At 35.7% G+C, this 144179-nt stretch overlaps 3 protein-coding genes across 7 annotated transcripts; 2 read left to right on the top strand and 1 right to left on the bottom strand.

Moving 5' to 3' along the window:
* Positions 1 to 27081: 27081 nt before the first annotated feature.
* On the top strand, positions 27082 to 37325 carry dusp8b (dual specificity phosphatase 8b). Of its 2 annotated transcripts, XM_067388917.1 has the most exons (6): positions 27089 to 27344; positions 29819 to 29932; positions 32932 to 33098; positions 33771 to 33930; positions 34164 to 34287; positions 35272 to 37325. In XM_067388917.1, the coding sequence occupies exons 4-6, from the start codon at positions 33777 to 33779 to the stop codon at positions 36323 to 36325; spliced, it is 1332 nt and encodes a 443-aa protein (XP_067245018.1). In that variant the 5' UTR covers positions 27089 to 27344; positions 29819 to 29932; positions 32932 to 33098; positions 33771 to 33776; the 3' UTR covers positions 36326 to 37325. The 2 variants fall into 2 exon arrangements, with proteins under 2 accessions (XP_067245017.1, XP_067245018.1); XM_067388916.1 differs by lacking the exon at positions 29819 to 29932 and having other exon boundaries at positions 27082 to 27344; positions 35272 to 37324.
* Positions 37326 to 49617: 12292 nt separating this feature from the next.
* Positions 49618 to 101013, top strand: mob2b (MOB kinase activator 2b). Of its 4 annotated transcripts, none has more exons than XM_067389574.1 (5): positions 49618 to 50482; positions 92715 to 92875; positions 94827 to 94920; positions 95364 to 95488; positions 99617 to 101013. In XM_067389574.1, the coding sequence occupies exons 1-5, from the start codon at positions 50466 to 50468 to the stop codon at positions 99886 to 99888; spliced, it is 669 nt and encodes a 222-aa protein (XP_067245675.1). In that variant the 5' UTR covers positions 49618 to 50465; the 3' UTR covers positions 99889 to 101013. The 4 variants fall into 4 exon arrangements, with proteins under 4 accessions (XP_067245675.1, XP_067245673.1, XP_067245672.1 ...); XM_067389572.1 differs by lacking the exon at positions 49618 to 50482 and adding an exon at positions 74499 to 74796; XM_067389571.1 differs by lacking the exon at positions 49618 to 50482 and adding an exon at positions 81922 to 82149.
* Positions 101014 to 102746: 1733 nt separating this feature from the next.
* On the bottom strand, positions 102747 to 140848 carry abcc8b (ATP-binding cassette, sub-family C (CFTR/MRP), member 8b; the record flags this gene model as incomplete). Its single annotated transcript, XM_067390736.1, has 41 exons — positions 102747 to 103015; positions 103102 to 103164; positions 103247 to 103380; positions 103842 to 103945; positions 107714 to 107822; positions 107910 to 107988; positions 108080 to 108210; positions 109278 to 109398; positions 109481 to 109594; positions 109731 to 109833; positions 109936 to 110028; positions 111181 to 111338; positions 111460 to 111529; positions 111615 to 111781; positions 113811 to 114055; positions 115808 to 115837; positions 116132 to 116222; positions 117352 to 117465; positions 117558 to 117695; positions 117793 to 117873; positions 117973 to 118069; positions 120228 to 120326; positions 120412 to 120444; positions 120541 to 120573; positions 120798 to 120903; positions 120999 to 121071; positions 121259 to 121390; positions 124183 to 124285; positions 124426 to 124577; positions 124737 to 124777; positions 125098 to 125260; positions 126222 to 126356; positions 126447 to 126602; positions 127074 to 127238; positions 129386 to 129574; positions 134396 to 134638; positions 137223 to 137389; positions 137518 to 137639; positions 138684 to 138825; positions 138974 to 139133; positions 140819 to 140848. Coding segments are annotated over 41 exons (4824 nt in total), but the record flags the coding sequence as incomplete, so codon positions are not given.
* Positions 140849 to 144179: the final 3331 nt, after the last annotated feature.

Genomic DNA, 144179 nt, shown 5'->3' with positions numbered 1-144179 from the left:
TCTGAGATAAAAAGTCGCAATGATCTTTTTTTTTCTTTTTAATTATTCTGTGGCGGAAATAAGCTTCCATAGGAAATGTCTTGATCAGCAAATCAACATATTAGAATGATTCCTGAAGGATCGTGTGACACAAGTTAGTTATTGCGTTCCACATGTGCATAGTTTTCCCATTCTTTTAAGGTCATGCAAATTCTTGAGAGACCTGTTGTTTTGCAATTCTGTTTATTCTGGTAATGCTAGTGGCACAGAAATGACCCACTTCACCTTTACGTCTTGAGGCCTGTCTAGTTTTAAATGCAAGATTCAGTCCGGGTCCCTGTAAATCACAGTCAGGTGGTAACCTGCACTTTCTAGACACCGCAACTTAGATAAACAACTCAAACACCATGTCAAACGAGGAGCCTTGCAGGACTGTTAGATCTGTCGCTTTGTCAAGGACACACTCCCGTCCTCCCCTGAAGGCTCCCGCTTTTTCAACTTAACCAGCTTTATAGCCACAAACACGGGCACAGGTGTAAAGCCTCAGCAGAACTGAGGTGACTTAGAGCTAGTCGTGTTGACATTCTAGGGCCCTTCACCTGTCCTGAGGGCTCTGTCTGGTCGGGTGTGTGTGAGGTTTGAGAGAAACGATAATCAGAGAGATGGACCACTCAGTATTCAGGAATATGTTACGACTGAAGTTGATGGAAGGAGACTTTACCTTTGAGTGATTTTCCTCAATACCGAGGCCCAAACTTACACCTGGGACATTCTCAAAAAAACAAAAAAAGGTTGGTTTTACAATTCACAAAATGTTTTAAATTCAGTTCAGTTATTTTTTTTCCTCATAATAACTATATATTAACTAATTTACAGATAATAAAATAACATACAGTATGAGCATTACATTTTTTTCAGTCTTTATTCATCTTTGTTACTGTCATGATCACCCTGGTTGTCCACTAGAGGGCACTCCACCCCAGACTATTGCCACTCAATCAAGGACTACATTTCCCATAATCCATTGCCGGACTCATCATGCCTGATTACATTCAGCTGTTGCTCATTAGCTTGTTAGTCTCTGGCTATATAAGCCTGGCACTCCATCTGGTGATCCTAACAGTGACTATTAGTTCATGTTATCTCAGGTCTTTTAAAGGGGTCATGAACTGTGTTGTTTTATTGTTTTATAATGTTTTCTGGGGTGCTCTTATAATGTTAGTATGATTTTTACATCAAAAATGGTCATAATTTAGAAATAAAGGCTTTTTTCCTACTGATTTTATCCTCTGATTTGAACGCTCTGTTTTAAGGGGCGTGTCTGCTGTGAGACTTCAGTGGAAACACTCACTGCTGTGACATTGGATGACATTTTTGCATATGAAATATCTAAGTATTACTCTCTCGAAAACTTTTAGTTCGTTTTTACTATTGCATCTCTCAAGGTAAATTAATCATGAGAAGTGTTTGTTATAGCATTACATTTAGATATATGGCATTATATTTAGATCGTGGCATGAAAGGTTGCCGTGATGAACATTGTAGTCGATCACAGACATGGTGTTGAGATCATGAAAGCAGTGATCTCAACAATGAAACTCAATTTCTGCACACTAACGAATGCTTTCATCATAACTAACAGTGCAAACTCAATCTAAATAAGAGATTCATTGAATATAACGGGAGTTTTGACACGAGTCCAGAACTCAGTCACTGATAAACTCGCTCTGTTTGATTGACAGCTCCAGTGATTGTAAAGGGAGCGTTCTTTGATCACTTTCTATATATAGTTTAATCACTGTTTACAGATTATTTTCGTCCTAATGTAGCGAATTAACTCAAAGGGGAAATATTAATAATTATTAATAACTCAATATGATTTATTAATTATCATTAATTATGAATATGTAAATCTGTTAATCAGATTTACTGGATATAGCTACATTAATCTTAATATTACAATCAATTAACCTGTTGTCAAGGCAACACTTAGTGTTGATTGTTTAACAATTCTAAGGAATGTTCATTTCCAGGTTATGGAAAAATAACATTTCTTATCGCACCGTGCTACTTAGAGCATAGGTTCGGGGTCTATATCACTTAAGAGGCAATCCATTAGCAGATGGAGTCAGAACCAAACATGTATTGTGCACAATCTTTATTAACTAACTCACAAACACATAACTAAACTAACAAACACATAACATAACATACACAGGGTCACACACATATGTAGGTCAGAATGAGTAATGATAGAGTTGAACCGGAAGAGGTACTGTTACTAGAGCTATAGGAAAAAGTCAAAGACAATCTGGAAAGGACTCATCAGTTTCTTTTAGCAATAGCAAAGGTAAGTCTTACAAATCGCTGTTTAGCATTAAAATGTACGATACTTGCAAGATGCCTTTAGGCTGAGGAGCGTCGGATCTGCAGGTTGAGGATAAATCTTGAGGTTATTGTCTGAAGTTGTTGCCAGTCTGTTGGGTGATGAGCACATGGCTGGGTGTTGTAGGCCGGGGGCCTACCAGCCTTGCGGGCCGGGCCTAGAGAGGCCAGCCGCAAGGAGACCCGTTCGGTCGTCCAGAAGCAAGGAAGAAGAGAGGGAGTGGCACTGTTCGCTGGTTTTTAACCTCTGGTCAAAGTCTAACCTCTTAGGAATGATTGGGGCCAATGAAGATGTTGTATTTCCGGGTGACACACACCCCCTTGTCAGGGCTTTTATGACCAAGATCAAACTGGCTGAGCTTTGAAGAAGAACTATTAAAGCTTCTTGTAATAATTATGTCTTGTGCAGGTATGGACATACCACATGCACAAGCATTTAAATCTGCTCGATACAAACGCATAGACACCAAACATGGCATAATTGAAGTTACCTTGCAGGTCATAAGATTTAAAAATCATAAAACATGTAAATACAATGAGTACAATACAACAATAGTAATAATGGGCACCCTTTCCTGGGAATATGTATGTAGAGAATAGTCTGTCTATAAATTAATGCAGTAACATCTGTGTTCTGTGTGGAAAATGCAGGGAAGATGCAGATTTTTGTGTGTCTCTTTTCTGCTCTCCATGCGGCATTTATTGGTGCAATAAAATTTGTAACTGAGAACTTCTCGGGGGATGGACGCCAGGACCCAGAGTGAGCTTAAAACTATTGGTTAACTAACAAATAATTGTGTGTGATTTGTCTCAATTGTTACACTAATAAGATAAACAACATGAAGTTGAGTGTTTAGTCACTGGTTTGATTTACTGACGAACAAAGATCATCTGACTGTACATGAATCATTAATATCAGATCAGGCATTAGAATGAACACAGTTACTCACAAGTTGTTGCATTACTGTCGAGTCCATATTGTAAAAGTCTGTCTGTAAAGCCTGCGCCGAAATGTGATTAATTTACCAAAGAATCCACAGTGAAATGTACCAAATACAAATGAATAAACTCAGCTGAGACATTCACATTGTTGAAAATAAATAACCATATTCCTAGAATTAGGATCCTTTGGAAGGTAATGTTATTTTAGTCCTGTATCGCTCCTCTCTCCTCCTCATCTCACTAACTCACCAGTGGGCGGGGCTAATGTTGTAATGATGAAGTAGGCGTTGATTTCTTCTGTGGAGGCGGAGTTTATCTATGACGGGCACATTCCGGGACGAGTCGTTCGCTGTGACAATAAAAACTTTTATTGGACTAACAAGGACAATTTCAGTTCTGAAACTTACAGGATATTCTTATTGTACAATGACCTCTTATATATCAAAATATTTCTCAATTCATGACCCCTTTAACAGATTTTTTTTTAAATTATTATTATTATTTAATGATGTAATAAATGTTGGAATTAACATTAACTAAGATTAATAAATGCTTTAGAACTACTTTTCTTATTTAGTTCATGGATAACCAATCTAATTAATTAATGTTAACAATATCGACAAAAGTTTTACCATAGAATTATAAATAGCATATATAAAATACTTACTTTTTTATTATTATTATTATTAAATGAAAATCATTCACACCAACATAAAAAATCACTCAATTATTTTTTAACATATTTTCAAAAAGAACCAATGATTAAAAATATATATAAATAAGACTCATTTTGTTTTTGTTGAATTTTGCAGAATTGTTCAACCTTTCAGCAATGCTTAAGACTGGAAATTAAAATGATTCATAACATAAATGAATAACTTGTACAGCAGGTTGAAATGACGAGGGAGAAAGGATCTAATCGCAGCAGTGATAGTTTATTTAACAAGGAACTGAACAACAGAACAACTGCACTAAAATGTGATCAGAACCGAACCAATTAATGAAAGACATTAATCCAACAATGAATAAGCATAGATGAAAACCAAGGAAACTTAACTAAAACAAAAGCACAGATAAACCCTGACATAACAGTTAATGACAGAAAAAACTTTTCATTTTCTAAAAATCTTTTATTAACTCTGCAGTATTTTGAATTCTAGTGGCGTTTTCAAAAGAACGAGGCTCAGTCACCCTGATATTTCTATGCTGCTTAACCGTGAAGGATCCAATCAGACTCCACCACACTTTGTTCCTCTTGGAGAATCCGTTAAATTTTTTAGATGGTCTGGTTTTCTTTATTAGTGCAGATGCTGTGACAGTCTGGATGGATGAGAGCCTTTCAGACGGAGCAAACAGCACCTCTCCGTCACTCACGCGCTCCTCGAGGGGACGGAGATGAGGAAAGGGAGTCATTTTGTAGTTTCGAGACCAGGCTTTGATTTTGAGCTCTTGTGAGCGCTGGACTAGATTTGAAAACACTCCTGATAAACATTTTATGCCATGAAAGTTTCAGCCTTAATTATTTGGTCCGAGTATAATGGAAACAGAAGTGCATGCAAAGCTGGGCAAATATTCCTGACGACGTGTAAATCTGGTGAGCCTTCTGGGTTAAATTAAACACAAACACAGCTTTTATGTCATGTCTTCCCCTCCATACAGAAAAGGAAAAACTCTTGCCCAATTTCCCTCCCTTGAACACCAGCAGCTGCTCATTCTGATATTTACATCTTCCATGCCTCACATGAATAAATAAATAAATAATCCCAGCCGTCTGGCATCAAAATGACTGAAAACTCCTTGTCCTTTCAACACAAGGATGCTACTGGTAATTTTCTACACAATGCTCATGTCGTCATCAGCGTGGATTTAGATCATCGTGAAAGCAATAATCTCTGACATTAAACCTGGCCGAAAACACCATTAAATGTGTTTGGGAGGTTTTGAGAACGAAGGAAAAACACTTGATATTTCCTGCAAAGCTTGACACTGTGATTAAACCCTGTCAAGTCTTAATTGATTTTTTCCTTTAGAAGATGCATTAAACCCAAAGGGCCACTTCATCTGTGTATAATCTACAGTGCTGATGGATCAGTTAATTGCTAAGAGAGACCTTTGCGTATTTATATTTCTGTATTATTTATAGCATATTATCATATGACAACCGCCTGGATGCCAATGCATCTCTTGCAGACTCAAGTTATTATAAATAAAAACAAAATCAGATGTATGTGTTATCATTTATCACAGTGCATCATTTATCTTTTCACTGTTCATTTTGGGATCTCTTGCAATAATGTTTCTCAACACTTCAGTGCTGTGAGATACATAAACATTCAGTTTTCACATTGTGTGTGTGTGTGTGTGTGTGTGTGTGTGTGTGTGTGTGTGTGTGTGTGTGTGTGTGTGTGTGTGTGTGTGTGTGTGTGTTCCTCAGAGCTCACAGTGAAGAGTGTGGCTGCCATCAGCTGGCAGGATCACAGCTGCTGGTCATTTTGTGTTTGTTTGTTTGTTTGTTTGTTTGTTTGTTTGTTTGTTGTTTGTGTGCATTGTGCAGATATGGCTGAATATATAGAGTAACACATCCTCCTTTGCCGAGTTAAGAAGGAAAAAAAAAACATAAATGCTAAAAGTTAATTAGCAGATTTCACAGTCAACATTGCCCACAGCTATCACGTATTATGTCACATTAATAATCATCTCTCTTTTGCAGGAGAGGAAGAGACCTAGAGAACATGACATTTGTTCCTTGTGGTAAACACATATTTTCAGAGTTTTCAAACACATTGTGAAATTAAATAGCCTCAGGTTTGTTTGTTTGTTTATTGACAGCATGTTCTGGTGGTCACAATACTGCTTTCTTAGTTTTAGGGAATCGACTTTCAAATTTAAAGCCTCCATCTTGCATTTATGCATTTGAACTTCCTCAGTAAAACATCACAAGCACATCAGAGTGAGGTTCAATAATTCAGTCTGGAGTGAGAGAACATGCACCTAATGTCTGTCTTCTGCATTTACACCACAGCAGACGCCCGGGACCCGCGCAAACAACACAATTATCACAGGAGAACAGCAGCAAACATTCAGAGTCAGACGAGTCTCATATTGTTTATTTCCATGTGTTGATTTGTGATGGCTGTCTGCACAAAATAGTTTCAGCTTACAGATTTCAGAATGCAAAATAATATCAGAACACATCACAAGAACACTATCATGGATTGTTTCACAGTTTCTGGCTTGCAAACAGACTTTTACGATATGGACTCGACAGTAATGCAACAACATGTCAGTAACTGTGTTCATTCTAATGCCTGATCTGATATTAATGATTCATGTACAGTCAGATGATCTTTGTCTGTGTGTCAGTAAAGTGACTAAACGCTCAACTTCAGGATGAAAATAATCTGTTATTTAAATGGTGATTAAATTATATATAGAAAGTGATCAAAGAACGCTCCCTTTACAATCACTGGAGCTGTCAATCAAACAGAGTTTATCAGTGATTGAGTTCTGGACTATTCAACAAATCTCTTATTTAGATTGAGTTTTCACTGTTAGTTATGATGAAAGCATTCGTTAGTGTGCAGAAATTGAGTTTCAATAACAAGATCACTGCTTTCATGATCTCAACAACATGTCTGTGATCGACTACAATGTTCATCACTGCAACCTTTCATGCCACGATCTAAATATAATGCCATAGATCTAAATGTAATGCAACACTTTTCACGATTAGTTAATCTTTAGAGCTGTAATAGTAAAAATGTGCTAAGTTTTTGAGAGCGTAATACTTTCATATGCAGAGATGTCAGCCAATCACAGCAGTGGGCGTTTCCACTGAAGTCTCACAGCAGACACGCCCCTTAAAACAGAGCGTTCAAATCAGAGGATAAAATCAGGGTAGGATAAATGCCTTTTATTTCTAAATTATGACCATTTTTGATGTAAAAATCATACTAACATTATAAGAACACCCCAGAAAACATTATAAAACAACACAGTTCATGACCCCTTTAAAGTTGCAAGTCAGTTTAATATAATTTAAGTTAAAAATTACTTGATCAACCAAACCGAAACTTAAGTTATGTTGGAATTTTTTACAGTGTACATTTAGATACAGTCTTCCGCATGTGACATTGTGGAAAACAATGCACTACATTTAAGTTAGGACTCTATCTGAATCCAAAGAAGTGCGTCAGTTTCTGTTAAATACGAAAGTGTCACAGACAGAGAGATTCTGACCAGCAGCCGGTACTGGGACGCATGCATCACATGAGACTGCGAACAACTGCAACGACCCAGCATCTATCAGTATAATCTAAAACGTCCAGAGGCGTCTCTTTACCGACAGCTCAGAGATCGGCTGAAAAAAGATACAGGGAAATGTCAGAAAATGTTGGCATATAATAAGGTTTTGTGTGGCTGGCGAGTGCTGGAAGAGAAATAAAGCGTAGCGAGACAGTGTCGTGAGGAATATTCCCCTGTCGACCCGTGAGCAGAAGCTCTTTGACAGCTCAGACCAGCAGGCCTGTTCTTGATGAATGTGTGACTTTTACAACCCGCTCTGACATTACTTGTTGATTAAGACTTTTTTGTGCTTCCGGCACTCACAGGATGTCACGTATATCTATTTCTTTGCATGACTCAAAGATTCTGTCCCTTTGTTTTAACTTTGAGGCTGTTTCTTTGAAATGGTCGTGGCATGGGATACTGCAGATGCAGCCAGTCACGAAATAATGAGGCTTGGACTTCATGTCGGTGTAATTTATGAGACACAACAGCCTTTGGGAGTTATCAGACTGAGGGAAATGATAATGTAGAACCGCTTCGGATCAGAGAAATAACAGTATTGACCGATCAGATGTGTAATTCAGAAATGAGGCAGTAAGCGGTTGCTGGGATATTGTGCCTGCAACCATTATTGCTTTTTAAAAACAGCATAAATATTGAAAAATATTAATAATAAAATGTAATAATTAGGATTTCAAGCATGTAGCTCTGAAACCCTAAACTGTTCAAATTTCCAAGGATCAGCATTCTCCCCTAAAAGTGATCGGGCAGACCTGTTATTTGGGGTTTTTTGAAAAACCTACTTTTGCAATCTAGCCCTAGGTTTTTGACCCCATCAGAATCAAACCAGTGCAGCAAGATTCTCTGGAGTCTGATTGTCAATAATTATCAAAAAAAGGTTGAAATTTCGATTCACGGTCTCTAAGGGCCGCCAAAACGTTCAAAGTGGGTGGAGCCACTTTTACTAAAATGGCTGTAACTTGTGAACGGAATGAGATATTTTCACCAAACTCGGCACACCTTTTTCACGTGACCAGACTTGGCGACTGGCCACTTGGTGGCGCTATAACAGTTAAAAAAAAAAACATGAAAACGGCTATAACTACTTCACCGTTAGTCCGATTGACTTGAAAAACGGCATGCATTGTCTTCGTCTAAGGTGCCAAGATTTTCTCTGAGTCTGCCATCAGCCAATGAATTTTGAGCAGCTATCAGACAAGGTTAACGGAGGCCGGGCCCGTTTGACTTACAGACCTTGAGGCCTTTGAGAAATTTGGAAGAAAATGGACACTAGGAGGTGCCTTCGTGTTTTTTACGTGTGTAAAGTATCGTGTATTGCGTGATTTTTCACACACGCCCACGATATTCATACCACATGGTAGAACTCTGTCATGGTAGAAATTCTGAGCAACTTTGCCTGAGCAACCACCGCTGTCCATCGAATCGTTCGTTAAAGCTGCAGTCTGCGATTTTTGGCCCTCTATGGCGGATGGATGGATGGATGGATGGATAGATGAACACTGTACATTATTATAAAGTAAATGCTCTTTATAAATGCATTAGTTCTGTGTGTGGACTGGAGGAATCACAGGCACAGAAAACACTGTTTCAGGTTCTTCAGATCACGCGGGACGTCTCATGGACCCTTCGCCCTGGTAAAACAGGCACATCAGCACCATTATTTTCACAGAAAGCTGTAAAAACTCCTCCTCAGGGGACTTCTGGAGATTTCTACAGCTGCACAGAAGAACCTGTACTGTTCCTTGTATCATCATGGACCTTTCCTATCCGAGATCCATCCATCCATCCATCCATCCATCCATCCATCCAACCATCATGCATGCATTTAGTTATGCAGTTATCTATGAATTTATTTATCTATAAAATTATTTATGCATGCATGTATGCATTTAGTTATCTATGCATTTGATTGTTAATTTATTTATGCATGTATGCATTTAGTTATCTATGCATTTATTTGATTATTTATGTATGCATGTATGCATTTAGTTTTCAGTGCATTTATTTATTTATGCATGTAAACTAGTTATTTATTCCTTCATTCATTCATTCATGTATGCATTTAGTTATCTATGCATTTAGTCATTTATTGCATTTTTTCTTACAGTAAATGTAATTTTTTTTTTTTTGTTTTGCATTTAATCTGATTTAATTAATACATTATAAGAGTGAATTTTTTGACCCTCTAACTTTTTCATACATGTACACTTTCTTTGTATCTATATATTTTAAAAATCATCACAAAATCTGATGGCTTCCAGTTCAATTAGTTTTTTTGTTTTTGTCTTTTCCTCCACAGCTTGAGTCTGTAAAGCACGTAGGGTGCCTTCAACAAGCTGTATGAGTGTGTGTCATCTGCTGAGCTTCCTGGAAAACTCTCCCTGTGTACAGAGGGACTGACAGAAGGGGGGAAAATTGAGAGAAATTGTAAGACACAATCAGTAAGAGCAGCAGAAGAAGTGATGAAGATAGAGACAGATAAAAATGAAAGAGAGGGACGTGACAGGGAGAGTGGGAAGAATGGGGGGTGGTTGACATGGAGAGAGAAATGCACAACACATGAGAAAGAATTACAGTATAAGAGCAGCTCCTCTCTGTGTGGGATTGTGGGAAGGCCACAGGGATCCTGTTCATTAGCATGGGAACTGATGAGTTGATTACAGATGATCAGATGAGTTTGTTTGCAGCTGCTTTCAGCTCATCTCTCGTCTGCCTGGAGGAGGTTCAGTTAAACCACCGTTCTTCACGGACCGTGGGAGCCCCTTTCATTTCGCGCCGTATCTCTCTTGACACATGCTAATAGGGCCTGACCTTAATTGGCCAGAAAATTATTTCTGCTACAGCTTATTTACCCATGCAGTGTGATGCAGTGACAGTACACAGCCACCAGATGGCAGGAGTCCACTGCACTGTTACACTGAGCTGGCTTTCGACTGCCATTATCAAGTGCAAACAGAAAATCAATAATGAACTCTAGACCAGCAGCATTTAGAAAACGGCAGATTCTTCTGCAGTAATTCAATGTTAGTATTTCCTCTTATATTTATTATGTCAAGCTGAAATGCCAAGCATTGCTCTCCACTGATTTCATCACTTCATCTTAGAGTAGTTTAAACAACATTTTATTTATTTATTTTTTATTATTATTTTATTTTATTTTTTATCATGTATAAATACAGTGCATTTCATTTCATGTGACCTAATATTGATGGGGTAAAAAATCATTTTGAAGCACAAAGGAACATCAAAATAAATCAATAATAAACACTTTATCTTATACACGTACAGTTTGACCAAAAGTCTGGGATGACATTTATGTATGATTTTATGTATGTTTTTTCTTTTATTTGTTTGTTTGTTTGCTTAGTTTGTTTATTTATTTGTTTGCTTATTGATGTAATTATCTGTTTGGTTTGTGTATTTATCAATGTATTTATTTATTTATCTATCTGTGTGAATTGTTTATTAATGTATGCATTAATTTATTCATGCATTTTTTTATTTACTTATTTATCTATTTGTTTTTTTTTTTTTCATTTTTATTAATTCATTTATTTATTAATTTATTTGTTTATTTATTTGTTCGTTTATTGATGTAATTATCTGTTTAGTTTGTGTATTTACTAATGCATTTATTAAATTTATCTATCTGTGTGGTTTGTTTATTAATTGATGCATTCATTTATTTATTTATCTGTTTAGTTTGTTTATTTATTAATGCATTTTTTATTTACTTATTTATCTGTTTAGTTAGTTTTTTTATTAATGCATTTATTTATTCATTTATTTGTTTGTTTATTTAGTTTATTCATTAAGTATTTATTTATTAATTAATTTGTTTATTTATTTATGGGTTTGTTTATTCTGTAGATAAAAAAGAAGCTTTAGAATTTTAAAAAAAATAAATAAACAGCAAAGTTAAATCAATGAACAATTAATCAGATTTTGCATTATTTGAGTTCATGTAGCTTAAATACATGTATAAAAAGTAAAAAAAAAAAAACACAATCTTAAACCCGTTTAAACATAATTTTCTTGTATTTTTTATTACTATTATACATTACAGATCATGTGACCTCATATTAATTCGAAAAAAAAAATTCATTTTAAGTCAAACAAAAAGCTAAAAAGTGAATAAAAGAAGTGATGAACAGTAATATTACACTTTAGTACAGTATGGTCCAAAACTCTAGGGTCATTTATTTATTTATTTGTTATTATATTCAGAAGCTTTTGGATTTGGGGAAAAAATAAAAATAAAAAATACAAACAGGGAAGTTAAAAGAATGCAAAATGAATCATGGGATTTTGCACTGATGGAGTTCATGCAGCTTAAGTACATGTATAAAATGTTCACCTAAAACTGAACAACACTTGGTATGGACATGTTTGTCACTAGAAATGAATGGCAATGATGTCTTCAGTAACAGTTCGGCTCATAATTCAAGCCTCTGAGCGTCATTGATTTCTGTTGTGGTCATGTTGTTCACAGTTTCCTGGAGCCTTGCAGAAGCTCTCAGCCACAAAAAGAAACTGGGCCACCATGTCACTTCCTCAAGACCACAGTTCCTCTTTCCTCCCTGCACCACTAAACTGTGGCTCAGTTCTTCCACTTACCCAGCAGAAGAATGCCCATGTTCTCTTCTGTCATCTTTGGCCTATTTATCCATCGTTTTGCTTCATTATAACCTCCTTACAGCCATGGCTGGCACACACTTCAGAGGAGCACGTAACTAGGATGCGTCGTGCCAACTGGAGCAAACACATATTAACGCTGAACGCTCAGCTGCTAATGAGATGGCTAAAGGATTAACGCTTTGTCTACACTAAAAGAATCTTGATTTATTAGTCTTACCTTATAGCTTTGGATTGAGGGTCTTTTTTAGGGTTTTCTTTATAGAACGGTTTTTGTTGCTTTGTGCAATGCTATTAAAAGCTTTTTGTTTGCACTTTTGTGGGACTTTGTGTGATTTGAGTGACTTTCTTATCTGCATAGAATAGAAAGTAAGAGGCCATATTAAGACATTGATGTTGGTTTTCCTGCTTGAATGTTGATTATTTTCCTCATATTCTCCATTGTTGCAGCTCCTCTCTTCCCAGGCTGTCAGTAACGCTCTGTTTAGTTCCTGTCTCTATGAAGCCCCGCCTTCTGAAAAGCACATGTGTTGTGATTGGTGTTTGGGAAATGTCCCGCCCCTTACCATAACCCCCAGTTTCAACACTCTACTAACTAACTCAACCAGGTTCTTTGCAAAGATTTTTCATTCTCAAACAGCAACATTACACACTAAAGTTGAAAATGTAAAAAAAAAAAAAAAAAAAAAAGCATTTTAAAAGGTCTTCTTTAACATTGACAATATAACTTCACCTTCAAGAAAGTGAAAAGCTACTCCTTCAACTTCAAGTCATATTTTCTCACATTATTTCCCATGTGAAAAGATCTTTTCAAGAACAATAATTCTGCTGCCTTATAAAATCAAATCCTTCTGGCACGATCTCTGTGGATTCCTGGCCAAAGTGAGAGGAGGCACAAGCCGTACGATCAATCCGCTACATTCATGTCTGCCAGTGCTTGATATGAAAGTCAAATATACCTACAGTCATTTGTATGTATGTGAGAGAGAGAATGGAGGAATCCTGACTTAATCAGCCTCGAGTACCAGTTGATCATTAGAGATTTTATGTCTTTGGGGATCGACTGACAGCACCAAAAAAGAACTGACTTCCCAACGGAACATTCCCCTAATGTTGGCATTGTTTTCATTTGGTTGTTATTTAGGATCCAAAAAATAACAGTTTAGGAACATTCTCATTAGGTTCTTTTTGTCATTGTTTTGCATTACTCGAAGGGAGAACAACTCACTTATAGGCCAACGTTTCGGCTAGTAGCCTTTGTCAAGGTGTGCATCTCTACTGTACAGGTGTGCGTTTGCTTTCCCTCACTTTCTAACCCGGCAAATTCGTAAAGCAAAGAAAAATCATTTCTAGCTGATCAACATTATGAAAAGTGGTAAAACCTTTAGGAACTTCAAAAGATAAAACAGCGAAATTCCTAATATTACTTCCAATATTTCCAAATTATGTTCATTTTCATAGCGGGCCAATATCGTGACGATTGTTTAAAATCAATCGAGAGAAGCAGATATCGTTATCGTGATAAAATACAATTAATCGTGCAGCCCTAATTTAATTTAATTTGACTTGACATTTGATATTCAACAGTATCCTTGACATTTATTCAACAGTGCTTTTGATCTGCCTGCATTGACACAATTCTTTAAAAGGAAAAATTATATACCAATTATCACTGTAAAGCTGCTTTGACACAATCTGCATTGTAAAAAGCACTATATAAATGAAGGTGACTTGACTTGACTTGCTCTATTAAAATTGTATTGCATTACAGCGTATTATTGCAATGGAGCCTCACAAATGCAAGAAAAAAAAGCAAATTGTGCACATGATTTACTATTTTGTTCCCTCGATTTACTATTTCGTGATTTACTTTTTCGTTCTTCGACTTGCTAAATCGTGCTTACGATTTCCTATTTTGTTCCCTCAATTTGCTAAATTGCGCACACGATTTTTGGTTTTGTTCCTTGATTTGCTAAATCATGTTAATGATTTACTATTTCATTCCCTCGATTTATAAATGGTGTACACGATTTACTATTTTGTTCCCTTGATTTGCTAAATCTTGCGCAAGATTTACTATTTCGTTTCCTCGGTTTATAAATGGTGCGCACAATTTAGCAAATCAAGGAACTAAAAATTAAATCACAAAATAGTAAATCGAGGGAACAAAATAGTAAATTGTATGCACGATTTAGCAAATCAAGGAACGAAACTGTAAATCTTTCGCACGATTTATAAATCGAGGAAACGAAATAGTAAATCGTGCACACCATTTATAAACTGAGGAAACAAAATAGAAAATCTATTTTTGGTTTCGTTCCTTGATTTGCTAAATCGTGCTCACGATTTACTTTTTCATTCCCTCGATTTATAAATTGTGCGCACATTTTAGCATATCGTGAAATGAAACCGAAAATCATGCGCACGATTTACTCTTTTGTTCCCTCGATTTGCTAAATCATGTGCAAGATTTACTATTTCATTCCCTCGATTTATAAATCGTGCGCACATTTTAGCATATCGAGAAATGAAACCGAAAATCGTGCACACGATTTACTATTTTATTCCCTCGATTTGCTAAATCATGTGCAAGATTTACTATTTAATTTCCTCGATTTATAAAAGGTGTGCACGATTTAGCAAATTAAGCGAACAAATTAGTAAATCATGCACACAATTTAGCCTATTATTTTTTTCCTGCATGTCATTTGCGGGGCTCCGTATGCTGAAATATAAATTGACAAAAAAAAGTAATGGAATATTGCATAATTTATTCTAAATGATTTATCAGTGCACATCATTATTGTGTTAAATTCATGTTCCTGGTAATCTTGAATCAGAATATCTTCCTCTTGCAGCATCTCTTCTCTTCTCTGAAGAAGAGGGCGGGGCAACCTGTCACTCACATGAGATCCACCAATAGCAAACCACAACCGTCCAATCAATCCCCACAGACAAAATCAAGCCCCGCCCTACATTTGTTCTTGTTCCAGTAGCCGTTTCACTTAGATATACGGCACAATAGAGAAGAAAAGACAACACAACTTCTGTTTCTTGCTGACTTACAAATTCCTTTAAAGAAGAAATAAAGTTAACATAATTGGAGATTGACATCATGAGATTTATAACTTATCTCAGCAAATCTGAGCACACTTTGAGACATTGTTGAGATCTCTACTGAAACTCTAGAGGACACATGGGACAAAAAAAAAAAAAAAATCATATTGTTTTGGATTTTTTACAAGCTCTTATTGCTGTCTAGGGGAATCAACTGAGACTTTGAAGAGACGGAGGTGATTTTTCTTTCCTACGAGGTCCGAGTCCACATGGTTTCAGTGTTTAATTTATCAAATGAACATCAATAAAGCATGTAGCAGTAACTGCTGGCAATGAAATGTGTTTTGCTGGTAATGAACTCTTGTGGGACTCCGAGTCTGAGATTGATTGCATCTTTAAAACAGACACATGCTGACCAAGCTTTGTCACATTTGCTGATTGACAGCCTAGCATGTGGTGTGGTGTAATAAGTTAATTTTTTCTAACGAACAGCTTGCGATATACAGCACATTGGTAGCAAGCCAGAACCAGGGGCAAACGCTGCCAGATCGGGCTTCCTTTAGAGGCAAACATCCTGTGTAGTTTCCAGAAAACTAGCCAGTACTAAGACTGTGTAATTTTAGCACTATTTATAGGCCTATACTCTTAAAATTAAACGTTATTTATTGGCATTGATGGTTCCATGAAGAACCTCTAACATCAATGGAACCTTTCTAGGTACGTATAGTCTTTAGGTTTTTAAAATGTCTTTTGGGACCCAAAAATGGTTCTTTAATAGCATCAAAACCCCCTTATCGAATCTTTATTTTTAAGATTTTTAATTACGTTTTATTTTTATATTTTTAGTTTTACATTAAGTTTAGTTAAAGTTTTAGTATTTTTGTTGTTTTTGTCATTTTTATTTTTTGTTTTTGTCTATGTAGTTTTTATTAATTTGTATTTATTAGTCTTAGTTTATTTTGTTTAAACTAAAAAAATGCGAAATGCAACTAGTTTAAACTAAATTATATTATTAATATTATTTTTATTATTATAATTATTATTATTTTTCATTTTAGTTTACGTTTATTTTGCTTCAAGTAATGAAAATGTTGTTTTTGTTGTTGTTTTTTATGGTTTTATTGTTAGTCAATATTCTACAGGGTTGTTGAATGCTTGATTCTGATTGGTTGATGAACATTCTAATCTTTCAGGGAAATGCAAGGATAAAGTAGTTCCAGGCAGGTTGTCCATATCACTTCGCCAAATGATTTCAGTATTCCAAAGATCCTTACAGCAACAGCAAAAGAACCAAAAACCCAAAACAACACTGACAAAGCAAACAAATATAGTAAATTACAGGATAACACAACCAATTATTTCAATGTTTTTGCCACAAAACTACATTTTATTATATAGTCTGCTATTAATGGCTCAAGCCTAGCTCTGAAATGACGTTTTGGAATTAGCTACGGAGGCGTGGGATGAGATGTGCTGTGTTTTAAGCAAAAATTTCCTGACAGATGTCTTGAAATACAACATCTGAACATTGTCTTGATGTGTGGTAGCATAATAGTTGACTCCGGACCGCTGAATATTAGAAATTAACGCACACCTGAGGTGTAACGGCCGCCGCTGCATCACCACCTCGGGTGTGCATTAATTTCTAATAATCCAACGGACCGTCGTCAATTATTCCTTACATAATAATCCTGCATAGACACCAACTAAATATGGTGTCTGTATCCCAAAGGTAGCATACGTGCACCAGGTTTGCTCATTTGATTGGTTCATTCAGATTTGAGAGGACAGCCCTGTAAAGGTGTTGAACTGTCGAGACATCAGACACGTGTAAGTGAATCTCGATTTATCTATCTCTCTCCTCGTCCTGAAATAGAAGCGCATCTGTTGACATTCACGACACATGCATGGCATCCTGTTCGCCCCCGTGTTTTAATCACGGCCGTCGCCCGGCAACATAAACACTGTTATCATCCCGTCTGAAAAAGGAATCGAGAATCGCTCGACAGCTGCCGGTAGCGGTGAAGTAACACGACACGCATCTATCCCGGGCACACTCTTCTCCTGACAAGATAACCGGAGTTTACAGAATAGCTGCCATAACCAGTAAGAACAACGACACACAGTGAAGCGGAAGTCAACAATGAGCGGGAAATGTTTTGGAAAACTGAGCTGGCCTCACTTTTTAAACCATTTTAATACACTGGAATAGTCTTTTATACAGTTAACAATTTTATATGACATTTAAATTCAGTTTAATCCGATAATAGGCCTGCCTCGTTTCTCGAATTATTTATTTAGTATGTGGAGAGATAAACATACAAGAATGGCAAAATGTTGTCTATTTTTAAGTGTTTATTTATTAATGTGTGCCTTCTTTTATTTATGTATTTTGCTCTTACCTCATGCAGAGTTTCTGAGAAAACTAAATGTGATCCAGACATGTTGTCATGTCCATGTTAGAGTTAGTTTCATAAATTAGAGACCTCTGGGACAAACATTAGTTTCCAGCAGGATTTTTCTGCAGATCTATCCTGTCCTGTACATATATTAAACATGTTGGGTGGTAATGCATTTAGAAACCAAAAAGAGTGCATGTTTAAATAGTTAGCAATGCAATTTGCAAAGCAAACAAAAGTTAAACGCAAGTTAAATGCATTAGCCGCAACACAACAGAAATCCTCCAGACCACAAAGGGATCACACAAACCTGGAAAAACAAACAATAGATTATGCATTTGAGTGAAGTGAATATGTCTTAGATTTAAAGTCAACATGAAACTGAAGTTGCACTAGTCTCTTATTCCATATTGTGCCAAATATCCAAGCAGGGTTGCCAGGTTTTCAAAACAAAACCTGCCCAATCGCTACTCAAAACTAGCCCAATCACGTTTCATAGGGAGTCCCCTGCATAATAATCGTGTTCCGAGGGTAAAATCCGCATTTTTGACAGGGTTCACCTAGTAAAAGTAGCATTCAAAGTTGCTTCAACTCGTGGACATGAAAATCAACCACAGCAACAGTATTAAAGTAGCCCGATTTTGCGGGAAAACCACAAACTTGGCAACACTGTATCCAAACAAAGTGCTTCTGGAACAAGAACAAATGTAGGGCGGGGCTTGATTTTGTCTGTGGGGAATTGATTGGATGGTTGTGGTTTGCTATTGGTGGATCTCATGTGAGTGACAGGTTGCCCCGCCCTCTTCTTCAGAGAAGAGAAGAGATGCTGCAAGAGGAAGATATTCTGATTCAAGATTACCAGGAACAATAATAATGCGCACCGATAAATAATCTATAATAAATACTGCAATATTCCATTTGAAAAAATGTCCTGTTTTGATTTCATGGTGAATTTAAGTTCTAGTACTAAATACATTATGCAATTTCAATTTAGTGTCCCATTGAAAACACAATCTGTTGTCCAGTTCCATGAAGATCTATCCCTATATTTCTTTTGTTAGCTTAATTTTATTTTCCAACAAAATTACTGCAGAAAATATGAAAAAGTTCTCTCTCTCTCTCTCTCTCTCTGAGCTGAAGTTTCCATATCCACAACACACATTTTCTCTGACTGAGACATATTGTGATTTTTTTCCATTGCGTCAGAAATCTGGAGTGCATAGTTCCTGTTGGAGGAATGCAGTCTTTATCACGGCTATTAAACACTGTGTTTATTTCTCCAAGTAACAGGGCCGTACACACACATGCGAGCTCTCTGTGACTGGACCAGCACATATTCATCTTCTCTGAACAAATGTGGAGAGTCATGAGCGCTTTCTAAACATTCAAAAAACAGCTATAAAGTTGTCATTTGTTTGAAGCATATTTACATTTGGGAATGCTTCTCAAAATGACCAAATAAATAAATGAGATTTTCCCTGTGACAGGAAGCAGAGGCATATTTGTGTCCCAGCATGAATGATTGTGTACAGAGCCCCGTTCAGCATGTTAATGTAGGGCAGTGGGTGTGAAACACATGCCTCTATGTGTTTACAAGTCCTAAAATATACTCAACACAACTATGTGAACGCTAACTATATAGTTGTGTGAGATTTTATGTTTGAGCATGCGACATTGCACTGTAAAGGTCGTGATATGACGTCACGGTGGCGTCTTTAAAAAAACAAACATTCAATGTATAACAAATATTGATTAAAAAAAAAATGCATACTCTCCAATATCCTGCAACACTGCAAACCTGCAGCCTAAAGTCACGAATCTTAGAGTTCACCAAACTTGAACTTTGAAATGCAGCAAAATGTGCATGAGCTTGCATTGCTGGTCTCCTGCTTTCACATGCAGTGTGCCACAAGGGGTGCTGTAGTGCACATTACTCACAAACTCTCTTCTCCTACAGTCTTTCAGGTCAACTATACTGTCATGGTGGAGCAACAGTTTGGAGAGAATATTAATGAGCAAGTTAGTCAAAATTAGTTGGCATGTTTATATGTAATATAAGTCCCTGGCGTTTCCAGAATGTGTCTGTGAAGTTTCAGCTCAAAGATAATTTATTATAGCTTGTCAAATTTGCCCCTATTTGGGTGTGAGCAAAAACACGCCGTTTTTGTGTGTGTCCCTTTAAATGCGTGTGTTCCGTTTCCAGAAGAGGGCGGAGCTTTAACAGCTCAACAACAACAAAGCTGGAGAATATCACGCAGCCAAAATGAGGAAAGTGTTCAGCCTTACATTGTTCAAACCGGAGTCGACACTGATGGAGAGACTCAGGAAGAAGTTACAACTTTTAGACGTTTCTGAATGGTTAGTGGATAAATTGATGTAGTTGCTGTGGAGTTGATTCAACTCATCCACTAGCATTTGCCGTCATGTTCATCTTTTGTGCAAATCCAGCATTGAATTGACCCTCGTTTGTGAAGCAGTCTGGTATAAAATGACGGCATTTACAAAAACAACTCTTCCTCTTCTCTAAAGCAGCCCAACATGGCCCCGCCCCCTTTGTTGTGTGTTCTCAGGGGCAGGGTTTATGCAAATTTTAGGGTTACTAAAACCAGGAAGAAGCTTGTTGTAGTCCCTACCAGCCGTTTGTTGTAGTCCTTAATTTCTGTAAAAGAAAATATCTCCCTTTGCATTGAACTTTGAGCGTCGTAACTTTGCAGATGTTGTTTATGCTCAAACAGCAACATTACACACTAACTAAAGTTAAAAAAGTGAAATCATAATCAAGGACCCCTTTAAAAGCAAGCAGCTTTGCACTATTAAACATGGAAAACACCATCAGTGTCTCTTTTAATTGAATTACAGCTTCAGTTTCACAGCTCTTCATGTTTTTACTCATGTCTGACCTCGACGGACTGAACAGAAGAAATGAACCAGAGAAGATTTACACCTCAAAGAAGGCGGAGCCTCAGAGACACACCCACCTACTTTATCATCACCACAGACCAATAGTAGTTTGAAGCTGTTAACCAGCTAGAACGAACTCTTCCGCAAAGTTAGCTTTGGCAAGCTGTTTCGAACTCCCAAAACAAACTCGTTTCGGCCTGAGTTTGTTCTAAATGACGTCACACCAGTTCATTCTTCAAAATATATCTGAGCCTTAAGTGTCTGTCTTTAATTGCCACTGCTATCCAACAACACAACATGAGCACATCCTTCAGCAAGCACTGACAGAGCCCAACATAAAAATTCCCCGTGCTTCCAGTGACCTAACAGGTCAGACTCTCTAAATGTCTTCCAAGTCAGTGACCCTGCAGATTTGGGCAGCTCCTCACCGCTGCAGCTGTTGGGGGGTTTATTAGTGGGTCAAGAGGGTGTACATTTCCAACGACGACCCTCTTCTCTGGGATACTACATCACAGCTGAGGCATGCCAGGACAGAGGCGAGAGCCACGTCACGGCTGGAATTACATATTGATTGCATGTTTGCCAGAGTCTTAACAACCAGCTCTGTCAACACCGGCACTGGATGCTTGCGCGATTTACCTGCTCTGGTAATTTAGACGCAGAAGACGTGTAGAAACCGATGCGGCATTGCCGTGTGCTGATATCATGCAAAGATCGGGAGACGCTACTGAGTGTCATGGCCTTATGGGGAAAGAGAGAGATGAGGGCCTACTTGCATGAATGTGTTAAACACACTTGCATGGACACACGATTTTCTGACTTATGAAAATTGCATGCACTGTATTGGGAATTATGACGCTCGGCAGATGTTCTGTTCTAAATCCGTGTAATATTTTAGAAGACTAAAATAAAGCCCCTCATCAGACCTGGTGGGTGGCATAAAGTCTGTGTCTTTGGCAAACGCATGCAAAGATGTACCGAGGTTAGCTCACTGTGCAAGAATGTGTGATTTATTTCCCTTCCACCCTTTTCTTCCCACATCTCCAGCCTACATCAGAGGAATCATCCTACCTGAAGGCTAAACGGGTATATTTGCTGTGCAATGAACTAATAGATCTGCATGTGTTTGATCACAGCTCTCTTTTGGAAAAGCATACTTCTCTGACTATTGTGCATACTGGACAGTAATATGTGAACTATGCACTGTATCTAAATTTTATGTGACATATTTACTGTATTTGCCATGAGTAGTATATGACAGAGCACACCATGTGTAATGCATTGCATTCAATAATGATTCTGGTATATGACAAATATTAAACTTAAGTGTTATTAATAATTATATAATACAATTCTGACCAATACTGTTACGGTCGATAAATAAATATATACCCTAATACTTCAAATTAACTTCATTGTATTAAATGGCGCTTTTCCACTGCACGGTGCGGCTCGATTCCAAGCGAGTCGTACCGACACTAAAATGTGACGTGCAAACACTGCAGATCACTGGCCCTGTTTCCACATGGTATTAAGATACGTTAATGGATCATATGAACACGCCCGGAGATGACGGAAAACATACGGAGAGCATCGGCCTTCGTTTCAGCTCTGACAGCGGCAAGCCCAGCCGAACACTGTGAAAAAATCAGGAATGGTGAGAGAACATTGTGTTTGGTACATTTTTTTGTCTTCAAACCAAACTTGGGTCTTCAGCTGACAAAGTTTAAATCCCATCTAGCTAGTGTGCTTCCCATAATGCTTACACGTTAGGTCAGTAGGCAGACAGTAGACGGTCTTTATTGAAACACATTGAAGCACATGAGCTTTTTGCGCTATGAAAGCAATCCGGTTGAATGCGTTTTTTAACTACCTCTGGAAGTTTTTGAAAGCTCAAAATGTTTTACACCTGCATTTGGGATCATTTACTTTGAACAAAATGCAGAATCGTCACTACAGCATCATTGGATTTGCGACACGAGACACCAAACCAAACGGCAGTAGAGGCGGTGTGGTGAGAAATCGACTTTTAGTATTTTTAGCACCTTATTCCTAGAAAATCATGTTATGATTTATATAGTTTAAAATGTGTTATAATGACCATTAATGTCTTTTAAATTACATGTTTGATATACTATATATATATCTTTTTCCAGTTTGTTTTATTATGCAATACATAGGAATCAATTTTATATTTCAAGCATGTTGTTTGTGCACTTAATGTAATAAAAATCATGTATTCCAATGTATTGCACTTGATTTCTCATGACAGCGGTGCAACTATAACTGTAAGTCTATAATCCCACACACATGCAGTGGAAAATCAAACTGAGTTTTGCCACGCAGTGGAAAAGCGCCAAAAGTGAATTTAGGCATCACAACATTATAATGTATTGTATTGAAATGGATATTCATTTTGAGATTTGATAAAGGTTACATTGCTCATAAAGTAAAGATGGCAGCATAAAGGTCACTTGCTTCATAAATGCATCTGCATAACTCTCTCCTGGTATATTAGATTTCTTTGTTTGAAGCATTTATTTCTGCTTATGCGTTCTGTTTCACATTCTACTAAAAAAAAAAGAAGGTACAGTGAGGTATTGAGTAAGCTAGTTTTCCATTCCGAACACAGCCAGATACTCCAAAAGAACATGTCAGGTTCTCTAGTACTTCAGCAGTTGCTAGGGAGATTGTGTGATGTTAGTCTACTGCCATCTAGTGCTTGTTATTGGTTCTACATTCAGTTTTGCAAAGAAAAAACAATTCACGTGACAATTTTTTATTATTGTCCTCTGTTGCTGGGCAGCATGTATTGAGTGTGTGTGCGCGTGTGTGAATTAGCACCTGTGTTCCCTCAAGTCTACACAGCACACATTCAGGCAATTATCATATTTCTCATTTTTAGAAGTGTGGATCAGTTTATAATTGCATGTGTGTGTCTGTAGGGGCTATGTTAAGATCCCTGGCAGTCTTCCAGCATTCAGTGTCATTGTTCCTGCATTAAAGATGTAGTATTCTCCCTCAACACCGAAACACTGTACAGAAATAGCTACCTTACTCACACACCTATTTACAGCACTGCAGTCATACACACACAGCTTTGGACAAACAGAAACGTGCAGGCTGGTCAGCGAAAAGCCCCTCAATTAAAATTGGTACATGAACCCGTTGGGTCCTAATTCGCTTTCTCGAGTTTCTCTGATCTGGCAACCTGCGCAACCTTGAAAAATGTCACTGCACCATTGAAGCCAGCCAATAGGGAGATGGTGGACGGAGAAAGGCAAAGTTGAAACTGCATCTTGGTATATAACAAACAAACAACACTTAAAGGGACAGTTCAACCAATTAAAATTCTGTCATCATTTACTTGCTCCTGCATGTGAAACTCAAAAGAACGTTGGACTCCATTGACATTAATTGTATAAAAAAAAAATAAAAAAAATTCTGCAAATTAAATATCTTGAGGGTGAGTAAATTTTCATTCTTCGATGAACTGTCCATTTAATTTGTTTGCAAATGCCTTAAGCTGCGGTCCAATTTACTGTTGTTTGGCGAATTTTTAAGGGGCGAAATCCGGTCCACACAGTCGGGAATTTTACATGCGGGCCAAATATTTCACAACGGGTTCATTCGCTGCACCTTTATTCTGCAGATTAATCGAAGGTTTTAGCACTTTATGTACGTTTACATATGCATCTGAACACATAATGGATTCTATCTATCCCATCATGATGTCAGTATGGATGATTAACGGCAAAGTTCCTTTTTTTGTCTGCATAATTTTGCCGAAATGTCGCTAATGTGACTTAATTTTTATGCTCCAGTTCAATTAAAGTTTTAGGACTTTATATATGTTTACATCTTTTATAGAGAAACGTACGGTGGCCCAGTAGTGCACAACACAACGAAATTAAAAAAGCAAACAAGTTCACAACGCAACGAAATCAAGCCACAACACAACGGAAATGCTCCCGACCACTAGGGGGCTCTCAGAGCTCGGTAATATTACTATTCCTTGCCACTGTTCTATAAAGTCGACAGTTTTACAAAGATATCAATACCATGATTAGTTTGAAGTATGTAAGCATTGTATATCGACATGAAATATTAATTAAAAATCAACTACATTCACAATAGCTTCATATTCATACTTGTGAATGATTTGACGTGATACTACGGCGCATGATAAAGGGAACATCCACCGATTCCACCAAGTGGTTAAAACGTATAATTTGTATTCATTAAAATTACTTTTACCATTTAAAAACAGACATGTTCAAATTCCAAAAGTTCTTAGTTCCTGTTGGTAAGACTGACAAGCTTTGGAATTTGAATATGTATGTTTTTAAATGTTAAAAGTAATTTTAATGAATACAAATTATATGTTTTAACCACTTGGTGGGATTGGCAGACGTTCCCTTCATCATGCGCCGTGGTAGCACGTCAAATCATTCACAAGTAAATATGAAGCTTTTTTGCACGTAGGTGATATTGAATTAATATTTCATGTCGATATACGGTGGTTACATACTGTTTAAACTAATCGTGGTATTGATATTACTGCCGACTCTATAGAACAGTGGCAAGGAAAACTAACTTTACCGAGCTCTGAGAGCCCCCTAGTGGTCGGGAGCATTTCTGTTGTGTTGTGGCTTGATTTCGTTGCGTTGTGAACTTGTTTGCTTTTTTAATTTCGTTGAGTTGTGCACTACTTGGCCACCGTAGTAACGGCCACATAATATATTAAATCTATGCTATCATGTTTTCAGTAGCCTAATGATTGACGATGGAACTTTTTTGCATGCTTAACTTCGCCGAAATTGCGCTAATATTACTGCATTTTTATGCTACAGTTTAATTAATGTTTTAGCACTTTATATATGTTGACGTATGCATCTCTCATAGAGAAATGGACACATATTCATTCTATAATAGTATTGATGATTAATGGCTAATGATTGAAAATTTAGTTTTTTTCGTCAGTGAAACTTCGCTGAAATTTCGCTAATGTGGTCCCACCTTTATTCTGTAGTTTAATCAAAGATTTTAGCACTTAATGTATGTTTACATTTGCATCTGTCATAGATAAATGGACACATATTCATTCTATCCCAGTATTGATGATTAATGGCCAATGATTGGAAATGGACTATTTGGTTGCGAAACTTTGCTAAAATTTTGTTAATGTGACCGCACCTTTATTCTGCAGTTTAACAAAGGTTTTAGCACTGTAGGCCTACGTATGTTTACATATGCATCTGAACACAAAATGGATTCTATCCCATCATGATGTCAGTATGGATGATTAACGGCAACGAACCTTTTTTTTGTCTGCAAAATTTTGCCGAAATGTTGCTAATGTGGCATTTTTATGCTGCAATTAAACTAAGGTTTTAGCACTTTACATATCTTTACATCTGTCATAGAGAAATGGTCACATATTAAATATATTCCGTCATGATTTCATTAGCCTAAATGGATGATTAACAGCCAATGATTGACAATGGAACCATTTTTGCATGCTAAAATATCGCTAATGTGACTGCAGTTTTTATGCTGGAGTTTAACAAATGTTTTAGCACTTTACATATGAGAAATGGACACATATTCATTCTATCCCAGTATTGATGATTAATGGCTAATGATTCTAATTATGCTAATTTTTCGTCAATGAAACTCATGCGAAATTTCGCTAATGTGACCGCACAGTTTAACCAAGGTTTCAGCACTTTACATATCTTTATGTATGCGTCTGAAAACATAATGGATTTGATCTATCAAGTAATATGTCAGTGTGAATAATTAGCGGCTATAATATCCTAATTGACCTTTTTTTGTCCAATTTCATTATTGTGATGCACCTTCGTGCAGCAGATTAACTGTTTTAGCATTATGCGTCTTAGAGAAACGGGTGGATTTAATCAATCTGCTTTCAGTAGGTTATGGATTATTAATGGCTAATGATTGATGCATGATGTCAGTCGCGATTAACGCCGATTGATGATTCAAGGACAAACTGTTCTTTTGTTAAACCGAGTGTGATGTGCTAGCAGTGAGTCAACATGGACTTCCCATGGACTTCCCAGTGACAGGACACAGATCATGTGCGTGATAATGTGCCATTACATAAGCAATGATGATGCCTATAGTAAGCAGAGAAGTCGGTCGAAAGAAACTACAGCTCCTTTGTTGATTCCAAAACACACACACACACACACACACACACAAACCGCGCGCGCTGTTGTCCGGCAGGCGTAGGAGCTCTTCCCTCTGCGCGCGGCGCTGGCCCCATCGGTGGCCGCATAGTTGTCTGATGAGTCAGGAATGTGGTTGCATGCCTTACACATGAGCTATTACTGAACACAGGCCTCAGTAGAGCACAGCCAGTGCGCTCATTCAGAGACAGGGAGGGAGGGAGGGAGCGAGAGAGAGAGAGGGAGGAGGCGCAACATTAGAGAGGCAGGAGCGCTCGGAGCCAAAGTCAGAAGTGAAAAGGCGCACGAGAGGAAAGAGTGCGGCTGCGGTAGCAGCTGAAACACAAAGGCCTTTTCATCCCCTTCTCTGCATCTGATATTAGCGCTCATCTGAGCTGCGGGTGGATTGTGTAGATTTTCTGCAGGCTTGCCTGGATGCCCGTTGACTTGGTGATCCCTCCTCCGCTGTGGACAGACATGCACGAGAGCGAGATGAGGCTGAAGATGCGCGTCAGGCGCATCAAGGAAGGGCGAGATCTGAGAGGTGAGTTGGAAAGAGAGTCACTTGGAGAGTGTGTACTTGTGGGATTTAAATACAGTAAGCTTTTGCATGCACCTTTTGGTTATTTGTGATTCACCTGCCCTTAATTTGTACTTTGCCCCTCTGTTAGTGTAGTTATGAGAGTGCATCATGTGGTTTTTAGTAAGTGTGCATATGTGTATGTGCAAGTGTGTCTCCCAGTCGCTTCGTGTTATTGCATCTCAGTGACCTCCTTCTGATGTTTGGACATCAATGACAAATGGCTTCAGGGGGTGTGTGGGAGATCAGTCGATTTTTAGTTACCTGCCTTCAAGAGTTTCTATATTTGACTTGATTTAAATACAATGGCCATTCATTGTGAGCAAACCGAAAGTGAATGCAAACAGGAATTAATATCCTCAGAATATCTATCTATCTATCTATCTATCTATCTATCTATCTATCTATCTATCTATCTATCTATCTATCTATCTATCTATATATATATATATATATATATATATATTGAAATATATATAATAACAATAATTATATTAATACATAATTATATTGATATTCATTATTAATTATAAATACATTATATATGGCAAAATAAAAATATTATTACATATTTATTAATTCTGTAATAATTATAACAATTAAAATCAAATAATTATTCACTATAAATTATTAGAATATTAAATTAAATATTTAAATATAAAGAAAACCATAAAACATGATTTGAGTATTTTTAGTACTTTACATAACTATTTTGTTTGTATATATATATATATATATATATATATATATATATATATATATATCTATATATATATACAAGAGGAGACAGAAACTTTGTCCTTTTTTAAGGTCTCTTCCTCTGATATTTCATGCATCTTAATGGTGGCTAGTATTTGAACATTTTTAATAAAAAAAAAAAAAGAAAAAAAGAAAATTGTGGGTGTTACATATGTGTTATTTGATGAACTCTCATCTATTTTAATGCAACACCTCTCATGTTTCATAATTAGAGTTTGCCAATACAAAAGTTCAGGTGAAGATTTGCAAAACTATTTCAGCAGATTGTAATTGCCTTTAATCTATCATGCGCTGACATCAACAGCAGAAGTATGGAAACCTGACGACTGTGAGATTTGAAATATGACATTGTGCCATACCATCAATCTGAATGTGTCTGAACTTGCTGGAGTATCATGTCCCCCTGAACAAATTTAGCATGCTTTTTCTAAGCTCCTGCTAAGCAAGGCCCTAAATACTACATATCTGTATTTAGCCCTCACACATTCACACTCACACACATTCTGGCAGATAATGCACGTGTGATTTCATTTCAAACTGCTTTGGTTTGAATATACCTTTTGTTTTGTTTTTTTATAAAAAAATAATAAAATCTGCACAAAAAGGAAGAAATCAATCATCCCAGTATATACTCTGCAAGTGAAGGGTTTGTACTGGCGTGTTTTACTCAACCATTGAGTTTTCCAGCCTGTTAGTGTAACTCCTGCTTACCATGTGAGGATATTTTGGGAGGCTGATATCATTGAGATCTCCAGAGGGGGGGGTCTGTGCTGCTTTTTCCTAAATCCAAATTCAGAAGCTGTAATATTTGTGGACACAGAGCTGACTTGAGCTGAATAATGACAGTATTGTTCCTGTAGAGCAGCTTCACTCCTGAATTTATTTCAGAATTGATGATTTCTGCAATGCTTGACACTGTTATTTCCCAGCTTTGACAGAATCTGCATTATACACTAAAAACAACCCAAATAGGGTTGAAAATGGACAAACCCAGCAATTGGGTTGTTTTAACCCAGCGGTTGGGTTAAATGTTTGCCCAACATGCTGGGTAGTTTTATTTAACCAAACTATTGTTTAAAAGTATGTTGGAAATTAACATTTATTAATATGTTTAATGAATAAGAATTAAGCAATAACATTTATTGAATTGCTTATTAATAAATGTTCACTTTTTGATTATAATTGTTGCCTCTAGTAATTATGTGTCAGATTTGTAATTTCCAACCTATTTAGGGTTAATTTTAAGTCAGCCATATAGTCATTTGTATTGTAATATTTGAATTAAAAAAATTGGCCAGCACATTGGTCAAACATTTAACCCAACTGCTGGGTTAAAATGACCCAATCGATGGTTTTGTCCATTTTCAACCCAACTTGGGTTGTTTTTAACCCAGCATTTTTTAGAGTGTATAAATGTGACTTGACTTGACTATTTCAAACCAGATGTTCAGGAAAACCAAAACAAGTTTTTGTGGATGTCGCCGAAAGATTGAAATTGTATTTTCATGTAACACGTAGTCCAGTAATCTTCAATTACAACTTTTACATTTTTTTTTACAGTGTAATGTAATTACAGCCAAATGTTTCCTATGCAAACACTTTTTGCACTTTACGCAAAACAAAATGTATAATTTGTTAATCCTACACTAAAATCAATAATGAAGTCATTTTTATCTCAGCGAGCCGCATGTCATGCAACCCTTGAGCGGATTTGCTCCGCCCGTCTGTCCGACAGCCTCAGGACACACTGACATCATGCATATGGAATGTTAGCCGTCAGGACAGCCAACCAGGTCTGCACTAATTCAATTTATGTCTATTTTTCATGGGGTTTTTTCTGCATGGGCTGTGAGACTGGAAACTGGCTTTCCTTTTGGGCTGTGATGTCAGAAAGCAGGCCAATCAGTCCTTGGATGTTAAAACCTCATGTCAGAGCATGTTTGCCTCGTCTGGTGCCGGTGCACCGGGTGCTAGTCAAAACTTCTGGGGTGCATGTGTGTGCGAGAAGAGACGGCCACCCGCGTGTTGAGCAATGATGTCATCCTGCTTGGCGGTTGCTTTTAATAGCTGGAAACAGGCAGGCCTTGAGCTCGGCCTTAAAGGAACAGGCGCCCTGCTTTTAAACAAAGCACTTACTTTGCTGATTTCAAGAATATTCAGCTTGCTTTTTTATGTAATCAAAAGTAACTTTCGCCCTGAGTGGGTATTTTAAAACAACTTCCTGGTAGCTTGTTAAACTCTTAGCATGAAGTCAATGGCCTGAGTTTACACTGGTGTAATATGAGTAACACTGGCACTTTTTTTCCGTGACAAGAGCGGGTCATGATGTCATTTGTGACTCATGTGAAAAGGTCTTTTAAACAGGTCTGTTTGGTTTGACTCACACAGCATATCTAATGGCCTTGCTGAATGATGTCATGTGAACATTACGTTGAAAAGTCCAGAACTCTTTATCTGCTGTGAATGAGAGAGTGAACTGGGTTAGTGAATGTATGTGTTGGATGGATGAATGGATATATGGAAGGATGGATGGATGGATGGATAAACAAATGAGAGATTTGCCTTTGTGTCAACCTTCACATGCACCAGACTCTTACTTCATGCCTATGAGCTCATCTGCTTTTTATCCTTCATATTTAAACATGTCACTGCTTTTCTCTCTTTCTCTTCCTGTTTCATAATACAGTCATTCTCCCATCTTGATTTGCATGAGCCTGTATGTCTCAGACAAATGATCCAGGCAAACTCAAACACTAATTCAAAGTGATGTCATTGCCCTGTCTGCTGGCTTTTCTCAGAGCCTGGGGTAAAATGTCCAAGATTAGACAAGTGAGTATTTACGAGAATAGGCATTTACAGCTAAACAGGCTGCAGTTTCTTTTTCTGTCTTTGTTCATTTGAATAACTACACAATCACATTGTGTATTTGAGGTCATCGGTGGCTAAAGCAAATAAAAAAAGGCTTCATTAGAAACCCCAAATAAATACTGAGGTCATTGCATTGGTGTGAATGTGTGTTATGTACATATGAGTTGTGTGCAACTGTTTTTTATTGAGTGGACCTGTTTGTCAAGCTGCTTTGGAATGATATTTATTATGTGGAATATACTAAAATGTTTATCCTATATTATAATACTGGTTAGAAAAAAAGTTGCTGGTAACTAAATACAAATTGATTATTTTCTAGATGACATTTGTTTATTAATTGTAGCACAATGACATATAACATCCGAAAGTGTATAATATTGGGGGTCCTTGGCATTAAAGCGTGCTCTAAGGTTTAGAAACTGGAATTATTTCACAATTAAAGCGTGTGTGTGTGTGTGTTTGTGTGTGTATGTGCTTCCTCTTAGTACTGGTTGGGTGTCAGTGATCCTGTGGCCTGCCTCATTCCCACTATGTGCTGCTGGGAGAGGAGATGAGGTCATACAGGAAGCAGGAGACCGGAGAACCAGACACTGACACCCTATCTGCCTTGTAAAGTGGCATGGCTCGGCTTTCACCACTCCATTGGTTTTCTCATTTCCTTTTCAAAGAGGGGGTTCGCTGCTCTTGCAGTCCAGCAGTAGCGTAGACCGATATTTGTTGGTTACAAAATGGTTTGCTTAAGTGAAAAAGTAAACATTGGTTCAGAGAGTGTAAAAATCTACCGTGGTATTCCTCTTCCTGGTGGAGGGTCATCTACTGTACACTGAGTGTGCTGGATATGCTTGTGCGGCTTAAGCAGAATTTAAATGGCAGGATGTTTCTGCTTTGGCGGAAAGGCTTTTTGGCCCCTGTGGAGTTTATGTTTGGGGTTCATGTGTAATTCGGTCAGTTAGGATGTTTGGAAACCCCCTTCATTGTACTATTATTCCATTCTTACTGTAAGTGATTGAGTTTGCTGCAAACTGTGTGTGTGTGTGTGTGTGTGTGTGTGTGAGAACAATGGGTCTCATTGACTAACCATTCAAATTCACAAACAAATCATGATTCATCAATAGCTTTTGTTCTAAATTTTATTCTAAATTTATGAAAAAATGTAGGAAGAACTGAAACCACACGCACACAAAAATCGCATAGCCTCTGCATAAAGATGCATATGTCCAGCAAGCTAATCAGAGGTTTGTAATCTAGGTCTGTATTAAATTTGTTTATCGTGTTTGAACTTGTTTTGAGTTTTGTTTTGAGAATGGCAAACTTGGTATTGCACAAGGATCTTGCTGTGCGTCCTAGAGAGCGTCACGTTTGCTGAGAGCAACGGAAGGACAGGGTTTGCGGAAAGCCCTTATATAGACATGGTTTGGGCGTGTTTTCTGCAAATTTCTAACCTTGCTCATTTAGAATACTCCAAATTCATTCAATCCACACAATTATTAGTGAATGATGGGTTTAAAACAGCCCAAATTGGGTTGAAATGGTTATTTCACCTTTTGATTATTATTGTTGCCTCCAAAAAATTATGTGTCTGATTTTTAATTTCCAAACTATTTTAGGTTCATTTTAAGCCAGACATATAGTAATTAACAATTTAAACAATAGTTGGGTTAAATAAAACTGCCCAGCACATTGGCCAAACATTTAACCCAGCCGCTGGGTTAAAACAACCCATTTGCTGCGTTTGTCCATTTTCAACCCAACTTGGGTTGCTTTTAACCCAGTATTATTTAGACTGTACATGCAAGGGGAATAATACTTTTTTTTTTTTTTTTTTTTTGGTTTCTGCAATGTTGGTTTGCCCTAAATTTGTTTGCATACATGCGGTGCTGAATCAAATGCGATTATATTTCTCTTTTTCTCTGTACCCTTTCAGGTGGCTTTGCAGCTTTCTCTTCCTGTTTTCCTGACCTGTGTGAGAGTAAACCAGCCACTATTCTACCACTCAGCCTGTCCCAACCCTGCTTACCTGTGGCCAACATCGGTCCGACCCGCATCCTGCCCCACCTGTACTTGGGCTCTCAAAGAGACGTCCTCAATAAGGTTGGTAGAACTAAAAAAAATGATTATTTCTGGGGTTTTCAGAAGGGGAAGTCTGCATAGTTGGGTAAACTACTAGAGTGGTGAACAGAAAAAGCAACAAATAAAATTTTTGCTTTCCCATTTGCCCCAATAGCGAAAGGGAAAACCCATGATGTGTTTTTATGACTTTACAAAAGAGGGGGAAAAGTTACAAGAGATTGATTAAGTAGATCAGAAGAGAGGAAAATTTACAGTCAGGAAATGTTTTCATTGTGTGACACAAACTAATTCCTGTTGTGAAGACATAACAAATTCATGAGGCTTCATCAGATAGCCAGGAATAGTTTTCTTTTACCTGGAGGGTGTTTGCACATACCTTGAAATGAGGGAATTGTAGCGTTTCTCATCACTTACTTAGATAACAGGCAACTGAATGCATTCCGGAAAAAAAACTTTCATTGATGTTGGGTTGACTTAAATGTTAGCCCTGTCAAGTTGAAATGAAACTCACCACCAAAACATTTTCTCTTGGCATTTTATCTTTCTACATATTTCTCATTTACAAAAGCTTTAGCATGCATGACAAACAGACTCAGATACAGCTGGAATCTGCTCGAGGAAGATGTCGGAAACTGAATTCTTCGGAATTAGTTTGTCGGCACAAATTTATGCAAAACGTCCATCTCTTAACAGGAACTGATGACTCAGAATGGAATCACATATGTCTTGAACGCCAGCAACACTTGTCCCAAACCTGACTTCATCAGCGACAACCACTTCATGCGCATTCCCGTCAATGACAGCTACTGTGAGAAGCTGCTTCCTTGGTTGGACAAAACCAATGAGTTCATTGGTAAGAATATCAGACTCTGTGGTTTGCTGAATGGGTATTCTAGAAGGCAAGTTAGGAGTTAGCACCTCAAAGGTTTGAGGTTTGGTTAACACAAGCCATCTGTGCATCAGCATTTGAGGGAGGTATGAGTGATGTCAGCATTTGAGGTGGGCGAATGAGATTACCTCATGCTTTGTTTGCAGTTTAACAGTGGAACTGCTTTTGACCAGTTTGCTGTTTCTGTCTATCCACAGACAAAGCCAAGGTGTCAAACTGCAGAGTCATCGTCCATTGCTTGGCTGGCATATCCCGCTCTGCAACCATTGCCATTGCCTACATCATGAAAACAATGGGCCTGTCTTCAGATGATGCCTACAGGTAACTGCAGCTCTTTGGATGTTCAGATACTCTATGGACTGCCAAAAAGACCAGCATAGTTCAAGACCCAAGGTTGTTCCTGGTCTAGCTGGTGGAACTGGTATTGTTTACTAACCAAAAAAGCAGGTTGAGTAGCCTGTGAAGAACACCAGCATCCCATGATGGGAACCAACATCCAAACCCTTAGATTTTCAATTGGAATATGGCATGTTGTGTTTGGATCATGGTCCCCATTAGGAGATGCTGGAATTCTTATCTGGCTTAATCAGCAAGCCTTCATTGGTCAGCCATGCTGGTCCACCAGCTACACCAAGACCAGACCAGCAATCGAATTAATGTTTCTAGTAGGGCTGTTAAAATTCTTAATCTAATCGCAAATTAATCACACATCAAATTTGGCTGAGAAAAAGTCATTATTGTGTTAAATGAGAAAAGCATCAAATAGACGTCACAAAAAGTAGATTTAGAAAGAAATATTAGGCTTCAACATGAGCTATGAGGGTAAATAAATGATGACAAAATTTTGGGATGAACTATACCTTTAATGTTTGTTTTTTTTATTAATATGGAATATGATTTATATATATATATATATATATATATATATATATATATATATATATATATATATATATATATATATGAAATTATACTCTAAATAAGAAACTAAAACTGCCAGTAGGTGGTGGTAAATGTCTAAATGAGTAAGTCATTGAGTCATTTATTTATTCGATTCGTTCAAATGTCTGATTTACTCAGGAATGAAGTAAATGGCTCTCTTTATGAATGGGCCATTGAATCATTGATTCACCTCATTGATTCGTTCAAAACACAAATTTATTGACAAAATTGACAATATTACATCTACATCATTAAACATCATTAAATCAACAGCCCTAGTTTGCAGACTTGAGTCTTATAAGAATGGGAAACCAGTTGTGTTCGGGCATTAAATAAATTTTTTCATATATGACATTCCTGTAGGTTTGTGAAGGACCGTCGCCCATCAATATCTCCAAATTTCAACTTCTTGGGTCAGCTGCTGGAGTTCGAGAGAGGCTTGCAGACGAAGAAGAGTCTACCTTGCAACCCCATAAGGTTAGCAGGGAAAGCAACAGAAGAGGTGGCAGAGGTCCGAAAGATGGAGAGCGATCACTGTGACCAGAGGACTCCACACACTACAGAGATCACCGTAAAGCCTCCATCGCCTACCTCATTGCAGAAAGACCTAAGCTCCCTTCACCTGTCCACCGAACGAATCCTTCAAAACAAACGGCTCAAGTGCTCCTTCTCCCTTGACATCAAGTCTGTCTACTCCTCGAGGCAAAACCAGCAATCTTCTCCAAACTTCTCAACGTCAGACTCTGAAAACATACCCAAACTCTGCAGACTTGACAGCCTAAAAACCACTCAGTACCCTTCGACGGAGTCACAGTGTACTGCTGTGACTAACAAGTCCAGAACGAGGTGGGAAAACGGTGGCTTGGAGAGGTTATCCGCCACCACTCTTTCCCTCAATCTGAAGCAGGGTAACTGCGGGCCAAGACCCCAGGATCCCATTTGCGAGACCAACTTGAAGGCGCCTTCTTTCCTCAGCTTGCCGCTGGGTACATCTGCTACTTGGACCACGCATAGAGGCTCGAATCAAGCCACCACCCCTATCACACCCACGGGTGACTGCCCTTGGTTCTTAGGCGCTAATTTGGCACCATCTGGAACTGCTACTGGGAGCTCCGTGCACTTTGGCAGCGGTCCTGCCTACACGGCTTACAGTTGCAGTGGCCAAGCTGGCACCTCCAAGCCCAGCGTACACCGAAGGGACGAGACACAGGAGCCGCGGGACTTTCAGAACAGCTGGCTCGAGGAGGGGAAAACGGTAGTTTGCAGCGTATCACAAGTGGACACTAAGTACAAGCGCCGCAGCTGCCAGATGGAGTTTGAAGAGGGTATTAACACAACACAAAGCAGCGAGGAATTTGGGAAGCTGGGCAAGCAATCCAGTTTCTCTGGTAGCATGGAGGTCATCGAGGTATCATGACAAAGATGACAATCTAACACGAAGGCGATAACTCTGTTGTTAAAGAGCTTTGCATATAAGAGGGACTCATATCTGCCCCCTTTTTCAAGCTAAGATTGGAAGGGGGGAGTTGAGGAAATGTATTGGGTATGAAAGGATACGCATTGGTTTTGCAACAAGCCAAGTTTCTGGTATGATACCAGTGTTTTTAGAGGAGCTTATAGACTGCATTATATGCACTCACACCAAAGAACTCACGGAGTGACCCTTTTCTGGCATGTCACCCTAAGGTACACTCAAAATGAAGGAGAACGGATGGAGGATATCCTTCTAGCATGACCATACAAAGATACTAAACATGAAAGAATGAAAAGAGTGTGTGTGTGTGTGTGTGTTTATGCTGGTTTTGATGCAAATTAGGGCAGCCGCACTTAACGGTGACTGTGGGAACTGAATGTATGCCCAACTTTGAGAAGATGCTGTGCGACATTTATTTTTTGTCATTGCCCAATTTTCTATTTAGCTATAAATTGAGTAAAGAAGGGCAGATGCATTCAATAATGTCACTATTCAGTATTATACATTTTATCCACAATGTAATAAAAGAGTGAAAATATGAAGTGTATGTTTAAACTGAGATACTCTCAGACCTACTACTGTGCACTGAGCATGCTCAGAATGGCTGGCTACCTACAAACAGACAAGCTGCTTCCGGCAGCACTATGTACTAAGCTGTAAATCTAGACAATTTGCATATATGTGTAAAGGATTATTTCGATTTTAATGGTCTATTTAAAGTTTCATGCATTTGTTGCTTTAATTTATTGTATTGGTTTCATTCTGGCAATGAGCAATAATATATTATTTGAAAGCTTTTCTTTCTTTGTCTGAGTCTCTGATGCAAATACATCACAAACACAAACATTTATAATGGCCTTAATTTGAAGAACTACAATATACATATTATATTATAATATATTTTTCTCTGATTTAAATTTGTCCCAAAAGTAAGCAAGTTTGCTCACATGTACACCTAATATAATATATATATATATATATATATATATATATATATATATATATATATATATATATATATATATATATATATATATATATATATATATATATATATATAATATATATTTATATACACTGCCATCCAAAAGTTTGGAAGTACCCCTGGCAAAGTGTGGTTTTGGACGATATCAGCATAAATCCTTATCATTTTTTGGTGCAAATACATTAACGTAACTTGACATTATCATTGAAGACAGCAATAATAATTTTCATTTTGATTACATAATAATGGCAATATAAACATGTCAAAGTCAGAAATGCCCCTTTGCCAGCTGTGATGCTGGTTACTGGATTAAAATTGGCTCAGGTTTATAAAAGATTTTTGGGTCAGCACACCTTAATAGCTTCAACAATTGATTGCCAATCCAGTTTAGAATACAATGAACCAATCAGAACCCAGTTTAGGTCAGATAGCTGCTAATGCTGGATATTTTGATGAATCAAAAATAAGTTTTTTCTATGTATAAACTGTTAATGTAATAAAATATGTTTTAGTAGTTTGTGTTGTCCCTTATCAGAGCAATATTATCACAAATTAAAAAGGATTCATGCCAATATTGTCCAAAAACTCACTTTTCTAGGGCGTTTCCAAACTTTTGGAGGGCAGTGTGTGTGTGTGTGTGTGTGTGTGTGTGTGTGTGTGTGTGTGTGTGTGTGTGTGTGTGTGTGTGTGTGTGTGTGTGTGTGTGTGTGTGTGTGTGTGTGTGTGTGTGTAAAATATATATATATATATATATATATATATATATATATATATTTATATTAAGACTTCAGATGCAAAAAGCCTCTAAGTCCATTTGAGGGTTTTCTTTAAAATTAGCATTTTAAAGAACACACACACACATGATAGATAGATAGATAGATAGATAGATAGATAGATAGATAGATAGATAGATAGATAGATAGATAGATAGATAGATAGATAGATAGATAGATAGATAGATAGATAGATAGATAGATAGATAGATAGATAGATAGATAGATAGATAGATAGATAGATAGATAGATAGATTGATTGATTGATTGATTGATTGATTGATTGATTGATTGATTTAAAAGCATTTAAGGCCAAAAAAGCATAACACAATTGACTCTTGCCAAATGTAAATATGATGCATACAAATTATTTGCAATGACTCATTACCACTTCATTACACTAATGCTGAATATGACTGACAAAAGGCTGAGAAGAGCCTCTTTGCAGACTGAAACAACAATAACCTACAACGGATTACAGCGCTGAGGTTAATTTCCAAATATTAAAGTTGCAATCAACATCTAAATCTAATTGTGTGTAAGTGACGTTCATTACTAAGTGTTAGAGTCTGTTGTGGAAGGTGTTGTTTGGAGGAGACAGATTTGTGATGCTTTGTTATAGACTTTCCATTAAGGCGCTTGACACTGTAAGATTTGTGGTCTGTTTTCTATATGGTCAGGATCTATTTTTGGCCGTGTTTCTGTAGGAAACCATGTAAGTGTGTGTGTGTGTGTGAATGTGCAATCGATGAAAAAGACTTTCACATCAGTTACAGCAAATGCATTTCAGACAACTCAGCACTAATGAAGGTAACCATTCACTTGATAATGATCTGCACCTTACTGAAGCCACACACACACACACACACACACACACACACACACACACACACATACACCAAAGGCGCTTAAATTTACAACTGTAGACTTGACTGACTGAGTGGTTTAAAATCTATGAGCCCTAATTGTCTTTTGCATGCCAGATTCCTTGTTCAAGTGTAATTAGGAGAAGGACATAATGATGAGTGTATGAGAAATATAACTCACCCGAGTACAGCATCTTCCTCTGGCTCCCTTATGAAAAAAAAAATATACTTCAACTTCATTTTATGAAGTATACTTAATGTTCAAGTATAATTTTTTTTTAAGTATAATCTATGTAGTAAGTATACTAATATCAATGTACTAAAAGTAAACTTGTAAGTGTACTATTTCAATAAATTGGCCCACTTTTTAGTATATAAAAGTTTAAGTGTACTATAAGTGTAAACTTTAAGTGCACAACTTCTTCACAACTATGTTTCTCACTTATACTGCATCTGTACTACAAGTGAACTTATATGTATACTAGTAGTTTACAATTTTAATACTTGTAGTACATTTTTTAGTTTATGAAAGTACACTTTGAACAAGCCTACTAGTTTAGTAGTTTTATACAGCAAGTATACTTGTATTTTTTCTTTAAATTAACATAATGCCATACTTATAGTTTACTATATATATATATATATATATATATATATATATATATATATATATATATATATATATATATATATATTTGCCCTTGAAGTATACTACTATACTCCTATTTAGGTATTAATTTTTTATACTTGAAATATACCCAACTCTTTCCATTTTATTCTAGCTTCATGTATCTTTTTTTTTTTTTATAAACACTTGAATGTGGGTAAGTTTTATATATAAAAAGCAACATCATTTTTGACAAAGACCAGGTCTGAATCAGATTCAGAACGAGGATAAAAACACAGATGGAGCCGATCGAATCCATCAACACCGTCAAAGATTCACAGTCCTATAGCTCGTCCTGGGTCGACATTTCATTTAGTAATGCGTTTTGATTTATATGCATTTTAAAGTTGATGATCGCATTATTTTACATTTGCGTGAGCAATCATCTATCACTTGTTTCAGATTCTTCTTCTCCTGTGTTTTGATCGGAGATTCTGTACTCTTACAGCACCTCCTACCGTATAACAGTGAAAACATTGAAAACTTTCTTATAACTCAATATTTTCAAACAATGTAAGTTTATAAGACAGTATGTAAAACTATATGAAAAAAAAAAAAAAATGAATAGGCTACTCAATCAAAAAATAGAACTAAACACAACTACATACTTAGAATATACTTTACTTAAATATACTTAGTTTTGCCTCTTTGTCGCCATCTCTGTTTGAAACCTGCAATTGCAGTTATTTGCGGAATTATCATCTTTACGTGTGTTGTGCATCTGTACGGCTCGTCAGCGCGGATGAATCTGTTTGCTGTCAGTCATCACACCGGTGTGGATTCTGAACTTCAGAATCCCAGATTCTACATCTTGGAAGTATGACCAAAATAAGAATTTTCACCAGAAAATATCATCTGAATAAGTAACATTTCTGCGACTTTTGTTCTGAACAACTGAGAAAAAAAGCATTACAATAAATCACGCTGCCAATGGTGATTAAAACTAAGCTGTGCAAATTATCATTATTGTTTCACTTTGTTCTCAAATTGTTAATGTTAACAACATCAGCATTGCATGACTGTGTATGTCAGTGTGTGTTAGCGTTACCTCTAGATTTCAATTTCTGTAGCCACTCCGCAGTCTGAAGTCTTTTGCTTTTGACCACAGCTGAATCTCCAGTTGTCACTGATGATCATTTGGACCTTTCTGGATTACAATCCGCCATCAAAATGATAAGTTTAGTTATTGCAGCTGCTGTGAGAAAAGACTATAAATGATCCTCACATGATGTAGCTACTAGCTGGAACTCCTTTTATATGTTTACAGACGTGACATAATGCTCAAATTTCCCATGGAAACCCACCAGTACCACTCAAATTATAAAACACTATTACAAACTTACCATTGTGAAGCGGGCTAAGGTGAGGAGAGAGTTTTGAACACTGGCTGGTTATGTACTTGCTCCAAAATTGATTTTGGATAATTTTTAACCAGAGTAAGTTATGAACTGCAGCTTCAAGTGCAATTTTAAAGGTTTAGTTCACCTAAAAATTAAAATAATGTCATTTATTACTCATGTCGTTCCACACCCGGAAGACCTTTGGAAAACAAATTAAGATATTTTTGTTGAAATCCGATGGCTCCGTGAGGCCTCCATAGCCAGCAATGACATTTCCTCTCTCAAGATCCATTAATGTACTAAAAACATATTTAAATCAGTTCATGTGAGTACAGTGGTTCAATATTAATATTATAAAGCCACAAGCTTATTTTTGGTGCGCCAAAAAACAAAATAACGACTTATATAGTGATGGCCGATTTCAAAACACTGCTTCAGGAAGCTTCGGAGCGTTATGGATCAAACCGCCAAACTGCTGAAATCACGTGACTTTAGCGCTCTGAACCGCTGATTCGACACACTGATTCATAACGCTCCGAAGCTTCCTGTATTAATATCGAACCACTGTACTCACATGAATTGATTTAAATATGTTTTTAGTACATTAATGGATCTTGAGAGAGGAAATGTCATTGCTGGCTATGGAGGCCTCACAGAGCCATCGGATTTCAACAAAAATATCTTAATTTGTGTTCTGAAGATGAACGAAGGTCTTACGGGTGTGGAACGGCATGAGGGTGAGTAATACATGACATTATTTTCATTTTTGGGTGAACTAACCCTTTAAAGGTACAATATGTAAAATTTTTGCAGTAAAATATCCAAAAACCACTAGGCTAGTGTTATATATTTTGTCCAGCTGATTACTAACAATATCTCTAATGTTTTCAACTACTTGTAAATCATGAGAAAATTCCCATTCTAAACAGTGACACGGGGCAGTGCAGTCGCCTGTCAGTGACATCAGTTACCTTTGTTACCGCCTTTACTGACCGAAGCTTCATGAATCGTTTTGTTTCGAATCAGTGATTCGGAGCGTGTATCAAACTTCCAAAGTCACGTGATTTTAGTAAACGAGGCTTCATCATGTCATCACTGTTTCGAAACAGTTCGAAATTTCAATGGTTCACCTACAGAGGGCGATGATAAAGTGAGCCCATGAATCATGCAGATTCACTGAGAACCGTTGAACAAGTGTCTAGGGCTTTACCCTATGGTTTTACCTGATCTCCGATCAGTTTTATACAGTTGTACATGTTTTAATTATACATTAGAATAATTAAAATGAATAATGGTAGTTATTAATCTCTTATTGGCCTGTTTAGCTTGAGCCATGGAACAGAGAAACAAGCCTTTAAAATTGATAAAAGAACACAAATTATACAGACACTCTATATTTAATCTTATTAGATGATAAGTCAATTTCATTTAATTGATTTTACTTTAAATAAAACTTTTGCAATACATTTGTTAAAGTGTATATTTAATGCATGTTTGGCCTGAGTTTTGTTGCATTTGCACTGCTCTGACCACTAGGGGTCACCGTAGAGACGGGTGTCAGATTGTTTCGAAGCCTCGAATCATTAAGGCACATTTGATTCAGCTGCTTCAGTGTTTCATGAAGCCTCGATCTGCCCATCACTAATAATTACTGTTTACCATCTGCCGCTGGTTCTGTCGACAAGGACAGCTCCCATAAACTCATGACCGGAAAAGCGGAAGCGGCGCCGGCGACTGTGTCATAATAAAAGTCCCGCTGCTCGTGAGGCGTGTGTTGATCAATCGCTCCAGCTCCTCGTTCAGCTCCACAACACTCGCTCCTGCTCTGCTTCACACTACAGTAACGTTAATAATCGCATCCACGAACATGAGTTCTTCCAGACTCCAATCCCTATTCTTTTGCACCGTCCATTGAGATGGAGACCACATGTCCCAAGATTCCGCTCTAAAACTTGGCGTCATCAAACTACGCCTTTGTTTTGAATAGGCTTCTAGCGACCTCTAGCGGAAAAAAATATCACAAATTGTACCTTTAAGTATATTTCTGAGAAGTAGCTACATAAAAAGTTAACTAAATGTATACTTTCTTATTTTTGGTTTAAAAGAAGTATTACAACACTTGAATAAACATCTTTTCTGTAAGGGCTGGCAAAGATATATTGAGTAACACAGGGAACGTTCTCAGAACTTTGGCTAATTATGAACATCCAGCATGGGAATCTGTGAATTGTTTTTTGAACATTTTTTACAAAGCTGAATCAGTCTTTCAGGTGCTTTGAAATGTTTTTGAACCAAATAAAGTGATCTGTAGGAGACTTCATATGATCATCACAAAAAAAACAGTGAAAAAAAACTCAATGTCACACCCATCACACTACTGAAAAACACAGTTAAAGCATTAGACTTTTATGGAAGGGACATAAATATCTTCATTTGTGTTTCTAAGATGTGTTTGGAACCACACGAGGGTGAGTCGATGACAGAATTTTCATTTTTGGGTGAACTTTATTTTGGTAGCGTCACTTCTCCTCAACACCAGTCTGGCTGCACAGAATTACAGCAAACCAAGGAAGGAGTTTGCTGTCAACTTGCACTTTAATACTGACACCTAGTGGTGTGGATTCAGTGTGGATTACCACTGCAATTGATGTAGACACACTCTATAAGCCATGATTCATTTATTCCATGAGGAAAAGCATGTCCCATGTGAACTCAACATGGTGTCCTCCATTAGGCAATAATAAAAAAAAAAAACTTTTTTGTATGTATAAAAGTTTTTCACCGTTAATCTGAGAAAAAAGAGCATAAGATGACGTGTGTTTGGAGGCCTGGGCGTGAGATAGCGTGTGAAGAACCGATAAAGAGCATGTTTGATTATATCCAGACGTGACACTGTGATGTGGAGCGCTGGCGCCCAGATCCAGACCCTCTATATGGAAACTGTTAAAGGATGATTATGTCATCAGGACATTTTTCCCTTTCCATGATCTAGAGCAAGTGACTAATGCTGCTTTAAAAATACACAACACTTCCCATCCCGCTTCTCTCCACTGCCCCTCCTCTAGACTTACATAAGCATCATGCACTGAACTACTTTTGTTTCAATGAACAGAGGCCAAGATGATTATTGCAAATCAATAAAATCATTTTAAATGTCAGAATACAGTGGTTTAGGAGAGGTTTACTATTGCATTGGCTCATGATGATCTGCAGGATATGTTAAGCCTTAACTAAAACAGAAAATGCAAAAGTAAAATCTAATACAAAACTAGAATAGCATTTCAACGATACTAAAAGAACACTGGCTCATTTTCTAAATATAATCTAAATCTTTTTTCCTTTGTTTTTAGAATAATGAACAGCAACAAACTGCACAAAATAACACCAGAAACATGCATTAGGAAAGTAAATAAGATCTTAGGATAGCCTGTCAATCACTTTCAGATGCTGACTGCGTCCCGAATCGCTCACCGCAGCACTTTAACGCTTCTAAAGTGCATCTATTTTTGCAGTTCCAGCAGAGAGTGATCGTCCTTTGTTCCATTCATAATATATGAGCAGGTAATGCAATGCTATCTCAAGTCTCGTGTCCTTTAATGGCCCCCTGCACAACAACCACTGCTCATGAATAAGTGATAGTGTTGAAGCTTCAGCTGGACGACGCACAGCTTCCAGTGGAGCCCAGTGGACAGATATCAGCGCAGGTCACTGAGATAACAGAGTCCTCTTTAACTGGACTGAACCCAGTTAACTGAAAACACCACCGCATGAAGTTTTGATAAATGGAAAATTATTAACTGATCTAAGCAGTTTTGAAATGTCAGATGGGATCTTGTTTCGCTTATTTTGCTTATATTGACAGTGAGCGCATACTGAATTGTGAGAATATGTATTTGGCTTTTCATTCAAGCAAGCACCAGTATACATATATGTATTGTTATGAATTTAATCACTGGGGACTTTTTATTTAATAGTGTCCAACACTGTATACATGCATCCAGGTTTATTGTAATTAACTAAAAATAAAACCATAAAAATAATATTTTTTTTTTGTTGCTTGAAATAAAACAAACATTAACTTAAATAAAATAAAATATGAAAAACTAGTTGCCAAGGAAATGTGTATCATTTTCATTTAGTTTAATTTGATGTACTGAAATAAAAAAATTATGAAACTATATCGACATATTTAAAAATTATAAATAAATACAAATGAATAAATAAATGAATAAATGAATAAATCCTTGGGTGTAATTGATTACTGTAATTTAATTACTTTAAATATTTAGTATATTTACTAAGTAAACTGAGGGATTACTCTTAATTTTTCTGTAATTAATTAGTTACTTCTGATGTAATTGCATTAAATACTGTATAGACTAGAGAGCAGTTCTATACAAAACAATAGTGGATTTAACATCAACAATTTTAAAGTCTATGTTTTTTAATGAACTTTCTCCCTTTACACACTTTGGTCAGTGCAAGAATAATTGATGCAGTTTTATATTGTTTATTTGAAAGAATTAAAAGAGCAGTTTCATGTCTATCTTTGTATTGTTCAACTGGCCAAGGTTGAAATGGGATTTAGAAAGTAATTAGTAATAAGCAATTTTATAAATAAACTAAATACACTATAAATTGTATAACTTTTTTTTTTTTTTAGAGATTTCACTTTTTTTTAGTTTTAGAATATTACTTTTTTACCCAACACACACACACACACACATATATATATATATATATATATATATATATATATATATATATATATATATATATATATATATATATATATATATATATATATATATATATATATATATATATATATATATATATATATATATATTTATTTATTTATTCATTTGTATTTATTTATAATTTTTAAATATGTCTATATAGTTTCATAATTTTTTTATTTAAAAATTATAAATATAATTTATAATATAATTTTATATATATATTTAACTGACAAAAAATAAATAAATAAATAACTTGAACTAAAAACAAAAACTAATTCAAAATATTAATACAAATTATAATAGCATCTAAACAATCCTGCATCAGTGGAATTTAATCATTTTTGTTGTTATGTCTTTTTGATCCAACAATTTCATTTCCAGCACAGATTATGTATTGTGTTTAATATCATTCTGTAGTGGAGATGATGGTGGTGGAAATGATATTTTTTGGCAGACTATTTTGTCTTGCTTGGATAATTTAAGTTAGAATTTTATACATATAATACATAAATATAAAGAACTATAAACATATTATTTTTACATTGTCTTTGCTTATTTAGAGAATATTACAGCTCGGAAGTGACAGTAAAATATTTTTATGTTGCAAATACTAATATATATATATATATATATATATATATATATATATATATATATATATATAGGGTTAGGGTTATATATATATATATATATATATATATATATATATATATATATATTATAGGGTTAGGGTTAGGATATATATATATATATATATATATATATATATATATATGCAGTATATAATTTACATTTTATCATGGATTTTCATGTTTTAAGATTGCATCTGTGACAATGGTAAAAGAGTAAAATCAACACTCTAAAAAATGCTGGGTTAAAAACAACCCAAGTTGGGTTAAAGGGCACCTATCATGCCCTCTTTCACATGATGTAATATAAGTCTCTGGTCTGGTTTCAGCTTAAAATACCCCACAAATTTGCCCCTATTTGGGGGTGAGAAAAAACATGCCTTTTACTATATTACTATATTGCTGGCTAAAAAATAAATCCAAAATTGGTTGAAAAAAATGGCAGGGTGAAAACAACCCAATCCCTGGGTTTGTCCATATTTAACCCAGCATTTTTTATAGTGAATATGTATCTGTAATGCATTAAAAAATAACAATAAACTATGAAGTTGAGTGGAGTGTACAGAAGATTGTCAGAGCATTCGCACATACAGTTATGTACAAATACACTGTATATACAGTATGTATGTGTATTCAGTACATATGTTCACTATAAACTGAAATGCAAGAGGGGTAAATATTTTATTCTCAAAACATGTATTTTAACAGACAAAACAAACACATTTGAAGATGCTGTAAATAGGCCTGTTACTGTAATGTAAAGAAAAAAAATAGTTTGCATCCTGTCTCCTGTCTGGCCACAAAACCTCATCAACATCACAAGCATTGTTCTCTCTGGCTAAACAGCGAGGGAAGTAACGCCTAGAGTTGCATATCCATCCCTGGCATGTCCTCTCATTGGTCTTGAAGATTTGGTACATGAGTGAATGATTTCTCTGATTGAGCTTCAATTACCACCTTGTGTGTGTCAGCAATCTGAAAGAAAAAACTGTAATGTGACCTTCATTTAACAAAAAGAATAGCTTTTGGCACAAAACTCCCACAGTTGAAGGAATGTGTGTGTGTGTGTGTGTGTGTGTGTTTGTGAATGGCAGAAAGGGACAGATCGGATGCAGAGCTGAGGTGAGGTCATCATCTGAATGAGCTCTGCTGAACTCTCATCCTCTGCTGGCTCAGATGTTTTTCTATCGATCTGAACTGAGATGGCTCCCTGGAACGACCTTGTCTGCCCTGTAGGTGTTATATTCAGCCCTGCAGCTCCAAACACGGCCTGTGTGCACCGATCTGGCACCAGGAGCGCGGTGTCATCATACCTCAGGAGGAAATCTTCACAGTCTCCACTCAGTGTTATGAAACCCGAAAGAACGAGAGAGGTCAAACTGAGGTGTGTAACCGAGAGATTTAATGCCTCAGTTCTGTTAAGACTGACATCAAAATGGGCATTTTGTAGCTTTTAGTCCATGTCTGAGGTGATATATATGCTCAATGTTGACCAAAAAAACAAAAATATTACTGAATCAAGCTTTTAAGAGTGTCGCCAAAAGCTAAAACACACATTTTAGTTTAGTTTTTTTTTTTTTTTTTCTCCCGTGTTCTGTAGTCTATTATGTTGGAGTGCTTTCATAACCAACAGGGAGAGGAATGGAACAAACCTGTACTGAGAAAGAGCAAGAAAGAAGACTGGAAAAGCAGAACACAAGTTTCTTTTGATGATAAACGACGCCCTCTGGTGGCTCTGATCAAATGTTGAACAAGAAACAGCATTACCATTAACTTCTTTAACTAAGGCTATTTTACAATGTATAACAATTTGTAATATATATATATATATTACAAATTGTTATACATTGTAAAATAGCCTTAGTTAAAGAATACTCAGGAAAGCACAGAAAAAGGCTATGAATTCTGTAACTTTTAAAATGAATTATTTCTATAAAAGGCAATCTCACATTTAAAAAAAATGCTCTTGTCAATCTCAATCACTTAAATGTTTATGGTGAGAAATGAACAGGATGAAGGCTTTAACAGAGCTAAAGTCAAGCTTTGGTCAGAAAGGAAGTATAACAATTGTAATATATTTATCTTCGAAATCAAAAAAAATATAAGAAAATAGCATAATGTAGCCTATCCGAGGACCAAACTCAACCAAAGTAATGAAATTATATATAAAATCCCTCATATATTCACTAAAGTGTCATATTGTGATAAAGAAATTGAACTTGAATACGTTTCTTCATTGAAATTGTGATATTTTTGCAATATATTAAGGCATGTACAATTTACAAATGTACATATCACTCTGACTTTAAACCATAAATAAAAAAAAAATAAATAAATAAAAAATACAAAATGAATACATACACTAAAAAGTCCAAATTTGAGAAAACTCAAAAGTTTAAGACAACAAACTTCAGTTTATACAACAAAAAGTTGAGAAAACTCAAAAATCTGCTAAAGTTTGTTGCCTTAAAGTTTTAAGTGTTTTCAACTTTTGATTTTTTACAGTTTAAATCTCTATAAAACACACACACACACACACACACACACACACACACACACACACACACACACACACACACACACACACACACACACACACACACACACACACACACACACACACACACACACCCTTGGGTGTAATTGATTACTGTAATTTAATTACTTTAAATATTTAGTATATTTACTAAGTAAACTGAGGGATTACTCTTAATTTTTCTGTAATTAATTAGTTACTTCTGATGTAATTGCATTAAATACTGTATAGACTAGAGAGCAGTTCTATACAAAACAATAGTGGATTTAACATCAAAAATTTTAAAGTCTATGTTTTTTAATGAACTTTCTCCCTTTACACACTTTGGTCAGTGCAAGAATAATTGATGCAGTTTTATATTGTTTATTTGAAAGAATTAAAAGAGCAGTTTCATGTCTATCTTTGTATTGTTCAACTGGCCAAGGTTGAAATGGGATTTAGAAAGTAATTAGTAATAAGCAATTTTATAAATAAACTAAATACACTATAAATTGTATAACTTTTTTTTTTTTTTAGAGATTTCACTTTTTTTTTTTGGTTTTAGAATATTACTTTTTTACCCAACACACACACACACACACATATATATATATATATATATATATATATATATATATATATATATATATATATATATATATATATATATATATATATATATATATATATATATATATATATATATATATATATATATATATATACAGTTAAATGAAATAAAAAGGGCCATTTTTGTGATGCAATTTAAAGCAGATCCATATAGTTTAATTCTGTTTATAATCTGATTGATAGACAGTTCAGCTTTCCTTCGACTAATAATTGAAACAAATAATTGTTTAACCAGATAAATGATATGTGATATTTCTGAATTTACAGAGCAGGCCTAAAGAATAGTGTTTGTTTGGTATTATCCAGAACACTTTACAGTTAATTATTTCCAAAATAATACAATAAATAAAAGATGACACAAACACTAAGATCAGTCAGTGCGTCTTGCGCGGAACGCATTACGTCACGTCTGCGTGTAGTCCTCAGCTCTCAGGGAAAAACTACATATCCCAGCATGCCTCGGTGACCCGACCACATCCCGGGATAGAGGGGGTCGGCAATCGAACCTGTGTTTACTTCCGGATTTCCTGTATATGGCAGAGCTTGAAAACAGCCACTCCAGTTGCCCTACAAGCTCAGCGCGAGCCCCGTGCCCCGATCCGAGACCGTCTCCGGTGAAGCACGATGCTTTGGTGAGCGGAGAGCCGCCCTACACCGGCACAGCAGCAGAGAGATTAGCGCAGCTTTACACGAGCATTCAAGGCAGAAAGTATCCTTCTGCCACCCTTCGCCAAACGTCAAAGTCAATGCGGTCCTTGATCAGAGCGCTGGAGCTCGTCCACCTCTCATGCGCGTGTCATTAACGCACTTTCGGTCGGAAAACAGCAGCGCCGGAGATTAAACCCGCCGAGACGAGAGCAGATCGCTGTTCGCTCGGGCTACCCGGAGGAAAGAGGGGGACGGCAGCTCTCGCTGGATTTATCCCTTTCAGTCATCATGGAGTGGTTAATGGGGTGAGTGTGTTTTGAGATCTTTGACCTGATGTTCTGCTGAATGGATCTTCTGAGAATGCTCTGCTAACGTTCCATTAACGTCATTTCTGAACGTTCTATTGAAACATCCATTCAATCATTCTTCAGACGAATGTTACTTTTGAACGTTCTAAAACGCTTTCGAATGATTAATGAACGTTCTGAGAACACAGTCACTTTGAACGAATGTACTGTTAGCGTTACAGGAAGAAGGTTTGTCCTTATCTTATGGCTGGGATGGTGAATAACTTTAAAGTCGAATGTTTTGTGCAGATTGTCGTCAAAAATGTCCTGCTCCAGCCGAGCTCTCCAGAGAGAGGTTTGTCAGGGTGCAGACGCTGTCCAGTGCTTTTACATTCAATCCATGAAGCTTTTACAGTAACTGTGACGCAATCCTGTCCCTAGTAACGTTACAAGCTCATTTGAACTGATCGCGTGCCTGAATCTGTCATGTGACGCACCTGCTATCATCATCATCATCACCAAATCTGAACATCGTCGTGTGAGGGACCACCATACTAAAAATTTTAAAATGCATGTTATTTTATAAACACCCAATTTAAACACTTTTTATGTATTTATAATTATCAATCTTTATCTATCTTTAATCTAAATTCATTTAATTGATTAATAACTAATATTTTTTATCACATTCATTTATTTTAATGTATTTGTATTTATTTTAATCTTAATACTAGTGTATGTTATATATGCACACTGGCATTATAAAGTATCTTTACTAGCAATTACAAATAAGTACTATGTAAACAGTTCAATAGTGACTAGTATCCTTTTCGATTTCACCTGTCATTAAATATAGAGGTTGACCGATAGTGGTTTTTTACCGATACCGATAACTAGGTTGCACCCAAGTTGCCGATAACCGATTAATCAACCAATAGTTTTTAAAATGGATATGGAATAATAAAAAAAACAAAACAAAAGTAACACTCCAAAAATGTAATAGAAAATGAACAAGCTAAAAATGAACAATACTTCTACATCATTTATTAACCTTAATGTTACAAATGGAACCTTTATTGTAAAGTGTTGCCATTCCATATGAATCCAAACAGTCATGCTTAAAGATGGTCATCTTTACATATCCACGTAAAGGCCAGAGCACTGAAATTACATGTACAGTCTCTCATTTTAGAACACTTGATGATTATCTACTCAAAATAACTAAATATGTATCGCAGTGTTGATTTGAAAAAAGAACCTAAATCGGATGTGTTTCTGATTTCTTTGTTTCTTTAGGCTGCGTAAACATTTTTGTCGGCTGCGTGATCAATTTTCTTTCTCACGTGACTAGCTTTAAAGGGGACCTATAATGCTCCTTTCACAAGATGTAATATAAGTCTCTGGTGTCTCCAGAATGTGTCTGTGAAGTTTCAGCTCAAAGATCATTTATTATAGCTTGTCAAATTTGCCCCTATTTGGGTGTGAGCAAAAACACGCCGTTTTTGTGTGTGTCCCTTTAAATGCAAATGAGCTGCTCTTCCCAGAAGAGGGCGGAGCTTTAACAGCTCAACAACAACAAAGCTGGAGAATCTCACGCAGCCAAAATGAGGAAAGTGTTCAGCCTTACATTGTTCAAACCGGAGTCGACACTGATGGAGAGACTCAGGAAGAAGTTACAACTTTTAGACGTTTCTGAATGGTTAGTGGATAAATTGATGTAGTTGCTGTGGAGTTGATTCAACTCATCCACTAGCATGTGTCGTCATGTTCATCTTTTGTGCAAATTTTATAAATAAAACAATACTTTATAATGAAAATGACAACATCTACTGTAGTGTATTCGTACTGTTTTGGTGTTTTACATGCACATCTAGAGTGTCAGCGCTCTCCGCACAGGGCTCAGCCTCACTTGTCAAAATAAACGGCACGAGGCATCAGTGATCTGCCTCTAGAGGCCGCTCTCGTACTGTATGATGACAGCAGACGCTTCTCAGCTGCTCTACAGATAGGACGCAACCCGGAACAACTATCGGCATGAATTTTTGCAGATAAGCGATTGTTCCGCCAATTAGCAATCAGTGCCGATTAATCTACAAAACCGATGAATCGTTCGACCTCTAATTACATGTAAAATAGGACTATTGCTTTTTAGCATATCTAGTGATTGGGTAGAGTGGCTACGTTGTATTGAATAATAAATAGCTGCTACCATCTAAGCAATAGCTACTTTGAAAACTGGAATAGATACTAGTAACTGTTTGAGTATTTATTTGGAACTGTAGAATAAGTACTAGCACTTGGTCATTAGCAAGTGTAATTGTTGATATCTTGCAGTTCTCTAGATTTATCCCTAAAGCATTTAATGGGGTGAGTATGCATCATGATGATCTTTTCAGAGTTGTTTGCTCCAATTAGCTTGACAAGTTTGTGTTTTGTGGCCAATCTAAACTTTCACTTTTCCTGATATTAAACCTGATTGTCAACTAACCTGATGCAAGTCACATTTGCGTACCGGTATGTGTCATACAAATTGTTGCCAAAAAGTTGCATGGTCTGACTGTGCTATTAATAAAAGTGGTTGAGTTCTGATGTCTGCTTCCTGGATAGAGGTGACTTTACATGCCTTTAACACGTTCAGACTGTATAGAATTCACAGTAAATATGACACGCATGAACTGATCGCATGTCTGATTCTGCTACATGACACGTGTGCTGTCTTCATCCTCATCATCATTAAGCATCCAAGGCAATCAATGAAGTATGGATGTTCACTACTGATGATACGAGAATGTTGCATTAATGCTTGCGCTTGTTTTTGACCTTTAATCTCTTCCTGTGAGGATCCTAACCTTCACCTGCAGAGAGACATCTGTGGAGGTGTCAAATGGCTTGTTTTCATTTCTGTGCCGACCCTTAAACACCAAAAATGAGCTTGCAGTTGATTTGAGCAATTTTGTAGTACATTAGTTTCCGATGGACTGAGTCTTTGATCATCATTGAAATGATGCTATGGTCCAAAGGAAAACCACCAGCAATGGGTTTTCACAATAGTTCTTGATTTGGCTTTGTGGTTCCAACTTCTAGCGCTTGAATGGTTTTAGATTGCTTAAATGTTTAAAAGGACAAGATTGCAATACAAAGCCATAGTTTGATTTGTCACAGCTCTTCAGCAACAGAAGATATGGGAAGAATATAGTTCCTATTGAGTCAGAAAGTTATGGTGGCACATATCAAAGGGTTTGTTTGTTTTGACTTGGATTATTTAGCATTTAGCATTTCTTTATTATCCTTTAATTTTATTTTTTTGAGACAAGGAAGCACCAGTAGGCGTTCGTGCATATCAAAGCCATGATTGGGGGTTGCATGAATAGCAGGAAGGATATTCTCATTGTAGAGCAGGGGTTTCCAGTCCTGTTCCTGAAGATTAGGGCTGCCTGATTAATCGAAATTAAACCAAACGCGATTTGGCAAAGGCTGCAATTTTGTTTATTTGTTTTTTTATGTGCATCTTGTCAGTGAAGCTCGGCTCTGTGGTCAGTAGTAAATGCTCCACCTGAAAGCCAGGGGGCGCTCTTGTGCAGAAACTCTGAATATGCCCTGCAGAATTAAGTTAACGCACACGTCGTTCCAGAAAATCCCTATGGGCATCAAACTATCGCTGTAGCTGAATAAACAGAAGATTCAAACGCTTTGATTAAACGTGAATTATAAACGCGTGACTACGACAGTACATGATTTATCTGAGTTCTTCAAGCCTTCTTGGGTATTTTCATGATAATTAAGTATTTATAATGCAATTCTAATCGATACAGCCTTTATCACTGTCTAGAATACTATGCAGTAATATGTTGAGTGCCTTATTGTGTGTAAGAAGCCACATCCTCTCACAGAAGGATGCTCAACTGTCATTATGAAGTGAGTTTGGAGTAAAAAAAATGTCTTTTGTTGGATAAAAGGTTCATAAAAGGTTCTCATGTTTGGAAAGTTGCTTTTTCAAATGCATGTTATAAGTGACTGAAACTCGCAGTGCTTTCAGATGGAGCAGCATTTACTACTGATCACAGAGCCATGCTTCACTGACAAGCTGCGCATAATATAAATCGGCCAAATTGATTAAAGCGTGACATCAGGTTAATTTCGATTAACCGTGCAACCCTACTGGAGATCAGTTTCTGCCAAGTTCAGCTCCAACACTGATCAAACGCAACTGAACCAGCTAATTAAGATCTTCAGGAGCACTTGATGATTACAGACAGGTGTGTTAACTGCAGGTAGGTAGATCTCCAGGAACATGATTGGACAGCCCTGATCTAGAGAGATTTTGATAGGACAAAAATCTTTACAGTCATCAGTTTTTTCTGTTTGTTTTTCTATAAGTAAGAGGCTTTAAATAAATCTGCTAAAGTTAACTTTTAGGAGTATACTAACCTCAAAGCTAAGAGGAATGGACTAAAACAAGCGTTTAGGTTTTTGTGCATTTCACTGATGTGTTCACTGGGCTTTGGCCGGAAGTACCTATAGGCTGAGGTGATATTATATTTCAAAGTCTTCTCAAGCGCTTCCTGTCTCGTAGTGCTGAGCACATTGTGTTAGAAAGCGCAGTACTTTCGAGCATATCTGGTATGCAACCCGGTGGCAGGTTTACATTCCTTAGTCAGCCCGCATCGTCATTTAAAAGGTGACTGATAATGTCTGTTACGTGGCTTGTGGCTTTTCATTCACTGTGTCTCCAGATGGTGATGAGAGATGCATGCAACTGTGAATACCTTCAAAAGGGTGTTTTCTCTGTGTTTATAGTGGTCAGCAATCAAATGGTGACAGTGAAGCATTACTAATCCTCTTTTTATGGAGCAAATTAGCTCAAATTAAAACTATTTATTTCCACTTACAGCATTCAGCACGCAGATCTATAAACTGTCCCTTCTCAACACTGTTTTTTTTCTTTTTTTCTAAAACCTTGCAAATAGCATTACGGCAACAGCTTTCCCAGCTGTAATACAGAAATAACTCCAAAGTTCATGTTTCCTGGCTTGGCATGGAGGCATGTTCAGGATCATAATGTGAGCTTGCTGTGCCCCAATATGTCTCCTCCTCACTGCTGCTGGAGGTTGAGGTGCAGAACAATTGCCTGTTTCAGAGCTCCTGGCATAGGTTATTGACAGTCCATCAGTAGTTGGCTCTAATGTAAGGGTGTGACTCCTCGAACACAGGTTTGGGCAGTTCAGCACTCCTCAGGAAGAAATGCGTGTAGGATATGTAAAGTAATCCTGGTGTTTGACACAGACCTGTGGCATTGACACCACATTTTTAATGATGGTGGCATTTATAAAGATAAACAAACTGAGCCAGCTCTTTACGAGTCTCATCAGTTGTGTCTGTGATTTGGTTTCAGGATTGAGCAGTAGTGAACCAACACGATACTAAAATTGTTCAGCAAATAAAAATGTCCTTTAAATCAAAAATTGAAATATATTCAGGGCTCAACATTAAGGGTTTTTACTTGCCCTGCTACAAAAAAGTTGTTTTCATCGTTTTTTTTTTTTAACCTCGTATTCCAAAAAATAAGGCTGTTACGACACCAACATTTTAGATAGCCATTTGATAGCACAGAGTCCCAACAATAGGCAAAAATGCATTAACTAAATAGGAAAATTGACAAATTTGTAAAGGCATGACTGACAGCAGAAGGGTGATTTTACCAGTTCAGCACATGGGACAAACACTGGGCCTAAGATTTGTCATTTTAACCAAGCAACAGATAGTTTTGTGAAAATAATTTGATTCCAAAGAATTTGATTGAAAGTGCAGCCTTTGACGTCAGCAACAAAAGGTATGGGAAGAATTTTTTCCGTCTGTTAAAGCTGATTAGCCCATTTATATTTTTCGAAATAAACAGATTTGTGATTAAGTGTTATGGCTAGTTTTCCCCTATCAGACATACAACCTATTTTTGAGTCACGACTCACCAGTTTAGAACCTGATTATTTGTTACCGGAGACGCAAATTGGGGGCTCGTCCGGGATATGAAACTAAAGACTACCTCTAAACCAAAGCACTTTCAAGTTTATCACTTGCTTTTTAAGGTTCAAACCTGAATTGGATGATCTTAAATGTCATTGCTAGAAATAAGGCCGTTCGTTTGGTGTTCCTCCCAGTTAAGGTCAGAAGTGCCTTCCGTTGCAAGACCAGCTATGTATGAAGCCATGCTTCCAGTTGACCCTGATAGAAACTAGGCTTAATATTCTGCAGTTTGGGAACGTTCAGTTCCCAGTGCAGCACTCAGCTGAACGCCAGCGGTAGAGCTTGTCTCCTGTCCCACACCTCTTAGAGCTTGAATAATTGGTCTTGTGGAGGTAGTATTAGTTAAGAGCGAGAGAGACTGAAGGAATACCCTTGCCACATATGTGTGTGTTCATGTGGATCAGATCTGTTGCCTGTTCTGCTCTAATGCTAGTCTGTGTAAGTGTGATGGGTATTAGTTGACAGTTTCTTCCACTAGCTGGAAAAACAAAGAGCTGTGTAGCACCCTTGTGCTTTGCCAAAGAAGGGAAAAGAGGCTCTGGAGCAGTGAGCCGGACATGACGGCCCTCATGAGTCTGTGCGGCTTTAAACATACCTGGCGTAAATGTATACTTTGTTGTCTGAGTTTGCTTTATCTTTACCTTTTGCAGTAGTAGATGTATTACCAAAAACACAGAAACTGAAATTCAAGTTGTCATTTAGCCAAAGACCGAGACTGATGCTGTTCAGGGTGTTGTGTTCTTAGGTATTAAATTAAACCAGTTAGGTCTGTCATGATAACTACTTTTTGTTGGGTGATATATTTTCCCAGAAATAATTATATATTACTGTTATTTTAAGACCATTTTTTGCCACAGAATAGCTTTAAAACTGAATGCGCGGATCCAGAATACTGTTACACATCTGGTTTTCTTTCTCAATTGTTTAGCTCACCTAAGCCATAAGCAACTGTGTTTACGAGCATACTTGCAGAGACATGCATTTTGACAGCAGTTTGCATGTATGCGTCCTTTCAGGCACAAATAGACGCGACATTCGGTCTTCGCATGCATCTGCGTGTCTCGTGCAGAAAACAGCTGCACGTTCAGAATTGAGTTCTCTTTCGCATGTTTGTGCAAATGGTTTAAAAACACTTTAATGTTTGAACTGACAGGACATAAAACAAGTTCAAGTGATAACTTTCATTGTATGATGGTCTTTTTTTTTTTTCGTGCCGCCTCGGCCAAATATTTTTGGATTCTGAACACCCTAGTTGAGACTGACATATTATTGAAGCCCTTATGTATTTTTAAATAAAGTAAACATTACTTTACTTTTCATGTAGTTATTTAAGTGAACAGGAAGTACACTGCAATTGCATAAAATGCATGTGACCAAGTTGGAGTTTTGAAGCACGTTTCTCTGAACTGAGCCAAGTTGTTTATGTGTGCAAAGGTCTCTGCTAATAGAGACCTGTTATGTGAATGAACTGCTTTAAGAGACAGAATGGCTAAGATCAGTCTGTTTAAAACTGATAAACCTGGTAGTAAGTTACATCAGCACTCACTTAAGTAATGGCTTTATGAAGTGTTTATAGTTCTGTTTCGGATGAATTGAAAGTGAAAGTAAACATGTAAAACTGCTTTGTTTCCTTGTATATCCTCCTGAACGTGTTTGCCGTACATGTATATGAAGAAAAATAACGTGCTGTATACCACTTCACTTCCTATTTCTGCTGTAGAAAATGTATGTGACTTTGTGCTTCCTTGTCTCAAAAATAGAAGAAAAAAAAAAGCAACCTCTGGTTATCTGAGGTTGTGGTGAAGGCAAACAGCCTCTGTCAGGTGTGGGTAGAGTCTATTTTTCCTCTCTGGCTTTCAGTATGTTTATTTTCAGAGGTAGTTTTGATGCAGTTGGTCTCTTTAATTTTTGGGTGAACTATCACTTCAAGAACCAAATGCGTCACGGTACATTCACGTCCAGAGCCTGGTGTTATAAATCCAACGCAGTGTGTTATAGTAGTTTATTATGGAGCCATGCTGGATGAAGAAACGTGCCTCTCATGTCTCTCATGTGAGCTGGTGGCGTCCAGGCCTGTGAGTCACACATCCCTCCTCTCTCTGTTCTTGCATCTCTTGCTTGCCAGGTCCAAGTGACGTCACGGTCGTAGCCTGCGGCCGTTGGTTGGGAACATGTGTCCCCGCTGCCGGGGCACGGAGGATGAGGAGATGAGCATGGCTCGGGCCTCCCTGCAGGCCCCGGCGCTTTTTATAGATCCCAGCCAGTTAAGCAGAGACTGAGAGAGTTTAAAGAAGGATGTTGGAGACGTTCTCATTATTCTTCTCAAAATCACATAGTGCACGCTAAGAGCTTGTTGTTGTCCTTTAGACAGGAAGCATCTATCTTTAGATCAGGCCTCATGCGATTCAATTAGGCTGTTGTCACACTTGGTTTGATTGCCTGGTCTGAAGCTGAGTTAGACCTGCGTGATTAATTGACATCAAACTGAAATCACAATATGGCTTAGTGCCGTTATCAAAATGCTGAGGATTTCTTTTCCCCCCTCCAAATCATCTCTTCTATATTTGCATCTATACCCCTTTGTTGTTTTGGGTCCAAACTGTGGTATATTTGTGTCAACAATGTGAGTATATCAGCAGCCCTTGAACTCTGTAACTAGGTAGCAACTCTGGATTAGAAGATGCCAGCTTCATTGTGTGTTTTTGTTTTTCCATATTTTTGTCCCGTTGGATTTACCCACCTATTCCCGTCTATCTTTAAAGGCAAACTTTGTTCAGAAAACCACTTTCAAAACCAAAAAAATGAAATGAAATGTTGTAGTGACAAACAGGTCCATACCAAAAGCGCTGGCGTAGATGTGTTGATATCTCTGTATTTGTCTTCTTGCTGTTCTTCCTCTCACGTGTTTTTCAGTTCCTACTCTTTCTGATGACCTACATTGCATCCTCAAACACAGCATGTGCAAGGGTGTTGCTTTCTTGCTTTTATCTTTTCCTCTTGCTCCATTTGTTACTTTTGCTTTTCTCATCCTCACATTGAAGTTTGCAAAACGTCTGGAATGGCTTGCATCACATTTTTAGGGTTTGCATACTTAAATGCAGTGAAGAAAAATGCAAATGGGGCATGTGAGAGAGAGGGATTCCTATTGAAGCTTGTCTTTTCCTTGTATGGAGCAGGAATGGGTTTTAGTTGGATTATGTTACGTCCTGCAGGCTTCCCCTACACCTCACAGATCAACGGTGAACATGTGATCTGAATCTACATCACTGAAGTATTTGAAGTGCTGCAGCTCCTGCTCTGCCACATTGTTCATGTTTCTGTGAACCGGCAGGTAGTAAACCTACAAAGTAGAGCTGCACCATTCTGGATAAATGGAGAATCACGCATTTGTTTTAGCTTTAAAACAGAGATCACGATTCTCCCACGATTCCGAAAAGACAACTAAACACAATAACCTAATTTACTAGTGATTTTGACAAAATGCTAATTGTTGCAGTCTATTTTTAAAAAAAAAAAGTAATTCATTAATTTGAATTAGATTAAAAAATCAGTTTGAATGAATGATTCAATGACTCACTCATAAAGACTTTTTCATTACTAGATGAATCTGCGTTTGAGAAAGAATCTCTTGAATGAATGATTCAGTGACTTTAGTTCATTCAACAGTATTAGTATCATTAGTATCATTCAACAGTAGTTGTCAACACCTAATGGTGAAACAGTGTTATACAATCACAATACAATCGTAATACGAAGCTTCAAGTTAAGCCCAAAGTATACTTTCCTTTTTTCGCATACGCAAGTGTCAGCGTAAAGTGCACGTGACGTGAATGTACTGTTCATGCACCGCCAGATTTTCGTAACCACACATACTTTGTACGCTCAGGTTGCACATTTCATTTTATTTACATGGGTTGCAACTCATGGCGAAACTCTAATACAAAGTCGGATTTGTTCCTGTAGTTGGTGACTAAGTCTCATTTAGGCTTGCTGCGATAGTCTGTGTTCAGCCGCAACACCAGTTACATCACATGCCCACCGCGGTACCGCCCCCCACCATCGTTTTGATTTCTTTTTTTTCTTTTTTTTTTTTAATTATAATAAAAATAATTTAGTTCACTGCAATTAAAAACTGAACATGTCTGCTCAATTCAGCATGAGCAGAACAAGAGTAGCAGCACAGATCAGCAGCAGGAGTCCGATTTCATTAAGACAGTGAGGAGCTGACTGACAAGACGATGGCGGAAGATTTGGTTTCAAAGCGGAATGTAAAAGCGCCTATTTGGTAATATTTTGGATTTAAACCCAATGCTAATAGGGAACCTGCAAAGGATTAGTTGTGTTTTTCTAATTGTTGTTAAGAATGATAATAACGAACCCACCATTTAAGCAATTGCCGCCCCTGAATTGGCGCTAATTCGAAATTACTGGCGCTCAGCGTTTCAGTTCATTCCTATGAAAGCTCAACTTCCATAGGAATGAATGAATTGAAAACGCTTGTTCTGCTCCGCGCCTTTATGCATTTTACTTTCGCTTTCAATTTAGTGCACCCCCTCCTGGTGATACCGGTATTACCGGTGTTGTCACAAGTTGATCAACCAGTGGGAAAATTCTCATCGTCACATCCCTAGTCCCTTTGGATAAGCGTCAACTTCATGACGGAGTACCTGTACAGATCAATCCAGGTGTACTGTATGTAATTCTTACCAAATGACCTTGCAGGTCAAGATTTACCTTTGTTGGAATGGACTGATATCATCTGTGTACACCAACACATTGTCTTCTGTGAGTAAGCCATACTTGCACGCTCATGTCCAGGACTGTCTGCAATAAGATTACCGTTGCTGTGTGTAAAGGGCAGGGAAGGTTGTGCAAGTTGTTGACCTGTAGTAGCCTTCTCACAGTCAGAACGGATAAGATCGAACAAAATAATCTCCTGTAAAATCACCTCTGAGCTGTTTAGGGATCAGCCGTTTCTCAGGGCAAGAGGATGCGTTTTTCCTAGCACTTCTTTCACAAGTTGAGATCTATTTTGTGTGAGTTTTTGTTCTTGATTTAAATATTTACCCCCGGTTTCACAGACGAGGCTTAAAACTCACCCTAGACTCAAATGCATGTTTGAACTGAAAACAACTTGCACTGATATATCTTAAAATATATCGGTGCCATTGTTTTGTCTCAAGATGCACATCAGTAATGTTTTTCTCTAAGGCATGTTTGCAAAAGCTGCTTAAATGCCCTAATTGAACTAAGGCCTAATCCTGGCTTAATCTAAACCCTGTCTGTGAAACTGGGCCTTAAATGCATATACAAAGTTTTTGTTAGGACACAAAGCTGGTCAGTTATTGGTTAAGGTGTTTATCATGACTCATTCATTTTATTTTAAGCTTGTATTGCTGATTTTGCTAAATCTGATATTGTGATTTGTTTACTTACTAAAGATAGCAGCCTGAAATCAGTGGAAATCTATTATTTAAGTCTCAAAAGGGTTGGCTTAACTTTTTCATGCAAAGCAGTGATGCTGGAAAGAAAAAAGAGGTGTTTATGTCTAAAGTATGAACAATGTGGAACTATAGTTTATTCGGCAGCTATTTTCAGAAGAGATTCTGTAAGATTTGAACATTTTGAGCTGTATGATGAGCTTTAGCCTTAAATTTTTTTTAATTACATTAATTACTCTCCCTCAAATTGTTCCACATCCATTAGACTTTTGTTGTAGAGCTCATCAAAAGCTCAAACGTGCTTGAACCAACAAGCTTTGTTCTTGCGCATCAACCAATCACGTTTGAGCTTCCGTTGATTTGATGTGCTCCATGTACGTGCGTTGATCTTGTTTATACGTGAACGAAGGCCTAAATAAATCTGTTGGTCATATAAAGCGATCGTATCTCTTCAGAAGACTCTGATTTAACCATTTGATTCACATGGATTATTTTTTGGTGAACATTTTGAAGCAACAAAGTTTTGGTGTAATGGACTTTCAATGGAGAGACTGAAGTAACTCAGGTGGGAATAGACAATAAAACGCTTTTGAATATGAATTTGAATTTATTTGAATTTAAAGCTCACTTGGCTTTGTTCTAGATCATTGAACATCACCTTGTGGTGTCTTGATCTGTTTCATTAGGTTGTACCTTTGTGCAAAAATGCATTCGATCATCACCTGACTGCCTTTTTCTTACAGACGCAGCTGTAGTTGCTGGAGGCCGGGGCGGTTTTTGATTTCTCAGCAGGTGCTAGTTGCAGCGTTGCATAATGGCTGTCTTTTGCCATTCATGTAGATTTTAAATACCTTGTCCTTAGTCACCGTCTGCATGTCTGTAGTGTTGGCACTCAATAATAGAGTTACATGTGCCGTACTTGACCTGGCTTGGATTTGCAGCTCTCCTGAACTTGACTCCCTTGCATTTCCCATATATGCTCTTCATATCTCTGTGCATGTTGACCGAGTGCCCCTGGAGTGAGCGCAGCATCATCATCTGAGCGTTATGTAAGTGTTAGCCAGCTGTGGATGGAATGCACTTCAGTTAATGCCTGCGTAATCCAGCACTGCCTCTGCCGATGGTCATGTAGAGACGGAGCTCCTCTCTCTTCAGTCTCCAGCTCCCATCATAACCCTCTTCCTGAAGGATTAGGGGATAGATCCGTCCTCAGCACTGCTATACAGCAGCGACCCCCTCAATAATTTCTCAGTCCGTTCTGCTTGCATTGCATTGCTTTTAGTGATTTCACATATCATGGAATTTGTCCATGCTTTCTTTGATTTTTAGAGTTTAATGCGGTGATATTGGAACATTCATAACACAAATCTTCCTACCCAGTCTGCCCAGACCATACTGAAACTAATCTGTTAAAATGGGTCACCCAGAAACTGTTGTTCTGACACATCACAACCATGAGGACATTAACATATGACCACCTGCATTTATATATATATCAGTGATTTGGCCTGAACAGTGAAGTGCAGCAGTAGATGGAGGTGAGCTAATTAAAACAGAGCTCATTTGCCTAAAATCTTAAAGGCACTGTAGCAAAAAAAAAAAAAAAAAAAACTGATTACTTTGAATAATTGTGTGGAAATGGTCATGTCAACCGAAATGTTATTCATGCATTTATATATGCATGCATTTATTTACATAATACATATGTGTTTATGCATTTATTTACGTATGCATTTATGCAGTTTTTTTGATGCATTTATTAATGCATGCATTTATTTACATATTTATGCATTTATTTATTGATGCTTTGATGCATTTATTGATGCATGCATTTATTTATGTAATATATATGCATTTATGCATTTATTTACGTATGCATTTATGCAGTTTTTTGATGCATTTATTGATGCATGCATTTACGTATTTATGCATTTATTTGATGCTTTGATGAATTTATTGATGCATGCATTTATGCATTTACGTGTTTATGAATTTATTTAGTGATGCATGCATTTATTTACGTAATATGTATGCATTTATACATTATATATTAGGAATGCAGTTATATATGCATGTATTTATTGTTTTTGATGCATTTATGCATTCACTGATGTGTTTAATGCATGCATTTACTAACATATGCATTCATGCATTTATTTACACATGCATTTACATGCATTTATCTATTATCTATTTATCTATTTATTTTTGCATGCATGGATGTTACTGAGTTGGTGTCCTGGGTGGTTTCTAGGTGGTGGTTTAGTAGCCCACATCAAAAGTTCCTTCTAAGCTTCTAAGCCCAGCCTTACATGTTACCAACCAATCCTTCCTTAGTAACAGGGGTACTAACTTTGCTGTATTCTCAGATAAGCTTTTGCATTTCTCTAAAGTAAGATCTGTAGTGTTAACTTTCATAAAATCTAATTTATCCAAAATGCTTGTGAACTGTTATTGCCGGTTCTCTTATATCAGTGAGGTAAAGTTTGCAGAGGATACAAGCTGTATTTTCCTTGTCCAAATCTTTAAAATAGAAGTTGGTTCCGTAAATGTGTTGCCCTCGTTCTCAAATGAACATGTAGTACATCATTAAGAACATCTATTTGCTCCTAGGGCAGTTTAATGTTATTAACTTTTTATTTACATATTGATTCAGGTCATAGTAGTGCGTTGTAGAAATTTCTGGAACCGTTTCGTTCACGTACACCTGAGGCTGTCACTTTCAAATTAGTCTCTTCTAGTTTTGTTTTTAACCATGTTGCTACTTAATTTGATAATTTCTTTCAATAAAAACAGATTCAAATGCTTTGAAATGTCATCCCAGCCCATGTGAGAATCATATATAAGAAGAACGAAAGAACACAAGATGTGGAAAACATGCATTGCTACAGAAGTGTAGAGCGTGGCTCCTTAATTGCTTTTGGTTTGTTCTGTGATCTGGCTTCACAAACACACACCCTGATCCTGCCCGGGCTTGCTAAAACACACAGGGTTTCCTCGCCCTGTTCAGGCTCAGCTTGTTTTGCTATTTAGGGGTATATTCACACAGTCTCTTGTGCTTTTGTCTCAGCAACGTTCCCTCAGCCACCTGCCAGAAAGGAGCATGGAGGCGCTGGTTGATTGGCTGTTAATGGGGCATGGGAGGTCATTAGCTTCCGCTCTTTCACAACACGCTTTTCACAACTGGCTCAGTTTGTACAGCTTCAAAGGCCTTTCAAACTGGTGCGCATTGCCGGCTCGCTGCTTCGCTTTCGACAAATTACCATCAGCTGTACAGTGCAGAAGAGAGGACAGCATCACATCAATGCCACTGATTACTGCAGTGATATAACTCACACATACACATGCCGGCTCTCTCAGACATGCTGTCGTGGATCACCCAGGACTGGCATTGCGCTTAAATTTTCTTGTATTAAAATGACAGTCAAAGTGAAATCTGACCCAAGTGCCAGGCTCGAGCCAACAGGTGTGCGAGCAGACTTTGAGACACTTGGCCATGTTTGGACAGAAATGCATACACTGCAGTAAATACTGTGTACTGGCTTCCATTAAAATTAATACAAATAAAAAAATGCACAAATTGATAAACATTTTATTATATTATATTATATATTAATTGTATTTTATCAAACCTGTATGACTTTATTCCATACGACAAAAAAGTACAAATGTGGAATAATGTATTTTTTCATTGCTGTTTCCCATGCATATAATATAATATAAAACAATTACAATATAATTACAATAATGCTGTATTCTGGCTTGTGCATATTTCATTATATATACATATAATTATAAAATATATGCATTTTATAATTGTATATGCATTATATTTTATATTATAAAAATGCACATATTTACATATTTAAATGGAATTAATTACTAGCCTATATGTTATGTTTAGAATTGTTTTATATTATATTGTATTATTACTTATAAATGAGTAACAATTAAAAAATAATAATGATGTTTGTTTAATTATAAATAGTAAGTGTTGAAGTATTTTGGCTTTCATTAAAAATAATAAAATTAATAAATGTATTATATTAATTACAAATGAGTAACAATTAAATAATGCTGTTTAATTCAGTAAGTGCTGTATTTTGACATTCATTAAATAATAAAAATATTATAGATTTATAAACATGTCTTGAATATAATCAAATGTAATGAGTTACTATGTTAATATTATTAATAAATTATATTATATATTAAATAGCATAAATAAAAACAAAGTTGCTTATTTAAATGAGTACTGTGCAGTTATCGTTTTTTAAAAGAAAAAAAAAATAATGTAATTTTGTGTAAAAAAAAAAAAAAAAAAAAAAAAGTATATTTAATGAGTCAAGAAAGATCATATCTGTTCATTTGTCAGTGGAAAGGGAAGGTTGAGTTGTGCATTGCATTATGGGATTGCTGGCTGTATAATACAGAAATGGCAAATGTGTTGAATCTGTAAAGCTGCGTTTCTGTGCTGCTCCAGCAGATGGAGCCAAAAAACTGAAGTTTGCTCTCTCTGGGTGGAGTACGAGTTCACCCACGTTCCTCCAGATATTGGTTTGTGATGGTGTGTGGCATTAACCCTCTGTATAAAAGAACTGTGCACTAATTTGACTTAATTACTTCTATCTAAAATGAATGCATATTTTAAAGTTGATTAATGCAACGTGTTGATTTGGAAATACCTTTACATTCAGCTGAATTCTACTATAAAGAACGCTGCCTTCACCTCTTCCTCTGTGTTCGTCGTGGGTGTGTCTGTGATCTTGAGTTGGAGACAGGAAGTGGGATTTACACCTTCCTCCCTGTGAGGTGCAATGAGAGCGTTTCAAAGACTTGTTTTAGTAGTGTGCATTACTCTTGTGTTAAGAGGGAATAAAATGCTTCATTAATATTTCATGGCTAATGAAGCTCAGTCTGAGTCTCGTTCTCAGAGCTTCATACTCTGATGAAAAGCCGTCGAGATCCAGATCTGAGACTCATAACACATGATGGTCTCCGCTCACCCTTATGGAGATGTTTGTCATAGTTGTGCTCTGTCAGCGTAGTTCAGAAAGGCCTCTCTAGCTTTAGAAAGACTCTTTGGCTCACGGTGGAGCCGCTGACCTCTCGCGTGAGGTCATCAAAGCGGGACACAGAGTTATATTTGTAGCTGATAGATTTTCAGATTTGTTCCAACATGATCATGGATTCTCTGTTACAAAATCCATTCATCTGAAGCCATACAATAACACTGTGTGAGGAACAGACGAACATTTAATAATCAAATAAGCTGGATGACAGTAAATGTCAGATGTGATCAGGATCATATTTGATTTGAGAGTCGCATGACTTGGAATATCGGTCAGCAGTCATATGAATCTTGATCCTATTTATTTATTTATTTATTTGCTGAACTAGTTTTCTAGATTATGCTCATGAAAAGTGGCTGTAAATACAAATATTAATATACATTTTTCATGGTGTTTTGGTTGTAATTTATCATAATATTTTGTAAACATTGCTTACATAAGCTTTCTAAATGCTTGATTATGAGATTATGCTTATAAAATTACCAAGTACTAAATATTATTGTTGTTGTTGTTTTAAAACTTGTTTCTGCCCGTGTGTGTGTGTGTGTGTGTGTGTGTGTGTGTGTTTTTCTATCCCAGTGGGGACTTCATCCTGAATGCACACAGACTCATGGGGACTCGTATAACCGCAGAGACCTAAATTGAGGTCCCCAAACAAGCTTATAAATCACACAGAATGAGTGCGGGTTTGGGTATGGTTTAGGGGAGAGAATATACAGTTTGTACAGTATAAAAATCATCATGCCTATGTAGAACTGGATGATTAATCAAGAAGTAATCAAAACCAAAATTCAGAACCTTTTAACCGACATAATTTTCCCATGTCAGTGTTTATATGTTTAGTGATTTAGTGTTGTTGTTGTTTTGATGAATGTTGTATTCATATTTTAATGCACTTATCACATTTACCTAATTTGCCAATAAACCAGTTTTATTGATTGCAATAAAGATAAAGCTATTGGGACGCCGTGTCTGTAATTAGACACACACACACACGCATTATTATTTATTTTTTATTTTTTTAATGTCATGACCACAAACAATACTTGATCATCCTTCTGAGATTGTCCCCATTGTAAAACCGAACGTTTAAAAATGTAGGAAATTCAACATTTGATAGAAAATGCTTATTTAAAAATAAAAAAAGACAATAATTACCACTTTAACCAGCAGGTGGCGGCAAAGTAGCGTTTAATTGCGCATTTATCAACCTAATCATTTTTCACTGTTTTTGACTAAATATTAAACATAAAATAACTAGATTTAAAAATACATTCTGTCAATGTGAAGTATGAAATGCTCACAAAATCTCATGAAAAAAACAATAACTTATCTTGTGAATGAACGACAGAAAGCAAGCGCTGCTCTCTTTATAATCACAGCAGCTGTCAGTCAGTTATCAAATTTTCATGTTGCGATTAATTGATGAAGCTTGTATCGCGGTATACGGTATTATCATGATATTAAAATAAGTTGCGAAACCATTTTTGTCATAGTTTAACAGGTTTAAGAACTCTTTTTGTAATAAAACAAAAAAAACTCTGACTGAAATTTTCAAACAGATTAAAATGCAAAGGAATTAGGCTATAAAGAACAACAGATAACACTTTACTCTATTTAATGCATTAACTAAGAGCAATAGCTACATTTGTTACAGAAAGTGTTATTTTTTGCTAATGTTAGTTTAGAAACACAACTGATCATTGTTAGTTTTATCTCAGGTCCATTAAATAAGTTATTTTGATTTTAGTAATGTTATTAAATAGTAACTAAGTATTTTTATTGTCGGTTTAGTGATAATGAATTAACATGTAACCTTTTTAAGTATTCAGTATTTGGTGCTGTGATGAACAACACTGAGATTACAAAAAAATGAATGGCTGTTTGAAGCATTTTAAAAACTTCACTAGCGCAGTTACTTTGTTTGCACGGTTTCCGTGGTAACCGCTGCATTTCTGCTGTTCCATCAGCGCCCTCTGCTGTCAGAGAGTGAACGCGCACTTTCATTCAGCTCGTCTCCTTCACTGGTTCGGTCATGTGCTTCTCGTCCACGTTGGGATTGTTTACATCTGAGCGTGTGTCCTTTTGACGCAGAATACAGCGGTGTTGTGCATTTTATACGATTGATGGGTAAAGTATTCTTAATTGCCTCATAAAAAAATAATAATTGGTAATAAATTATTTACGGTATTCTGAAGTGCCGACGATTACAATATCGTGCATATTCATTATCGCGATTTATCGCATTACCGAATATCGGCACAAGTCTACAGTCAGTGCAGCGCAAGATCAATGATTTCAGCACACTTGTGAAAACACACATTTATATAATCTAACTAAAGTGCACAATAAATATTTAATTTTTGATGCTTTTTTTTCACATAAAAGTGTGGAATCTGATGGTTGAATTGAATTTAGCCGAGGAGGAACACATCTTTTATTTATTTTTTTATGCCGTCTTATGTTTGAATAACTAAGTTAATGCTCTGCCTGACTATTAAAGTGACTATAATCTGATTATAAACTAAGTATTACACTACTGATGCTCAACACACCAGCAAATGACTCTCATCGGTAGTTTTCCAGCTGGCTTATAATATTGCGGAAGTTCTAAAGAATGCGCCGTGCATATATGAGATTTTGATATTAGGTTGTGTCATCCAGACATATGCCTACAGAAAGTCCTCATAAAACATAAAAAAACAACGTGTGTGTGTGTGTGTGTGTGTGTGTGTGTGTGTGTGCGCTCTACCCAAATCCTCTTGTTGTTTTCCAGGGTGGGGAATTCATTAGCATGGATCTATTTTTGTAATCTGTGTCATGGTAAACTGAGAACGAGATGGATGTGTTGGCTGTAGAGATGAGTTCTGTGTTGATCACTCATGCTGCTGTTTTGAATTATAGTCATGATGTGCCTGAGATTTTCTGCATCAAAGTTGAGCTAAACTAGCAATTCCTATAGCTTTAATGTTCATGTTCCGATAACCAAGACTCGGGAGTCTCTTACCCACCGTCCTGAAGTCTAGCACGCTCTCGCATTCCCGCTTCAGTGGGTGTTTGGGATGAACTGATGCTAAAATTTGCAGTGTTTAGTTTTATAGCACACGCTGGTCTGGGTGGAGCCGCTTCGGAGCCCACACCTCTAAACCAAACCTCATCCTGTCCCTTCCCGAACAAAGTCAGCAGTGTGTCCCAAATCTAGCTCTGCTTAAGAACCAGCAATACCCTTTATACTTTCATTTAGAGCTGTAAAGGAAGATTTAGAATAAAATGGTTGTTTTTGTGTGCAATCGAGGGCAGTGAAGGGTTAAGAGACGGCCAAGTCTGTCTCTGTCTCAGTCGGATCAGTCAGCCTGCTCACAATTAGTGGCTAATGAAATGCTAATGAAAGTGAAATGGAAATCTCAAAAAAACAGAAGCACCAAACCATGATTTTTAAGAGGGGTTTTTGGTACACCGCTTTCCATAAAGATCTGCATGTGAACTACAGCTAGTAACCACATCGCCACTGTGTGCCCTTGTGACAAAGAAGTGCACTTCAGTATGGACTTATTATGAGAATATTAAGTGTGACACTTAATTGCATGTTATTTACAATTAAATGAACATTTATTATAGTTTAAATTTATTAAATGCAGTTAGTTGACCTTAAGAGTGTTTTTGACTCACTTAAGTAGGTATAATTACTTCTGTGAAATATGGTTAAAGTGTTAAAATGTACTGACAAGCATTTATGGTAAACTAAGATATACTTCAATGCCATTTCAATTGAAATGTGCACGTCATGTATTTCAGTATTTGTAATTACACATTTCTAACAATGAAGTTGCAATTGGGGACATTTAAGATATATTAAAAAAATAATAAAGTACTTTAAATGTGCTCTAGTATGTTAGTAAACACATCAAAATAAGTGTACTTCTTTTAAGTACGACAAAACATCATTAAACATAATGATTTAAAATTTAAAACTTTTTTTTTTATACTTGACATTTGTTACAAAGTGCACTTTGTGACAATGTGACAAAATGTTACATAGCCCATTTTTAAGTGCACTTAAGCTGCCTTTTTTATAATATAATATAATACTATTATAATATAATATAATATAATATAATATAATATAATATAATATAATATAATAAATGATTAACAATTAAAAATAATGCTGTTTATTTAAGTGTGTCCTATATTCTGGCTTTCATTAAAAAAAAATATATATATATATATAAATATATATATATATATATATAAATATAAAAATATATAAAAAAAAAAAAAAATATATATATATATATATATATATAATTGCATGTATAAACATTTTTTATTTAATGTGTGTAAATGTAATGAATGTTGTTATGTTTTATTTTATGTTTTATGTTATGTTTTATGTTATGTTTTATGTTATGTTTTATGTTATGTTTTATGTTATGTTTTATGTTATGTTTTATGTTATGTTATGTTACTATAAAGGAGTAACAATTAAAAATAATAATGCTGTTTATTTAATTAAGTGTGCGCTATATTCTGGCTTTCATTAAAAAATATATAATTAAATTTATAAACATTTTTTTATTTAATGTGTGTAAATGTAATGAAAATATTATATTATATTAATTATATTATATTATATTATATTATATTATATATTAAATTATAAATGAGTAACAATTAAAAATAATAATGCTGTTAAGTGCGTGCTATATTCTGGCTTTCATTTAAAAAATATATATAATTAAATTTATAAACATTTTTTTATTTAATGTGTGTAAATGTAATGAAAATATTATATTATATTAATTATATTATATTATATATTAAATTATAAATGAGTAACAATTAAAAATAATAATGCTGTTAAGTGCGTGCTATATTCTGGCTTTCATTTAAAAAAATATATATAATTAAATTTATAAACATTTTTTATTTAATGTGTGTAAATGTAATGAAAATATTATATATTATATTATATTATATTATATTATATTATATTATATTATATTATATTATATTATATTATATTATATTATATTATATTATATTAATTATATTATATTATATATTAAATTATAAATGAGTAACAATTAAAAATAATAATGCTGTTAAGTGCGTGCTATATTCTGGCTTTCATTTAAAAAAATATATATAATTAAATTTATAAACATTTTTTATTTAATGTGTGTAAATGTAATGAAAATATTATATTATATTATATTATATTATATTATATTATATTATATTATATTATATTATATTATATTATATTATATTATATTATATTATATTATATTATATTATATTATATTATATTATACAGTTTTTTATAAGTATACTTTTAAGATTTAAAGTACACTACAAGAGCACATTCAGTACAATTAAGCACGCTTCTTTCTCTCAAGGGTAAACCGCGAGATTAATGATCTTAATTGGATTGTTTTTGTCAGCCGTGTTGGAGTGAGTTTATCTCCACATTAAACTGGAGGATGTAAAGGAAACCACTGCTTTGTTTACTTTCTATGCATTTATTCAATGATATTCTGAACTACACAATCTTTTTGTCTTTTTGTTTGTGTTATAACTTGAATATCTGTGCTACACCTTCAAGAGTGGAAATAACCTTTAATTTTATTGAAACATTGTTATTTGATGGATTGTGTTACCAGAAGCGTTTCTGGTGAAATGAAGTTTAGAAGTTCGAGATCTTACTCTCTGATCAGGTAAGGTCTGACTCAAAAACACTCCAATACAGTGAACTCTCAATTGTTTTACATTAGGCTTCTGTGAAGTATGTTAGGATTGCACAGCAAGAGGCCTTCCACATGCACCTCCTGCTTTGCATTGTTTGCCGTTGTGCTGATGGACATTACAAGTACCAGACGGTTGCATAACTTCCTGTTGAGATCCCTCTGATGGATTGCCAATTGACAGTGAAAGCTCTCTGCTGGAAACTTTCTCTTCATACACTGACACTTTCTCAGACAAGGTTTTAACCTGTAACTCTGCTCAAGAGGCACATGCCATATTCTTCCTTCCTTTATTATAGACTTCATTGTGGTGTTTGAGAGAGCTTTGGTGTCGGTTACCCACACAGAAGGAGAGATGTGAGACTGATCTTGTGGCTTGGGAAACGTGATGTGCTTGTAGGCGGTTCTGCTCAGGGTGATAAACTGATAAGAGTCACTTTCTGTAAGAATGAGCACTGCTCCATTCTCTCATTCATTCATTCAGGTCTCGACTCTCCAGTGACTTAAGCATGTTCTTGTGTTTCTTAAACTGTCAGTCAAATAATGTACACTGCCATTCAAAAATTGTAAGGCTGAACACCGTTACTGACAATCCTCATTTTGGCTGCGTGAGATTCTCCAGCTTTGTTGTTGTTGAGCTGTTAAAGCTCCGCCCTCTTCTGGAAAGGGGGCGGGAGCAGCAGCTCATTTGCATTTAAAGGGACACACACAAAAACTGTGTGTTTTTGCTCACACCCAAATAGGGGCAAATTTGACAAGCTATAATAAATTATCTTTGAGCTGAAACTTCACACACACATTCTGGAGACTCTTCACATTGAGACTGATATTACATCTTGTAAAAGGGGCATTATATGAGTCCAAATTTGATAAAATTGTTCAAAAAAGCTTATGCAATTATTGAAACTTAAATTACACAACATTAGGGGATGGTAAAGCATTCATTTCACATTTGTAAGGTCTACAGAAGTATGAATCTTAATTTGTATGCTATCCATCCCATATCTAATACCATTCAGTAGTCCAGGAAACACTGACATGAATAAGTATGTCAATGGTTTATTGGTCAAGCAGGTTTAGTTCTTAACTACAGGTGAAATAGACTCACAGGTGCACCAGCTTCATCTCCTTCAGCGATCCATTCTTTTCCCAGGCAGCACAGTTTCATTTGCAGTAATATTTGAGGAAAAGAAACAGAAAGGCTTGGCTGCTTCTTTCTGAGGAAGCACATAAACACAGGAAAGCCGTTTGTGTATATGCGAGCGTCTCGGAAATGGCTCCAAACAATGTATCGGCACATTCCTGCCTTTCTTTTTCATAAGGAGCCGGAAGTAGTGAAAGTACAAACCCCTAAAAGACAAACTTTAACCTCGAATATTCCCACAGCACTCTGGGCTAGTTATATAACGCACAAAGCTTACTCTGTTTGTGCTTTCAGAACAATGTTACACAAACATCATCGCAAGTCAAACATCAGGTTAAAGCACACAAAAAAAGCCTGTTCTGCAGATTCTTAAAATAACTTGGAGCTTCCCACAGTATTAATAATAACAGATTTTTATTGGCATCAATGGTTCCATGAAGAACCTTTAACATCCATGGAATCATTTCAATGCACAGAAGGTTCTTCAGATTATTAAAATGGTTCTTTTAACTGAAAGGTTCTTTGGGGAACCAATGATGGATGTTCTGTGGCATTGCTGCAAAAAAACCCTTTGTGCAGGGTTCATATTGCTGTCCATCAATGGTTGCATGTTAATCTACGTGGTTTAGTCCTCTAGACACCCTTATCAGAGACAACAGACAAGAGAGGAACTTATCCAGAGACCACAGCTGCAAACTTCAGCTCTGTAACCCTACGGCTGTGTATGTCTCGCACGTATGGCTGGGTAGGCAGACTGCGTTGATGTTCTTTATGTCTGCCAGAGTTTTAGGAAAAGTAGAGACCCGTTGTTCATTTTGTGAGGTGGTTTCCAAATGGCGAAATCCGAGGAAGATCCGGCGGTTGATTTCGAAAACCCTCATGGTCTTCTCTGGACCCTCTTCCACAGGTACGCAGTTCTTCTCAGGCAGTCAAACAGTGATCGTATTCAGTGAGCCTTCTAATAAATAGCAGTGAGGTTTTGCAAAACGTGATATAGAGTTCTACATTGGCATGTTTGCAAAGGAGAACTTGAGCCATTTGAAAAATGTTGTCTTTTTGGGATCGGCTCAAATATACTAAACTATTTGAAGTATTTCTAGCTTCATTTCATAGGTTGTGTTTTCACAGTCCCCCTTGCATCTTTAGGGAGTTGTTTACCCAAAAAATGAGTCATTTATGTTGTTCAAGACGAGTTACATAATGTATTTTCTCCTTTGAATCACAAAATAAGAGGTTTGACAGAATATCATAGCAGCTCTTTTTCCATGCAACAAAAACGGATGCAGATTATTAAGCTCCATAAAAGCGGCATAAGAGTAGTCAGTACGTGATAGCTTTGTGTGAGGAACAGAAAGCTAAAGAAATCTAATTTATTCAGTGTTTAAACTTGCTGTTTGAAGATGTCAGTGATGGCGACACCATTGGTTCTTGAATTTTCTTGAGGTTTGTACTTTATCCCTGGAAAACTCTTGAAAACAGTGATATTTTTGAAGAGGTACTTGAAAAGTGCTTGAATTATTGAAATAAAATATATAAAAATTAGTGATATAGAGCCATTTCCCATGGCTATTAGCGTGATAAGTATATGATACAGCTTTCATTCTTCAGGTTCATTGTAAAAAATCAATATTTTTGTCATAATATTGAATGGTTAAGGGGATTTCACATGACTGACAGCGCTAGTCAATGGATTGATCTCTTTGAATTGCTTTGCTTGTCGGTTGTGCCTTTTTAAGGTGTTCAAAGTTAACATAACTTCCTTGTTTACAACCTTGCTTCATCAAAAACACAATGTTGTGCTTTTTGTAAAAAACTAACATGATGCGTGATCTCTCCTCTCCCTCTGAACGAAGTCCAATCTGATAGTTCTCAGAAAATTAACTGTAACTTATGAATACTAATGACAAAAAAAATGACTCTTATGTCTAAAGAAACGTTGAAATGTCAGGTTTTAAATCGTGCAAGTCAAATCGAAAACAAACATTCTGTGTTTATGTAATCTGTATGAAAAGAGAGCCATGTCAGAAGTCTGGGATTCAGCTCATTACCCGCTAATGCGGCCACGCCCACGGAGCCAGCGCTATTCAGACACAAATTCAGAGGCAATACATGCATTCATCGTCTCAATCGTGTATTTATTGTCTCAAAGTGTTTATTTGGATGGTGAAGCCATGGTTAGCGATCTCTAGAAGACATGCCGTTAGTTCCTAGTTCCTTTTTTTCTTTATATGAATTTGTGGCCTAGTGTTGTCAAAAGTACCGACTTCGGTACCTATTCGGTACTGAAATTTTAAAAACGTGACACTTTGAGCGCTGTTGAGTGGATTCGTAAACATCTCTGATTGGCCGTTGTTTTCATGGCTCATCGGATATGTCTGTGATAGGCTTCAATGATCAACGCTGTAAAAACGTTGTAAATAGTCATCAATTAATCTCTTCACCAAGCGCTTACACAGATACACACGGGAGCGTTTGAAAGCAGGCGTCTATCGCGGATCGGTCCACTGTTGGATGCCTGCTTTCAATCGCTCGCGCTCCCACTTTCAAAACGCTTTCAAATTCAAACACTTCCGTGTAATTTCAAATGCTCCTACGCGCTGATCAGTGTAGCCAATCACAGGCATATCCGATGAGCGCGTCAACACCATGGCCAATCAGAGATGTTTATGAATCCGCTCAACAGCGCTCAAAGCGTCACGTTTTTAAAATTTCAGTACCGATAGGTACTGAAGTCGGTACTTTTGACAACACTATTGTGGCCTAAAGGTGTACAGAGCGCCCTCCGGCTGCAAGTATGAATTAAAAACACCATTCCTGAAATGTCCTCTTCTTCTTTAGAATAATTTGTTGACTAAATGTGCACAGAGAGCGCCCTCCGGCTGTAAGTATGAATTAAAAACACAGTATCCAGCACTCATAGTGATGACAATAAATATTACTTCTAAGTATAGAAAATTGACATAAATATATAAGAATCCATCAATATTTCTCCAAATTCGCTAAAAGCCTATATGAAATGCCATAGAGGTAACCTAATTGTTCAGACACTTTGCATCACAGAAATACATTATATTTTAAAGAATATAATAGAAAACCATTATTTTAAATTGTAATAATATTTCACAGTATTGCTGTTTATGATGAGCTGAGACATTATTACAGAGTGTTTGTTTCAGAGCCTACCTGACTGAAAGGCCTCATTAATATGCTAGTCATTTCAGGTCATTATTATGTGATTCTTTTGTCTTCTCGGGTGTAAATGGCCCATTATTTATGCAGATTCACGCCGCCTCGCATACTGTGTTTCTTGACAAAAAGTGTCTTACAAAATTTAAATCTCTCTATTGTTTTATATGAAAGAGTAGTCAGCATAATTTTTACATAATTCTTAAGCAAAAACTCTAGTCTACAACCTTCAATACCCAAAATTCTTGTGAATACAGATTTAATATACTGTTTTTGAGCTTTTGCCTTATTTCAGTGACTTAAGTTTTTTGTTTTTTCAATAACCATGCATAAACATTATTCCTTCAAAAACACAAACATGTACATACAAGTTCCTCACATATTATACAGTGAATACAGTGTAATGACACTTTTTTCCATTTAATGAAAAAAGCACAAATGTCAGAGCATGTCAAAACTTCTCCAAGCCCCAAATCAGCCTCAGACTCCAAAGGGTTAATGGTGTACTCACACTAGGCACTCTGAAGCATGCCCGAGTGGATTTGACCCCCCCCCCCCCCCAAAGCTTGGTTCGTTTGACTAGCGTGATTGCTCCGTAACGTCCCCTGGCGCAGTTTGTTCAACCGTCCCTGGCCTGCTTGGAAAAGGTGGGCCAGAGCGCGGTTCAGTTGGGCTCAAGCATGTTACGCATGCAGTGTGAGCTGATCCGTGCCGGAACTACTTTAGTGTGTGTTACTGTCATCATTATGACAGCAAACATCTTTATTACTACTTGGATAGCACACTTACCAATTCATGTAATTAATTTGAGTGTATTTATTTGGGTTTACAGCGGGTCTAGTTCTCAACTCCCCAATGAACAGGAACAGTTTGTAAGTAAAGCTGCAAATTCAACTGCACTCTGGCTCGGTACTCTTGCCTAGTGTAACATACCACTTTATCTACACCAAGTATTCCAACATTATAATATAAAATATGGTGCAATATGTAATAATTTTGTCTGCTAGAGGTCGCTAGAGGTCTATTCAAAACAAAGGCATAGCTTGATGACGCCAAGCTTGAGTGCGGAATCTTGGGACAAGTAGTCTTCTCCACAACGGCTAGTGGAAAATAATCGGGATTGGACTCGGGAAGAAATCATGTTGATGGATGCGATTATTAACGTTACTGTAGTGTGAAGCAGAGCAGGAACGAGTGTTGTGGAGCTGAACGAGGAGCTGGAGCGATTGATCAACACACGCCTCACGAGCAGCGGGACTTTTATTATGACAGTCACCAGCGCTGCTTCCGCTAATCCGGTCATGAGTATGAGGTAACGCAGCTCTGTTTATCATATTAGATACATTTGAGAGTGTTGAAAATGATGTTATAACGTTACTCTGTGCGTTCACTCGGCGGCTGCTGTGAGACACTGTTACACACTGCAGTAAGATAGATCCATTTTACAATATCATATTAAATGCTGGATGATTGTGTTGATAAATGGCATGCAATTAATTTTAAAACGTATTGTATGATGGAGAAAATGCCGTATTACCGTTACTAAAAATAAAGCTGCATCTGATTATGCTATGTTAGCTACTTCACAAAATAGTGTTTTTCTCTGAGGCGTGGTAAAGCATGGTACTCCTTACATATAAAGAATAAGACTAAACGTGTTGAGCTATACAACAATAATTAGTTTTCTGTCTATAAACATAACTAAACAGTTGTTCTCTTGTCTATTAAAACATGTAAATATTAAAGCGTCTTTGGTGTTTCCATGGTTTCTACAAAATAAAACCAGAAACCGAGGGTATGACGCCTTGGTTAAAATTGGAATTTTCTCACGATTTACAAATTGTTGGAAACATTTGGGATATTGTAAGTACTCAAGTGAACAAAATATGTAACACTGACCTTTTGGCTAATTTTACTGCAAAATTCTTACATATTGCACCTTTAATTGAACAATAATAGACATTATAAACTTTGCATTTAATATACATTGTTAAATAAGTTGTATTTCGGATATCCTATGTCTGTAATTAGAGTAAAATAATATAATAAAAATAATAAAGAAATTGTTTAAGTGCTGAATTTAGTCCTTGAAAACCAAAAAAGCAGTGCTTGAAGTCCTGAAATTTCATTTTACAGAATCTGTACGAACGCTGTGAATAAAAAGGGAAATTTGAGTGTTTCGGCAGAGATAATCCATGATTAATGAAATAAGTGTTTTATTTACAAAATATTGGTTCAGAAGAGTACTTTTTTGTTCTTGTGGTTGTCAGTAAAATGGAAAATTTTAACATCTTAAAATGGGGTTGCAATGATGTGCTGCTGAATAATATTTGCATATTTTTGTCTTTTATCTATTGCAGTGTTGTTTCATGCCCTGGATAGATTTCATTGGTCAACCGCATTAAGGTGCGGTCCCATTTACCATAGCTCGGCAAGATTTCGTGGCTCAATTCCAGTCTTTTTATTTTGCACGGGGGTTGAAAAATTGCAAATTTCGTTCATGTTCAAGTTGATCACTCGAATTTGCCAACAGAAAGATGCTTGGATTGAAAGGGACTCAAAATTTCACCCCACCTTTAAGAAGTAAAGATCCTTGGTAACTAAATATATATCCAATATATTTTGGTCCTCTGAGGTAAAAAGCAGGTGCCTATCTTACATTCCTAAAGCACTAAAGTTGCTAAGAAAACATTCAAGGCACTCGGCGTCTACACGTTTGCGTCACTGCTTTCGTAAGCTAGCCTTTCATTTTCTCTCACCTGTAGAGGCAATGAAAGAATCTTCTGTTCTGCCTCCGTCTGCTTCCCTGCCCCTGGATTTTTTTTGCCCCCCTGGACAAACGCAGCCTGTGAAGGCTCTCGGTCCACGTCAGGCCCCTCTCCTGTCCGCTCACACAGGCCCTCATTATTTTCACCGCTCCCACGTACAACCTGACGTCCGTGCCTCATTTTAGTAAGCACTTTTTCCAGTCTTTTTTCCAGCGTTTATTTCAGGCTGACCTTTTAAGGCTAACGCAGTAATAATTGAAGTGTTTAGATTAATGTGTTTCAGCTAAAAATAAGCAGTGGTGTATGGGGACTTCTGTGTATATTCTGTATATGAATAGCGCATGTATGCTTATTTTTATTTTATATATTACCAGAAAGATGCATGGAGCCTGCGAGTCTCTATCTAACATGTGTTTGTCTGTCTTGGCATGCTGTTAGATGACTAAAATACTAGTCCTGGGGCCAGACCGGCCCTTCTAGCTTTCCAGTGTCGAGTCTGAACATGCCTTCAAGCTCTGCAGAAAAATTCCAGTCTGATGTTCCACTGTAAATTACATTGTCAAAACACGAATTGCTGCACATTAGCAGCTTCCAGTACGTCACGACTTCGTCAAAACATGCCGCGAAGGAACCCGTTAAGGAAATCTTTCATGGGTCGTTGACACATCGAGCGGTTCTAGCAATATTAAAAGTATTTTAAACAACATTTTATTCGTTCTCTTTTTTCTATGACTTCATATTAGTGTTATTGATATAGTATTAAAGTTTTTGTTAATATTTCGACTTAATATTAAAACAGAAAATATAAAAACTAAATTTAAGTTTTAATAATTATATATATATATATATATATATATATATATATATATATATATATATATATATATATATATATATATATATATATATATATATATATATATATATATATATATATATATATATATATTTTTTTTTTTAGTACTTCAACTTATGAAAAATGTCAGTAACTAGCTGAAATAAAATAGATTTACATTTTATGTACACTGCCCTCAAAAAGTTTGGAAGCACCCCTGGCAAAGTGTGGTTTCAGACGATATTAGCATAAATCCTTTTTTTTTTTTTTTTTTTTTTTTTTTTTTTTTTTTGGTGCAAATACATTAACGTAACTTGACTATCATTGAAGACCATCAATAATAATTTTCATTTTGATTACATAATAATGGCAATATAAACATGTCAAAGTCAGACATGCCCCTTTGCCAGCTGTGATGCTGGTTACTGGAACTTGGTTCAGGTTTGTAAAAGATTTTTAGGTCAGCACACCTTAATAGCTTCAACAATTAATTGCCAATCCAGTTTAGAATACATTGAACCAATCAGAACCCAGTTTAGGTCAGATAATGCTGGGTATTTTGATGCATCGACAATTTAAGTTTTTTTTCTATGTATAAACTGTTTATATAATATAATATGTTTTCATAGTTTGTTTTGTCCCTTATCAGAGCAAAATTATCACAAATTAAAAAGGATTCATGCCAATATTGTCCAAAACTCCACTTTTCTATTTTTTCCAAACTTTTTGAGGGCAGTGTATATTTTATATTTTATTCATTTTATTATTTAAACAAACTGATTTATGATTTATAAATGTGACCAGTTAATGCACCTTAATTATAAAAAAAATTGTACATCCATAATTTGAACTTTAACAACATTTTTGTAAGTATCATGTTACTAAGTATTAAGTGTATTATATATATATAATATATATATATAGCCTTTGAAGCCTTTGAATGGTTGATAAATGAAAGTTTGTATGTCTGTATATAAGAAGAAAACAAAATATTTCTGCATTATATTATTGCAATATAACTATTGGAATCATAAATGTTTGTTCCCCAGTTGTGAGTTAATGCTGCGGCAGTTATTTGGGGGAAATCTAGTTTTACTGTACCCAAGAGCCAAGCACATTGTTTTCTACATCCAGCGTGTGTTGAGAGTCACATGGATGATTTTTTTTTTTTAAACATTCCAACTATTGCACATTGGCTCCTCCCATCTGTTCTGTGATTGGCTGGAAGTTCAGCTGAAGGAGAAGCGCAGCAGAGCGACTGTTTTGCTTGCAACGCTCCTGCAAACTCTGGACTGACTTTAGCAGAATCTATGGTCGCGTTGAGAAGCGCGTCCGTCATCACCGTTACCCGGGCGTTTGGCAACATGGTCGGAGATCACACCATAACCGGAGACAGCGCGCTCGCTCAGAGGTCTCCTAAAAACGGATTAAGCTGTAAAATGGTCCTTCAGGCGGTTGGCAAAGTGCTGAGGTAACTCTCTCCGTGCTCTTTCACTGATTTGAATGATTTTTCACTCAACTTCTTCACAGTGCGCTCATATGCGCGCGTGCGCCAGAGGAATGTGCGCGCGTCTGTTGACGGAATGGAACTTTCCACTAACATAAAGTTGTTACCAATGCATCTTTAATGTGCGTGTAATTTGCACGTTTGCCAGGTTTCTTTAAGCAGTAATGATATATTATCTTTCCACGTGATGCTCGTATAGATCAGTTATTATTAGATTGAATTACAGCTTGGCCAGTGCAGTATTTTTAGGTATGCATATGTTTGCACCTGTATTTTTAGGCACCATATATGCGCTTTATATATTTATATATATAATATATATATATATATATATATATATATATATATTTATATATATAATATATATATATATATATTAACCCCAAAAGTGCTTGAGTGTTTATATAGTTTATAGTTATATAAACATATAGTTTATAGAGTGTAGATGTCAGATACCTGTACTTACTGTGTTGTTGAATGTGTAGCTAATATGAATATAGACATTTTTATGTATTTTGCATGGTGTTTTATTCCAAAACAACTTACAGTATAAATTGTATCAGCAAAATGATGCTTACAAAAACAGCACAATAAAAAAAAAAAAAAAAAAAAAAAAAAAAAAAAAGTCTAACATGCTGTACAGTTTGGTTTGTTAAAAATTAATGTCACAAAATAATGTAAAATATGCCACTGAAAATCTGTCCTTTTTTTAAAATGAATTTGAAAAAGGAAGGTGCTATAAGGTGCATAGAGCAATGACAATATGACAAAGTCCATTGTCCCAATTTCAATCAATGTATATTGATTATTGTTGATATTAGTGTTTTATTTCTGTTATGGCTGTATTATGATTCTGTTATGAATAATATGTGTGTGAATGTACCATCTGTGGGGGGTTAAAGACAAATTTCCATGAGAATGGATAATAGGGCTGGGTGAAACAGCAAAAAAAAAAAAAAAAAAAAAAAAAAAATATATATATATATATATATATATATATATATATATATATATATATATATATATATATATATATATATATATATTACAATATAATGAATATAATGTTTTATTGGTATCGATAATTATTGAGTTTTAGTAGAAAAAAATTTTTGAATTTAACCAATGCATTTTTAATTAAGGCAAACAACAAATACTTTTTAAAACAAAGCAAAATAAAATGTAAACAAATCCTCCTTGTATTTTATATTAAGATTAAATAAATAAGTGAGAAACTTAAAGCTGCACAATTCTGGATAAAATGAGAAACTTTTTTTGCTTGTTTCAGATCACCATTCTGAATGACAACTAGACAAAATAACGTTTAGAGGTTCTGACAAAATATTAAGTGCTGTGGTCTATTTTAAAATTTTAAATATATTTGAGTTATTAAAAAAAAAAAAAAATCTGTTTGGATGCATGATTAAATGACACGCTCATAAATAGTCTTGTTTTGTTACTGGATAAATCTGTTTACTGAAGGTTCAACATCAAATAAATTTAACACTCACTTGTCGCCACCTGGTGGTGAAACAATGTAATTGATAAATGTGTAATTTCCAGTGCGTTCAAGTTTCTTTCAAAAGCTTTTATCTGAACTATAAACTTTTATCTCAGTTCTTCTGTGATAAGCTGAATATCTGTAGCACAGAAATAAAGATAGTGTGTGATTGAAAGCACTGTTTGTGCAGCTGTTAATACCGACATGACAACTGCTCTCTCAAGACGAACTTTGAAGTAGATTAACTGTAAGACGTTAGGAAACCATGAAACTACCACACTGACGAGCTGACATGTCCCTTTGTACTAACGAGCTCCTCGTCGCCAGCATTGTTGGGTAAGTTGCTCAAAAAAAGTAGTCCACTACAAATTACTACATTTAAAATTGTAATTTGATTACATTACTGATTACTGCATCTAAAAAGTAATCAGATTACTAATTGGATTCAAGTTACTTTGTGGTGTATTTTTGTAGGTTTTCAAACTGAAACTCAAAGTTCTTTCCGTAATTTAATATCGACTGAAAAATATTACAGTAGTATGAAAACAGCAACTTGACTTAAATATCCATTAATCATCTGTAGGTATGCATGTGTGTGGTAGCTTTACTGTGTTAATGTTTGTATGTAACTGCATTAAAGAAAAATGCTGAAAACATTTATAATAACGTTTGAAAACAGTAGGCCTTTGTTCAGAAGTTACCTTCCCTCCCGATCCTGAACAGAAATCCAATCTAGCTTGTTTAGGCGAGGTTGGACCGCTCTCGTCTTGGGCACAAGTATCCTCCTCCTCCTAGCGTTCTCCTGTGATTCACAATGACGCATCCGCGCCAAACGTGATTTCTTTTAGAAATGCGCTTTACCTAATTTCTTTTTTTTCTTGTAACGCAAGTAACATGATTTTATTGACTTCAGTAACTGTAATCAAATTACGTAAATTTAAAATGTAATGCATTGCGTTATCAGGAAAAGTAATTAGAATACAGTAATGCGTTATACCCAGCTCTGGTCGCCAGCAGGTACAGCACTCATTTTCATGTGTTTGTGTCTTCTGATCTCACGCTCTGATTGCGCAACTTGTTTGCGTGTCACTCGTAGCGCGTCTGTTTGGGACGGAGCGAGCTTGAGAGTTGTTCATGCAACCGAACGGCATGTCTGTTTACATTTTAATGCATTTATGTGAAACCATATCTAGAGCTATATCGAACATTTTTTTCTATCGTTATCGATTAAGACGTACCGTCGATAAATATCGATACCGTTTTATCACCCAGGCTTTCCGGAAAATAAATGAAATAAAATAATAAAAAAATAAATATAATAATAAAAAAAATAAAATAAAAATATATAAAGTATTTGATTTATTTTTATTTTATTTTTTAAAATATTTATAAAAAATAAAATAAAAAATAAAATAAAATAAAAATATATAAAATATTTGATAATTTTTTTTATATAAAATATATATATATATATATATATATATATATATATATATATATATATATATATATATATATATATATATATATATATATATATATATATATATATATATATATATATATATATAATATATATATAAATAAATAAAAATAGTAGCATTACAATTAGTTGCATGAACTCAACAAAAACTAAATAAATAATAATAAAAAAAAACATTTTATGTATACATTTATTCTCAAAACTTTGAACCTCACTATATATATATATATATATATATAGGTGGGTAGCACAGTAGATTTCAACACATCCGTTATCTTGATTTAGTTGGCACTCTTTTTATCCAGAGCATGGCTTTGGCTATCAGTCTTTACTGCCTTCCAGATTACAATGAAGGCTAATTACTTGTTTACGAATATTCAGGTACAGTGTTTTGGTGAATAAGTAATTGAGTGCAGTCTGGCTGGGCCGATGGCGTTTGGGATTGTTCTGTGGCCTCAGGTGAGCTGGAAAGTGACCTGCTGAAAGAAGAGCGGTCTTCCTGTCTGTCAGTTAATCATTTAACAAACCGCAGTGACCAGTGAACTTCTACAGTGGCGATTATCATCTATAATGCTTCTGAGGAGCATGATATAAAGATCATCTTCATGTTAGTTGCTTGATAATTCCAGGGATTAACACATACTTGATGAATACTAATAACACCTCTCCAGCTCTTGAGGTTTGTGCGGTTATAGCTGAATGAGTGTGATGTTTGCATTGGAATTGTGACTCACAGAATTGGTTGCTGAAACTGCTATTCCAAACTGTGTTTATAAAGTTATAGATAATATGAATTTTATTGACTTGTGTGTCATAATCGTAAATGCATCATAAATGCCACACCTTTGCATGAACTTTAAACATCTGCAATTGAATCCTTTTTGCATCATTGATCTGTTTTACAGTTAAAACTGAAATCCGTATTGTGTAAAGCGCTATTGAAATAAAGGTGGCTTGACTTGGATTTGTGGAAGATGGTGATTTTAATGCAGTAAGTTACTGCTTACTATAAGTCTCAAGCTGACATCCATCTAATTTTAGTCTTTAGTAAAAACAGTCTTGGCATTGATTCCTACTGACTGTGCGTTCCCACAGACTGTGGCTTTTCAGAGAAAGGACTAATTTGATGTTTCTATAATAGTCTTTTAAGTGGCACTTTTAAGGCCCTGGAGCATTGGTGGCTGGTCAAGTCAGCCAGTCTGGAGTCTGGAGTCAAAATGGTGTTTCGTCAGCTTGGTACATATTGAACTTAATCTTGCAGATTTGCTAATGTGTTTTAGATGGGATCAGCGTCTGAAGAAATATGTGGAGACTCCCTAATTTGAAGTGACTTTGCCTTTTAAGTTGTCCAATAGAGCAAAAGGATTAACCCAAATATCAGGTTTTCTCACCAAACCCTCAGAGCAAAAACCCTAATGGCAGTAAGCAAACTAACCTAGTTCTTAAACCACATTGCTTTCTTCTTCTCTGCCCATTAATTTGCCTAAAATACAAATAATATATTTAAAACATTTTTCCACCCCTTCAGTCAGGTTATTACTGACGTGCTTGGCATTTTTCTGAACCCGAAGGTCAGTTTGTGCGTAGGATTGTCATTTCTGAATAGTTTAAATAGTTTACATTCTGCTTGAGATGATGGTTCAGATTATTGCAACTTGGTGTATTTAATAACTCTTTCAATGGATCAAGATTTGCAATGGCCATTCTATACATTCAATACTTTTGAGTATTAGCAAAGGATTAGTTCACTTCAGAATTAAAAGGTCCTGATAATTTACTCACCCACATGTCATCCACGATGTTCATGTCTTTCTTTCTTCAGTTTTTGAGGAAAACATTCCAGGATTTTTCTCCATATAGTGGACTTCACTGGGGTTCAACGGGTTGAAGGTCCAAATGTCAGTTTCAGTGCAGCTTCAAAGAGCTCTACATGATCCCAGACGAGGAACTACGTCACGCGGGACCTTTCCAACGTGATTACATCATGCGTGGAGCATCTCAGAGCAGTGCAAGATGAGCATTTGTGGTTAAAAACTATATAATTTTCTTTGAAAATGAGCGAAGGTTTCTCTAGATGAGACTCTTATTCCTCGTCTGGGATCATGTAGAGCTCTTTGAAGCTGCACTGAAACTGACATTTGGACCTTCAAGTCCACTATATGGAGAACAATCCTGGAATATTTTCCTCAAAAACCTTTTTTTTGACTGAAAAAAGAAAGACATGAACGTCTTTGGCATGGGAGTGAATAAATTCAGGACATTTTAATTCTAAAGTCAAATAATCTTTTAAATAGCGTCTTTTGCATAATGCATCAATAAAGTAAGGAAAGTATTTTATCTCCATCTTGACTTTTAAACTACAAAAATGCGTCAGTAAGTCAGTGGAATGTTTTTCAGCGTGTCTCGCCCATAATGGACTAGGCATGTAGCTTCTGAGTATTTGCCAAAGAACATGCCCTGAGAATAAAAATAGGCTCGATTCAGCACAGACGAATGTTCCTAATCCCATTTTCAGCGCAAACTTTTCACATTTCACAGTCTGAGAATGACCCCAATCTCTTACATGACCATTCAGAACAACTGAGCATGTCTCATTCCCACAAAACCATCAAAAAAATGAAGCTGGTGTCTTCTCAGACGTAATGTCTGCAAAGGAGCAAGCTGCAATCTACTTCTCCCTCCTTTTGGCAGTCTGTAGTTTGTTAGCTGAACCCAACTTCCTTCCTGGGATCATAATCTATTAGGCATGTCCATTGCATCATTTGACTTTCCTGAAAACCACAGGCACGGCAAAGTTTTCTGAGGACGATAAGTCCGAGTCTGACGTCCTCCTCCCTCTTTTATTAACCATAAACTGAATCAAACGCAGCCAGGTTGGTAATCAAACCTGATCCTAATCTGTTTGGGGTCAGTGGACTGATGGGTAATCAGCAATAACTGCTTCTTGAATCATGACTAAAGTCTTTTCATATCTGCTTAGCACTTTCAATGGCTGTGAGATGATCAGCCCTTGGATGGATGATCACATTAGTTTTTTGAGCTTGTAGCAAGTCCAAAAGTGACGAGCAGCAGATATATCATGGTTTTCAGTGCTGTTTTATTGTACTTTTGGTCATTGCAGGTTAAAAGCCACCTGATGTTCAGTGCTTCTTCTTCCATGAGGAATAGGAACAGTTAAGATGGTTATCTTTGTAAGAGCGGAGCTGAAAAAGCCCCCTTATAATCTTGAAAGAATGAAGGCAACCTTTGATCTGTAGAGTAGAATAGTAAAACCTGTATATTACTGTAAGTTTAAGGTGTTTTTGGAGTGAATAAAAATTGTTTAAAGAGGACCTATTATGCTATTTTACAAAGTATTTGGTTTTAAAGCAGGTTTTCCTGCTTGAATGTTGATTATTCTCCTCATATTCTCCATTGTTGCAGCTCCTCTCTTCCCAGTCTGTCAGTAATCCTCTGTTTAGTTCCTGTCTCTATGAAGCCCCTCCTTCTGAAAAGCACAATGTGCTCTGATTGGTCGACTGGAGCAGTGTGTTGTGATTGGTGTTTGGGAAATGTCCCGCCCCTTACCATAACCGCCAGGAACCGCAACTCAACCAGGCCCCGCTCCTTTACTCTGCGTATGAATTATTTAAATGAGGAATATTGTGAAGAAAACTCAAGATGGAGGCGTTTCAGAAACGCTGACACCGATATAGAGACTAACTCACGCTGGAGGGACTTTGGAGAGACCTTTTCATGCTCAAACAGTAAACATTTGATGTCTGTGCATGAGTGTGAAGTGAATCTGTGGTTCACATTGGAAAGCAGCTGCTCTATGAAAGCGAGTCATTGGCTCAAGGCGCTGTGAGGCTGCAGGAGTGTCCTGTTGCTGCGTCTCTTGTGGGCCTTTGGACTTGCAGTTGTTTAACAGTTTGAATGGTCCTTTGTTTCTGTATCTCTTCATGTAGTCTGAAGTGGTGCTGTAGACTCAGGCCATCTCTGCACTTGTCACTCTGTCATGTGTTTAGAAATTACTGCATTGAGCAAAATATGTGCTGTAACCAATTAAGCACCATTGTGCGGTGTACAAGCACATCTGTCTGCCGCTGATGCAGTGAATGAGAGCCGATCTCTGAAGGCAATTTGTCATTCACAGAGCAGCTGTTCTAACTGGATGTGATGCAAGAAGATTCCAGCGACAAGCAGTTCGTCTGTCCACTCCAGCACAACCACGAGACGTGACGAAATCAAAACTCGCAACCAAATCAGTGCAAAATCACAGCCAATCAGAAGAACTTGTGGGCGGAGTCTCTCTGCAAATGCATTGCACTCGTGACCAAATTAATGCAAAATCACAGCCAATCAGAAGAGCGTGTGGGCGGAGTCTCTCTGCAAGCGCATTGCACTCGCAACCAAATTAATGCAAAATCACAGCCAATCAGAAGAACTTGTGGGCGGAGTCTCTCTGCAAGCGCACTGCATTCGCGACCAAATTAATGCAAAATCACAGCCAATCAGAAGAGCGTGTGGGCGGAGTCTCTGCAAACGCCTTGCACTCGCGAACAAATTAATGCAAAATCACAGCCAATCAGAAGAGCATGTGGGCGGAGTCTCGAGTCTCTTTGCTCTCTTCATTTATTTTAAAGTACTTCTGTAATTAATAAAAGTAAAATATTTGTCTTTACTTTAAGGATTAGAAGTTGTGAAGCAAGCCCTATATATTTTGAAATAGAAACAATCAAGATTGAACATTTACTGAAAAATATTTAATTTTATCTGTTAACCTGCATGTCATTTGACCGACATCAGAGAACCGTGAATATGCAAATGTGTGTTGTTAGATTGTAATATATTTTATGTCTAATGGGCTTGGATTGGGAACCCTTAAATAAGGGATTTGCAGGAGTCCAAGACTCTGAGCGGGAGATTCATCCCGGTGTTTGTCCACAAACTCTTGTGCTTGTTTGTACTGATTTAAGATGGACCGGACCATTAAACACCCTCACGCTGAAAGCAGTTTCCAGAGGGCACTTCCTGGCTTTAGTGCTGTGGTTTTCCAGGAATCATGAACTGTTGGTCTAAATGGACTGAAAAAGGAAGTAAAGACACAGTGATGGGGTGAATTCATGGATTGATCAACACAATCGATCTATAAATGAAACCCAACTTTCATTAGCGTATCTGGTCAGAGCGATCAGTGTATGTAGTGTGTGAATATTAAACTGCTCCAGGTCATGAAAGTCATCACAGACTTGCACTACTACAGCAAAAGACAGCTTGGCAAGAGGCAGAGGCGAGTTTTGTGAGGTTTGTGGTGGTGGTCAGCGGTCGGCGTGTGGATGAGTCCGGTGTGTGTTTGCAGCGCTGGCCTCTGGCAGAGGTTTCAGGACGGCATTAAAGCAACAAGGCCGGTCTCTGTGTGGAGAGCGTGAACTGGCCCGCGGCCCCGCAGTCGAACAACATGGCAGCAGCTGCCTGAAGACCAGGCCAGTGTGTCTTTTCAGATGGACACAGACACGGCTTTATATCGTGCTGCTGTTATTGGATGGCTGTGCACTAGGAAAAAGCCAACAAACTAAGATACGAGACCTCTTTCCTCTTTCTGACTGTTTTGAAATCACATGATGGTTGATGTCAGAAATCTCTCCACTAGAGGTCAGACAATACTGGGCAGCGTTTCCCAAAAGCATTGTAAGCCTAAGTTGATCGTTGCTCCATTGGTTTCAATGGAGCTACGATCAACTTAAGCTTACGATGCTTTTGGGAAACGCTGCCCTGGTTTCTACAGATACTGGTTAAAGCCCATTTCCAGTCAATAGGGAAATAGTTTTCATGTACTCCTGTGTACAGATACACTTTAATGTACAAATATGATCTGCAATTCATCAAAAAAAAAAAAAAAAAAAAAAAAAAAAATAAAACTAGTATTAATAAATAAATAAATGATGAATAATTTAAAATATGAAACAATTCATTATTCATAAATAATAATTGAAATTAAATAGCATCACATTAATATTATAAAAAAAGCATAATTATTTTAATTTATATTTTTATAAATAATTGAAAATAATAAATATCACAATATTATTTTTCAGTACATTATTAAAATAAGTATATATTAATAGTATTAATATTAATGAAATTAATAAATATTTTAATATTAAAATATTTATAAATATTTATAAATTATTGATAATAATAATTTAAAATAAATAATTATAAATAATAAATACTATTATAAATAAACTTATAATCATTGGTATTTTTGAAAATTAAATTATTACTATTTTTGAGTATTAGTAGTAATAATAATAATAATAATGGAAAATAATAATGGAAAATAATAATTGAAAATAATAAATAAAATCACAATATTGTTTGTCAGTACATTAAAATAAGTATCATTTATTATTATTATTATTATTATTATTATTATTATTAATAATAATAATTCAAAATAATAAATATTATTTATACATTTAAATTAAAAAATAATTTAAATATTTATAAACTTTAATAACATTGTTATTTTTGAAAATTAAATTATTCTTTTATTATTAATAAGAATAAATTATAATTATCTTAATAATTATCATTGCCACTACTATAATTTAAATTAAACATCACAATATTGTTTATGAGTACATTATTAAAATAATAATTGTTATTATGAACATTAATGAACTTAATTAAATTATTTAAAACAACATTTATAAATTATTAATTATATTAATTGAAAACAATATTATAAAATAATATCTTTTATAAGTAAAGTTTAATAATCATTGTTTTTGAAAATGAAATTATTATTATTATTATTATTATTATTAGAGTTTTATCTACAGAAATTATAAATCAATCTACTCCCCACAGATAAAAAGTAACTGGCTTGAACAAAAACTGAAGTCTGGCACATTTTTCCTGACCCACTCACTCATCTGGACAGTAAAAGTTTGTTGAGGTTGTTCATGGTTTGGTCTGAATGCCTGATTTACGAATCGTCGTCTGTCCACAATGTCTCTCGGTGCTGTGAGGTCATTGTTGGCTCTTAACGCTCCTCTTTTCCATTAAAGCAGCTCTTGTAGTTTCTGGTTTTACTGTATTAGTGTGTGTTTGATGTCTGAGACGGGTGTGGTGGAGGACTGGGAAGGGGCGGTGGGACTGATGGTAACACAACCCGCCCGGGCTAAAAATAGATGTGGAAGGAAAAGCCTGGATGTCTGTGGTCTGCTCCGTTAATTACAGGGAAAGGTTAACCGTGCAAACCTGCAGTGGAAAAGTGGATGTGCAAAGCATTCTTTACATGAGGTGTCCGTATGCGTTACATAACACACGAGTAAAATAACTCTCAAGTAATTAACTATATCTCTGTGTAAACGTCCGAGATATCCCATCGGGCTAAGTCATATTTGAATATTTGTAATATATATGCAATGCTTTTACTGTGGCTTATAATTGAGCATCAAGATTTTTTTAGATATTTAGAAATAAAATGTTATACATTATAATTTCAGCTCTAGCAGTATGAGTGACCGCTATTTTCCCTCGTTTCATCCCACACAGGAAGGGCAAAGGGAAGCCCAACGGAAAGAAGCCGACCCCCGAGGAGAAGAAGCTTTACCTGGAACCAGAATACACCAAAGTAAGAGTCGTGGATTTTGAACTCAAGGAGCTGGTGGTGTTGCCGAGGGAGATCGACCTGAACGAATGGCTCGCCAGCAACAGTAGGTGTCCCCTGTGACCTCGTCTGGCTCCCGCAAAAATAAATGACATTTCCAGAGCTCTGGAATAGATTCAGTAGTGTGTATTACTCCTTTTTTGGCAAAAGCCACTTTGTAGAAATGCAGAGGAGATGTTATGTTGTTTTTAATGTGATGAAGTCCCGACCCTTGACCCTAACCCTGGCCGACTCGACTGTCTGTCGTTGTGTTGTGTCGAGTTTCTAGGTGTGTTTGAAAACATCTCTTGGTCAGCGGGAATGTATGATTTCATAACTGTATGATAAAGCGGCTCAGAATAACATTCCTCAGCCCACCAATCACACCATTGTTTGCGTTTCCCTCCATTTTATCTTGAAAGAAAACACATGTGAAGAAACCATAAAGTGCGGCTTAATTTAGGAAACATTAATGCACTTTCAAATTCCACAAGCACTTATTAAACCAAATCACTGCCTTTTATGGTGAATTCAGGCCTTTGCTTTACAGCTGGATCTGTACAGTCTCGTTTGCTACCTTTGAGGGCATCGCTTCATGCATTTCCCGATAATTGAATTGTTAAATTACAGATGTTACACAGTCCTTGAGATGACAGTGTTATTTTAAATGGGAACACAGTTGATCATTTCACTCTTATTTCGCTCATATTTTTAGATATTTCTATAACTTAGTTTATTTTATAAAAGCATGGGTCAGCGTTGACCATTTAAGATTGTGCCAAACGTCACACAATTGTTTGATTTTGTGGGATTTTAGAGTAGAAATGCATAATCTGGATACTTCTACATAAGTTATAAATGTTTATTATATATAAATATTTACAAATTCACTTTTTGTGAACATATAAATAGTAATTGTAATAATTATATATGTAAATTTAATAACGTGCATATTTGCATCCATTTATAAAAAAAATAAAGAAAAATTGAGAAAAATGGTTATTTACACAATAAAATTTAATAAAAAAACTAAAAACAAAAGTTATTGTTTATGCATAATTTAATGAGGAACACAAATGTATTTATGTTCTTTGCCAATTGATTAATTACTAAAGTAGAGCTGTAGGCCTGTCACTATTATTTATTAATTGTATGATTGAGGATATTCAATCTAATTGCAATTATTTGAGATAATTTAGTAATTTACATTTCAGTAGCTTAATTCAGACTTATTATTATATTATATTATATTATATTATATTATATTATATTATATTATATTATATTATATTATATTATATTATATTATATTATATTATATTATATTAATTATATTATATTATATTATATTATATTATATTATATTATATTATATTATAATAATATTGTTATTTATTAATAATATTAATGTGGTGATATTTATTTAGTATTATTATTATTATTATTATTATTATTATTATTATTATTATTATTGATAATGACAATACTATCAACAACATTTCATTATAATTATTTAGTTTAATATTATTTTAAACTATATCTTTTTTTATTAATTATTAATTTAATAAATACTGTATAAATAGTTTTACTGTCAAAAAGGTCATATTTGTACATTAAAGTATATCTGTACACAGGAGTACATTAAAACTATTTCCCTATTAATTGGAAATTGGCTTTACAACAAACTTTTATTATTATATTATATTATATTATATTATATTATATTATATTATATTATATTATATTATATTATATTATATTATATTATATTATATTATATTATATTATATTATATTATATTATATTAATTCATTTTCACAGCATTAAAGTAAATAATATGGGCCTATTTATTATCATTTTATTACTTTATTATATCCGATTCCAAGTAAATAAATAACGTATTGGGTTTCGTGAAGAAAACAGAATTAATTCTTTAATCACAGTTATTTAAAAAAAGAAGGCCTAGATTTGTGTTATTATCATTGCTTAATCTCTGAACCGTCTCTGTGATTCTCTAGCCACGACGTTCTTCAATCTCATCAACCTCCAGTACAGCACGATCTCCGAGTTCTGCACGGGAGACACGTGTCCGGCCATGACCGCCTGCAATACGTAAGTATCTATTATTCATCCTGGCTCTGTTATCCATTATTAAGCCTGCGGAGCGGCAACGCGACACTCTTCTGTGACAGGAGACCCTCAGGGGTCGTGACCCGCGGCGGAGGTCGAGACCTGCAGTCGTGTTTGACCCCGGGGAGAGAAGTGATAGTAAAAGAATAGGAAGTGGAATGGTTTTTAATTCAGTGCGTTCTTCCTGTTGTGTTTATGATCGGACTATAACTGGGTCACCTGTGTGCTGATGGGAAAAGGAAGGCGCTCCAGTGTTTACTGAAGCACTTAGCCAGGATATGAAACTGCTTTATGGGAAGACAGTTTGGTTAATGAACAACCACGGTGAAGAAAGTGTGTGGGGATGATGGGAGGAGAGCGTGCTGTATGTATTGGGTGTATATTTGTATTGGGATCTTCCTGAACCAAATCTCTCTCTCTCTCAGGACATACTACTGGTATGATGAAAAAGGGAAGAAGACGAAATGCACAGCACCGCAGTATGTGGACTTCGTCATGAGTTCTGTTCAGAAGCTGGTGACGGATGAGGACATCTTTCCCACTAAATATGGTGAGCGAGTCTCCACCGACACCTGGTGGATGAATGTGGAACTGCATGACTGAAGCAAATAGGCTGTTTCTTTTTTCTTTTTTTTTAGCAATACATAGTAAAATATATCTATATAATATGTAACTGTATCCCAAATGTGAATATGATCTTAAAGATCAATATAATTATCTTGTGTTTTGTTTATTTTAAAAGCATCAATTTTTGTAAATAGCTAATAAACACACACATCTGGATGGTTGCATGCAGGTGCATGGATAAATGTTTAGGAAATGGGATTCATAAAATATAAAAAATTTCACAAACTACAGCAGTTTATTACTTGTTTAACCCTCTGGTCACTAGGGGTCACACTTGGCTCCTTTGCAGTCAAAAGTGATCTAAGCCCTTACATGTAAAAACCAATATAATATATTTTTGTTCAATACTATTATTTAGAATTTTGAGGGTATTTTATGACACTGTGCAATATTTATACAATTTCTATTAGGTATTTTTCCCCATTTAAATTGATACACACTTCTTTTTGTAACATATTTTTAAATTATTTTTCAATCAAAGCAGTATTTCATGTTAAAATAGAGGCATTTAAAATCCAATTTTTCAAAGGTAGATTAGCGCCATCCGGTGAAACATCTGTAATGAATCAGTCTTGAACACAGAGGAGGACATTTTGTTACATTTTAGAGTTCACCCCTTCATTGCTGTGCACTTTTTCTTTTTGCACAGTGGTTCAGGGCCGTGCAGAGACCTTTGGAGGGGCAGGTGCTCAAAGTATAAAAGGGGCACATGGAACAAGGCTTTAGCGCTGCTCAAAATATCAATACAGCAATATATTGTGATGCATTCCTTGCTGATTCGCGTATCGATATGGATGATTATGTATTGATACAGCAGCAAATGCTGTGATGCAGTTTTGAAAAAGAAACAGAATGGGAAAGTTTAAAAGTTAAAAAAAATATTTTCTTTCCACCTAATAATAACTCTGGGATTAGAAAGTTGTCTTAAGTTGTCCCAACCTGATGGCTTTTTCTTCTCTGTTTTACAGAATAATTAAGAACAGCTGTTATAGTAAAAACTATAGAAAACTTTATAGTAAAATCGACATGGCCCATGTTTCCTACAGTACAATATAGTTTTATTATCTGAAAAAAAAAAAAAAAAAAAAAAAAAACATTAATTGGGGGATAGGATGATGGTGGCCATGGCAGGGGTAAGAGTGAGAAATCATCAAAAATATAAATAAAGAAACTAAAATATGTGTGTGTGTGTGTGTGTGTTCATTCTGATGGCACCCACTAAAAATCACAGTGTAGCATTAATCTTATAAGTGGAGGATGAGTGGTTGTAGGCACTTATAACAGAAGTTTCCTGTTGGACATGTCCCTAAAAATGTTAATGACATCATTGTCACTAGGGTCACCTATCCTTCACACTGCACTTTGATGTCAGGTCAGGTATATTATTCCATTTTATATTGACATTGATATTTTTACATTTATTTCCAGAGAGATATTATTGAGTTTACAGGCTAAAGTGGTCTTGCTGTTGTAAACAATGTTGCTATTGTAGGAAAAAAAAATGTGTGTCACATTTAAAATATAATTATATTATATTATTTTTATTTTTATAATGATAATTCAGAGAATGAGAAAATTTGAATAAGTCTTACCAGTGTTGTGATAATTATTTTTAAGGCACTCTACGTTTAAAAATAAATAAATAAATAAATAAATATTGTAATATAATAATAGTTTAGTCAAATAACATAAAAAAGAACAGACCCCTCGATGCCTGCCTGTGAAACTTTTCTCCCTCAAACAGCACGCTAACGTTACTTCTACACTACAGACTACACACAGCAATATAAACAACACTTCTGAATGTTCTCACATCACATCGTTCTTGTAAAATAATAATAAGTAAATAAACTTCAAAATCACTTCGCTGAGAATGAAACACCACTTACCAGCTGCCGCGGTGTTGAAAATATCCCCTGGCAATTAAAAATGCGCGTGCGGCATGGGGAATCGTGCCGGTCGGATGAGGTCCTCGTCGTCAGGTAAAAGGTCATCATGTGGGTCATTTTATTTACGGCTAAATTATTATTAATAAATTTTACTAATATTTAGACATTCACAAAAGGTCATGTTATTACAAAAAAAAAAAAAAAAAATAGAGGAAATTTTGCTTTGACAAAAGGGCACTTTGAGCACTAAGGGGCAAAGGGGCAGGTGCTCAAGCACCCAGGCCCCCCCCCCCCCTGCACGTGCCTGCAGTGGTTGATTTGTAGTGTGTATCCCCAAAAGATTCTGAGTTTTCGTATTTTTCCGTATTTCCCATTCATTTCCTATGGTGGTCATTTTTGACCCCGAAGGAGCCAAGTGTGACTATTTCTTTTACAACCCTTTAACATATCTGAATTATGCCAATGATTTTTTTTTTCACATAGCTAATGCAACAAAAGTCACCAAGTGTCATCCCATTCCGATGAAGCAAAAATAAATAAATAAATAAATAAAAACATATAATTTTTCGCTTGTTTTTGACTGAAGAGGACAGGCTTTTGACCTTTATAATTGTACATATAATTTTAAAATTGTGATTTTCCAGGTTTTGATGAAAATATATATGTATAAATATATAATCTGATATAAAACATAACTTGATTTATAGTTAATATACACTATCAGTCAAAAAGTTTGGAAACATTACTATTTTTAATGTTTTTGAACAAAGTCTCTTATGCTTATCAAGGCTGCATTTATTTCATAATAAATACAGAAAAAACAATAATATTGTGAAATATTATTACAATTTAAAATGATGGTTTTCTATTTTAATATACTTTAAAATATAATTTATTCCTGTGATCAAAGCTGAACTTTCAGCATCATTACTCCAGTCTTCAGTGTCACATGATCCTTCAGAAATCATTCTGATATGATGATTTATTATCAATGTAGGAAACAGTTGTGCTGCTTAATATTATTTTATAACCTGTCATACTTTTTTCAGGATTCTTTGATGATTAAAAAGTTTAAAAATAACAGCATTTATTTAAAATAGAAATCTTTTGTAACAATATACACTACCGTTCAAAAGTTTGGGGTCAGTAATTTCTTTTTTTTTTTTTTTTTTTTGAAAGAAATTAATACTTTTATTCAGCACGGATGTGTTTTAAAATGATAAAAAGTGATAGTAAAGATTTATATTGTTAGAAAATATTTTCATCAATGAATCCTGAAAAAAGTATTACAGTTTCCAAAGAAATCTGAAGCAGCACATCTGTTTCCAACATTGATAATAACTGATCATCAAATCATCATATCAGAATGATTTCTGAAGGATCATGTGACACTGAAGACTGGAGTAATGATGCTGAAAATTCAGCTTTGATCACTGGATATAAATTACACTTTACTATATATTCACAGCTGATTTACACTGGAATAATATTTCACAATATTACTGTTTTATTTATTATTTGTTTTTCTGTATTTATTATGAAATAAATGCAGCCTTAATGAGCATAAGAGACTTTGTTCAAAAACATTAAAAATAGTAATGTTTCCAAACTTTTTGACTGATAGTTTATACACTAGTGCTCATAAGATTGGGTCGTTTTTTTGTTTGTTTGTTTGTTTGTTTGTTTTTTTAAGAAATTAATGCTATTATTCATCTGGGTTGCAGTAGATTGATCAAAAGTGACAGTAAAGACATTTATAATGTTACAAAAGACTATTCTTTTCCACTTTTTATTCATCAAAGAATCCTGAAAACAAAATGCTTCTGGAGCAGCATGAATGTTTTCAACATTGATAATAATCATAAATGTTTCTTGAGTATCAAATCATCATATCAGAATGATTTCTGAAGGATCATGTGACACTGAAGACTGGAGTAATGATGCTGAAAATTCAGCTTTGATCACAGGAATAAATTACACTTTACTATATATTCACATTACAATAATATTTCACATTTTTTTACATTATTTTTGATCAAATAAACACATGAGCATTAGAGACTTCTTTAAAAAAACGTACCCACCATACTTACAGCCCTGATATGAATATGAGAAATATTGCTGTTCTCGTACAAACCGCTGTTTTCTCGTGTCCTCTGCAGGTAAAGAGTTCCCCAACACCTTCGACACACTGGTGAAGAAAATCTGCAGGTATCTCTTCCACGTTCTGGCGCACATCTACTGGTCCCACTACAAGGAGACGGTGGCCATGGACCTGCACGGACACCTAAACACACTGTACACGCATTTCATAGTCTTTATAAGGGAATTCAATCTGATGGACCCCAAGGAGACGTCCATAATGGACGACCTGACGGAGGCCCTCTGCACGCCTCTGCCGCCTCAGCCACAGAACCACGTGACCGAGAGATGAGGCCGGCGCCCGGGCTCTCGCCGCACCTGCCAAGCCGGGGTTCAGAAGGTCTACGGCGCTCACAGAGCCGCTGGGACTCACAGACCTTCACCCTTCCAGAACATTGTTCTCTTTAGGACCCAGTAAGGAGCGCTCAGCCGGGCCGAATGACCTCAGAGGCGGCCCGTCTAACCCTTTAACCAAGAACAACCTGATGCTTCTTTCGTTTCCTTCCCGTTTTTCGCTTCCTTTCGCATCTTCCCTCGCCCCTTCGATGCATATGAGCAGCACTTTTCCCCTCTCTTGGTGTAATAAGGGTGTTGGCCTGGTCCTCGTGTATGGTATAAAGGTTTCTTTCTCGTTTTTTTATAGGGTAAAAGGGGAGTGTGTGCGTGTGTGTGTATGTGTGTGTGTTCAAGGCTTTTGCACTCAGGAACTGAGAGAGCTGTCAATGCTACCTGCTCAACCATAAGCCTCTCGGTGTCACTTTACTCATCCTATAGCAGTCCCATCATCCCGAACGGTCCTCTACTTAAACGGGATAGACTTCTGTTGCATATTAGCATGTTAACCACTGTAGAGGAGACCCTCTGAATGATTCGACGGGCACGTTTGGCTCCAGGGCCTGGGTTCATGCGTTCTCTCTCGAGTGACAAAGACATTCGCGTTGTCTGCTGTTGAATCCAAACGCCTGCTCTTCAGGCTCTGGAAACGTCCCGACGTTTGGAGCGTCTCGGGTGCAGTGGGACGCAGGGAGGCTTGTAATCATGTCTAGCCTCATTCTGAAAAGACGATTTGTGAATGGAAAAGAATGTACACTTAGTGTCTACGTATCGATCGCAAAGATTAATATTATCTTAGAGTGACTGAGCGAGCGAGAAAAAGAGCGGCAGATGTTTTAGTTCTCCCTTCGTCGCTGTTAAGAGAGTTGTGTTTCGATGACCTCTTTGTGAGAAGATCGGACCCTTTTCTTTTTTCTTTTATTTAATTTATTTCTTTGTTTTCTGTTTCTTTTCGTTTTGGTTTTAGTTGACAGTTTCAGGGCTCCTCAGTTCTGGCTTTTGTTTTATGTATTTTAATAATACTTTAAGTTAAAAGCGATTTAATATTTTAAGCTCTGCAAATTATAACCTAATAAAATATTTAAAAGTCACAAACTTGGGTATTTCTTTTTTTTTCTGTGAACTCAAGATGATGTGATTTCATGTGTCTTGGTGATTGTAGCTGTCATAAGCCATCAGCATTATTTTTGCATGTTTAACAGTGGAATTCCTGGTGAAAAACTACATTACCCATGATTCTGCACAGAAAACTCCACTTAACCAATCAGAGAATCGATGCCAGAAGAGATCCGCCCACTTACACAAAGCATGTTCAATCCTGCACATCTTTTGATTTTAGCATAGTGTATTTTGGTGACGCAAAGAGCAAATATATTAGACAGTTAAACACACTTATCATGCTTTAGCTGCAAAGACAACAGGAAAATCAGTCCCTATATGGGGGAAGAGGCAGGGAAAAAAAAGACGGAAGAAATCGAGTCGATTATTTTCAATTAGTTTTATTATGCACTGTGATTTCATACGCATTATATAGTAAGCTATGCATATTTTAAATAATATTATTAGTATATACAGTACTTATGATAATCATTAACTGATAGTTTAGGGAGACCCGATTTCAAGGGAGGATCTGACATGTCATGACACCGGAGCTACTTCTCTCTGTTTATGTATATGAAGAGTCAGGTACTGGGCTGCTCCACAGGTTGTCGTCCCGGCCGGTCTAAAATAGTCGGAATATGAACACTTATTATAGGCAGTTTGGAAGATGGATTCATGATGTACTTGCTTATTATATACATTCTGTACATTTAAAAAACCTTTAATTCACCCTTCTCTGGGAGTTTGATTGACAGGCGGTCTGACCAATCATAATGCTGAATCTGTCGTTTGTCCAATAAACAAACCAGACAGGAGAGTTGGATCATTAACATTTGTGGACTTTACCTTGAAAATGGTGTGTATTGACGTCTTTCCTCGGTTGAAACAACATACCTTCTGATGTTCATTCATGTTTATTTCATGCTATAACTAGTAAAAGAGGAATCGGTTCACGTGACGCTTGAACTGAGGCGCTACAGCGATCTGTCACCACACATTAAAGAGCCACAAAATGGCATTTATTATATATATTATATATATAATGGCATTTATTATATATATAATATATTTTCTGAAAAAAATGCCAATTTAAGACCAAAGGTAACTTTCTCTGTCGGCGCGTTGTCCGTGTCCTCTTTGCTCCACAATGTATTTCTCACTGCGTGAAAATGAAGTGTGGTGTGAGAACGATGTCTTTTGCAAAGGGTCATTTCACCTATAAAACTCATAAAACGATCATGCTGAAGCATGCAGATAGATGGCAGTGCAGTCAAACATCATTGTTGTATGTTTTCAAAATGGGGAAGTGCTCTGTGGGAATAGAAGTATAAAAAAATTGTAAAAATGCTTTTTAAAATAAAGTATTGATTAAAGTTAAATATATAAATAGATTAAAATAAATAGAAATGTAAATTAATAAAACAAAATATTAGATTAAAAATGTGCTATTATTAAAATAAATACACAGTAAAGTACTAGGGAGTAGAAGAAAAAAAACTTTATTTTTTTCTAAACAAGAGATTTACACATTTATAATACTTATTTTTCACAGTATAAATTGGATCCTTATACATAAAAATGTTTTGCTGCATTTTAAATTTGAGGATGGGGGTGTGTATCATCTGAAAGATTGAAAACCCCTGTCCTAAAGTACATACTGAATACATGTTTTAAAAAGGGACAATTTATTATTCATTTTAATTTCTGATAGTTTAGTTCTTATAATAGACCCTCGCTACAGATCTCCAATATACAGATTACTATGTAATTCAGCATTTTATTATTTTACAAGCAATGAACTATACAACCATAAAGATCCCACATATTCCTCCTCCATCCAACCATCTTTATTTATCCGCTCGCACAAACGCGGAGAAAACGCTGTCCTTCTGCTCCAGCAGCACATCGGGTTCATCGTATTCGACGATCGCACCGTGTTTCATCACGATCACCGCGTCCGAGCCCAGGATGGTGTGAACGCGATGCTGTCCGACACAAAACACATCAGCCATCAGATCGCAACCAAGCCATGCTGAAGACGGTTCATAGTGCGAGAGGTGCAGGTACTCACTGCTATCGTCACCACTGTCCGGTCTGCAAACGCCGTCATGACTACTTTCTGCAGAATGCTCTCCTGCAGGAGCAAAGGAAGATGGAGATTAGGTCAACTTTACATGCAGCAAATAAGCCAGTGAATGATGTTCTGTGGTTCTCACTGTGGCCATGTCGATCGATGCTGTGGCTTCATCCATGATGAGGATGCTGCTCTTCCTCACGAAGGCTCGGGCGAGACAGAAGAGCTGCCTCTGGCCCTGACTGAAGTTCTCTCCTCCCTCCGTCACTGTGGCGTCTGTGGAGGTTCAACCAAACCTATATAAATGTCTGAATGAAAGTAATTCATTTCTTTTTCTTTTTTCACAAAAAATCTGAAGCAGCACAACTGTTTTCAACATTGATAATAATCATACATTTTTCTTGAGCAGCAAATCATCATATCAGAATGATTTCTGAAGGATCATGTGACACTGAAAACTGGAGTAATGATGCTGAAAATTCAGCTTTGATCAAAGGAATAAATTACACTTTAACATATACTTACATAGAAAACAGCTATTTTAAATTGTAATAATATTTAACATTTTTTACAGTAGTTTTGATCAAATAAACAGCTTTGGTGAGCAGAAGAGACTTCTGAATTATTCCAAGCATTTGAATGATAGTGTACTTCTTATTTTTGTTCTGCTCATCCAGTCAGTTGGCGTCACTAATGTGTAGACTTTACTTTTAAAAAATGACAACGTATTCATTCACCTAGTCCACCAGGTAAAGCTTTAACAACTGGCATTAGCTGGGCGATTTCAAGAGCCTCCCAAAGCATTTTGTCTGTGGCCTTTCTCTCTGGATCCAGATTAAACCTGAGAAAGAGAGAAAACAAGTGCATGCTTCAAGACTACACCTGAGAAGACTAGAAAAAAGTCTGATATTTGTGTGAGTGAGTTGGTGAGTGAGTGATTCGGTGATTGAGTGAGTGAATGAATGAGTCGGTGAGTGATTCGGTCAGTGATTGAGTGAGTGAGTCAATGAATCAGTGAGTGAATGAATGAGTCAGTGAGTGATATGGTGATTGAGTGAGTCAGTGAGACAAGAAAAGTGGCTGATATTTGGGTGAGTGAGAGTGAGAGTGAGTCAAAGAATCCGTGAGTGAATAAAATAGTAATTGAGTGAGTGAGTCAATGAATGAGTGAGTGAATGGATGAGTCAGTGAGTGAGTTGGTGAGTGAGTGATTCTGTGATTGAGTGAGTCAGTGAGACTAGAAAAGTGGCTGATATTTGGGGGAGTGATTGAGTCAATGAATCAGTGAGTGAATGAATGAGTCAGTGAGTGAGTTGGTGAGTGAGTGATTCTGTGATTGAGTAAAGTCAGTGAGACTAGAAAAGTGGCTGATATTTGTGTGTGTGTGAGTGAGTGAGTGAGTCAATGAATCAGTGAGTGAATGAATGAATGAGTCAGTGAGTGATTCAGTGATTGAGTGAGTCAGTGAGACTAGAAAAGTGGCTGATATTTTTGTGAGTGAGTCAATGAATCAATGAGTGAATGAATGAGTCATTGAGTGAGTGATTCGGTGATTGAGTGAGTCAGTAAGACAAGAAAAGTGGCTGATATTTGTGTGTGTGTGTGTGTGTGTGTGTGTGTGTGTGAGTGAGTCAATGAATCAGTGAGTGACTGAATAAGTCAGTGAGTGAGTGAGTGAGTGAGTGAGTAAATGAGTCAATGAGACTAGAAAAGTGGCTGATATTTGTGTGTGTGAGTGAGTCAATGAATCATTGAGTGACTGAATAAGTCAGTTAGTGAGTGATTCGGTGATTGAGTGAGTCAGTGAGACTAGAACAGTGGCTGATATTTGGGTGAGTGAGTCAGTGAGTGAGTCAATGAATCAGTGAGTGAATGAATGAGTCAGTGAATGAGTTGGTTGGTGAGTGAGTGAGTGATTCAGTGATTGAGTAAAGTCAGTGAGACCAGAAAAGTGGCTGTTATTTGGGTGTGTGAGCAAGTCAATGAATCAGTGAGTGAATGAATGAGTCATTGAGTGATTTGGTGATTGAGTGAGTCAGTGAGTGAGTGAGTCAATTAATCAGTGAGTGAATGATTCAGTGATTGAGTGAGTGAGACAAGAAAAGTGGCTGATATTTGGGTGAGTGAGAGTGAGTCAAAGAATCAGTGTGTGAATGAATGAGTCAGTGAGTGAGTTGGTGAGTGAGTGATTCAGTGATTGAGTAAAGTCAGTGAGACCAGAAAAGTGGCTGATATGTGTGTGTGTGAGTGAGTCAATGAATCAGTGAGTGAATGAATAAGTCAGTGAGTGAGTGAGTCAATGAATCAGTGAGTGAATGATTCAGTGATTGAGTGAGTCAGTGAGACAAGAAAAGTGGCTGATATTTGGGTGAGTGAGAGTGAGTCAAAGAATCAGTGTGTGAATGAATGAGTCAGTGAGTGAGTTGGTGAGTGAGTGATTCAGTGATTGAGTAAAGTCAGTGAGACCAGAAAAGTGGCTGATATTTGTGTGTGTGAGTGAGTCAATGAATCAGTGAGTGAATGAATAAGTCAGTGAGTGAGTGAGTCAATGAATCAGTGAGTGAATGATTCAGTGATTGAGTGAGTCAGTGAGACAAGAAAAGTGGCTGATATTTGGGTGAGTGAGAGTGAGTCAAAGAATCAGTGTGTGAATGAATGAGTCAGTGAGTGAGTTGGTGAGTGAGTGATTCAGTGATTGAGTAAAGTCAGTGAGACCAGAAAAGTGGCTGATATTTGTGTGTGTGAGTGAGTCAATGAATCAGTGAGTGAATGAATAAGTCAGTGAGTGAGTGAGTCAATGAATCAGTGAGTGAATGAATGAGTCAGTGAGTGAGTGATTCGGTGATTGAGTCAGTCAGTGAGACAAGAAAAGTGGCTGATATTTGAGTGAGTGAGTCAATGAATCAGTGAGTGAATAAATGAGTCATTGAGTAATTTGGTGATTGAGTGAGGGAGTCAATGAATCAGTGAGTGAATGAATGAGTCAGTGGGTGAGTGATTCGGTGATTGAGTGAGTCAGTGAGACTAGAAAAGTGGCTGATATTTGTGTGTGTGAGTGAGTCAATGAATCAGTAAGTGAATGAATGAGTCAGTGAGTGAGTGAATCGGTGATTGAGTGAGTCAGTGAGACTAGAAAAGTGGCTGATATTTGTGTGTGTGTGTGAGTGAGTCAATGAATCAGTGAGTGAATGAATGAGTCAGTGAGTGAGTGATTCGGTGATTGAGTGAGTCAGTGAGACTAGAAAAGCGGCTGATATTTGTGTGTGTGAGTGAGTCAATGAATCAGTGAGTGAATGAATGAGTCAGTGAGTGAGTGATTCGGTGATTGAGTGAGTCAGTGAGACTAGAAAAGTGGCTGATATTTGGGTGAGTGAGTGAGAGTGAGTCAAAGAATCAGTGTGTGAATGAATGAGTCAGTGAGTGAGTTGGTGAGTGAGTGATTCAGTGATTGAGTAAAGTCAGTGAGACCAGAAAAGTGGCTGATATTTGTGTGTGTGAGTAAGTCAATAAATCAGTGAGTGAATGAATGAGTCATTGAGTGATTTGGTGATTGAGTGAGTCAGTGAGTGAGTGAGTGAGTCAATGAATCAGTGAGTGAATGATGCGTCAGTGAGTGATTTGGTGATTGAGTGAGTCAGTGAGACCAGAAAAGTGGCTGATATTTGGGTGAGTGAGTCAAAGAATCAGTGAGTGAATAAATGAGTCATTGAGTGATTTGGTGATTGAGTGAGTGAGTCAATGAATCAGTGAGTGAATGAATGAGTCAGTGAGTGAGTGATTCGGTGATTGAGTGAGTCAGTGAGACAAGAAAAGTGGCTGATATTTGGGTGAGTGAGTGAGTCAATGAATCAGTGAGTGAATGAATGAGTCAGTGAGTGAGTTGGTGAGTGAGTGATTTGGTGATTGAGTAAAGTCAGTGAGACTAGAAAAGTGGCTGATATTTGTGTGTGTGAGTGAGTGAGTCAATGAATCAGTGAGTGAATGAATGAGTCAGTGAGTGATTCACTGATTGAGTGAGACTAGAAAAGTGGCTGATATTTTTGTGAGTGAGTGAATCAATGAATCAGTGAGATTAGAAAAGTGGCTTGTGTGTGTGTGTGTGTGTGTGTGTGTGTGTGTGTGTGTGTGTGTGTGTGTGTGTGAGTGAGTCAATGAATCAGTGAGTGAATGAATGAGCCAGTGAGTGATTCAGTGATTGGGTGAGTCAATGAATCAGTGAGTGACTGAATAAGTCAGTGAGTGAGTGAGTGAGTGAGTGATTGATTGAGTAAATGAGTCAGTGAGACTAGAAAAGTGGCTGATATTTGTGTGTGAGAGTCAGTCAGTGAGTGAGTCAATGAATCAGTGAGTGACTGAATAAGTCAGTGACTGAGTGATTCGGTGATTGAGTGAGTCATTGAGACTAGAAAAGTGGCTGATATTTGGGTGAGTGAGTCGGTGAGTGAGTTAGAGAGTCAGTCAGTGAGTGAGCGAGTCAGCAAATGAGTCAGCAATGGAGTTGGTGTGTGAGTGAGCGTGCATGCGAGTGCGCGTATAGGCAACCTGTTGGAAAATGCTGTTTAAAAGGAATAAATTATGTGTATGGCTTGAGAAATGTGAAAAGCCTCACCGAATCGTTCCACTGAATAAAATAGGATCCTGCAGGATAATGGAAAACTTTGATCGTAGCGTCTGCAGAGGAAGCTTGGCAATATCAATCCCATCAATGAGAATTTGTCCTGTGTGAGAACAAAGCACGTGTGTGATCGCAAAGACCTGCAGATCAGAACATGAAGAGTTTGATCATTTTAGGAAGTTCCCGTTACCCTCGAACGTGTCCACCATTCTGAAGAGAGCCAAAGAAAAGGACGATTTTCCACTTCCCGTCCGTCCACATATTCCCACCTAGCAATAAAACATTCAGTCATCATGTGCAAATTGTTCTTTGTACATTTCTCCCAGTGAAGCGTCTGAGAGTGTAAAGCGGCAGAATGACCTTCTGTCCCGGTTTGATGTGGGCATTGACGTGTCTCAGAACCGCTTTCAAGCTGGTGTCGTAGCGCACACTCAGATTGTTGATCTGGATCTCTCCGTATTTCGGCCATCCGGCAGGAACCTGAGCTGGAGCTGGAATCACACACATAACGTCACACCAGCTGAAATTTCATTAATAATATTACCAGATATTACATTAATGTTCTGTGGAGAATAATATTGTATATTCGAATAGTCAGGAACGCTATTAATTATATAAAATATGATTAGATAGATAGGATATATTTTTATCATATGGATTTAGATCAAATATCAATACTTGCTCACTATAATTTGACCTATTATTATTACTCAATGTTCCCAAAAAATGCCCCTGACAAAAAAAAAAAAAAATTATATATATTATATTATATTTATTATATTATATTTATTATATTATATTATATTATATTATATTATATTATATTATATTATATTATATTATATTATATTATATTATATTATATTATATTATATTATATCATATTATATTATATTATATTATATTTATTATATACCTGAATGAACATGAACTACTCGTGTATATACAAAAAAAAAATAGAACAATATATTTAATATATAGAAATCATTGGTTTTAAGTTTGTTTATTTAATAACATCTGATTTTTTTTTATGTTCTCAAAAATATTATATATATTTGAAAAAAAATGTGTATCTGTGGTGTCCACATGAAAACATTATATTCACCAAAATAATTAATATAATAATATATATCAGTATAAACTATAAACCTATATCAACATTTATTTTCATTCACATATATTTAAAAATATATTTAATTTATAATTCAAATTAAATTATATTTTTTTTATTTAATGTTCCCAAAAAAAAAAAAAAAAAAAAAAAATAATAATAAATTTATATATATATATATATATATATATATATATATATACCAGGAAAATAGATTACAAAACATAAATAATAATAATAAAATAATAATAATTCATCAGAAGTTCATATTAATTCATATATACTTAAAAAAACAAACTGTTATACTTAATCTACTTGTGATTAGAAATTAATATTTGAAATCATATATTCATATTTTTTATTATTATTATTTAAAAAACCAACAATGTTTCCAACTGTTATTGTTACTCAGTGTTCTGTATTGTGATTATCTGATGTTGTCCTCACTCATGAGCCCGTCGTAGCTCTCCGGTTGAGTGTGTATCAGAGCGCTGACCCTCTTCACGCAGCCCAGCTGCACCTCCATGTCTGCCAGGTTACGCACGATCCAGTTCAGGTAGTTTGACACCTTCAGGACAGCAAGGAAAAGGCTGTTAGGCTCCTGAACTCACACAAGTAACGGCTGTTGACGGTTTATTTCTCTAGATTACCATCAGTGCATATGTGAGTCCCAGACCCACGAGTCCTGCCGAAACCTGGCTGTATAAAGCATTGGTTATCGACGCGACCGCTGCTATCAGCACCACAAACGCCCCGACGTATTCCTGCAGAGAATCAACAATTGTTGCTTTTGAACGATATGCATTATGAAAAGTGATTAATATGCCAAATGAATTTATAACATACTGAAAGTAATAATAAGCAAGTAAATATATATGAATTATGTAGATTTTTCATTACCATGCGAACCTCCAGCCAGCGATTGGCTGCCGTCAGGAAGAGGGAGGAGATATTATTAGCATCTGTGTGTTCCAGCAGTTTCTTCTTAAACTTCTGCTCATGCCTGAGACAAAAGACAGTCCAGTCAATGTCCGGTCATCGTCACAGTGCTGCTGAAGCATCAAACATCTGTGTGTGTGTGTGTGTGTGTGTTTGTGTGCGTCACCTGAAAGCTCTGATGGTGGTGAGACCCTCGATGGTCTGTGAGTAATGGGACAGAAGAGGCATCTCAGTGCTGTCCTCCAACTGCTGCAGGTCTCTAACAGAAGAAGACATGAATAATGAGAAGAAAGGAAGGAATGCACCAATACAAGAATCAATTACTAAAATTTACAATTTTGTATATTATTTTACCATTATGTATCATTGAAACATTTTTAACATTTAAAAAATTAAATGTAAACATTTTTATATAATTAAAAATTAAGTTTTGCAAAAGAAAAAAATAAAATAAATAAAAATAGGAAATATAATGCAAAAACAACATTAAAAACAAAAAAATAAAAAATAAATTTTAAATAGAAAAAAGGAATTCAAATTTAAAATATAAAAATAAAATATGAAAATTATGTAACATTAAAACATTTTTCAATTTGGGAAAATAATAGGAAAAAACATCATTAAAAATAAAATATAAATAATTATACTTAATAATTTATAAAACAAAAATATGAAAACTTATTCACATTTTTAACACTTGTGGAATAATAGAAAATATAATACAAAACTTAAATATCAAAATGTAAAAAATAAATAATTAAAATTAAATAAAAAATAATTCTAACATTAATTTATAAGAAAAAACATAGAAAATAAAATACAAAAACAACATGAAATATGATATATAAAAATAAAAATATGGTCAATTATAAAAATAAAGTATAAAACGTTTAATTTATGTATTTTTTTTACATTTTGGGAAATAAAAATATTAACATTAAAAATTAAAAATAACATTAAAAATGCAAATTCAATAAATTATTAAAAAAGAAACATTTTGTATTATTAAAACATCTTTAAATTTTGGGAAATAGTAAATATAATACAAAAAACAAAACAACAACATTAAAAATAAAATATAAATAAAAATATATTAAAAATAATGAAAATGAAATATGAAAAATTGTTTACAAAACATTTTAACATTTTTAAATTGTGGAATAATAGAAAATACAATACAACACAATTTAATATAAAATTGTAAAAAAAAAAAAAAAAAAAAAAGTTTTTTGACTTTTTAAATATTGGGAAATATAATTACAAAAAATATATATAGCTAAAAACAACTTTAAAGAAAACACTCTTATGACACTATATTGTGCTAGTTAACCTGACAGCTCCACCATACGTTTTACTATGACCTCGATGGTGAAACTTTATAAATAACAGGCACTGTGATTTATACTCGAACCTGGATGCCACTCTGAAATACTTCTGAATGAAGTAACATGCAATGGCCAGCGGCAGCAGAGCGATGAGAAAGACGGGCGTGACGTAAGAGATGACGCCCACCGCAGACACACACAGCAGAGTCGAGCGACTCAAACACTCCATTGTGGCCGGAATATGCTGGAATTACACCAAAACATCAGATTTATCCATCCATCCCCAAACCTTGCTCAGCTTTCCAGATCAGACATACAGTACATAATCAATGTAATATTTAATATGCCTCTTTAACATGCCGTACCTGATCGATAGTGTTGGTATCAGTCGAGAATCGGTTTAGGATGTTCCCCAGTGGAGTTGTCTCGAACAACCTGTGGGGAAACACAGAATGCATTTGGGTTTTGAAATCTGTTGGGTCAGCATGTGCCGTCATTGATGCACTGAACCGACACAGACCTCATGGGTGCGAGGACTATGATGCGCAGGAGGCTGCAGTGAAGCTCTTTGGCCACCCGTAGACCCGTCCACTCCACCGCCAGAGACGTGACGAGACACAGCACGATCCCCAGACCGCACAACACACAGAACACCTGCAGGTACGACGAGTGGCTGAACTCACAGTCCTGACGCCACAGACAGAGAACGACAGGATTAACCTCCACCCAAACACTTTCTTGAGGCGAGACAGGGTAAAAAAAAACTAATAGATATCACCATACTTCCCCAGCTGCTTGATTACATAAAAAAAAATTGCAAATATATTTTGTTTTATGTTTACATATGCAAATTAGGCATTATATAATTAAATAAATTTCTAGAATAAAAATCTGATATTGGATCATTTTTGTTTTAATAATTTATTGGTTTAGCATTTTTTATGTAATTAAAATGTCTTTACATTTTGGGAAATAATAGTAAATATAATACAAAAAAACATTAAAAAAATATATATTAAAAATAATTAATAAAAAATAAATATGAAAATTTGTTAACACTGTTATCACTTTCTTAAGACGAGACACCCCAGGTGAATAGGGTGAAAAAAATTAACTAATAAATATCAGCATATTTCCCCAGCTGATTGATTACATAAATGTATTTTTTTTTATTATGTTTACATATGCAAATGAGGCATTATTTAATTAAATATGCGCTTATTGCATGAATATTGAATGACGCCAGGTTCAAAATTCTCGTTTAATTTTTTGGACATATTAAATTCATTGGTTTTACAGAGGGAATTTTGGATATCTCTTTTTATCACTCCATAAATCAGAAAATTATGGAAGAGGATTAGGGCCAAGCCATAATATAAAAATAAAACCATCTCGAGATTAAAGTTGTTAAATTTCGAGAAAAAAAGTTGCGATAAAATGTTTAGAATAAAGTCATTAAATTATGAGAAAAAAATCAAGATAAAATGTTGAGAATAATGTCATTAAATTACGAGAAAAAAGTTGTTAAATTATGAGAAAAATGTTGTTAAATTTCGAAAAAAAAGTCGAGATAAAATGTTGAGAATAAACTCATTAAATTATGAAAATAAAGTCCTTAAATTACGAGAAAAAATTCGTTAAATTATGAGAACAAATTCGTAATTAACGACTTTCTCGTAAATTAACAACTTTTTTCTCATAATTTAATGACTTTATTCTCAACATTTTATCTCGACTTTTTTCTCGAAATTTAACGAGTTTATTCTCAACATTTTATCTCAATTTTTTTCTTGAAATTTAACAACTTTAATCCCGAGATGGTTTTATTTTTTTTTTAATTAGTTTTATTTTTTTATTATTATTATTGCTTGGCCTCTTCCGTAGAAAATACTATCAACAGCCAGATAAAAAAAAATTTTTTAATTTTTTTTTTTTTTAGGAATAAAATGTTGTATAAAATCAGGCAAATTATATATCAACAAATCCCTCTGTAAAAACCTTCAGAAAATAGACAGGATTAAAACTGTAAAGTTTGGTGTGTGTGAGTTAAGCTGAAGTGGAGATTTCTGATTTAGAGCAGGAGAAAAACTCATTTTGAGAAAACAGATAAAAGATATTTACTGTAATTGAAATCTATAGATGCAAAGTGCTATAAAATATACACTTAAAATTGTATTTTGGATGTTTTCTTTCCATCAGTCTGAAAAAAATACTTTATGAAAAGCCAAAAAACACAAAATCTCAAAATTGACAGGTATCAATCGCACCAGAGTTCATTTTAATCCAACCAAACCTGCCAAGTGTGAACACAGCCTTTATTTAAAAAAATAAAACCTAACATACCCAAACTTTTGAACAGTAGTGTATGTTTTCGACATTTAAATCTCACTGGCATTGTATCCTGAGAATTACCCTATTATGAAACTGTTTCTATGAAAATATAAATACACTTTTATTAAAGGAAAACAATAGTCATTCACCTGGGACGTAAGAATTGTGTTTGTAGAGGACACACAGCCTGCTGGGACTCTGAGCGAGACTCAAACAGCTGTGTTCAGACCCTTGAGGCTAAAGAGTGTGTGTGTGTGTGTGTCTGACACCGTCTCTGCAGATTCACACAACAGCTTTTCACTTAAAAAGTATCAAAGAATTCATCGACTTTTGTTCAAGTTGCTGTTGACGTCACCAGCAGCATCCAGCGTAACTTGTCTCTCACCCTTGTGATGGTGCAGTTCCTCTCAGCACTTTCCACCTGCGCTGCGATGACGTGTGATGTCCAGTGAGCGAGCCAGAAGTCTATGGCGACCATCAGGGAGTGTTTGGTGAGCTGAGAGAGGATGAGCAGAGGAAGCAGTAACATGCCTGCAGCTCTCAAGTATGTTGCGAACGAGCTCCAGGGAATGGTGGTCCTGTGACGCAGCTCCGCCCTGAGGCTGTCCTCATCTGTGCTGGTTGAGCTGTCTGCAAACACAATACAAAGCCATTCAATCTAATTCTGGAAGAGGTTAAGCAGAGTTCAGCCTGTTCATTCCACAGATCATGCTCAGATCAGCCAGAATTAATTATATGAAGGTAAAGTGTGCAATTTTGGAATTATATTCTGTCCATATAATATTTTTTATATTATATATATATATATATATATATATATATATACACACACTATATTACCAAATGTTTTGGGACGCCTGCCTTTACGTGCACATGAGCTTTAATGACATCCCATTCTTAATCCGTAGAGTTTAATATGGAGTAGGTCCACCTTTTGCAACTATAACAGCTTCAACTCTTCTGGGAAGGCTTTCCACAAGGTTTAGGAGTGTGTTTATGGGAATTTTTGACCATTCTTCTAGAAGCGCATTTGTGAGGTCAGGCACTGATGTCGGCGTGAAGGTCTGGCTCACAGTCTCCGCTCTAATTCATCCCAAAGGTGTTCAATCGGGTTGAGGTTAGGACCACTGTAAAAAAAGATGGATGACGCGGCGTCGCTTCCTTCCATTGTATTGAACTGAACCAAAAATGGGCTGATGAATGGGCGTTGACACGTTACGCAATACGTCAAAAAAAAAAATTTTGTTTGGAGCCTGGGCATGCGCAGAAGGAATCGTCAGTGGAGCCGGAGGCGGAGTCGCGGTATCAAACTTCCACCCAGACGACTGCGTCATCATTCATGTATTTTAAATAGACTATAAAAATTATACACAATTTTGAAATTCTACAATATTAGGCTATTCTGTTTCTAGAGCAATAATATTTTTGAAACCGCAAATTCAGTAGATAAAATCAATATAACAACTCTAAATCGTCAGAAACGGTCCTGCCATTTTAAATCAAGTTCAGCTAACGTTACAGGAGATCGATTGCTGTAATTACAGTAAGCTATCATTAGTTTTGTCCAGCTAATTATTATTTTATACCCATAAAAATAATAAGTAACTGCCAGATAACGATATTCTCTTCACCTGTCGGTGCTCATAATGTTATGCTGATCGGTGTATATTCATTTGTGTATATTTATGAAAACTTGCTTGAAAACAGTCATTATTTTTGCAATTCTGATTGTTACTAGTGCCACAGAAATAACTCTCTTCACCTTTAAGTATCACAACTTCCGTGACGAGCAATGATCAGAAATGAACACTGTCACAGGCTGAACTGGAAGCAATGATTTAATTAAAATGGAGTCATTTCCTCAGAAGGTTGTTTGAATCACCAGTAAACATGCTGAATAACTGCAATAGTGAACTCCTCTCAATAGTGAAGTGCTCATGCATGGCAGAGGAAGGAGGGAGAAGGAACTGCTATTTCTCCGAACGCCTCATGCATTTCATGCCTTGAAGACTCAAACAGGATTGTGCAGAACAATGAAGCACATCATGACCATGAAAATAATGCAGGATGGGTCTACATTCGGGATGTTAATTAGTTATCACTAATGCGATAACAGTGGCGTATCCTTGGATTTCTTGTGGATATAAAGCACTTTGAATTACCACCTACATACTGAATACCTGATTTTATAATGAAAGCTCACAGCAGCGTAATAAAGGTTTTGTGTATTGCATTGTTGTCGATGCATTACGTAACTCTGCGAATGGCACTCAGATTGAGAGGAGCGCTCTGTAAACACCAGTGTTTTAACATCCCCAGGCTGCATGCTCTATTCATCTGATTGAGAGGAAGCTCAAAGGATTCATGCCATTGAGTGCAGACCTTTCACTTCACTGACAGTGATATCAGCAGCTGGTCAATCCCATGAGTCCACCATAGATATGAAGACAAGAACATGAAGAGTCACACGAAGACAAACGCACAGATGATACAATAACAGATGCTGCATTTGAGGTGAAATATCACCACTATTGCTGATGTAACAGGATGATGACCTGTCAGATGGTGAGCGAGTGTTATTGAGAGCATTTCAAATGCACACACCTAAAATGACATTAATAATACAGTTTGAATATAAGTTTTTCTCTGTCTAATGGTAATAACAGGAGCACAGCATGATCTTGTTGGCTGAAGGAGATGTTTTACCTTCATCCTCGTCCTCTGTGGCCAGACTCAGAGTATCTCTAGAGTACATGGCCCGTCTGAAGCTCTTCCTCTTCAGTTCTGTGCTGTTCTCCTGTGGGAAAGACAAAGGAATACTGCATCGGTCCAACACATGACGTAAATAAATAAAATAAATGCACTTATTTTGTTAGTTTAGAAGAACATAGAAGCATGTTTTATAAATGCATTAATTCATTAATTAAAAAATAAAGAACAACAACAACAAAAAACATGTCAAATAAATATTTTTATAAATAAATTATATATTATATTTTATTTTAAAATAACTTTTTATAATTGAATTATAAATTAATTAATTAAAAAGTTAAATATGTATATATATATATATATATATATATATATATATATATATATATATATATATATATATATATATATATTTGTTTTATTTTGTAGAAAAAATCTCATATCAATAAAGCATTTCAAAAAATAAATAAATATATGAATTTACTGTATTTAATAAATAAATTAAAAGTACTGATGTATTTATTTTTAGAAGAATATCATATGAAAGAATTATATTTATAAATACATTAATAAAAATATTTTATTTTAGAAGAACATCAAATAAAAGTTTTTATAAATAAATTAAATAATAAAAAATATAAAAAAAAATATTTTAGAAAAAAAACAGAAGCATTTTAATAAATAAATACATTCATTTACTCGATTTAATAAAAAATAAATTATTAATGTATTTATTCATTTTAAATTTTATTTAGATCATATGAAATAATTATTTTTATAAATACATAAATTTAAAAAAATATATATATATATTTTTTTTATTAATTTAGAATAACATATCAAAGAAGCATTTTTATAAATTATTAAATTAAATAATTAAAAATAAAAATAAATTTATTTTATTTTAGAAGAACATCAAAGAAGCACTTCAGTAAATAAATACATTAATTTACTGTGTTTAATAAAAAAAAAACTATGTATTTATTTTTTTAGAAGAACATCATATTAAAAATCATTTTTATAAATAATTCATTATATATATATATATATATATATATATATATATATATATATATATATATATATATATATATATATATATATATAAATAAACTAAGTATATAAATTATATACATACATGCATAAATATTATTATTATTATTATTACTATTATTTAATTTTATTTTAGATTTTTTTTATTTTATTTTATTTACTTTGTTCTGTCTGTTCATTAGGGTTCTCCACTGTTCGAAGAGTTCAGGTTCGGCATACTGGATGTCCTTTAAGGTCCCTTGTGTCTGCACCGTCCCGTCCCGCATGGCAATAATCTATGGGACAAATATAATGGAAGCACATTTTACAAAGTTGGCCAACAAATCAAGTCAACAGCACAGTGCTAAAAAAAAAACCACATTCTTACCCAGTCTGCATGAGGTAAATACTGCAGTTTGTGAGTAACCAAGACAACGGTCCTCTTTTCCTGTCGGAGGAACTTGAGAATCCCTTCATGCATGAGATGATCACTGAGATGAATGTCGAGAGCTGAAAACGGGTCGTCCTGAAAGTGGAAATGATGCTGCTTATTTTTACTCTGCTGGAAGGACAAACACTGAGCCATTGAAAGAGTGAAGAATGAGACATTTAGCTGAACTGACCAGGAAAACCACATTGGTCTGCTGATAAAGGGCTCGAGCCACGCTGATCCGCTGACGCTGGCCTCCAGAGAGAATGATGCCCTGGACCAGTGACATACAGTTCAGACAGATACAACAGAGGAGTGGAATTTGTATTGATAATATATTTATATATTATACACAGACATGTGAGACACTCACAAGATGACGTACCCTCTCTCCAATCACTGTCTGGTCTCCTTGTGGAAGTGTGTCGATATCTGGCTGAAGCTGACAGACCTCAATCACCTCCTTATATCTGAGGAACAACAGCAAGATCACGCTTTACTCAACCCTGAGAAGCCTGATGAGCGAAATATATTTTAATAATAATAAATATATCTAAAACAGTTTTGAAATAGAACTGTCAACTGAACCTTTAGTACTAATATCATGTTTGATACCAGATTTATTGATCATAACATACACGTTTTTCATAGCACTTACATTCTTTTAAGCATTTATGTCATTTTTATTATTTGGTTCATAAAGGAACCTTTTAAGTTAGCTTTAAGGTAGTTAAAAGGATAAAACTTAAAAGGTTACTGAGGTATGTTTTACAAGAAAATACCATTTTAGTCTTTCTATACTTAAAGGTGCCCTAGAATGGAAAATTTAATTTACCTCGGCATAGTTGAACAGCCAGAGTTCAGTACATGGAAATGACATACAGTGAGTCTCAAACATTGTTTCCTCCTTCTTATATAAATCTCATTTGTTTAAAAGACCTCCTAAGAACAGGCGAATCTCAACATAACACCGACTGTTACGTAACAGTCGGGATCATTAATATGTACGCCCCCAATATTTGCATATGCCAGCTCATGTTCAAGGCATTAGACAAGAGCAGCCAGTATTAACGTCTGGATCTGTGCACAGCTGAATCATCAGACTAGGTAAGCAAGCAAGAACAATAGTGAAAAATGGCAGATGGAGCAATAATAACTGACATGATCCATGATATCATGATATTTTTAGTGATATTTGTAAACTGTCTTTCTAAATGTTTCGTTAGCATGTTGCTAATGTACTGTTAAATGTGGATAAAGTTACCATTGTTTCTTACTGTATTCACAGAGACAAGAGCTGTCGCTATTTTCATTTTTTAAACACTTGCAGTCTGTATAATTCATAAACACAACTTCATTCTTTATAAATTTCTCCAGCAGTGTAGCATTAGCCATTAGCCATGGAGCATAGCCTCAAACTCATTCAGAATCAAATGTAAACATCCAAATAAACACTGTACTTATGCAATTAGACATGCTGCATGACAAACACTTTGTAAAGATCCATTTTGAGGGTTATATTAGCTGTGTGAACTTTGTTTATGCTGTTTAAAGCAGTCGCAAGCTCGGGGGCGGGGAGCATGAGGAATTTAAAGGGGCCACGCGCTGAATCTGTGCATATTTAATGATGGCCCAAAATAGGCAGTTAAAAAAAATCTATGGGGTATTTTGAGCTTCACAGACACATTCAGGGGACACCTTAGACTTATATTACATCTTTTGAAAACACGTCCTACGGCACCTTTAAAAATTTCAAGTTTCATTTTGTCACAGTCGTGTGTTTAGTTTCATTTTCATGGACTTTTAGTAGGTTTGCCCTCAGTCACATGTTTCCTTTGTTCCAGTTTCCTGCCTTTAATCTGTTACCATGGACACTCATTTAACGATCACATCTGCTTGACATTTAGTTTGTTATCTTGGGTATAAATGCTCTGTTTTCAGTTCCTTATTGTCCGCTATTGTTTGTGTCTTGCTACGTGTTACCTGCTTTTCGTATTGGATTATTTGAGTTTGTTTTGGAACCTTTTTCATCATCTGAACCTACAAGTGAAATAAAATAAAATCAATTTTTTCATCTAGTTGCCAAAGGCAACATTTCTCATTTTCATTTAGTTACTAACACTAAAAACTAAACAAGTATATAGATATATTAACAAAAATAAAAATGACAAACACAAAACAAAATTACTAAAACTATCATATTACTAGAAAATCTTTTTGTGCGCATTGCACGAAACCAGAACACTCTTGCACAAACCAGTTTGGACCAGTGTGTAACTTTAGGTTTGTAAATGAAGAACTTTAAGCGAAAAGTTTTGCTTACATTGAAATTTGCAGAATAGGCAGCTCATATACTCTTACATAATAACCTCGTGCACAAGCTCTAATTTCTGTTTCCCCCTGAAAACACTGCCTTTTGGGAATCCCATTGAAATCCCACAGTTTTTTCTAGGTTGTTTATCTGTAAAGCAGATAAAACCATGTTACTTGCGCCTCTGGACTGAGAGTAAAACCAGCAGCAGGAGCCATTGTGTTTGTGCATCCGTTTTCATCCACACGCATCTCTCACATGACTGAACAAGCAGGAATCCAGGACACATTAAGCAATTACAGGGATGTGTGGGATACCTCTTCTCATTGGGGGCCATGTCAAACAAAATGTTCTCCTCAACGGTGGCGTTTAAGAGCCAAGGCCTCTGGGAAGCGTAGGCTACGGAGCCTCTCTTCCTGAAAAACACAAACACAGCCTTCTATTGTAAAGTAAAAAACGCAGGATCAGGACAGAATGCAATTAAAATAATAATTTAATTACCGGTGCGGCTGTCTTTCACTCATATAATGTGCTCTGTAAGACAAAGACAAAATAATTCTAATAAATAATTCAAATAAAAACAAATAAGGAAATCACATATTGATGAATTAAATCAATGATATATTATACCTCACATTTTCTTCTGAATCACTCTTGGGTAAACTGTGAGAAAATTAAGCAGTATTAATATGATTTGATTGCAATCCAGTATCTAAAAATTAAAAAATGAAGCACAAAATGAATCATTAAAGCAAACACACATCTTATGGAAGTCAGAGAAAAAGACTTCGTAAAGAAGAATATAACTGCACTCTCACTTCAGTACAAACGTACATTCACAAATATCGCCATTTTATGTTCTAATGCAGCATTAATGTTGGTTTTACCTGTTCCATGTGATGTTCCCAGAAATCTTTTGCATCTCTCCCAGTGCAGCCAGTAAAAGAGAGGATTTCCCACATCCCACCTGTCCTACGATCATCGTCAGCTGCCCTAATAGATGTGGAGTGAGTGAGTGAGTGAATGAATGAATGAATGAATGAATTAAACATGTGAGTACAGCACTACAGCAACAGTATGAACCTCACCGAAGGGAACCTTTATGTCAATATTGGTCAGAGTCGGGCATCCCTGCGTCCATGTGAAGAAGCCGTTTATAATCTAGACATATAAAACAGAAACACAAAAACATTCTTGTTAAAGCTAATATGCAGAATGTGGTTTGAGTCCTTAAAATGTGTGACACTGGTGGAGCATTAAAACATCAACAAAGAAACGATCAATATCATTGAGATTCAATATTCAAAACATTCACTATTCAATAAAATATGTATGATATGAATCTAACCTTAATACACACTTCCTCCTCCTGGGCCGCTGATGCTGTCAGTTCCTGGTCGTGCTGCTCAAAGTTCCTGTTCACGTCCTGTTTGGTTTTATTCTTACGATTCACTAGTTTGGCCTGAAGCTGTAATGCGTACTGAGGGCAGAGAGCAAACTATGCATTCATGCACTGCAGAAAGGATTCATTCACAATAAAGGGTTGAGTAGAGCTGGTGATTTTTCTGATAGAAAAATGTGATTTTTTTTTTTTTTTTTTTTTTTTTTATCTATTATGCAAACAGACAATTACAATATTTACAGTTGAGACATTAAATGCGATACAAATACATGCAAAATACTAATAAAATATTAAAAATTACAAAATAAGACAATACAACAAGTAATAATATTATTTTTACTAATTATATTTCACTGTAAAATAAAAATTAAAAACTAATGTAATAACAATTATTTCATTTTATATTACAACTCTAAATACAATACTAATATTTATAACTTTTTTAAGGAGCTCCGCACATGACATGCAGGGTAAAAAAGTAAAATGTCTGCACAATTTACTAATTTGTTAACTCAATTTATAAATCGTGAGCATAATTGACTAATTTGTGCCCTCGATTTACTAATTCATTCCCTCGATTTATAAATTGTGCGCATAATTTACTAATTCGTTACTTAATTTATAAATTGTGCGCATAATTTACTAATTCGTTACTTAATTTATAAATTGTGCGCATAATTTACTAATTCGTTACTTAGTTTCTAAATTGTGCTCATAATTTACTAATTCGTTATTTAATTTATAAATTGTGCTCATAATTTACTAATTCGTTACTTAAATTATAAATTGTGCGCATAATTTACTAATTCGTTACTTAATTTATAAATTGTGCGCATAATTTACTAATTCGTTATTTAAATTATAAATTGTGCGCATAATTTACTAATTCGTTACTTAATTTATAAATTGTACGCATAATTTACTAATTCGTTACTTAATTTATAAATTGTGTGCATAATTTACTAATTCGTTACTTAAATTATAAATTGTGCGCATAATTTACTAATTCGTTACTTAATTTATAAATTGTGCGCATAATTTACTAATTCGTTACTTAATTTATAAATTGTGCGCATAATTTACTAATTCGTTACTTAATTTATAAATTGTGCTCATAATTTACTAATTCGTTACTTTGATTTATAAACTGTGCACATGATTTATGAATTCATTCCCTCGATTTATAAATTGTGCGCATAATTTACTAATTCGTTACTTAATTTATAAATTGTGCGCATAATTTACTAATTCGTTACTTAATTTATAAATTGTGCGCATAATTTACTAATTCGTTACTTAGTTTCTAAATTGTGCTCATAATTTACTAATTCGTTATTTAATTTATAAATTGTGCTCATAATTTACTAATTTGTTACTTAAATTATAAATTGTGCGCATAATTTACTAATTCGTTACTTAATTTATAAATTGTGCGCATAATTTACTAATTCGTTACTTAATTTATAAATTGTGCGCATAATTTACTAATTCGTTACTTAATTTATAAATTGTGTGTATAATTTACTAATTTGTTACTTAAATTATAAATTGTGCGCATAATTTACTAATTCGTTACTTAATTTATAAATTGTGCGCATAATTTACTAATTCGTTACTTAATTTATAAATTGTGCGCATAATTTACTAATTCGTTACTTAATTTATAAATTGTGCTCATAATTTACTAATTCGTTACTTAATTTATAAATTGTGCGCATAATTTACTAATTCGTTACTTAATTTATAAATTGTGCTCATAATTTACTAATTCGTTACTTAATTTATAAATTGTGCTCATAATTTACTAATTCGTTACTTAATTTATAAATTGTGCTCATAATTTACTAATTCGTTACTTAATTTATAAATTGTGCTCATAATTTACTAATTCGTTACTTAATTTATAAATTGTGCTCATAATTTACTAATTCGTTACTTAATTTATAAATTGTGCTCATAATTTACTAATTCGTTACTTAATTTATAAATTGTGCGCATAATTTACTAATTCGTTACTTAATTTATAAATTGTGCGCATAATTTACTAATTCGTTACTTAATTTATAAATTGTGCTCATAATTTACTAATTTGTTACTTAATTTATAAATTGTGCTCATAATTTACTAATTCGTTACTTAATTTATAAATTGTGCGCATAATTTACTAATTCGTTACTTAATTTATAAATTGTGCTCATAATTTACTAATTCGTTACTTAATTTATAAATTGTGCGCATAATTTACTAATTCGTTACTTAATTTATAAATTGTGCGCATAATTTACTAATTCGTTACTTAATTTATAAATTGTGCGTATAATTTACTAATGTGTGCCCTCGATTTACTAATTCATTGCCTCGATTTATAAATCGTGTGCATAATTTACTAATTAGTTCCCTTGATTTCTATATATCCTAATTATTGGCAATGTTATTTATTTTTCCAGGAGCTCATTGCTTCTACCTTCAGTTAAACTGCTAACAGTGATTGTAAATTAATTGCCTAAATTATTACATTATTTGCTAACAGCATTTTTGAAATTGTAATGTTAACATGCATTCTCTGTAAAGCTGCTTTGAAACGATATGTATTGTGAAAAGCGCTATACAAATAAATGTGATTTGAATTAAATTGAATTGATTTACTAATTTGTTCCCTTGATTTATAAATCGTGCGCATGATTTAGCAAATCAAGGGAATGAATTAGTAAATTGTGCGCACAATTTAGTCTACAATTTTTTTCCTGCATTTCATGTGTGGGGCTCCATACTTTATTGATTTTTTCATTTTCAAAAAAATAACAAAGGTGTTTCCTTAAAATGTATGCTTTTGTGTGCATGGGTTGGAGGCGACATGAGGATGAACTCACGACAGATTTAATGTTGCCATTGTTGTTCGCTGGAGTCTGGACGATGGGATCCTGATCGGTTTCAATCTCTGTACTGCCAAGAAATTCACTCAGTTTCTGCACACTGAGAAGAAGTAAAAAAGCGAGGCATTTTTTATGTTAAATGTGAATAAAAAAAGAAATAATAACAGGAAGCATCAGTTATTCAAGTGCACGAGTGGCAGACACATTGAGGAGGAGATCAGGATGAAGGCTGTCAATCACCTGACAAGAGCCTTGACCGTGGAGTGCAGAACACTGGAGAGCAGGAAGAGGGGCGTCACCAGGATGTGGAAGAGCGACAGGGAGCCGAAGGCCACAGCGGGAGACAGATCGAAGTCTGTGGCACTCTGCACGTGCACGTGAACCACAAAGATCTGCCAAGAAAACACACGTTCATCTAGAATCAGTTCTCACATTGTCAAGTGCATCTATAAAACACCATTACTGAATGAACTGAGATGTGAGAGAGCATTACATAAGAGAGAGAGAGTGGATAAATGGACGAATATAAAGAAGCGCAGTCAAACACTCACTGTGAGAACAGCAGCGATTGGGATGGCGGCATTCATGAAGACTGAAGAGAAAAATTAAAAGAAGTAACTGCATTTTTAATAGCTGAGTGTGTAATCTACATACAACATATTTATACTATTTATATATTTAATAATCAAAGTTTGCTTTTTACATCATAATATATTTAACAATCTAAGTTTGCATTTTACTTCATAATATATTTAATAATCTAAGTTTGCATTTTACATCATAATAATTATCTTTATATTAATTATCAAAGTTTTCTAAAAATGCATTTGCAGGTGCAGAAGCTTGTCATTGTCTATGCCCTGCAGAAACACTATGTAAACTGTATATTCAGTGTGATTTGAGACGGCTCACTGGAGAGGGACGTGTAGAGCGCAAACGTCCGGAGGTTGGTCAGCTCTTGTCTGCGTGTTTCCTCCACGCTGGATCTGAAGATGTGCTCCCATGCGTAGAGCTTCAGCAGCTTGATTCCCCTCAGCAGCTCGTTGGTTTTCTTCAGTCTCTCACTGGTGTATTCCTGTAATATATATATATATATATATATATTTTTTTTTTTTTTCAAGGGCTTGACATACACTTTTTGCTCACCAGTCACTGTGGATAGTGGTTTTCCAAAGTTACTAGCCACTCAGCATTTTCACTGGCCACAATTTTGACATCGATACCATGGGGAAAACTGCCATACAGATATTTTTAATATTATCTCATAATTTGGCAGCAGGTTTATTAGGCTGCTGTCACTTTAAGAGCTGATGCACGGATCCATTATACTGTTACACATGCATTTTCTTTCTCTACTGTTTATGTTCACTTAAAACATAACAGACTGTGTTTACAGGAATCCTCACCAAGACCGATATTTTGACATTATTTTATGTGTATTTGACAGTTTAAGCGCAATAAGCAGTGAAAACAAACTTACTTTAGTACTGAGAGGCGGCTTTATGTGACGCACTTTGGGTGTGAGAACGAAATCTGCAGGAATGAGTAAAATTATGCGCAATACGCCCAATCTCACGCTGATATTCAAGCCCTGTAATGCTAACAATATTCATCCGGAGCAAATGAAACGAGAGAGTGAAACTCCACAGACACATTCTGCAGACTTATATTACATCTTGTAAAAGGAGCATTATAGGTCCCCTTTAATATCTACAGAGCTTTGTTTAGAAAACTAAGCATTTAAATATCATCTTACTAAGATATATTATTGGCAGATGACTGATATTTACAGTTGCAAGAAAAAGTATATGAACCACTTGCAGAATCTGTGAAAATGTGAAACATTTTAACAAAAAAGGAGATAATACAAAATGCATGTTATTTTTTATTTAGTACTGTCTTGAGTAAGATATTTTACATAAAAGATGTTTACATATAATCATTAAATAAAAACTGCAAAAAAATTTGCCAGGCATATTTATTGCGTAGTGACAGTATCTATCCAAATTGCAAATCACTATGACTGAATTGCTCACCAGAGTGCTCTTCTGCGCCCGTGAGAGTCGAGTGGCTACGAAATACTGCAGCGGGGCCAGAGCGGCGATGACCGTCGCGCCGATCAGAGCGCTCACTCCCAGCAGAGAGTACAGCAGCAACACCCCAATCACAATCTACACATGAAAATCATACATCACGATTCACAATACATGCATGTATTCATTTAGGTGGCTGAATAATGCTAAACAATTAATCATCTTAACCTGAACCGGCATGGCCCACAGGTTGGGGCAGAGAAAGAAGAACCACATGAGGTGGTTGGTGTCGCGGGCCACTAGACTGCAGATCTGGGCCGTGGTCATGTCACCCATAGACATGTTAGAGGTGCACAGACGCATGATCTTATTGTAGATCTTAGTCTGTAGGGAAAAGAACAATGACGAGATGTTTCCAAGTTACCAGAAAAATATCAAAAGGATTGCCGTTAATCTTCATCTAACCAATTGGCTCCAGCTTTAAAGTCACTATGAAGTCAAAAGGGACACTTGTTGTATTTTTCGGGGAATATTGCAGTATTTGTTATAAATGATTCATTGTTCCTGGTAATCTTGAATCAGAATATCTTCTTCTTGCAGCATCTCTTCTCTTCTCTGATGACGAGGGCGGGGCAACCTGTCACTCACATGAGATCCACCAATTGCAAACCACAACCATCCAATCAATTCCCCACAGACAAAATCAAGCCCCGCCCTACATTTGTTCTTGTTTGAGAAGCGTTTCACTTGGACATACAGCAAAATACTATAGAAAAGACAAGCTTCATGCTGACTTTAACAGATCACTGAACATTAAAACTAGAGTTTATTGACAGGCTGGTCCATTATTTATACCTGAATGGCTCCTCTGAGTTTTATTCCGGTCTCAATGGCGACATAATAAGACGCCTGAAGGAAGGTTCTCTGCAGCAGCAGCGCCAGAAACAGCAGCACAGCCAGAACATACGCATTCGCCAAGAACGCTTCTGACGAGATGAAGTGCACTCCCAGCAGCTTCACCTGCAAAACACAGTGTGTAAAAGAGTGTGTGTGGGAGTTAGTTAGTAGTGTTGAAACTGGTTATTATGGTAAGGGGAGGGACATTCGCTCAAAGTGCTTGACCAATCACAACACAATGCTCAAGCTGACCAATCAGAGCACATTGTGCTTTTCAGAAGGAGGGGCTTCATAGAGACAGGAACTAAACAGAGCGTTACTGACAGACTGGGAAGAGAGGAGCTGCAACAATGGAGAATATGAGGAGAATAATGTGATTTGAATGCAAAACTCAAGCTCAATTGCACACATTCATCTAATAGCATGCAATATGCCTCAACCATCTCAAAGCAACATATCAAAGCCATTTTTGTGCTCTTGAAGCCACTTAAGTGTGTTTAAATTGATCATGTGATGAGATAGACAATACATCATCCTTTCTGTGGTTGTAAAAACAGAAAAAAGAATCAGGTTTTCCATAGAGCATTTGCATATCAAGTGACAAATATTATGCAGCGCCACAGCATGAGATTTTACAGTTACTGAAGAGAAACGCAGAGCAATTTTCCTAAGTGTTTGTCTGCACTCAGTGTTCAGGAACATGGATATTACACATTCAAAGTGCCATCTGAGTAGAATTTGAAACAGTGTGGTTGCAGTGATACAGATGTCACATAACAGTGCCAGCTGTTACGATATAATGCTGCTTTGTTGCTCTCTGAAAAATACATTAATTCTGAAAAGAGGCAAAAATATTATTCCATTTTTATTTTATTTTTTTTTTGTAAATGCAAATAGGTCTTAAAAACAGCTTTGTAGGGTTATTCGGAAACTTTAGCCATACAAAGTTTTATGTGTTTTTTTCAAGTGAAACACAAAAGGATAATTTGAAAGAATCTTTATGCAGCTCTATTTAACGCTTCACAATATACTCCCATTACTATTTGTAAATGCATTAACAATGAGCAATACATTAAGGTATTTATTTATCTTTGTTATCATTATTTAAAAAATACAACTGTTGATTGTTAATTCATGGTAACTAATGCAGTCAGTTATACAGTTCAGTCATGAAACTCTAAGCTGATCGTGTTGCTATAAAAAATGACAGAATTTTTTTTAATTATTTTTTTATTTCAATTAAATGAATGTACTATATTTTAGTTTGATAATGTTTTGATATTGGTAACACTTTATAATAAGGTTCAGTAGTTAACATTAGTTAACATGAACTAATAAGGAACTGCACGTATACAGCATTTATTAATCTTTTTTTAATGTTAATTTCAACATTTACTAATACATTATTAAAATCGTGTTAACATTAGTTAATGCACAGTGAACTAACATGAACAAACAATGAACAACTGTATTTTCATTAACTAACGTTAGCGAATATTAGTAAATACAGTAAAAATATGGTTAGTTAATACATTAACTAATGTTTAACTAATGAACCTTATTGTAAAGTGTTACCTTGTTGTTTAATATTTTGTATTTTTAGGGGATTTGATGGTACTAAATTATATTTATGGAATAGTTATGATCCATTTATTACCTGTTAATCTTGTGCATAGACCTGAAAATGACATTTCCAACTTAAACTGTCATGAATCTTGAATGCTTTGGAGCACAGACCGAAGTTTGGTCTCTTTGTAAAGATGACACTAGGCAGATTGCTGAAGAAAATCAAAGCCATACATCTAAACAAGAGTTTGATATCTCAAAAAATTAGCTTTCAGTAAGATTTTCTTTGGCCGCAGTACCAAACGCACTAGATGAAATTTGCTCAATTTAGTTTCCAATGCGCTCATTTTTGACTGCAAACAGTATAAATCTTTACCAAGTTTTGATCTGCTAAATGTGCAGCAGTGCATGTATGTATTGGCAGAGGCGAGTCACTGTACTTGACCTACAGCATCAGCAGCGCAGCAGATCTATTCCACCAAAACCAAATACATTAACATCGTCATATCCATCCCCATGCCAAACTCTCCGAGAGTTATCATGACTGAACTAATGTTAACAAATGAAACCTGTAAAGTGTCAATTTTATTCCATGTCCATGTAGCTCTCAAATCACACATGAGTTGGACGTCAATTTAAGTGTGGTTTAAGTGTCTAAACACCTGTTTGTGCCACTGTAAATACTGTATTATTTGCATTGGTACCGGAGGCAGAGCGCTGTGATTGTCGCTGCTGATGTGATGAACAATCCCAGAGATGCAGAGCGGCCCGGCAAAGCCCAGCAGGTCGGCCATGAAGCGGAAAGTGATGCTCAGCAACAGAGGTCTGCCGAACGCCTGACGCAGGGAACGCCAGATCCACCTCGAGCCCTTCAGCGGGACGGGGCCGTCCTCCTGCACACACAGAGAGAACCTCTGAGCTCAGAGAGACAAAACCAGCTGGAATGACAGACGAAGATTAGGAGATTTGCTGACTATATTTAATTTTAATCATCTCTAAACTGGTAATTTAGTAACTCATGTACAGATTATGTAAATTCCACACCCAAACACATTCTCTACCATGTCTTTCATAAAGGGCTTAATCTGAAGTGTTTCTAAAGTCACTTCTGTTTTCCAGGACAAAAGGGGATAAAAGTAATTCTGCTGTATTAGGGACATACACAGTCTGGTTATAAAAGTGCATGTCTACAAAACAACAAAAACAACAGCAAGGATCTGCCAAAAAATAAGTTTGCAGATCTCTGAATTTGGCAGATAACTGTTTAAATTTATGTAACGTCTGTTTACATGCAGCTCTTAATCCGGATTATACATCACTGGCCTTTCATGAACCATTTGCACTTATAATTTGAGTGATATCATAAATGTTGTCTATATTCACTCTGTATTTTTGTTGTACGCTCCACAATGCATTATACTTTCAAAGGTCAAACGAGGCCAGTGATTTCTGAACGGTTCACCTGACGTTCATGACGGTGATGGAAGACAGATATGAATATCTACATACAGTAAATAGAGTTGCATCACACAATTCTTACATACTGTACACTACCATTCAAAAGTGTTAGCAAGGAGTTAAAATAAACAAATATTCAAGGATGCACTAAAAGTGACAGTAAAGACAATGTTACACATGTTTTCTATTTCAAATAAATACTTCTGAACTTTCTATTCAATATGAAGCAGCATGACATATTGAAAATACTAGATATTCACTGGTGCAGTGGCTGCACTAATAAATTATATTCTGAAATTTATTCAAATAGAAAACTATGGAGCCCCCCACAGGACATGCAGGAAAAATAGTAGGCTAAATTGTGCGCACAATTTAGCAAATCAAGTGAACGAATTAGTAAATCATGTGTATGATTTTGCATATCGAGGGAACGAATTAGTAAATCATACGCAGAATTTAGCAAATCAAGGGAACGAATTAATAAACTGTGCGTAAAATTTAGCAAATTGAGGAAACAAATGAATAAATGGTACGCAGAATTTAGCAAATCAAGGGAACGAATTAGTAAATTGTGTGTATGATTTTGCATATCGAGGGAACAAATTAGTAAATCATACGCAGAATTTAGCAAATCAAGGGAACGAATTAATAAACTGCGTGAAATTTAGCAAATTGAGGAAACAAATGAATAAATCGTACACAGAATTTAGCAAATCAAGGGAATGAATTAATAACTTGTGTGTAAAACTTAGCAAATCTAGGGAACTAATTAGTAAATTGTGTGTATGATTTTGCATATCGAGGGAACGAATTAGTAAATCATACGCAGAATTTAGCAAATTGAGGGAACGAATTAATAAACTGTGCGTAAAATTTAGCAAATTGAGGAAACAAATGAATAAATGGTACGCAGAATTTAGCAAATTGAGGGAACGAATTAATAAACTGTGCGTAAAATTTAGCAAATTGAGGAAACAAATTAATAAATCGTACACAGAATTTAGCAAATCAAGGGAACGAATTAATAAACTGCATAAAATTTAGCAAATTGAGGAAACAAATGAATAAATCGTACAAAGAATTTAGCAAATCAAGGGAACTAATTAGTAAATTGTGTGTATGATTTTGCATATCGAGGGAACGAATTAGTAAATCATACGCAGAATTTAGCAAATTGAGGGATCGAATTAATGAACTGTGCGAAAAATTTAGCAAATTGAGGAAACAAATGAATAAATCGTACACAGAATTTAGCAAATCAAGGGAACGAATTAATAAACTGCGTAAAATTTAGCAAATTGAGGAAACAAATGAATAAATTGTACACAGAATTTAGCAAATCAAGTGAACGAATTAGTAAATCGTGTGTATGATTTTGCAAATCGAGGAAACGAATTAGTAAATCATACACAGAATTTAGCAAATCAAGGGAACGAATTAATAAATTGTGCGTAAAATTTAGCAAATCAAGTGAATGAATTAGTAAATTGTGTGTATGATTTTGCATATTGAGGGAACGAATTAGTAAATCATGCGCAGAATTTAGCAAATTGAGGAAACAAATGAATAAATCGTACAGAGAATTTAGCAAATCAAGTGAACGAATTAGTAAATTGTGTGTATGATTTTGCATATCGAGGGAACTAATTAGTAAGTCATACGCAGAATTTAGCAAATTGAGGGAACAAATTAATAAACTGCGTAAAATTTAGCAAATTGAGGAAACAAATGAATAAATTGTACACAGAATTTTGCAAATCGAGGAAATGAATTAGTAAATCATACACAGAATTTAGCAAATCAAGGGAACAAATTAATAAATTGTGCATAAAATTTAGCAAATCAAGTGAATGAATTAGTAAATTGTGTGTATGATTTTGCATATCGAGGGAACGAATTAGTAAATCATACGCAGAATTTAGCAAATTGAGGGAACGAATTAATAAACTGCGTAAAATTTAGCAAATTGAGGAAACAAATGAATAAATCGTACACAGAATTTAGCAAATCAAGGGAACTAATTAGTAAATTGTGTGTATGATTTTGCATATCGAGGGAACTAATTAGTAAGTCATACGCAGAATTTAGCAAATTGAGGGAACAAATTAATAAACTGCGTAAAATTTAGCAAATTGAGGAAACAAATGAATAAATCGTACACGATTAAGGGAACGAATTAATAAATTGTGCGTAAAATTTAGCAAATCTAGGGAACGAATTAGTAAATTGTGTGTATGATTTTGCAAATCGAGGAAACGAATTAGTAAATCATATGCAGAATTTAGCAAATCAAGGGAACGAATTAATAAATTGTGCGTAAAATTTAGCAAATCAAGTGAACGAATTAGTAAATTGTGTGTATGATTTTGCATATCGAGGGAACGAATTAGTAAATCATACGCAGAATTTAGCAAATCGAGGAAACAAATTAGTAAATCGTACACAGAATTTAGCAAATCAAGGGAACGAATTAATAAATTGTGCATAAAATTTAGCAAATCGAGTGAACGAATTAGTAAATTGTGTGTATGATTTTGCATATCGAGGGAAAAAATTAGTAAATCATACGCAGAATTTAGCAAATCAAGGGAACAAATTAATAAATTGTGCGTAACATTTAGCAAATCTAGGGAACGAATTAGTAAATTGTACACAGAATTTAGCAAACCAAAGGAACAAATTAGTAAATTGTGTGTATGATTTTGCAAATCGAGGAAACGAATTAGTAAATCATATGCAGAATTTAGCAAATCAAGGGAACGAATTAATAAATTGTGCGTAAAATTTAGCAAATCAAGTGAACGAATTAGTAAATTGTGTGTATGATTTTGCATATCGAGGGAACGAATTAGTAAATCATACGCAGAATTTAGCAAATCGAGGAAACAAATTAGTAAATCGTACACAGAATTTAGCAAATCAAGGGAACGAATTAATAAATTGTGCATAAAATTTAGCAAATCGAGTGAACGAATTAGTAAATTGTGTGTATGATTTTGCATATCGAGGGAAAAAATTAGTAAATCATACACAGAATTTAGCAAATCAAGGGAACAAATTAATAAATTGTGCGTAACATTTAGCAAATCTAGGGAACGAATTAGTAAATCGTGCACAGAATTTAGCAAATTGAGGAAACAAATTAGTAAATTGTACACAGAATTTAGCAAACCAAAGGAACAAATTAGTAAATTGTGTGTATGATTTTGCAAATCGAGGAAACGAATTAGTAAATCATATGCAGAATTTAGCAAATCAAGGGAACGAATTAATAAATTGTGCGTAAAATTTAGCAAATCAAGTGAACGAATTAGTAAATTGTGTGTATGATTTTGCATATCGAGGGAACGAATTAGTAAATCATACGCAGAATTTAGCAAATCGAGGAAACAAATTAGTAAATCGTACACAGAATTTAGCAAATCAAGGGAACGAATTAATAAATTGTGCATAAAATTTAGCAAATCGAGTGAACGAATTAGTAAATTGTGTGTATGATTTTGCATATCGAGGGAAAAAATTAGTAAATCATACACAGAATTTAGCAAATCAAGGGAACAAATTAATAAATTGTGCGTAACATTTAGCAAATCTAGGGAACGAATTAGTAAATCGTGCACAGAATTTAGCAAATTGAGGAAACAAATTAGTAAATTGTACACAGAATTTAGCAAACCAAAGGAACAAATTAGTAAATTGTGTGTATGATTTTGCATATTGAGTGAACTAATTAGTAAATCATGTGCATGATGTAGCAAATCAAGGGAACAAATGAATGAATCGTATGCAGAATTTAGCAAATCAAGAGAACAAATTAGTAAATCGTGCGCTCAATTTAATAAATCGAGGTAACGGATTAGTATTTTTTTTTTCGGCACGTCATGTGCGGGGCTCCGGAGAAAAATTTCTTCTAAATTGTAATAATATTTAACAATATTACTGTTTTTACAGTATTTTGATCAAATAAATGCAACCTTGGTGAGACTTAGAAATGTTATCGACCTCAAACCTTTGAACACTGCTGTATAATGCATTATTAACAATGAACAATATTATATTTTTTAATGACCCTTAACCTAGATTAATAATCTTTTAAAATTATATATTTAAAATTTAATTATATATTTATAAATATACATATTTTGTTCGTTCGTGCCTACTAAATCATAAATGTCTATAGAATAAAGTTAAATTTTAGAACTTCATAATTCTTCTAATGTGACACAGATCTGACGCAGTGAAGGAAATGGATGTACCATCTGTGCGTCGAAGGCTTTGCGGAGCCTTTGGTAGTTGGTAAGAGCTCTCATAGATATGGGCAGCTTGCCGATGGTTTTCAGGTCGATGGGTCGTTTGTGTGCAGAGGTGATGAAGGTGTTCATCCACCAGTACGTGCTCTTAGACAGCAGGTTGACGAACGGCTGCTGGAACCGAACACCCAGATCCTGAAGGTCATCAGGAGGCTTCACCTCCGTGGGATAGGGAAACCACATGTAGCGCTGAAACCCAACCGAGAACACAGTCATGAACTACAATTCTGCCTTTTGCTGCTATAACAACTTCTCCTGTTTTGGAAAGCTTTCCACTTAATGTTGAATCATGGATGTATGCAGCCTTGCTGGGGTTTTTCCCCCATCTAGTAAATGTCCAAAACTTTATTCTAATAGTGTGAGGCCGGTTACGAGATGGGATTATTCCCAGAGATGAGTTATGTCAAAGTGCGGGATTTGTGCAGGGAACCAAACAGCTGTCAGACGTCAACAGAAGTGTATTGTGCATTGCGGAGCCATTTGATTCAGCTGTAAACTACAGTTTCTCAGCATTTTAATCTCACATGGAGCCGCAGCAGTGCTATTATGCAACAGACAGAGGGGATCATGCCGTACCTAAAGCGACAATGTCCTCATGGCTAAACTTGTTGTCTGACGTGGAGGCGAATGATTACTAGGCACTTTCTCAGACAAGCTACAAGTATTTTTCAATATATTAGATAATACTTTACAATAAGGTGCCATTTGGCTGAGAGCCATGCAATATTCCAGTGATAACGACACTGCTACATTTTTACCGTTTGTATCAATCCACTTGAAGCGACTGTCATGGCGGCCGAGCAAATCCACCATTTTTTTTAGAAAATCCTACACTTGTTACCATGAAATGTTGTTTTTTAGGTGAGAATGTAGTTGTTTAGACCTGAAAAATCTGACTCATATTTAATTATAGCACCTATTTTTACTATTTATTTAGACGTTTTCGGAGATGTGAGCTCCAGTCCGTCAGCAGTCGTTCAGTGCTCGAGTACCCGCTGAGAACAGCTTCCTCTCGGCCAGTGCTTTGGGGATCGCTGGCTCTTATAGTGGTTAAACATGAGATATAATCAATTTTGGATACATAAAACAGGCAATCTTTGGTCTTATTAATCTATTGTTGCTGAGCAAAATCAAATTGGGCTATGTTAAATTTATTAATTTAATATTAAGACTATATTTTTTTGATCCTGGAACAACATTCTAGTCTGAAAATTTAGCCTTAACCCTATTCCGATCCCTAAACCTAACCCTACTCATAATTTATCCCAAAAATCAGAAGGAAATGATAGATGAATAACACTGATGTAGAAGCACAAATTCATGATTTTAAGCCTAAACTTGACATAATCTGTAAACTAGCACCTATTTATACTATTTATTTAGATGTTTTCGGAGATGTGAGCTCCAGTCCGTCAGCGGTCGTTCAGTGCTCGAGTACCAGCTGAGAACAGCTTCCTCTCGGCCAGTGCTTTGGGGATCGCTGGCTCTTATAGTGGTTAAACATGAGATATAATCAATTTTGGATACATAAAACAGGCAATCTTTGGTCTTATTAATCTATTGTTGCTGAGCAAATCAAATTGGGCTATGCTAAATTTAATAATTTAATATTAAGGCTATATTTAAATCGTGTAGAGCACTGCTTTTGTACATTTGACTGAAATGTACAATTGAGTTTATTTTCTATTGCCATTTAAAATGTTCAATAAATCTTATTTTATATGAATAATATGTTGGATTTGGTATTGAGAAAAGGTCCATTAGTGCGTAATATGGATTGAGTGAAAGTAACATTAATACACCATTAGATGGCAACAAACCTTACGAGTGAATGATTCAGTCACAAGAGACTTTTAAATTGAAAGGGACTTTTGTAAACAAAGGACGGTGTTTTAAAATTCCCTTAACTGTAAAAAGGACAAATACTAAGATTGCTTTCCTCATCACACATTCAAACGGACTTTTATAATGGATATAATATTTATGCACGTCCTGATATTGCTGAGTTAGATGCGTTCCTGGGTCAACATATTTTTGTTGATCCTGGAACAACATTCTAGTCTGAAAATTTAGCCTTAACCCTATTCCTACCCCTAAACCTAACCCTACCCATAAGTTATCCCAAAAATCAGAGGGAAATGATAGATGAATAACACCGATGTACAAGCACCAATTCATGATTTTAAGCCTAAACTTGACATAATCTGTAAACTTGTCCCTCAAATCTGATTGGTTGATTTGAATGTCGAAAATGTTGACCCAGGAACATGTTGAACTCAGCAATATCAGGTTATGCATAATATTACGGACAACGACCTGAAGAGCGAATGTTATATCAGACACAGGTAATGCTCGCTCAGGCGATCTTTCTCTCTCTAATACAAAATACAATGAGTTTCAATGGAGGGACTCAACAATCCTTCATTATTAGTTCTAAAGTGACGTTTCAGAATTAGTAACGGAGGCTTGGTCAAACGATTTGAGATTTTAATCTGTGGCGGAAGGAAGTAGTGCTGCATAAAAGAGGGTTTTAAAGACACTCCGTTGTTGTTCTTATTTATTTACACACTCGTGCCGTCGAACTGTTGTATGAACGCAATATCACACGAGTAGCCGTGCGATATGGCTGTCTATCAGCACACTGTGATTGCCTACGGCAGCTTTTAAAAAAGGAATAAGACAGTTATTTTAAACAACAGTTCCATTAAACGACGCTGTCTTCATTAATCCTCTCTCTGCGCCCCTATAATCCCCTGACCCCACACACACTCACCCTGCGCAGGATCACGTTGACCTCGACTCCCAGCAGCAGGCCGTACAGAAGCGCCAGCAGTCCTGTGATGCAGAAGCGCAGCTGCCTCAGGCCGATGCCGTGATCGTCATACTTTACAAACTTGATGGTTTTGGTGATAAAGGCCAAAGTCCAATAGATCAGCAGTGCTGGAGAAGAAGAGGAATATTTTAATATAGAATAAGAGCTGCTACTATTTTGACAACATTCAGTGTTTATCTCAGGGATAATGATAACTGCACTGATCTGAATCTCATGCTGTCGGGTCTGTTTATACCTATAAGCAGCTTGGGGAAGTTGGAGGTCTCTATGTTGTGGTAATAGACGATGGATGTGACGGCAGCCAGTATCCCGAGCCCTGCTGGCATGTAGAGGTGAAGATGACGGGACTGATTAAACCTGGAGAAGAGTTTGATGGAGTTAGTAAACACTGCAGCAGACTCACTCTTTCTGTGCTGAACACCAGGCTTTATCTGTATTAAAAGGCTGATGTTTTTTTGTTTTGTTTTGTTTTTTAAAAAAAAAAGGTCTGTTCTGCTCACCAGTGCTACATTTATTTTATCAAAAATACAGAAAATATGAAATATTTTTATAATGTAAATCAGCTGTTTTCTATGTGAATATATAGTAAAGTGTAATTTATTCCTGTGATCAAAGCTGAATTTTCAGCATCATTACTCCAGTCTTCAGTGTCACATGATCCTTCAGAAATCATTCTGATATGATGATTTGCTGCTCAAACATTATCAGTGTTTTGTTATTTTGTGTAAACTGTCATACATTTTATTTTTCAGGATTTTTTTGAGAATAGAAAGTTCAAAAGAACAGGATTTATTTTACTTTAGATCAATTTAATGCATACTTAATAAAATTTATAATAAAATAAAAAAATAATATATTAATAAAAAATCTTATTTTGAACAGCAAATATTCTGTGATTCTGTGTTGCATTTCCTTTGAATATAAAAATGTACTTGATTTGTAGAATTTTATTTGGTTAATGTCAAATTTACTGTTAAACAAACAATATTTCTTCTTCATTCTTCATTTTAAATAGTAACTTTTTTGTCTAAGTATACTGTGTATTATTTTATTAAATTTAGAATATTAGATTTGGGTCCAATTCTCACTATTAACTATGACATTTGCCTCAATAAACTCCTAATAGTTAGTAAGGTAGTTGTTAAGTTTAGGTTTTGATTAAGGGATGTAGAATATGGTCATGCAGAATAATGCATTAATGTGTAATAAACAGTCACTAGTTAATAGTGAGAATTGGATCCTAAACTAAAGTGTTACCAAATTATGAAAGTTATAAAATATACAGTCATATAATATAAAACCATTTTATTGTTCATGGCTAAATAACTGCACAACTGACAAACAAACACAAGTGAGCTGATAATCAGTGAAGCGAGGCCATCATTGAGTGGTTGTTCTCACCCGTCCGACACGATTCCCTCAGCGATCTCACAAACCAGCACGAAGAGCAGGACGGTGGTGAGCAGCCAGCGGAGGTTATGGCCGGGGAAATGAAGCCACGTGCTGTGGTGAATGTGGACCTTCGAGCTCTGACTGCCCCAGCCTACGCAACACAACCACAGTTTCTTCAGAATTAGCTGTGCAATGCACTCAACATGACATGTTCTTATTTGTATCTTGGAGGACCACGCAGAAGTGCTTTGAAAACCAGCCCACGTTCATAAACTGTGAAATATGAGAAAGCATCTCACCGATGAAGAGGATGGGGAAGGTGCTAAACAGCAAAAAGACATGAGGGACAACACCTAGAGCGTCCAAAAAGCAACCGTTATTCAGAAGGCCATTATCAACCTTATACGCCGAGGAGTTATCCGTGCCACAGAAGGACAGAGTCGAGTTAGAGACTGGAGTCTGAGGAGAAGAAAGAGAGAAAGAGGTTTGCAGACATAGAAACAGGCATCAGTGTAGGCTGACGACAAGTTATGGGATTATATGAATGCAGCCGACCAATCATTAAAAAGATGTTGTGTCTGAAACGCTGGGGTCTCCTGAGGTAAAGCTACTGTAATCTTCCGATCCACGCGTTTAATAAAAAAGCCATATTGCAGTTGCAATGTTTGGATCTTTAAAGGATTAGTTCAGTTCAGAATTAAAATTTCCTGATAATTTACTCACCTCCATGGCACGTCTTTCTTTCTTCAGTGGAAAAGAAATGAAGGTTTTTGAGAAAAACATTTCCCATATAGTGGACTTCACTGGGGTTCAACGGGTTGAAGGTCCAAATGTCAGTTTCAGTGCAGCTTCAAAGAGCTCTACATGATCCCAGACGAGGAATAAGAGTCTCATCTAGAGAAACCATCGGACATTTTCTAAAAAAAAATTAAATTACATAGTTTTCAACCACAAATGCTCATCTTGCACTGCTCCGTGATGCTCCATGCATTACATAATCATGTTGGAAAGGTCACGCGTGACATAGGTGGAAGTACTGATCCGTTAGGGCGGAAAAACTCTCCAACTTCAAAATTGCCCAACATAGCTGTTTTTCCTTTTTTTGTAAAGGCCGTTTGACTTAATCTTTGCAGGTTTCCTTTTGTAGACACTTGCTCAGAACTTCCACCCACGTCAAATGTGACCTTTCCAACATGATTACGTCATGCGTGGAGCATCACAGAGCAGTGCAAGACGAGCATTTGTGGTTAAAAAGTATATAATTTTTATTTTTTTTAGAAAATGGTTGATGGTTTCTCTAGATGAGACTTTTATTCCTCGTCTGGGATCATGTAGAGCTCTTTGAAGCTGCACTGAAACTGACATTTGGACCTTCAACCCGTTGAACCCCAGTGAAGTCCACTATATGGAGAACAATCCTGGAATGTTTTCCTCAAAAACCTTCATTTCTTTTCCACTGAAGAAAGAAAGACATAAACATCTTGGATGACATGGAGGAGAGTAAATTATCAGGAAATTTTAATTTTGAACTGAACTAATCCTTTAAGTCATGCTTTTGCAACAGCTGCAGCTTCCATCTTTGTACAAACATCTCATCTGTTTCATTTATTGACATAAGTATGAAAAAAAAACACCAAAATGAATAATCTATTCTTAATATCACACTGTAAAAATTGTGCATTTGTTAAAGAACGATTTCTTAAAAAAAATAAATAAATAAATATTGTTGTGTCCTAATCGGGATTAAATTATCTAAAATCATTCTTAATAATAATTTAAAAACAAATGCAGGGGTTATTTGTGCAAGTATTATTTCAATCACACCTTTATCCCTGTATGTAAATTGAGATATTACAAATTATCCTGTAAGAGATTATAAAACTGTTATTAACGCACAATATAGTAGCCTGTTTAGCAGTAGTTATTAAATAAAAAAAAAAAAAAAATGATGATTTAATTTTTTAAAATGTATGTTTGTGAACATACATGTTACAACTGAGAACATAACGTTTTCAAATATTGTGGAAAAAGCAAGTTCAAATGATTCTGTAGTGGGAAAAGCATGCATGATATTCACAGAACAGCCAAACTGTTAAAAGTGTTATTTTGCACAGTTGTACATCGATACAAATGCATCTACTCACCGGTCTGTATCCTCGCATCATCTTGAGAAGAGTTTATTTCATTTTCCCCACGATGACAGGGTTATTTTCCAGTACTAAAGCTGTGCTTCCCAACATTCAGAGCTGGCAGTGAGTTTGCATGTGTCACATTGAGCTGCTGTCCTGTGATCTGACTGACATGAGATGCTCGAGATTATAAATGATGGCGCTCAGTCCCGCTGCTTTAATCTCCACCCTCATCGCTTCTCTCGCTGAATGCATTTTATCCGCTAACGTGCCCCCACATCGTTAAAAAATAATAATAATTAGAAAATAATAAATGCCTTATTTCTCTGTGTACCTTCTGAAGTTAAAACATTATCTATAAGGCGAATAGATCAGTTAGTTAGCCTACATTTAGAAGTGTTTTTCAGTGGTTTACTTATAGTAATTATCGAATGTAATGCTGAAAGGATAAAAGCATAGAAAACATTTAGAAGCATGACAGCAAGATATGAAGCTATAAAGTAGCAATGGCATAATTTATAGAAACTCTGCCCCTCAGTGGTGAAACAATGCAAATGCATGAGGGAAACACTAGACTCTCAAGAGCGTTATAATTTATTACATAATTTGATGCAACATTTTACAAACAAGTATGTGAAACAGAAGGCTCCTCTTTTTCAACAAGATATGCATCTTTACTTAGCCATGTATTAAGTGCACTTGTTGACTCATTTTCTGAGGTTTTTTTAAATCTCCTGTGATTAACTTCTAAAAAATGTAGAGAAGAACATATTGGAGAATTAATTTATTTTGTACATTCTTAAAAATAATGGTTCCAATTCCAGATGGAAGCTTTTGCAGCAAAGACATTTTTGGCTTCCCAAAGAACCTTTCAATGAACAATTCACTCTAAAAAAATATTGGGTTATTTTTACTCAAGTCCTGGTTTGGGGTCCTTTTTGTGTTACCCAGATCCTGGGTCAGACGTAACAACCCAGCGTTTGGGTCGTTTTTGTGTTACTCAGATCCTGGGTCAGACGTAACAACCCAGCGTTTGGGTCGTTTTTGTGTAACCCAGATCCTGGGTCAGACGTAGCAACCCAGCGTTTGGGTCGTTTTTGTGTAACCCAGATCCTGTGTCAGACGAAACAACCCAGCGTTTGGGTCGTTTTTGTGTAACCCAGATCCTGGGTCAGACGTAACAACTCAGGGGTTGAGTTATTTAGTTATTTATTGCAGGCTTTTTTGGCCCTCTTCTGTCATGATCACTAGTGAGAGTGCCCTAGTCAGCCACTAGAGGGCACTCCATTCCGGACTCTTGTTTTCACCCCTTGGACTACATTACCCATACTCACTCCTGGACTCAATATCCCACTCATTGCACTCAGCTGTTTTGTGTTTCATCATTAGTGTTTGACTATTTATACCTGGTTTGTTTCTGCTCTGGTCATGGTGTCTTCATTCATGTTTCCTGAGTCTCTGTTTTGGTTTGCTTTATGTTTTGTTCCTGTTATTATTTTGTTTGGACTGCCTCCCTGGATTTTGGACTATTGACTGGTTTTTGGATTATGTTTCTGGATTTCCCTAATAAATACCTGCAATTGGACCTACCCTGTTTGTCTTTGTGTGTGCCGTGACATCTTCAGGAGAGAGCAGTGCATGTCTTTGGTAAAATACAGGTTTGTGTACAGATTATTTTATCTAAAAATTTGTCATTGTTCTGTATATCATTTAATTTTATGCAAAACAACATACAGGGGCGTGATGTGAGTCACCAAATGAGTGTCACATCAGTCTTTTCACGTGATTGAAACACCTGATGCTTTGCATAAAAATGTATTCAAAAGATGCGGAATAATAATACTTAAGATGTCAAAATATGTTCTCAGAATTGTACACTGATTATTTATGGACAGGTTCTGGAGTCAGTCACAGCATTTTTCAGCTATAAGTGAAATGCAGGCGACAGTCTGATCATCTCCGGCATGAGATCCAGCGCCGTTACAGGGGAAACAGGACAACAGTCGATTACACTGTTTAAATGTTTTTACTTAAACTTTTTACTTAAATGTACTGTAGGCAATGTGTATTAAAATATGCTATACTATAAAATATGATTGAAAATAAAGGAATTATCATGCAAACCAGTGGTTGTGTGGAGTAGTTTAGAGAATTTAAGGTAATCTGTAAAAATTCATTCATGTATGAAAAAAAAAGAAGATATTATTATAGTAAACATGAAGCAACCCATTATGCTGGGTTAAATAAACAACCCAATTTGTTCTGTCCTACCAGCCCTTGGGTTGAAAACAACTGAAATTGTTTTGTTTTTAACCTATTGTTTTTGTTTTTTTTGTTTTTTGTAAGTTTAGTGTAAACATTTTAATAATCTAAAGAATCTTTCTCCTCTATGAAGTAGCTTTTGTGCATTGAAATGCATTAATGTAATTAACCATCGTTGCCAATAAAGAACCTTTATTTTTAAGAGTGTGTGAACTATGTAAAAGCCTATAATCACAAATGATAATCAGGTCAGTCGGGAGGTCGAAGGTTTCTTTGACACGCCCACCAAACAACAACTTCAGCACTGCGGAAAGCAACCGCGTTTCACGATAGTGATTGGCCAACGAGGTGAAAGAGGGATGTCCCAGAATCTAATGCGCCACTCCTATTGGTTAAATCCGTAAGCGTAGTCACTAGGATACGTGGCGAATGTAACTCAAAGATCACAACAAACTTCTCCAGAAACGAGCATCTCTGCTTGCTTTAGTTTGCGCACGGTGTTTTATTTAGTATGAGTGAGTGTTTGAGTGTGCACTAGAAAGAGGCGCAGGAGGTGTGCAGGAGAAGGTAAGGCGATTATTTTCCTCTCCATTCAGTCTCTGTTAATGCCAGGCCGCTGGCTTAGCTTGAGCTGACATGATGGATGAATCTCATTTGCTCAGTGTTTGAAGAGAATGCTCGAGAAACAAACACATGCAATGCTTTGATTGTAAACACTCGTCCAAAGGTAAATGTTGCGATCCGCTTTGAGATGCGCGTGAATGTGTGTCAGAATGAGTGACTTCAGAAAACACACACATATGTGAGATCATCTGCCTCTTAATCCACGAGCTCTGAACACACTCCAGACCTTCACACAGTCAACACTGCGAACTTTAAAACGCTCGATCTATCAATTTTACAGGATGCAGTGCGCTGTTTCAGAGTGTCGAAGCGCGTGTTTTATGTTGCCACACAAGATCATATCTTAGTAACTATAAGGTTACTGTTTCATTGTTTGATTTTTCTTTCTAAACTGTAGGCTGTTTACTGTAGGATGGTGGTTTTGTCCAAGACAGTAGTTGAAGGATCACCTATAGGCTGATACGCTCTAAAAAATGCTAAAATGTTGGGT

Source organism: Chanodichthys erythropterus, chromosome 7, assembly GCF_024489055.1.
Source record: "Chanodichthys erythropterus isolate Z2021 chromosome 7, ASM2448905v1, whole genome shotgun sequence".
NCBI lineage: Eukaryota > Metazoa > Chordata > Actinopteri > Cypriniformes > Xenocyprididae > Chanodichthys > Chanodichthys erythropterus.
This window is presented reverse-complemented; position numbering and strand designations above follow the sequence as displayed.

Bases quoted from the DNA above. Each gene is read 5' to 3' on its own strand.
- dusp8b (XM_067388916.1), top strand. From the start codon at position 27,236: ATGCCCGTTGACTTGGTGATCCCTCCTCCGCTGTGGACAGACATGCAC. The intron at 27,345-32,931 runs GTGAGTTGGAAA...GTACCCTTTCAG, and splicing joins GGAAGGGCGAGATCTGAGAG to GTGGCTTTGCAGCTTTCTCT. The intron at 33,931-34,163 runs GTAAGAATATCA...GTCTATCCACAG, and splicing joins CAAAACCAATGAGTTCATTG to ACAAAGCCAAGGTGTCAAAC.
- mob2b (XM_067389571.1), top strand. From the start codon at position 81,989: ATGGTCGCGTTGAGAAGCGCGTCCGTCATCACCGTTACCCGGGCGTTT. The intron at 82,150-92,714 runs GTAACTCTCTCC...CATCCCACACAG, and splicing joins GCGGTTGGCAAAGTGCTGAG to GAAGGGCAAAGGGAAGCCCA. The intron at 95,489-99,616 runs GTGAGCGAGTCT...TGTCCTCTGCAG, and splicing joins CATCTTTCCCACTAAATATG to GTAAAGAGTTCCCCAACACC.